General features: G+C 49.4%; 3 protein-coding genes across 7 annotated transcripts in view; 1 reads left to right on the top strand and 2 right to left on the bottom strand.

The window, feature by feature from the left end:
- Positions 1–31,276: 31,276 nt before the first annotated feature.
- Positions 31,277–50,211, bottom strand: IFT27 (intraflagellar transport 27). 5 transcript variants are annotated; one of them, XM_082667040.1, is made up of 8 exons: positions 50,030–50,211; positions 49,801–49,897; positions 42,904–42,983; positions 42,517–42,576; positions 40,808–40,915; positions 38,751–38,868; positions 37,727–37,836; positions 31,277–31,513 (listed from the first exon to the last, which is right to left on the bottom strand). In XM_082667040.1, exons 2-8 carry the CDS (start codon positions 49,832–49,834, stop codon positions 31,415–31,417), a joined length of 609 nt encoding a protein of 202 aa, XP_082523166.1. In that variant the 5' UTR covers positions 49,835–49,897; positions 50,030–50,211; the 3' UTR covers positions 31,277–31,414. The 5 variants fall into 5 exon arrangements, with proteins under 5 accessions (XP_082523166.1, XP_082523167.1, XP_082523169.1 ...); XM_082667041.1 differs by having other exon boundaries at positions 40,856–40,915; positions 49,801–50,211; XM_082667043.1 differs by having other exon boundaries at positions 40,852–40,915; positions 49,801–50,211.
- A 36,321-nt stretch (positions 50,212–86,532) lies between these two features.
- On the bottom strand, positions 86,533–89,837 carry PVALB (parvalbumin; the record flags this gene model as incomplete). Its single annotated transcript, XM_082666187.1, has 3 exons — positions 86,533–86,650; positions 87,944–88,076; positions 89,777–89,837. 3 exons carry the CDS (start codon positions 89,835–89,837, stop codon positions 86,533–86,535), a joined length of 312 nt encoding a protein of 103 aa, XP_082522313.1.
- Positions 89,838–142,561: 52,724 nt separating this feature from the next.
- Positions 142,562–142,764, top strand: part of NCF4 (neutrophil cytosolic factor 4) — an 18,541-nt gene continuing 18,338 nt past the window's right edge. Inside the window, exon 1 of the mRNA XM_082666846.1 lies at positions 142,562–142,729. Coding sequence (XP_082522972.1) covers positions 142,698–142,729 — 32 coding nt within the window. The 5' untranslated portion in view covers positions 142,562–142,697. The remainder of the gene's footprint in view (positions 142,730–142,764) is intronic.

A 142,764-nucleotide genomic window follows, 5' to 3' on the forward strand; every position in this document is an offset into this window, starting at 1 on the left:
TTTATTTCTTAGTCCTACCCCCGCTTCCACTATAACAGTGCTGCAACAAACATCCTTGTACATACATCCTTTCCAATGGCATTTTTATTTCTATGGATTGGGTCCCCAGGAGTGAGATTGCTCAGTTGAAGGGTATATGTATTTTTAAATTTCAGTCAGTGTTGCCAGTTGGCTTTCCAAAAATGCTGCAACGAGTCACATTTTCTCCAACGATTCATGAGTCTACTATTTCCCCACATCTACTCCAGCAATAGGTGTTAGTATTATTTCTAGTTTTTGCCAGTTTGATGGGGATAAAATTAAATCTCATAGTTACTTTAATTTCAAGTTCCTCTACAACTAGTGAGCTTGTGCACTTTCCTTTTATCCTTGGGCCATTTGGATTTGCACCATGTCCTGCCTAGTCTTATCCTTTGCTTGACTCCAATCCTCTTCATTCAATTGTTATTCATTTGTAAGAGCTCTTTGCATATGATAGATATTAACCTTTTCTTTGACATCCGTGTTGCAAATAATTTCATAATCAAAGTTTTTGTTTTTATGTTGACTTTGTGAATGATGTCTGTTGCCATGAAAGTAATTTTGTGGAGTAAAATGTCTTTCTTTTTAAATATGATTTTCTTGTTTTTTTAATGCTCGAGACTGCTCTTGTCATCTTTGCATTTTCTTTCAAGGTATGTTTTATTATTATTATTTGGCTGTTAACTCTTTAATCCATCTGGGGTTTATTTATGTATATAACGTAAAATCAGGTTTCAACTTTCTTATAAAAGCTAGCTGTTGTGTAAGTTTCATTCATTAAACCATTACTCCTTTTTCAACTGCACTGAAATGCCATCTCTGCCACATATTGGATTCTCACGGCTACGTTGATCTAGTTCTGATCTCGCTGTTCTGTTCCACTGATCTGTGTATTGCTTCCTTGCCAGCAGCGTTTGGATTTGATTGTAGAGGCCTTAATATGTTCTGATCTCTAGTAAGCCAAGCTCTTCCCCAATATTCTTCTCTTCCATATGATCTGGTTATTGCTGTGCCTTCATTATTCTACACAAACTTAGAAATTATTTTATTCAGTGGTGTCTTAGTCACCACTGGATCTCAGCAACTTACGTGGAGTCAAACATTCAATTGGAGAAAGGAGGTATTTGTTGAATGTCGTTGCTCTTCTTTTCCTTTCCTAATGTGTCCTATCTCTCTTCCGCCAGGACTAGAAGAGGTATCGAATAGTAGTATTCAGACCAAGAGTAGTTAACGTGAAAATGTGTACGGAGTGGACAAGTATAACTAAATAGAGAAAGCTTCAGAGATATTGAGACACCAGAAGGTTGTCATATTTGAGACCCTTGAAGCAAAGAGGTAAGTCATTCCTGTATTCAACACCGATTTCTTGAACACCTATTGTATACTAGACCTTATTTTAGGTTTGGGGATATAGTGGTGGCCAAAGCCAAGACAAACTTGATTTTTAAGGTGTGACAGTGGTATTATGTTCATTATTTTTCAGTGTGATCATGATATTGTGGTTATGCTTAAAGAGTCCCGGTCTTTTAGAGATAATACTGAAACATTTACAGTTAAAATTATATAAAGTCTAGAGTTTGTTTCTAAGTAAGCTAGGGGTGGGAGAAAAGGATGGAAATATAGATGAAACAAGATTGGCTGTGAATTAATAATTATAGAAGCTCAGTGATGGTTTAATAAGGATTTATTATACTATTCTCTCTACTTTTATTTATATTTGAAATATTCCATAATAAAAAGTTTTAAAAATGCATTCAGAACTTATTGTTTTAGGCATTGTCCTAATTGCCTTACGTCTATTAATTCATCACATCCTCAAAATAGCCCTGTCTTAGATCAGCTTGAGCTGCTATAGCAAAATACCATGAACTGGGTGGCTTAAACAACAGACGTTTATTTCTCACAAATTCAGGAGGCTGCGAAGTTCAAGATCAAGGTGCCGGCAGATTTGGTTCCTGGTGAGAACCCTGTCTTGGAGACGGCCACCTTTTCACTGTGGTCTCACAATGCAGAGAGAGAGAGACAGGGTGTGAAGTGGGCTCTGATCTGGGGCAATAAAGATACACACACACACACACACACACACACACACACACACATCATTATTTCATACATCAGGAAGGGCTATAGAAGATATAAAATAGGATTGTAGGGGAGAGAAAGACCGTTAGTGGGTGAAGGTGGGACTGAGGATACAGGGGGTGGGGACCTCCTTCAGTGAGGGTGAAGATGGGGAGGCTGCGTGGAGATCTGGGCCAGGTGTTCAAGCGGAGGGACTGGCAAATGCAAAGACTCTGAGATCAAAATAGGTTGGTGGGGCTGGAGCCCACCCAATGAGGACAAGTGCCGTATAAGCAAAGTGGCGGACCAGGTCTTACTGCAGACGGTAGTAAAACAACGTTTACAGGTTCAAACAAAAGAACTAAGATATCTCAGTAAGATCAAAATGATTTATTGGATTTATTAGCTCAGTGATCATTTAAATACATTTTCCCACATTTTGCCGTGCTAAGTTCATCTATAACAGGGGAATAATTTAATTCCAAAGGCAAATTAACCGCTCTTTGCCTTGTCCCAAAGTCACCCATTTTTGATATTTTTTTGCATAACTTGATTCAATTTATTCTGCTCTTGCCACATTTTCTCCAGCTCCTACACACTTTTTTGGATGGTTATAACATTATTATCTTATTATTAGTCGCTAACTGGGGAAAATTCACTTTTCCAATTGATCTATGCTGCTTATAAAATGCCAAATCAACTGGGAGCAGAGGAAGCAAGTGGTTAGTGACTTCTGACAGCCAGTGTAGACAGAAAACTCTGTGTTTTCTGGGGACCAGAGTGGACCAGGCATCGATGACCTCTGATAAGTTGAATTTACCCATGGTCCAAAGGTCCAAGTGTCAGAGGAACATCCACAATGCAGATTCTCAAAGGCGCAGGTGGTTCATCAAACTGCTTGCATCAGACTCGTGTTGTGTGTGCTTAATATTTTGCATGGCCCTTCCTAGTTTGTATTTGTAGGTATCTGGCAATGTCAGGTTCAATGGATTCTGTAGATAAAATGCACCCAAGCACAGTGTTTCCCTTGAACAAAGGCTGGCGATACAAGCACATTGGTAGTGTAGCCTTCACCTACCACGAGAAAGGCGGAGAGGGAAATGGACAAGCGCTGTCTGCTGGGAGCTCTGAGGGAATTTTTCCTGGTGTTGGAAGAAAGCACGTTGGAGGAACTTCAGGAGGGATGAGGGAGGCGGAAGGGAATGGAAAGGTGGATTTTATGAACTATCCCTGCAGGTGATGTGTCCCTTTATAGTGTTTGAGAAACATAATCAAGGAGTTTAAGTCCTCTTGAGCTTTTGGTTGTTGGATTGATTCTTTGACTCTAACACCTCTTTGTGGCCTGGACCACATGGGTCACGGCTTTAACAAGGCTGCAGGGCTCAAAGGAGAGTATGCTAGGGGAAGCTGCTCTGAAAAGATGGTAGATTGGCCAAAGATTTGGTGAAAGGTCGTGACAAACTATAAATTTGTCTTTTGGTTTTGGGTGTTAGGCAAAAAAGCCAGAAGGAATAAACAGCTCTAGATGGAGAGTCGAGAGACCTACATATTTGTCTTTGCTTCACTAGATGGTTCCTTCCTTCATTTAATAGATAATTGAGCGAGTGGTGCTGTCTGCCAGGTCTGAGCTAGGTGCTAGACATATAAAGATAAATTGTTCATCTTTGTGGGTAATTTTAAGCTGCGGTGTTTTTGTTTTTTTTTTGGCTGTGCCATTGCAGCATGTGGAGATCTTAGTTCCCCAACCAGGGATCAAACTGGTGTCCCCTGCCGTGGAAGCACAGAGTCTTAACCCCTAGACTGCCAGGGCGGATAGGAGCTTAACAGACAGAGATGAAAGGAAGCGGGTGTTAGGCAGAGACATAGAGGCTGAAAATGGCAAGGAGCCTTCCAAAACCAGAAAGCAGATTGATGACCTCAAATCTAAGATATGTCTGGTTGGGAAAAAAATGTGATCAATTTCCCTATTGTTGCCATTAAGGATGTCTCCATTTTAAATGATTATAAATAACACTGAGGTGAACATCTTAGTGCATAAATGGTTTCTGGGTTTTGTCTTAGGGTAGATTCCTAGAAGTGAAAATCACAGTGAATTTCAGTGGGAGAGAAACCTGGTAGGCTCTGCCCTGCGACTCTGGCCAAATCACTGGGCCTTCTGGGTTTCTGTTTCCCCATCTCTCAGAACATAGAGCCCAGGAGCAAAAATGGCTTTCTAGCTCTCTCATTCAGACTTCTAATGGCATCCCCATGCATGCCATGGTGAAAACGGTCTGGAGGGGAGGAGGGAGGGGGTGGCAGAAAACCTCTCATCGGGCCCTGGACCTTAGCAGCAGGTGGCCACTGACTTCATCTGTACTCATTCGTCCATCCACAAACACTAAAAAAAAAATTTTTTTTTTGGCCATGCTGCGAGGCATGTGGGAACTCCTGACCAGGGATCGAACCTACGTCCCCTGCAGTGGAAGCACGGAGTCCTAACCAGTGGACCACCAGGGAAGCCCTGCAACAAACATTTACATAAGCACTTACCACGTGCCGGGCATGCGCTCTGGGGCCATGTACTCACTCTGCTCGGTCTGTTCCCATATTTCGCTTCCTCATAGTGAATTCTATGGAACCGGATGTTAACCAGGGTGTCAAAATGAACATGACAGCAGGAGGGTTCTGTGGCAGATCAAGTTCAAGAACCTGCATTAAAGGGCACTGGACAGGCTCCAAGGGCTGCAGGACTCTTTCCCCTGAAGCCCTCCAAGAGAAGGATGTGGAATGTGGGTGTCAGTGTCATGTGACCACAGGACTCTTTTTGTTGAAACATCTGGGGCTTCCGTAACGTCTCCCGAATACACATTTTCCTCTCCATCCTGCTGCCACCATCTGTCGTGGGCATCTCCCTGCCTTGCTGGCTGCCATAGCCCCGTTCCTGGTCTGAAGCCCACCTCCAGGGGAAGCAGAGTCAGGATTCCGAAACTCATGTCCTTCGCTTGAGCCATACACTGTCCCCCCGTGCAGGAAACGTAGAGAAGCCACATTCTCTGGGCTGTTCCCCCCACACCAGCCAGAGCTTAAGTGGGCTTCCTTGGAGTAAGCAGGCCGATCTGGGTCTGGGATCAGCATGCCCTAAGTGGTGTGACCTTGGCAAAGTTGCATCACTCACCAGGTCTCAGTTTGCCCATCTGTCAAATGGAGGGGACTGTGCCTTTTCCTTCAGAGTGGTGTTGTTGCAGGGATAGAATGAGAGAAAGCATAGATAGCACTTAGCAGGGCAAATGGTAATCATAATCATCATTATCACCTCATTTAATAACAACTCTTACAACTGGGGATACAAGGGACCCCAAAGACACTCCCTGGTGTCTTTGATCTCAAACTTGGAATAGTTATGTCATCCCTCTCTCTCGCCCTCACAGGCCAGGTCCACACTTGGGGGCATTTTCTTGACATCATGAAAGGTACAATGCGGTAGCTCCCTGGGGTTTGCAGAGCACTAATGGCTGGCACAGGTGTAGCATTTCACAGCGTACAAAGTCCTTTATTCTACACGGTACATATCTCTCCCTCACACCCCTCTAGTTCTTTACATGTATACATCATGAAGTGTCTGCTGGGGTTTAGGGATGCTGACCCTCGACACAGATGAGTTCACGGAGGCTGAGCCAGTCACACGTGGGCCCTGCCTCTGGGATGGCCCCTGGGGGAGTGGTCTGATTCTGACTCCACTCCAGTCCCCTGGGCTCTGCCTCCTTGCTCTCCCTCTGTGTCCTGCAGAAGATGGTGTCTTCCTGAATGAGGTTCGGGAATGCTGCTACCGTTCAATGAGCTAATGGTGAAATCGGAAACTCAAGGCTGGTAGCAGAGGGGAAAAAAAAAAAGACGAGCTTTGATTCATGGTCAGGAGGATCTGTGAATGGGGAAGGCTCATCCTGCAGTAATCAGAGGAAATGCGAGCGGCACATCCTTCCAGCAGAGTCCCTTCCAGAGAGATGAAGGTCATGCTAATGGAGACCTCAGCCAGCCTGTTAGCATCCGGAGCTGGACCAGGGAGGTGAGGAGTGCTCCTGGACTCAGGGCAGACAGATCTGAGCTCAGATCCCAGTGATGCTGTTAGAGCAATACTGCTGACTTTCTTCATGAAGTGGGAGTATTTGTTGTCACAGGGGTCTCCAGAGCAGGGTGTCTAAACAGCTGGTAGGAGCCAGGCACAAAATAGGGGACCGCAAAATAAAAACATCTGCAAGTTTCTCTTTCTTCCTTCCTTTCTTTCTTTCTTTCTTTTTCTTTCTTTCTTTCTTTCCTTCCTTCCTTCCTTCCTTCCTTCCTTCCTTCCTTCCTTCCTTCCTTCCTTCTTTCCCTTTCTTTCTTTCTTTCTTTCTTTCTTTCTTTCTTTCTTTCTTTCTTTCTTTCTTTCTTTCTTTCTTTCTTTCTTTCTTTCTTTCTTTCTTTCTTTCTTTCTTTCTTTCTTTCTCTCGTTCTCCCGTTCTCCCATTCTCTCTTTCTTTTCTTTCTTTCTCTCTCTCTCTCTTTCTTTCTTTCATTGCACTGAGTCTTAGTTGCGGCTCCAGGGCTCTGTAGTTGTGGCTCACGGGCTCCATAGTTGCAGCTTGTGAACTCTTAGTTGCAGCATGCATGTGGGTTCTAGTTCCCTGACCAGGGATCGAACCTGTGCCCCCTGCATTGAAACTTGTTTATAAAATTTCTTTAGACCTTCAGACGGGTGAACTTTGCCGTAAACATACTTTGTTATATGAAAGCAACTAGGCTGCAGTGAGAAAGCCTCCCAGTCACCGATTTTCTGGTTTACACATCAGTTTCCCAAATTAAGGGAGGCTTCTTCTGTGTACTGGGAGGATGGCAAGAAAGTTTCCCAGCCTGAATGGGGCAATGATAGTACTTAATAAAGCCGCTTTGTGTGAGGAGACTCAGTTTGTCAGGTCAACTGAAAAAGTTGCATTTTTTTTCAAATAACTGCTCCCACTCTGCTCTACTGAGCTTCATCCTTCTTGCTGGTTTCCATCAGGACACCTCAGGCCGCTTCCATAACTTTCCAATCTCTTTTTTATTAAAAAGAACAATTTCCTTTTGGTCAGTAAGACTCAATCCTGTTCGTTTTAAATTGTCAATCTCATATGAAACTCGGTGCTCCCCCCGGGGTTGCATGTGTGTGCACGTGTGTGTGTGCATGACTGTGCATGTGTGTGTTCACATGCGTGTGCGCATGTGCACGTGTGCATCGTCTGGAGTCAGGTCCAGGAGAAAGTTGCCTTGTCCTGTGATTGCAACTGGTGAGTGGGCTGTGCCCACCTGGGTGGCTCAGACCTACCGCTCCCTCTGCAGACAGCCCTGTGTCAGAGATGGTGAGTTTCTACACACCCCCAACCATAGTTTTGCCTGTATTTCTGTCCTATACACAGTAGCTGTGCGGCTGGTACCCAAGGGCAGGCTCTCTAGAGAGCAGGTGCTGGTCGGATGTATCTCAGACTCAGACTCTCCCTCTTTTTCTCGGTTCTCCCTGGCAAGTAGGAGTCCGTCTCAGAGCTCTGACTCCCAGGGCCCTTGATCTTGGGAATGGGCTAGCACATTGACTTAAATCCTTGCCACCTACCCTGATGTCCATTCCAGCCACTGGATGCCCACGAGTCTTTGCCACACCAAGCAGTGTGCACCCTCTGCTCTGCCCTGCCATCTCCTCTGTCCCTTTCTCCATACACTCGGGGGTTGTCAAACCTGGAGGCATGGGATGCGTTGCAGTTTCAATGGCTCAGAACAGTCAGAGGAGGAGACTTACTTACCTGGGGAGAGGGGCAGATGAGGCCGTTTCAGGCACTCCTGGTCTTGTTGAGAGGCAGCTGTACCTGCACTCTTCACTCCATCCCCAGACTTCTCCCCTGCAGTTCTCGCTGGGAAATGCTGCCTTATCAGCTTGATGTCTCCTGCCCCTGGGGCTACGGGAAGTCTGAGGACTCCAAGAATCAGACTGTCTTTGAGATGGTCCTGCAGAATTTAGTCACAATGTCCGTTTGGAGCCCCTTGGAGGGAGGCCACGTGGGCTGGGGAGCCCTAGACTCGTGGCATCTGTTACATGCAGTCCTGTTTACTGAGCACCCAGACCGCGCCAGGTACTGTCAGGTACTTGATAAACATTATCTGTTGATGCTTCTCACGTCCCTCACAGTGGGTTTATTATCCCCATTTTACAGGTGAGGAGACCAAGGCTCAGACATGAAATGGCTTGCCCAAACTGGCATGGGCAGCGTGTGGCAGAAGCAATATTTGCACCCAGGTCCGCCTGTCTTCAACGCCCAGAAGTGGTAGGTGTGGGTTATTTGGGGCCACACAGAATCGATTCCCCATTCTCTGGTCACAGCACCCTGGTTTCTTTGGGGGCACTTAGCTCTTCCCCATTGGGTACAGTCTTGGGGGCACTGTCAATTCAGCTGCCCCGACCCCCCCTTAGATACACGACCCAAACTCAACTCTATGGGGCCCTCTGTCCAGGCCTTGAGTCTAGAACAGAGGGATAGAGAGACAAACATCCCCCAACCCCCCCCCCCCAAAAAAAAGCAACAGACAAATGATAAAGAGGAGCTGGCGCCCGTTCACCCCGGTCTGATGGGCTGTTAGTAGCTCAGGCCTCGGATCATGGAACCTTTGCAGTTCCTGCCCTTTTCCAGACCCCAGTTCACCTAACAGTTCAGCGAACTAGCCGACGTCTTTCCACTAAATCCCCTCCACTCGCATTTTTAAAAAACTTTTTATTTTATTTTATTTTTTTTAACATCTTTATTGGATTATAATTGCTTTACAATGGTGCGTTAGTTTCTGCTTTATAACAAAGTGAATCAGTTATACATATACATATGTTCCCATATCTCTTCCCTCTTACGTCTCCCTCCCTCCCACCCTCCCTATGCCACCCCTCTAGGTGGTCACAAAGCACCGAGCTGATCTCCCTGTGCTATGCGGCTGCTTCCCACTAGCTATCTATTTTACGTTTGGTAGTGTATATATGTCCATGCCACTCTCTCACTTTGTCACAGCTTACCCTTCCCCCTCCCCATATCCTCAAGTCCATGCTCTAGTAGGTCTGTGTCTTTATTCCTGTCTTACCCCTAGGTTCTTCATGACATTTTGTTTTTCTTAGATTCCATATATATGTGTTAGCATACAGTATTTGTCTTTCTCTTTCTGACTTACTAAAAACTTTTTATTTTATATTGGAGTGTAGTTGATGAACAATGTTGTGTTAGTTTCAGACGTACAGCAAAGTGATTCAGTTATACATACACATGTATCTATTCTTTTTCAGATTCTTTTCCCATTTAGGTTGTTACAGAATACTGAGCAGAGTTCCTTGTGCTGTACAGTAGGTCCTTGTTGGTTACCCATTTTAAATACAGCAGGACTCCTCATTTTATCTGCTGCAGTCAGCCACAGTTGGCTTCCATAATCCTGTCTGGTACCCTAAGCGTGGTGGTGTTGGGGGGTTTTGCTCTTTGCCTGATGGGACCCCTCTATTTTCTGTGTCTCAGTGCGTTCTGACTTACAAAGCACTCAGGACACGGGGCCTGGTGCAGGCTGGCACTCAGCGAATGACCATTGCCATTATTATTACTGTTCTCCTCTTGGGCTCTGGTTCACATCCTGGATCCAAGCAGGGTGTGTGGCCACACCTGGCCCTCCCAGGCCTCGGGGCTGTTGGGGAGCCTCCCGAGGCCTGAACTGACAGATCTTGGTTCAGTTCCTACCAGGCAGATGCTCGTGTCACATCAGATGGCCACTCACCGCAGCTGGCACTAATGGACCATGTTATGGCGTGCCAGTGGGCTCAGGTGCTTGGCGGGTGGGCGTGTTGGTGGGAAGCCATCCCTGCTGCTGTGTTCCAGGGGCCTTAGGGTGGGGGCCGACCGTCTTGTCTCCCAGTTCTGCGGGCTCTCACAAATAGGCAGGCGGGGCCTCAGTCGAGAAGGGCCAGACTCACCATTCTCCTCGTCACCAACGTCATCATCAGCGTGGTTATTAAGAGCGACACTCGTGATTCTTCTGTGCACCTACTACGTGCCTTTAGGAGTGTAAGGACAGCCCTAGTCATAAAAGTAACAGCAACATATGTTGTCCCAGAACTCCTAAGAGGAGACGTACACCCATACTTTGGATGAGTAAGTTGAGGCTGAGGGATGTTTCTGGGGAGACGTGGAAGGTGCTTTGTTTCCACCCAGGGTCGCTCCTTCAACAGTGACTGTACCTGGCTTCTTCTGATTTCCTTCAAGGCAAACACAGAAGTATTTGATCCTTCCAGAGATGACAGTTTGATCTACAGGAGAAATATACACACTCCTCCTATTAATACAGTTTTGATTCTGCTCCTTGTAAAAAGTTATCCTGACTCTGAGATACTAATGGGGACCTCACCTCCTCCCTGGACTACGTCTGGATCCTTTGGGGACAAACGGCGTTACCCTCACCAATGCCCTCTATCCATGGGTGATGCTACCTCCAGTTGGAGCCCCCTCCTGTACTCTGGACTCTTCCCTCCCACAGGCTTCTCCTCGCCACTGGGATATCTGGCAGACACCTCAAACTCCACACATCCTAACCCCGGGTCTCCTCCATCCCCAGCCCTGCCTCTCCTGCAGCTCCCTCCACCTGATTCCTGGTGTCTCCAGCCTTCTTGTGCTCCATCCATAAGCCCTGGAGTCGTCGCTGGCTCCAATCTCTCTTAGATCCCGTATCGAGTCCATTAGGAAATCCTATATTCAGAATCGATCACTTCTCTCTGCTTTCACCCTGGTTGAACCACCATCCTCTCCTGCTTGGATCATCCTTTTAGCTTCCTAACTGATCTTTCCATCCTGGCTCTACCTCCATCTGTCCCCAACACAGTAGCTGGAATGATCCTTTGAAGACTTAAGTCAGACTGTGTCATCTCTCTGCCTGAGCCTGGGTGGTGACTCCCCATTTCACTCTGGATAAAATCAAAGGTTTGAAGTGGCCTCCAGGGCCACTGACCTGGCCTCCTATCTCATAGTCCCCCCACTGTCCTCTCTGCTCAGCCAGACGGGTCCCTTTGCTGTCCCCCAGCATACTAGGCACATTCCTGCCTTAAGGCCTTTGCACTGGCTGGTTTTACTGGCCCCAGATACACACATAGCTCACCCCTCACCTCTTTTGCATCTCTGCTGGACAACCCCTTCCTCCCTGGCCACACTAAGATCGCATCACCCACATCTCAACCCTCAAATCTCAATCCCACTCACCCTGTCCTACTTTTTCTTGGTTTCATTGCAAGTCTCACCTTCTGACATCTTACACAATTTACTTAAGGTGAGTTAAGATTGCCATTTATTGTCTGACTCCTGAGACCAGCATGTCAGCTCCTCAGGGGTGAAGTTCTTTGCCTGTTTTACTCACCCACAAGCTTCTGGAACACAGCTTGGCTCAGAGTAGACCCTCTATGATGAATCCCTATAGTTTTCCTCTGATCCTCAACTTTCTCCCTAAAACCGGGGACTGGAGAGCATAAGTTCATTCCACTGGACAAGATATTGTTAAAATCTCCAGGAAACAAAGTGATTCTGCAGGGAAGGTTGATGACCTGGCCCCTGCCCCCGCTTCCAGGCTCATCTCATCTTCTCTGGTTTTCACTTTTAGGCTCCTCCAAGGTCAAAGTCCTTGTAGGCTCCTGCTCTACCATACCTCAGGGCCTTTGCACATGCAGTGCCTCTTTCTGCCCCGTGAACTCCTGGGTGTCATTCGAAGTCCTGGTTAGGTGTTACCTCTTCCCTGAGGTCCTTTATTACCCTCCCACCCCCCTAAGTCCTGAGAGACTCCTTCCTCCCTCCAAATGACTTCTGTACCTCGAGTGCATTTCTCAGTGCGGGAGTCGCGGTGTCTCCTGAGGTCGTGTCCGTTGCACCATCAGACCGTGTGCTCCTTGAGGGTGGAGGCTGGGCTCTGGTCCTGTGTCTCTGGCCCAGGGCCTGGCATGTGGCGGTGGCGTGGTCAGTGTTTGTTTACTGCGAACGATGGAGCAAATCTGGCACAAGCCAGGAGAGGACAAAACAGTTCTGAAGACCCTTTCAAGGTCACCAGCTGGCAGGGGACGAACAATGTCTTATTATTTGATCATTTATTTATACTCTACTTTCAAGTAGGATTTGAGGCAGCCTGAGATGAAAGGCACAGATATGGCAAAAACAAAGCCTGCACCTCAAATGACACATCCCTTTCCTACAACTGCCTCTTCCTCGCTGGTGTGTAAACGTGCCCCAGTCTTAACGAGAGCACCCCCAAGCCCCCGCCACTCTATCTCCCTGTGCGGCTACCACTTTCAAGCCAGGCTTTCAACGCTTGTTTCCGTCCAGACTCACTTCCTCATCCTTCCTCTAAGCTGCCCTCAGCCAGGACAGCAGCTACCCCTATGTCACCAACTCCGCTGGACGGCTTTCAGACCTCCATCACTGGCGCTCTGGGTAGCACTGGGCCTTTCGATGTCTCTTCTATTCTAGAACCCCTTGCTTCTCTTGGCTTACGTGCTACCACCCTCTCGAGGTTTCCTTCTACCTCTCGCTTTCTCCATCCCAGCCTCCCTTGCAGACGGCTCATTCTCTGCACATCCCGTAAACATCTGCGCTCCCCAGTACCCTCTCCCTGACCCCCTCTCTGCTCACCTCCCCACTTTCCCTGAGCAGCTGTCTATTCCTTTGACGGCAGTTGCTAGTGGGATTCGCTGGGGGTAATTCTAGAAAGAGATAAACTCCCAAACCTCAGTGGCTTAGCGCAGAGAGCGTGTTTTACTTGCTTTACTTGCATAGAGTCCATTCAGCAGCGAGGGGGGGTGGGCTCTGCTGCCTTTGGTCATCCAGGGACACAGGCTCTTTTCACTTGGCTGTCACTGACCCTGGCTCTGTGTTCAGGCGGGGAGGGGAGGATGTGCCTCTGGGCAGGGGCGGGGGTGGGGAGAGAGGGAGGGTGTCATGGGCGAGGAGTGTGAGGTAGAGCGCAGGGCGCGTCAGGAGGCTCTGAGCCCCTGACCCAGCCTGTCCCCGTAGACTCTGTGGCGAGGCTCTGCAGAAGCGTGGACTCTTCGCGTCCTGACGAGGAAGTCCGCTGCGGGCAAGGACAGGCTTCCCGTTCTCATATGCTGCTCACATTTCTTGGGCCTGGGAAAGACCTGGCAGTTGGCTGAACCCAGGAGTTGGGCGTGTGGTTAGGAGGAGATGTGATCTGGAACCAGCCATGGGTGGCTTGCTGCTGGGGACTGCGCAGGGACATCCTGGCCGGAGGGCAGCTGTAGGACTGGCTCCTCCTCTATAAATTCATGGCCAGAGCATGGGGACTCACCCAGAGGACTGACTCAGCCTTCCCGCCGGTGCTCAGAGCCTGTGCTGGGCGTGCGGCATGGCTGACTGTCAAATCCATCACCCAGGGTCAGTGGCATGACAGTGGGCATATGTCACCGGCTCTTGAAGCCAGGCAGGCTGGACCCTCCGTCCTCTTCAAAGGAAAGGAGATCTGACAATCTGACATTGATTGAGCACCTACTGTGTGCCAGACCTTCTCCTAAGTGCTTTATATCCATTATCATTGAATTCTCAAAAGAGCCCTGGAAGGAAGGGCAGGTCATCATCCCTATCTCACAGGTTAAACCAAGATTTAGGAAGACTTAGGAAGCTTAACATATGAAAAGAACAAGGGGGGTGCCCAAAGATTGCACATTGCAAAGGCCCAACAGCTGATTTTTGAACTCTCACTTGACACACGTTTAACTCTTCGATAGAAAGGGAAGGGGTGTGGATGGCATGGGAATACCTGGGCCTACAATCCAGAGTCCAGCACTCACTAGATGAGTCATGTTGTACGAACCATTTTAACCTCTTGAAGACTCAGTTTTCTCATCCATCAAATGGGCACAATAATGCTGCTCTCCCAAGGGCAAGTGAAAGAGATTTACAAACTGTAAAAGTCTGAGTATTTTCTTTATTTAAGCTACTGTCATCTCCTGCTTAGATGTTTCTTAGGGGTCTTCTCTTTTTTGCTTTCACTCCTTCCTCTGCAGCGTCTTCTCTGCACAGCAGCCAGAGGAATTTTTTTTTGTTTTGAAACAGAAATCAGTTCATGTCAAGTCCTTGCTTAAAACCTTTAGCTAGGCTCACATACCTCCCCAGTACCCTGTGTGACGTGGCCCTTCCTGTGCCCCCAGGGCCCACCCCTTGTCACTGCCCCTGCCTTTAGCTCTCTCTCTCTTCAGCTCCCTGGCCATGTTTCGATTCTTTCACCATACTATGCTCTTTCCTGCCACAGGGCCTTTGCCCATGCTCACCCCTCAACCTGGAACATACTTTTCTTATGCTCGTCACCTGGGCAACACCAGCTCCTCCTTCTGACTGCAACAGAAACTCTCTCAGGGATGATTCTTTCTGCCTTCTCTCTAAATTAGGTCCCCTGACTTTTCTCTCTCGTGGCACTCTGTATGTTTCCTTCACCCTGTATAATCTGTCAGTGTTTTTACTTGTATATGTGGTTTGCTTTTTCTGGAAGTCTCTCCACAGACTGCGTGAGGACAGGCATCTTGTCTGCTCTGCCCACCATCATATCCCTGTCCCCCTGCTCGGTGCCGGGCACACAATGGGCACTCGACAGTATCAGTTAAACAAATGAAGATGTTTCCTGCCGTTTCCCGAAGATGCCCGAAACTGCCCGTTCCAGTCCTGTGCTGGAAAGAGCTGAGGAGACGGAATCACGCAGTTGTCAACCAGGAGTAGCTCTAGAGCTCTCTTCAGATCTCTAATCTCATTTAGCTCAGCCCTCAGGACATTTAAACCTTGATTTCATCATCTATAAAATGAGAGTCACTTGGGCTGCCTCTTTGGCTGGGAGGTTAGATGTGGCAAAGTGTGGAAGTACCCGATACAGTGAAGTCATAAATAAAATGTTGCTTCTTCCCCATTTTACAAACGTCCCTGATGGCTCTGGGGGTGATAGTTCTATTTTGCAGACGAGAATGCTGAGGACTAAAAGAGTTAAGCAGTTAGCCCAAGAACACAGCAGCAGAGCTGGGCACAAGGGCTCTCTGTGTTTCCTGTGAGATCAGGCTGGCTCCCTCGCCTGCCAGCCATCGGAGGAGGCCCTCCTTGCATCTTCCTGGAGACGGCGCTGCGGCCACCTCTGCAGAGCCGGCCCCAGATGACGAGGTTCTCCTCTCCCCGGGACCACTGGGACACTGCTCAGCAAGTGACCTATATTAATCTCAAGTGCTATTCGCTGTCTTGGTCCCCTCCCACCCAGCATGCGACCCCACCCTGCAGAAACACCTCGATCTATCCAAGGACGTTGTAAAAATAAAATGATCACAACCTGGCCCTCCGGGAACCTCGGCTTTACAGCATGTCCTGCTCCGAGGCAGATGGCATTCACAACCCAGTTTGAGGAAGAGAAGAAAGAGGAGAAAATGCAGGGAGGAGCTGGGACAGGGAGAGAGTGAGACAGATGCTCACACATTTGAAAGGGCGAGGGCGGATGAGATGAGAGGGATGGGCGAGAAAGGGGCCAAAACAGGGGGGAGAAGACAAATTAGCAAAAGAGATTCAAGGGTGACAACAGGGTTAGAGGGACTAAAATGTTGAAAAGAACAAAAGGAAAGTCCTAGAAAGAACAGTAAGTGGATGGAATAGAGGAGAGACAGAGTCCTGGAAGAAAGTTGTTGGAAGAGGAAGAATAGGATGAAGGGGACAAAGAAATGAAAAGTGGATGAAATAGACCACAAGATAGGATCGGCTGTTTGTTGGAAATAGAGAACATGAAACAGAACAAGAGTATACAAAACCTCAAGGCTAGAGAGTTGGGGAGGAAGGGCTGGTCAACAAGACAGGAAGCAAGTTCGAGCAGGTCCGGGGCAGTTGGGGTCTTTAGGCAGAGTGAGTAGACCAGCCTCTAAGATCTGGGCCATGCTGTGGACCAGCCTCTGAGAGCTGGGCAGGTCTGGCTCCTCCACGGGGTCTTTCCCAGACTCCATGCCTGCCCCACCCTGCCCGAAGTCATCAGTCCAGGGGGTCCTACTGCTGGTTGCCCAAGTGCAATCTGCCCTCTGAGCCCCAGGTCACATTGGATCTTGTGCAGCCAAAGGGCTCTGTCTGGGAATTTATAGTCTCTCCTGGGTCCATGCTGGAGTTTGTCTCCAAATGTGCATAAAAAATGCAGCTCACTCAGAGTTATGGTCCTTCTCTCTCCCTTTCCTTCATTTATTATTATTAAAAAAATTTATTTGTTTATTTATTTGACTACGCCAGGTCTTAGTTGCAGCACGCGGGATCTTCGTTGCTGCACGCGGGATCTTTAGTTGCGGCATGCAGGATCTTTTAGTTGCGCTGGACCACCAGGGAAGTTTCTCCTTCATTTATTTAGTTGATGAGTATTAACTGAGCACCTAGTTTGTGCCAGGCCTCTTCCGTGAATGAGGCCCACAAAATCCCTGCCCTGTGGCACTTCTAGTTCCTTCTTTCTCCCTCTCCTTCCTTCCTCCCATCTTTGCCTCTTCCCTTCTGTTTTGCCCTGATTCTTTTTTTTTTTTAAATAAATTTATTTATTTATTTTTGGCTGCATTGGGTCTCCACTGCTGCGTGTGGGCTCTCTCCAGTTGCGGTGAGCGGGGGCTACTCTTCGTTGCGGTGTGCGGGCTTCTCATTGCAGTGGCTTCTCTTGTTGCGGAGTGTGGGCTCTAGGCGTGTGGGCTTCAGTAGTTGTAGCACAGGGCTCAGTAGTTGTGGCTCGCGGGCTCTAGAGCGCAGGCTCAGCAGTTGTGGCACACAGGCTCAGTTGCTCTGTGGCATGTGGGATCTTCCCGGACGAGGGCTCGAACCCGTGTCCCCTGCATTGGCAGGCGGATTCTTAACCACTGTGCCACCAGGGAAGCCCTGCCCTGATTCTTATATTCACCCCAGTTGCATCAGTTATTTTTGCTGCATTAAAAACCACCCCAAATCTAGTGGGGGGATGTGTGTCAAACAAAAACAATCATTAATTATTATTATTATCTGTCATGGTTCTGGGGGTGACTGGGCTTGGCTTTGTAGTTCCCGCCTGGGGTCTCATGGGGTCACAGTCAAATGGTGGCTGGGTTGCGGCTGGAGTCCTCCCATAGGCCTCCTCTCTCGTATGGCTGGGGGCTGGGACCTCACCTGGAGCTGGCAGCCAGCATGCCTGTACTTGGCCTCTCCACGTGGCTTGGGCCTCCTCACAGCATGGTGACTGGGTTCTAAGAAGTTGTTTTGCCTTTAATAACCTAGCTTCAGAAGTCACATAGTGTCACTCATGTTGTACTCTATTGGCAATAGTGTTATAGTCTAAGGCAGTCACACAAGTCCATCTAGGTTTAGAGGGCGGGGACACAGACCCTCACCTCTCGGTAGGGGAATTGGCTGATCACCTGTAGGAAGATCATGTGGGAGGATCTTTGGAAAATACAATGTGCCGTCATGTACCCTCTGGCCAGAATGATTCATAACAACTCACGTCCCTCGGTGTTATGTTGAGCTGTGTCACCCCACCTGGAAAATTCATATGTTGAAATCCTAACACCCAGTACATCAGACTGTAACTATTTGGAGATGGGGTCTCTAAAGATATGATTATGTTGAAATGAGGTCATTAGGGTGGGCCTTAATCCAATGGGACTTGACCGGTGTCCTTATAAGAACAGGAAATTTGGACACAGACCCATACAGAAGGAAGACAATGTGAAGACGTACAGTGACAAGACTGTTATCCATAAGTCAAGGAGAGAGGCCAGGAACAGATCCTTCCCTCGTGGCCCTCGGAAGATCTTGATCTTGGACTTCTAGCCTCCAGAACTGTGAGGAAGTAAATTTCTGTTGTTTAAGCCCCTCAGTCTGTGACTTTGTTATGGCAGCCCTATAGCAAACTGATACGTACCTCCACAGGCAAAAGATATTTATTCTCCTCTCCCAAGACCTTGTCATCTAAATCAGGTGCAGATAGGGACATGTCTCCTTAGGCGGAATTCCTTGGGTACAAATCCTTGAGCACCACTCCTCTCAATAGGAAGATCTGTGAGCTAAAGAAACAAGTTCTCTGCCCTCTGCCCCACAGCCAGCAAACAAAGGTGACACAGGTGATAGGACAACCATCATAGACACTCCCACTAAAAGAAGGGTTGCAGGAGGCACACAGCAGTCACTGGACCATAGCAATTCTGAAATCCATCTGGGAACATGTTGCCAATGATTCTTGTGGTTCTTGACGCTGCCCTCTAGGTTCTTGCTTCTTTTCTCTGAGACATTCTTGTTATTTCCTTAAGAAATGACCAGGGTCTGCAGCTGAGTAATTTTCTTAGCCTGCCTCCTACCCATAGAGATTTGAGGGTCTAAAGAGCTCTCTTTTCATTTGGTGCTCTCTCTGTCCCACTCATTCATAGCCCAAACAATTCCTTTCAAAGTTTTGTGGGTTTCCTATGAAACAATTTGTAATTCATTCCATTTAACAAAAGGCACACCCACCAATTTCTTTTTTACTTTGGGCTCCTGGCAAGGCTGCCCTTGAGATTCTTCAAATTTTGATTATTTAACAGAAAGGGTCTACAGCATATGCTGTTAAGATCCTCAGAAGGACTTTGTGGCTTTGAGAGGGTCTATGAGGCACTCGAAATTTTTCTCAGGTCTTAAAAAAAGACTTCATAGTCACACCTTGGATTCATGTTTACACCGTTTTCCTGATAGTGGCTTTGATCTTTGCCTGGGTGTCATTTCTTCTCTTGAGAATCATTTGTCATGTGGATAGATTGGGAATGAGAAAAGTTTTGAAACCCAGAAAGTCCTGGCTCCTCTATATTGAACAGTCTGTTCTTTGGCTTCTCTTATTGACAGAGGCAGGATTTGCACCCAGGACTCTCTGTTCTAAAAGCCTGCACTCTTGTTGAGAAACTCTGTTGCCGCTTTGAACACTGGGGCACCCAGGGACTTCATTAAGTCCTAAAGGAAGGGTGGGGTCAAAGCAGGTGGGAGAAGGAAGGGCATGTGAGGCAGGGGTACCACATGAACAAAGGCACAGAAATGGGGGAAACACACAGTGTGGAGGGAACAGCAAGTCTCCAAGAGTGTGGTTGCTTTCTATCCCTCTCCCCTTAGCTTTATCTCCAAACATCCAGTTCCTCCTTCTTAGTCCTTTGGGACCACTTTTCTTTCTTTCTTTTTTTTTTTTTTTAAAGAGAAGTTCTTCTTATTTTATTTTATTTTATTTTGGCTGTGCTGCGTGGCTTGTGGGATCTTAGTTCCCTGACCAGCGATTTAACCCGGGCCTCAGCAGTGAAAGTGCGGAGTTCTAACAACTGGACCGCCAGGGAATTCCCTTGGGACCACTTTTTTATGTCCCTTTTGCAGCACAAGCCCTATGATATCCTCCACACTCCACTCTTCAATGAGTTGGCTCACAGGGTTCCCGTCTTCCCTAAGAATTCCCTTCCACATCTTGCCAGCCTGGAGAGTGCCTTACTCCCATGTCAAAGACAAAGATGAGTGCCACCTCCTCTGTGAAGCCTTCCATGTTCGCTAGTATTTGCTGTGTGTTACAAATATACCCCACACCACAGTGGTTAACACACAAGAGTTTATTTTTCACTCAGAGCACAGTTGAGTCAAAGTTGGCTGGGGTGAGGTATGTGAGCTCTGTTCCACGCAGCTATGGGGGGGGGGGGTTCAGTTCCTCTGTCCAGTGGCTCTACCATCCTCTAAGACAGGCTGGCAGACGAGGACCTGTTTTTGTAAATAAAGTTTTATTGGGACACAGCCACGTCCACTAGCTACATAGCTGCCATAGAGACTGGATGGCCCACAAAACTTAAAATGTTTGCCCTCTGGCCTTCACAGAAACATTTGCTGACCCTTGCTCTAGGGCTCTGTAGGCCTATAAAGGGAGTGTGGAAGATCTGGGGGGAGGTTTCTATGGGCCAGGCCTGGAAGTGCTGCACCTCACTTCCTCCCACATTCCACTGGTGACAGCTAGTCACATGACCCCACCGAGCTGCAAGGAAACTGGGAAATGTAGTCTTTCTGGTGCTCAGGAGGAAGATGAAGCAGGGTTGGCTTGGCACACAGCCTTGTCCCTCCACACCTTTCCTACACCGCTTTGCTCCCTGCACGAATGCCCCCTACCCCCATGGGATGGGAAGATCCCGGAGGGCCGGGACAGTGCCTGTTTTCTTTAGCACTGCCTGCCCTGTGCTCAGCACAGAATAGGTGTTCTAGAGACAGTTACTGAAGAAGGAATGAATCTGTCTTTCGTGCACGCTCCCAGAGCTCTTCGTAAATACCTCTGCTCTGGCACTGACATCATTGTGTTTTACTCATTCTGTGCCTGTTTCCCCACTCAGATTCCTCTCTCTACTCCGCCAGTTTGTTTTGGGGCATCTCCTGTGCAGGAACCCTGTGCTAGGGTGGTCTCTGTGAACAAAACAGACCCAGCCTGTGTCCTCAGGGAGCTTGCAGTCCAATGGAAGAGACCAGCAATGAGCAGAGAATCAGAGAATCGCAAACAGTCGTGCAAATAAATTTAAAGTGACAACAATAATTAAATCCCCTGAAAGAAAGGGGCGGAGTAGGTGCTCTGAGCACATCTAAGGGAGAACCCGATCTAATCCAGTGGTCAGGGAGGGCTTCCCTGAGGAGGTGACATTTGGGCTGAGACCTGAAGCAAGGCAGATGTTAACCAAGTGGAGAGAGGATGAGCAGAGAAGAGTGTGCTAGGCACGGGGAACAGCCTGGACAAAGGCCCTGAGGTCTGAGAGAGTTTTATGCCAGTCGTGACAACAACAATAATGACATTAATATTATTATAGCTCAGACTGAGTACCTACTATGTGCCAGACACTGTATTAAGCACTTTATAAGTATTATGTCAGTTAATCTGCACAATGCTATGAGAGAGATATTCCCAGTTGCAGAAGCCACGAATGCCCTGCCTGTATTCCTTCTGCCCACCCCAGGGGTCATCTAAGGACAGTTCTCACATTTGCTTGTAGCTTCTGTTGGCTGGAGGTACCAGAGAGTCTACACTCCCCAGGACTGCCCTCGCCAATAACTGATGGGAATGGGAGGATAAATATCCCGGCTTCCTCCCCATTAGTGGGCGATTCTGAGGCAGCTTGACACTGCCTCTCAGAAGCCCTAGGTGATTGGATGCCCCATGCCGCAGGGGTACCGCCATCAGTGTGCACCTCTTCAGATTTTCTCCCACCCTGTCTCACTCCCCCTCCCCACACTGTGCTTCTGAGGTCACCTCGAAAATAACTATTTGCTCCTGAACACTTGTCTCCAGGGCTGTTTTTGGAGTAACCAAAACTAAGACACTATTAAGTACCCCATTTAATAGGTGAAGAAACTGAGGCACGGAAGAGTTGCAAACATAGAATTGAAAAAAGGTCTTTGAAACTAAAACACCAACAGTGGTGTGTGTGTGTGTGTGTGTGTGTGTCTGAGATGGGACAAGATGGGACGAGGTGAGATGGGTGTGCAGGCCAGGACAAGGATCTGGGTCATTAACTTAGGGACATAGGAGGCCTTTGAAGGGCTTTATGCAGATGGGGTGACGTGTTCTGATGGATGCCAGGACAGTGTCACCATGGTGACCAAGGCAAACCAGGATTAGAGGGGCTGGAGCAGATGAAAGGGGAGGGGTGGGGGCTCTGGCAGTCATTCGGGCGGCGCTCATCGGTCTCTGGAGCTCTGGGGTTACCCTGGAGGCCAGGGAGTATCTGGGCATCAGAGGGCCTCTGTTCTCTGCACCCAGCCTGCAGTGTTCGTCTCTCACAGGGGGACACACACCTGGTGCCTCAGCTCCACCCCTCCCCAGGCCCCTGTCCCACACTCTTAGGTCACAGAGTCCCTCCTTGCCCCCCACCCCTGGCGCCTCTGTCAGGGAGGGTCTGGGCTGGAGCCTGGCGCCCCTACAGGCTGGCCAGTGCTGGCAGCTGCAGAGGAAAGGCCAACCGGGCCTCCTGACTGGGCAGGCCCCGGAGGCCAGCACATGGCCAGCCTGGTGCCGGCTCTTTCTGCCCCAGTGCCCTGTGTGGCCTGCGCCTGGCTGAGCAGATGGTCTTGGAAATGAGCGTTGTCTGAACGGGGTCAGGAGGGTCTGCCGGTCCCATCTTGTCTGTCTCTGCCTCCGCTGGGCTCCGCTGCCCTTGCTGCTGTCCTGGAGAAGCCGACAAGCTCGGCTGCCCAGGGCTACCGCGCAGCACGGTGAGGTGTGATGAGACATGGCCCAGACGCCCAGCAGTCCCGGGTGTTCGAGATGTGGGTCCCAGGGGCTCTGGGGCAGCTGACGCAGGACTGGAGTGGGGGAGGGTGGCAGGAGAGTGCGGGGGGAGGGGCGGGGTGCGGGCCACCCTACAGATGCCTCAGGGAGTGCGTGACCCTCAGTGCGTGGCTTGTGGTGGCAGCAGGACCTCCCTTGGGGCGGTCGGGGAACTTAGGTTTGCCGAGGCCTTACTGTGCGCCCGGTCCTCAGTGAGTGTGACCTTGGTCCCTTACCCGCCCCTCTCCAACACTTCATACCCTCTACCTCTGCCCTTCCTGGGGGGCCTTTCCCCAGCTCCCAGAGCTCCCAGTGTTTATTATGTGGGTTTTCCTCGCAAGTTCTCCAGGACAGCTGCTTCCCTGCCGGCCTGTCCTTAAACATCCCTAGCCGCGGTGTCCTTCCTGGGTACCTGCTCGCCTACTGGGGCTGCTTCTTGGTGACACAAAGAGCACAGGTTCTCTGTGGGTTCCACTTTCTGGCTGAACTTGAGTCACTGGCTTTATCTCTCTGAACCTCAGTTTCCTCACCTGTAAAATGAGCCAAACCACGCCCACCTGGAAAGGTGGTTGTGAGGATTAAGAGAGGTAAAGGATGTGAGATGCTGGGCACAGAGGAGGGGCTGGCTGGGGGCTCCTCTGCCTTCCCCCTGGCTGGCTGTGGGGCTGGGACAAGTCACTTCACCTCCCGGGGGCCTTGATTTCCTTGGCCCTCAAATGCGCATGCGCTGCCCTCTCACAGGGAGGGTGGGAGGGAAGGGAGGGCAACGTGGTGTGTGAGCTGCCTGGGCTGTGCGCTGGAGCAGCTGGAGCCGGTCTTATCTTCCCATCTATGCAATGGGAGCTTTGGGTCGATGAAGGTGCCTCCGCACCCCGCCCAATTAGAGTCTGGGGGTCTCGGAGCCTCCCCTGCTCCACGTGGTTCTGTCTCTCACTTCTGAGGCTCAGCAGAGTCCTCCCTCAGGCCTGATTTTGCAGCCTGTGCACGGGCCTGGTGGTGAGTCAGTCCTGTGTGGAGCCCCAGGGCTGCCCATGCCATAAAGGAAAGAGTGGGTACAGCCACCTTAGCTCAAGGCCCATATCTGAGCATCTGTTCCATATCTGGTGTCTTCGATTCTCTTGGGGGTGAGAGTCCCCCCATGTGGAAACCCTGGGAGAGTGAGGGCTGAGAAGTAAGCTCTGTGAGATGTGCTAGGGGATTGGGGCTGCTGCTCCTCTCTGCCTCAGGACCTTTGAACATGCTGCTCCCTCTGGCTGACACACAATTTCCCTGTTTCACGCCCAGCTCGTACCCCTTCTTATTTCAGTGGAGAGGCTTTCGCTGGACAACCTTCTCCCCAACCTAAAGTAGGCCTCCTTTGTGGTCTTGTTCAGAGGGCTCTGGTCTTTTCCTTTAAGCGGCTTTTACAACTTGGTTATACACGTGTTTATAAACGTGCTATTGCCTCTCTCCCCCGCTAGACTGTATGGGGCAAGGAGAGGGGCCTAACATCTCCTGTTCAGCCTTGAAGACCCTGCACCGAGAGCAAGGCCTGGCACATGGTTGGCATTCAGAAGGCCAGGGCTGACTGAGATGCATCAGCTCTGTGCCCAGAGCAGTTGTTAAGCCCTTCTCGCCTGCCTGCTGGGCATGGAGAACCAACGAAGTTAGAACAGCGAATACTCTTAGGGATCATCAGTCCAACCTTGTCATCACATACACCCCAGGGGCAAAGTCCAGTGCAGGGAAGAGGTGGACTTGAACCCAGGTCTCCTGGCGCCCCCCCAACCCTGGTCCAGTCTCTCTCCAGTCTTCTCCGGGCCATGGCCGGCCATTTCCCAGGGTTCACGCATAGGGGACCCAGGCCTCCCAGTCCCAGAGCTCCTTTGGATGAAGGGTCGGGGGACAGCAGGCTCAACTTCTTCATCCTGGGATTACCCAGGGTGGGGACCACACAGCAATAATGATCGTAAAGCCTGAACAGGTACTGTTCCAACACGGGCTGAGCGTTTTGTAAGTACCGCCCTATTGTTAATCTTTAGCAACCATCCAAGGGAGGTGATGTTCCAGGGCCTGGAGCAGTGAAGTGACTTGCCCAGGGTCACTCTGTGACAAAGTGCCTGAGTGGACACCTGAACCCAGAGCTGTTTGACTCCAGAGCCCAGAACGCCGTGTGCAGGCGCACGGCTGCACGCTCTGCTTCTTGGAGTTGTCACCACCTCTGCTTGTTAGAAGAGGGAGCTGTTAGAACAGCTGAAGGAAGCCTGATGGGAGAGACCCAAGCTTCCCCAAGATGTATCCTGAGATTCACAGTGAATTGCCGATATGTTGTTCGGGAAGCTGTTTCTTGATCTTTGCTTGAAAACATCCTCCGCTATCAGCAAGAATCCACCGTGACCTGGATCCTGCGTGCTCTTAATTTAAATACCGTCTTACAAAGGATACAGCACCCGAGGAAGTTCTGGACCATGAACTCACTGCAGTCCTTATGTTAGGATGCTCAGTGCTTACAGTTGGAATGGCTTTGTCACTGAAGCTTGGCTAATGGTGACCCTTGGACGAGTCCTTCTTTGAGCGCTTGTACGCGACATGGGAAGAGCATGGTGCAAACGGGAGGGGGAGAGTCAAAGGCAAGCAAAGCATCATGACCTCCACCTACCGAGCAAAACTCCAACGTACACCCAGGCTGCCAAAACCAGAACCAGCCTGGTCTCCGTATTTGCATGTAGAGCCAGGCCTCAAATGTATCTTAATTTTAGTTCCTCTTCTCAAATCTGAAATAGATTGTAGGTTTTAAGCTACAGCAAAAACGAAGGAGAAACAAGGTAAGTGCCTACTACTTCCTTGCCCTCCTCCCCATGCCCTTAGCAAGGGCGAGAACAGAAAGTACCCCCTGCCCAGCACAGCCTTTGGGGATGGAGACCCTTGGCCCAAGCTGAATTCTATAACCTTCAGAACAGGGTCCCTGGATTGTGTGCACAATGGATGGAGCTCTTTCTTGGGATTTTCGGAAAACAGACAAGCTCCAAGCACAGCTGGGCTGCAGCTTCGCTTTTTTTTCTTTCCACCTTCAGCCGTGGCAGCCTGTTCCTGATTTCTCTGGAAAGGCAGCTCCTAATTAGAATGGATCGAAGAGTCTTTGCTCGAGCTTTGTTCTCCGTCTCGATTGAATCGTTGCTTTAGGACTTAATCTGGTGCAGTCACCAGTGGGCTGGGACACTTGCCTCTCCGAGCTGCTCTCAGGCGCTTGGGAGGGCTGGTCCCTGGGGGCCACCGAGAGCTCCGAGGAGCTCTCTGCATCCTCTCCCTCCAGGCCTCTCTTCCTTTCCCCTTTTCCTCCCACCTGCTTTCTCTCCTCTTAATTTCCTTTCATTAACAACCCAAAGCCGTCCAGGGTGCCAGTCCCTGCTGGTGGGAGTGTAAATTGGTACAATTTCTCTGGAGGGCAATTTGTCAAATGCTATTAAAAGCCTTAAAAAAAAAAATGCATAGGCTTTGACCTGGAAAGTCCCCTTCTAGGAATTTGTCCTGTAGAAATAATTGGACAGGGGTCCGCGAATATGTGCAGAAAGATGTTGCCCTCCGTGCTTTTCATGAGTGGCAACTTGCAAAGCTGGTATCCATCCACAGGGGGTCATTAAAAAGGATCATGTGATAAACCAACTGTAAAAGAACCTTTTGAAGCTAACCGGAGAAATTTGAATCCTGACTGGGCATTCGGTGCGCTTAAGGAATTACTGTTAATTTCGTCAGGTGTAATAATAACCTTGAGACAGGTTTAGAGGCACACTGCAAGAGGGTTAGTATTAGGTTTAAACGGTTGTAACGATAATAATAATGGAAGGGGGAAGAAGATGAAGCAAGGGAGGCAAAAGCTTACAAGTTCTGAATCTGGCTGATGGGCAAAGGAGCATCTGTTACACTGTTCTCTTTATTTTTGTGTATGTTTAAAATTTTCATGATTTAAAAAGAAATAAAATGATCACATAAAACTGTATTTTTTCGTCTGAAATGATGTCCGCAAGATATTTTTAAGCGAAAGGAGAAACATTTCAAGCAGCATATATGGCAATATCACATTTCTGGTTAAAAAAAATATGTATGTATTTTTATATGCAGAGGAAAAAGGACGGAAGTACACACACCAGAATGTTAATGGTGGCTATTTCTGGATGGAAGGAGTTGAGTAATTTCCATTTTCTTCTTTATATTTTGTAATAGTTTCTGACTTTATTTTGGCAATAACCATACATTACTTTTATGCTCATAAAAAAGCCAGTAAAGAAATTTTGGAAATCACCTGGATTTTTTAATACACCATGCTTTGTAGAAGGAGGTTTTACACATCTCAATCTACACACGATAATATGTAAGGTTGATGCTGTCATCCCCATTTGATAACAGGGAAGCTGGTGCTGGCCATCAGAGAGGGTGAGTGCCTTGCCTGGAGACACACAGCAGCAATTCTAATTCCATTCTTCTGACGTGAAACCATTGCTTTTTCCACTAAACCCCAGATGCTTCTAGAGGGCCAATAAGGAGTATCCGATGTGGTTCTTGCCTGCTAGGAACCGACACTGTCTTTGCTCTCCTGGTCGCTTGCCACCATGCTCCATTCTGGAGTCACCCCCTCTGTCCCTAGGACAGTTACGTAAAGGCTTCCGCAAAAATGCACTTTCTCCCCCGTCACATCACAGGTAAAACTCAGACACTGGCTGTTCGATACTTTCTCCTGATGAATCTTCCCAGTCCTCTTGCTTTTTTAGGAGGGAAAGAGCTCTTCGTGGCTGTCCTCTTCATATTGATCAGCTCTGTTTACTGGCAGAGCAAGAGTGAGCGGGCATCGTATACATAAATATCATAAAATCCACCGAGGGCTGGCAAGCCCAAGGTCTTCATCCCGGCTCCATCACTAACAATTTGCAACCCAAAGAAGTCCCTCTCTCTGTGTTTTCTCTGTCTCTAAAGTAAATAAAGGATAACGTGTTTAAAAAAAAGAAATCAGTTGGTGTTCTGAGGAAAAGGGTGGGGTGGGGGAGAAGACAATTCTAAATTGGGCTGAAAATGCAAAGTTTTTGTTGATGCTGGAGAGGGGTGAAGCCTTGTCTCCACATCTTCCCCGTCAGCTCTCAGCCAGAATACTGGGACGTCTCTGAACTCGTCTCCTTAATCTCCAAGCACCTCCTCTCCCACTGCCTCCACCGATTTCCCCCCAGGCTGATCTTTCTAAAGCGGAAATCCAGGTGAGTCGCCTCTGTTAAAACCCTTAAAGCTTCTTTCTCATTTCTTTCTGGAAAAAGTCCAACTTCTCTGGTCTATGTACCCAAACCTCCATGCTCTTGTTTTGCCTTCTCTCCAACCTCTCACCAGCTGGGTACCCCTCACTCCTCACCCCGTGCTCAACGCACAGTTCCTCAAGGGGGACCCTGCTTCATGCCTCAGGGCCTTTGCACGTGTGGTTCCCTTTGTCTGGAATGCTTTTCCCTGGTTGACACTGGGTGTTTCCCTGCGAGGTCCCTGGAAACCCTTCTTACCTGTGAGACTTGAGCTCCTTGACGGCACAGCCTCAGCCATCCTCATATGCAGCAGGGCCCCTGCACCGAGATGGACCCAGGGATGGGATTGGCAGGTGCAAAACCAAAAGCTTCTCTCAAAATCAAAAACTCCTCCAAGAGATCTGGGTTAGCATGATTCTTAGCTCCCATCCTGGGCTCCGCTGAATCTGCTCTGACTGCCATCCCAGGTCGGGACAGGAAACTTTTAATTTGCAGTATACCATTTTAAAACGCACATTTTAGCACCAGAATGCATGTGTTTTAGCTACAGCAGGTAGCTTCCTGCTCTCTGAGTCTCCTCGCAGAAGACCATCTAACCAAGGCAACTTTCCCAGTCATGGAAAACTAAGGGCTGGTGCTCATGGCAAAAACGGTGTCAGGGTGAACCACTGGGCCCAGGACACCCCCCTGGGGCTGCCTCACATGCCATCCACACCTGAATGGGGAACTCTTCTGGGGTGGGACCCCAACAAAGAACTCAGCCTGTAAAGTGCCTGAGGGCCCATGTTGGAACTGGGGTCTATATTTCTAAGCGACCGCTCCAAAACACGATGGGCCCCGCTGTGTTCCCACACTCCCACTCACCCAGGCTTCTCTGCCCTCTTGGTGGGTGAACCCAAGTGATGTCAGCAGGCAGCAAAAGGTACCGCAGAAGGGTCGGCTTCACAGAGCCAGGGAGTGAACAGAAAGAGGCCAGGCCCCTGCCTCAGATCATTCCTCGCAGAAGGAAGGAAACCGTGGAGGACAGGGAATGTCCCAAAGACAGCAGGAGAAGCGCTCAGCTCCTGCGCTCGTCCACAGCAGTGGGGGACCCTGGCGCCTATGCTTTTGGGGTTCCACTGGGGTTTATTTTTTTTGCGGTACGCGGGCCTCTCACTGTTGTGGCCTCTCCCGTTGCGGAGCACAGGCTCCGGACGCGCAGGCTCAGCAGCCATGGCTCACGGGCCCAGCCGCTCCGCGGCATGTGGGATCTTCCCGGACCGGGGCACGAACCCGTGTCCCCTGCATCGGCAGGCGGACTCTCAACCACTGTGCCACCAGGGAAACCCTCCACTGGGGTTTAGAAGTGTTGGCTCATCTTTCTCTTCTGTGGCTTGTAGGTGATTCTAGGGCAGGGACTGAGTCCCAACCATCTCCAGATCCCCCAGAAGTCCATGCACGCAGCTCAGACCCAGTGCCAGCCGCCAGGTAGAGAAAGTGGAAGGCGGGCTTTCCACTTCTGAGGGGCCTATGAAATCAACCACACCGAGAGGGGCCAGACATTCTGCCCTCTCAGATCTTGCTGAAATGTCCCCTTCTCAGGGGTATCCTTTCTAACCTCCCTATTTCATACTGCTACCCCCTCCCTGGCACACCCTCTGCACGCCCTGCTCTGTTACCATCCATCAGACCCCTGGATTTCCCTAAGCGAACCTCTTTCCCACCCCATTAGAATGTAAGCACCCTGAGGGTAGGGATTTTTGTTTTACTCTCCAAGTCTCCATTTCCCAGAACAGGGACCGACACTTTGCCCTCAGCGTCTCACCCTCTGTGTGGGTCCCCACGTTAGCCCCCTGGGGGCCATGAACAGCGGAGGTGGGAGCACCTGCTCCCCCTGCTGGTGGCGCAGGCTTCGGCACCGCCCCCCCCCGGAGGGAGCCAGGCACAAGGCTAGGGGATGCGTGTCAAGCTCCCCCAAGGACGCCCTCAACACCCTGTCCCTGCAGTTGGCACCAGGCTCCTGCAGCTCTGCGAGCATGCAGCTGGGGAGCAAGGTGCCAGCCTCCTCTTCTCGGCTGTCTCGTCTTAGGAGGATTCTCCTGGGGTCTCCAGTGCCTGGTTCTGGGGGTGGGGCCGGAGAGGGAGTGGTACCCATCCACCAACACTGTCCACCCTCACTCCCCCCTCCTCTTGACCACTCGATCTTCTTATATAAACAGCAAAGAGCAAGGAGTGGAGAGGCGAGGCAGCTCCAGGATGCCCCGGGGAAGGTGTCTGGCCCCAGCCTTTTGTGATCTCTTTAGGAAGTGGGTTTCTTAGCATCTCTTTGGCCACAGCCTTGGGTCCCGGTAACCAATTCTGGGGCAACTGGAAATGTCCCCTCCGTGTCTCCTTGGTTGTTTACTGTAGATCTTCCCTTCCGGAACATGGGCCCAGAGACCCACAGCTTGACGTGACCAGTGCCTAGGAAAATGCCCGGCAAATTGCAGGCCCTTATCTTCCAAAAGAAATGACTCACTGGGAAGATGGCTGTGGCTACAGTGAGTTTGTGTTGAGAAGTAACAGGAGGGGGGATGGCAGGGGCCTGAGGTGGTCGATACGTGGCCGATGCCCTTCACGTGTTATCTCACTTCTCACAGTGACCTCGAGGGGCAACCGAGCCACCACCTCCACTTCCTCCCAGCCAAGCTCAGGCGGATGCAGGGAGGCGGCGGCTGTGTGCCGGGCTCTGGCGTCCATGATCCTGACTCTGGTTCCTCAGTTGTAAAAGTGGGACGGCGAGACTCCACGTTGTAAGGGTTAAATTAGCTAATACGTGTAACGTGCTCAGCTCATGTAGAGACATGGCAGGTCATAAACAGGAACCAGAGTTAATTTCCATTATGACTGCTATCACTGGGACAGACCCAGAATCTGCCTACCGCCAAAGCCAGCACCCTGCACAGCACCCCCACTCCCACCAAGAGGGCGACTGAAAGAGGGTGATGACCCTCTGGGGCCCTGGAGCTGAAAGGAGCTGAGACCCCCGGGTGAGGGTGACAGTCAATGCCAGACCTCGGCCTGCAGCCCTGATGTAAGGGGCGACGAGGAACTTCTATGGGTCTTCAATCAGGGGAGTGAAATGATGAAAGTGGTGTTTTAGGAAGATTAATCTGGCAGCAGAGACAGGATGGAAAACAGTCAAGCTCAGTGCAAAGAATTATGACCGCTTCCCGGCTTGCTGAGAGGAGGGTCATTAAAGGAAAGTGGCCTTGTTCTTGGCTCCCTGGGTGCCAAGCTCAGGGTTCCCGGCAGCTGGGAGGGGCTGGGTCTTTATCAAGAAGAGGCACCCAGGGCAGCCGGCAGGGGGCACTGTTTTTGCCAGGGACAGTAGCCATCACCAGGGAGCTCTGGCTGAGGAGCAAGGTGGACAGCGGGACAGGCAGCAAAGTCGAATCTGCTAGAATAAGGAGAGGGCCATCAGCCCCCTGGCCACATGGCAGATTCCAAGCTGAGCACCTCAACTACGGCATGGGGTGGGCTCTTGCGGGGAGGTCCTTCGGGGAGGGCAGGACACCCACTGTCACAGGCACCAGCTCCCACCACGGGAGGCTGCTCTGGAAGCAGCAGCCAAAGTGTAAAGTGGCACCAGGGCTGCCCCGACCAAGAGCGGAACGAGCTGCTGCTTCTCCATTTTTCTCATTTTATTTAAAGCTGTCACGATAGATTGGAAGGGCTCAGGCCACTCTATCTTCTCCCATCTCCCGAGGAGACGGAGCCCGCGGCCAGGTTCCAGCGCGGGGAATGGTCCAGCCAGCCCCTCACACCAGCGCCTGGAAAACCTCCAGCTTCTCCCGGTACAGGTGGTGAAACTGCTTGGCCAGGTAGTGGAAGGGGGCTTTGTAGTTTTCCATCTCCTTCTGGAGAGACAAATTGAAGAAGTCAGTTGGTTGGTTTTAGGACTGTCACAGAGAGCTGGCATCGCCCGCTCTTCCCTCCTGCCAGGTGCTCCGCCCTCTGCCCCAACTTCTCCTTCCCACCACCCCCACCACTCAGGGCAGCTACTACCATTCGTCCCGTTTTACAAGAAGGAAACTGAGACGTGGAGAGGTTGAGGTCACGTGCCGAAAGCCACACACTTGCCCGTGATGGAGCTGGGTCTGAACCTAGACCTGTTCCTGCAGAGCCTGTACTTTTAGCCACTCTCACTCTGTGTGTGACAGGATGTTAAAATGAGACTCTTTCTTGCTTAGTTTTGACTGAGGCCCCAAAGGTCAAAGCAAAACAACCGATGGCAAGGACCTCCACACTCTGGAGGGAGGAGCAGACAGGGTGGAGGTCGGGGAGCGCTGTGGCATTTCCCCCAGGATGCGGGTGCTTCTCCCTCATCCTGAGGTCAGTGGGAGGGTCCCAAGAGGAAGCCTGCAGCCCGGGGACTCAGGCCAGTGCTGGACCCGGGCCTGGGAAGCATCAGGGTGAGGCTGGGGTTGGCTGTCTGGATGGCCAAGCAGGAGAGTGCAGACTGGGGATGGCCTGCAATGCCTCCTCTGTCAAACTGGGGCTGCAGCAACGCTTCCCTGGACCAGCGGCGGGCCCAGCGGAAGCCCAGCCTGGAGCTGTCTTAAAGGGACTCCGCGGGGACAGCCTCCAGGAGGGTGATGGCTCCCAACAAGAATGGACGGCCTGGAATTGAGGTCACAGGAAAGGTGAGGAGGTGTCCTAGCCTGAGGAGGTGTCACCTGTGAGGTGGAAGCCGCAGGTGAGAAAGCGCCCCTGATGGGCGCAGGGAGGGCATCTCTGACACCTGGCAAGTCCAGAGGGGCCACAGCAGGTCCCAGCAGAAGCGAGCTGGTGGGGAAGCACAGGTCCAGAAACACAGATGCAGCAGCCTGGCCCTGCTTCCCACAGCAGGCTCAGGAGGCGAAGCTGACTTTACGAATTCTGACAGTCACTCAGCACTGGGCATTTTAATAAGTGAAATCATGAATAATTTTGTGACTAAAGGTGACCAAAGGATGTTTTTATTATCTGAGAGAGATCAGAAAAGTTCTGGAACTTGCCCTAGGTTTTCTTCATCTGGTAGGAAGAACCAGCCCTATAGGGTGAGCCTGACAGGCTCTGGGAGAAAGAAAATGGTACCCTCTCCACTTAGCTATCGTTTCTCACTCTCTATGTGCGCATCCACGGGTATTTTCAATTTTTTTTAAAGAAATAAGTTGGCAGAAGAAAGCACCCACTACTTTCAAGACAGTAGCTCAAACTATGAATGCACAAGAGCCTGTGTGTATGGATTTTCAAACAATCCGTAGCTGGCAGCAAAAGTGCAGCCTTGATAAGAGGTAATGAAGTATCCCCAACAAAACGGAAGGATTTCCAAACCAAAGGATGGAACGAAGTCGTCAAGCTCAGTGCCTTTGTTTTCTAGACAGCAGTCTGGGGCCCAGGGGTGCAGCGGCCCAGCTGTTTTACGCAGAGCCCAGTCTAGAATTCAGATGCCCCACATTTGAGAAGAGCAGCCTTTTCACTCTGCCAGCTGGGGTGACAGAAGCGCGCAAAAGGAAACCAGTTCCTGCAGAAAGTTACCGGACTTCCTGTCCCCAGGGTGGAGGAGAGAAGTCACCAAGAGCAGAACCAGAGGCGGCAGTGCTGAGAGGGTGCTGAGAAATGAGAGGACAGCTGGTGGCCCAGACGAGTGTCTATACTCAACTCATGACTGCCAAGGACCGGAAGGCTGTCACTCTTCAGCAGGACGTAAGAAGAATAACTCAGTTATATTTGCAAGACATTTTTGACTGTACAGAGCATAACGTCCTAGGCTACGCCAAAGTCAAATAGCAAAACGTTACGTCAGTTGCAAGTATAGTTAAGCATTGAATGGGAAGAGAATGAGGACTGCAAGGCACATGCACAAGGATTTCTAACTGAGTCTGAAAGCTCTTGAAAGCCAGATCTTCGGAGAACGCAACATAAGAAGTAGGGAATTCAATGGAGGCAAGTCTCTTTATACACATGGAGTGTTCCTGAAATAGCAGATGTAAACAGAACCGTTTTCCAAATGCATTAGGAGGGCTTGCTAATGATAGGAATGCTTTTGTTAAATGATGAATCATAATCTTGCTGACATCGTTTGACAGCTGTAGAGTAGGTCTGCTCTGCGTGAAGAATCTTCAGAGTGGGCTCAGACTAGTGCTTAATCTGGCCTAGAATTCTGCCCCTGAGACTCCCAAAGTAGGCTCTGTGGGAGGCCAGAGCCCCTTCTAGAAGGTTATCAAGCTGGACAGGCTGGCCTGTGTTCTAGTTCTGGTTCCACTGCTCATTAGCTGGGCAACCAGGGAAAGCAACACAGTCTGAGTCTGTTTGTCATCAGTGAGATACGGATAGCAGCAGGACTGCTGGAAGCCTAAATAGATAATGTGTGCAAGACACTTAGCACACAGTAGGTGCTCAACAAACCTCAGTTCCCTTCCCCTCACCTTCCTGCAAGGGAAGCCATCCCTATGGATCTTCCCTGAACTCGCTTTTATTTAATACTGTCCAACTTCTTGCAGTAATAAACAATGCGTTTTAACTGCTGTTTGAAGAAATGCTCTTAAATTTTTTTGGTGTGAAAATGCCAAATATTGAGGGGTGTTAGAAAGTCAAAGAGAAACCACAAAGACCTCGAATAGCCAAAGTAATCCTGAAAGAGAACAAAGTTGGAGGCATCACATTTTTTGATTTCAAACCCTATTACAAAGCTATAATAATCAAAACAATACGGTCCTGGCATAAAAACAGACACGAAGACCGATGGAACAGAATTGAGAGCCCAGAAATAATTGCCCCACATATACGGTCATCTAATATTTGACAGTGGAGTCAGGAATACTCAATGGAGAAAAGATAACCTCTTCAATAAATGGTGCTGGGAAAACTGGATATTCACATGCAAAAGGATGGCACTGGATTCCTATTTTACACCTCCCAGAAATTAACTCAAAATGGATTAAACAGTTGAACCTAAGACCTGAAACCAAAAAAACGCCTAGAAGAAAACATTGGGAAAAAGATCCTTGTCAGTAGTTTTGGCAATAATTTTATGAATATGACAACAAAAGCACAAGCAACAAAAGCATAAATCAATAAGTGGGACTACACCAACCAGAAAGCTTCTGCACAGCAAGGGAAACCATCAACAAAATGAAAAGGCAACCTGCAGAATGAGAGAAAATATTTGCAAACCACACATCTGATAAGGGGTTGATATCCAAAACATACAAGGAATTTGTGCAACTCAACAGCAAAAACACAAATACTCTGATTAAAAAATGGGCAAAGGACGAATAACAGATATTTTTACAAAGAAGATACTTGAACGGCCAACAAGTACCTGAAAAGGTACTCATAATTATTAACCGTCAGGGAAATGCAAATCAACCACAATGAGATGTCACCTCACACCTGTGAGGATGGCGATCATCAAAAAGACAAGAGGTAAGTGTTGGTAAGGATGTGGAGAAAAGGGAACCCTTGTGCACTGTTGGTGGGTATGAAAATTGGTGCAGCCACTATGGAAAACAGTATGGAGGTTCCTCAAAAATTAAAAATAGAGCTGCCACATGATCCGGCAATCCCACTTCTGAGTGTGTAACCAAAGGAAATGAAGTCACTTCCTTGGAGAGAGAGCTGCATCCCCATCTTCACTGCCAAGAGAATAGTCATGACAGTAGTCAAGACATGGAAACAACCTGAGTGTTCACTGATGAATGAATGGATAGAGACAATGTGGTACACACACACACACACATGAATACTATTCAGCCATAAAAAAGATGGAAATCCTGCCACTTGTGACGACGTGGATGAACCCTGAGGATATTATGTTAAGTGAAATAAGCCAGCCGAGAAAGATAAATATTGTTATGTTCTCACTTATGTGTGGAATCTAACAAAAAACAAACTCAGAAACAGAGAGTAGACTGGTGGTTGCCAGGGGCGGTGGGGACGGGGGTGGGAGAAACGGGTGAAAGTGGTCAAAGGGTACAAAACCTCCAGTTTAAAAATGAGTATGTTCTGGGGACGGAATTATAAAGAAAAAAGAAAGTCAAATGGCCATGTAGGTACCTCCTTTAGGTCTGCAGGACAATTATGGCTGCATTTAGAAAGAGAGGAGGAGATGGGCTTGGTGTCAGGACTTGGCTGCGTTTCAAATGGCATTTGGTTATATCTCCTTTTTAATTACAGCTTTCTTAACCGAGCTGCCAGGTGGTGCTTAGTCGCCCCCATCAACTCAGGGGGCGACTAGTTAACCTGCACAGTTAATACCAAGTGCTTAACTGCAGCCTCGTCAGACATCATTTATACCCTCCCGTTTCAATCGTGTAGTGGCAAACACCTAACCAGAGTTTAAACATGCAGCCCAGTGGCCTTTGGTGATTGAAGTGTTGGGAGTGGGTGTTAATTTCTGAGTTCCGTCAAGAGTTCCAGGGAACGTGGATATTGGGGTAAGGAGGCAACTTCATAAATGTGAATGGAGGAGGACGGAATAGGAAGATAATGTTTGCTGTGGGTGGTACAGCTCACTGCTTTGCTCAAAGGTGTCCTGCATAAGAGATGGGCAACCCTCTATATAGTAAAAGCCTGCTAATTGGAACTTCACTAATTTAGCATTTGTGATCAACTGGACCAGAGGCAAAACTGACATTTATCTCTGCACAATCTAGGAATACGAGGATTTAGTGAGTAATAATAGCATAAATGAGATTACTAGAGGGAATATTTATATTTAAAAAAGCTAACATTGACTGAGCATTTACTATGCCTCAGACCTCGTGCTAAGTGCTTTTATATTCACCATCTGACTTAATTCCCATATCTATTATTCAATGAGGGATATATTTTACTATCCCCACTTTATAGGTGAGGAAACTGAGGCACCAACAGGTTAAGTAACACAATGAGCGGCCCACAGCTAGTCCCGCTATTCACCATCGGAGGTCAGAGCACCTGCCTGCACTCGCTACTTTCCCTAAGGAAACATGCCGCTTTGAGGGGGTTTAAGAAATTCACGTCCATACGGCAACTGAATAGCAGCATTTGTCAAATTTCACAGATGCGACAACAAGGGTGCCTGTAGCTTAAGGAGAGTTTGAGTAGAAAACGACCTCAGGGCTGTTTGTTAAGTAGCCCACTGACTCTCTGGGAGGACCAAGGAATCAGTCGGGGCCGGAGGCCACAAGGCCAGGAATGAAGTCCACGTTACCGCCATGGACGTTTCAGGCTGCGCCGATGGCAAGTCTCCCCAGCGACCCCAGGAAGGAGCACTGCAGCTGGCACCTTGGTCCCTGCTGGCTCTGAAGTGGGCGTTTCTGGGCGGCTCCCGCAGGGGGAGGTGTATTCTCTTGACCCCCTTCCATAGTAGCACACGAGTGTTTCTGATTGGTGTAGCCTGGGTCACGTGCCTGCACCCTGGCTGCAGGGAGGCTGGGACCTCAGAACTCCCCACATAGGAGGGAGCTTCCCACAATACTCTGAACATGCCCAAATCATGCTTATCGGGTACTGAAGGGGCCGGGAACAAATCCCTCTGACCGTCCCCCTTCCCAAGGGCTCTTGTTGAATATACCAGAGACACTCTATGGCCTGGTGTCACCCTGGGGCTGCGGCACGGTGGGGGCACGGAGCACGGGAACCAGAAGTCAGGGATCCTCGTCCTGGCTCAGCCCTTCGGGAGTCAACGTGACTCACGGGCCAGTCACTTCACCCCGACACAAAGTGGGGAACGGGGGCCAGCTCCTGGATCATGGGGCTGATTTTGAGAGTCTATGAAATAGTGTGCCAACAACACTGTAACCCAAGATGTCTCATGCCAACATCAAGTGTCTCTGTAACTGAACACAGTACACTTGTGTTTCTTCCTAATTGAGATGCAGCTTTTCCCAGGGCCGGCTGGCTGGCTGAGCTGCTTGTTCGTAACCCACGAGTGACTCCTGCTATACTGAGAAGAGATCTTGGGCTAAGGGTGTAAACATCAGCTCCGAATCAGGCTCTGCATATGGTGGACTAACAACTCGATGCATGGGAGGTCATGTGAGAAACCGCTTCCAGCCAAGGTCTGCTCCAGACTTGGCTACGGTGCAGGCGGAAATACTTACCACGGATGTTTCAAAACATTCCAGGCCTTGGCCCAGTGCCCATGCCCGGGTCTGGGCCGACTCCACCACTCGCCTGCTGGCCAGGTCTGTCTTGTTCCCCACCAGTACACCTGCTCGAGAGAAACAATCGGAGCATCGCATTTAACCGTGGCCGTCTGGGAGGACAGCTGGAGAGATAAAAGAGCAAGCAGCCTAGTTCTGAGGTGTGTAAAACCTCATCTGAGAGAGGCTCCCTGATCCGAGGTGATGAGCACGACCGGAGACCCCGCACCGGCCCCCGAGGGCCGCAGCGGAGCGGGAGGCCGGCCCTTTGCACCTGCAGCTTTCGCTCAGCCCCTCCGCTAGACCTCCTGGGTACCTGTCCGCCTCCTCTCCCTAAGGCTGCAAACCGTGAAGGCGAGGACCAAACTGATGTGAGCATTTGCGATCACTTCTCGCACATGGAGCAAACTTTCAAAACGGTCATTAACGCTAATCTGAGGGCTGGGCTCAGAGTCAGGCATTCAGAGGTAATTTGGTTCTGTTGCCAGCTGCATCCGCTGCAGCTAATTTTTGAGCCTGTCTCTGGAGATCGCTTTCCCTGGTCTCTAATGAGGAGAATTTGTTGATCTCACATAGGGATGAAAAATAAACTGATTGAGAGCATTCAGAAGTGAAAACGGGCCTTGCATGTTTACTGGTGCCCCACATACAGGAAAAAATGAGGACTGCTTCCCTGGGGTTAGCTTTCCGGAAATAACAACTCATATTCCTATCACAGCACCTTCCCCCTCATTATCTTGAGTCACCCCGTAACCCTGCCGGGGGGGCGTCAGCAGGCCCATTTTACAGACTCACAGAGGTGGGGCAACTCACTGAGGTTTCCGTGGTTGCCGAGGCAGAGTCAGGGTACGGTCTAGACCATCATACTCAAAGACCAGGGCACCCTTTTCCTGCACCCACAGCCATTTCTGCAGTGACCTTGTGCTCTTGAACTTGAAGGTCAGAGGTGCTGCTGGCAACCCCGGATGCCTGCAGCTCGTACCTGGGAGGGTGGCGCCTGGCATCTGTGACCGAGCCTTCTCCAGCCACTTGCTGCAGTTGGTGAAGGACTGCTCGTTGGTCACGTCGTAGACGAGACACAAGACGTTGGGACTCTCCCACTGTGCAAGGGGGACAGGATGGCGACACGTCACTGACAGTGAAAGTGACTTCTAGACTGGGAGGAAATGTGGCCTTCTAAGGGAAGGGACACGTGGGCAGAGGGAAGTGAAAAATTCTAAAGGGGATGTGAATCAGAAAACAGAGCCACATCCACAGAAGAAAACGATTCACCCACAGGAATGAACGGGAGGGCTGGGCGAAGTGGCGGGGAAGGCCTAGGTCTGGGATGGCGACGGTGAGGGTGAGAGCTCGCATCCGTGCCAGGCGTTTTCTGGGCATCATCGCGAAACCCCCCAGCTTTGCAGGGCTGGTCTGAAGATCCCTACTGTGTAGCTGAAGAAACTGAGTTCAGCGAGGGTAGCTGACTTGCCCAAGTCACGCGGGCTTTAAACACCAGGGTGGGGCTGAGGCTTTTCTCTACCCAGAAACGCTTTGCCTGCCCCGGTTCCATCAACTCATTCTTCTACTCATTATCATGGAGGGCCCACTATTACGCAAGGTGATATGTTTTCTGCTTTGCAGGCCTGAAAGAGCATCCTTTTTTCATTAGCCACTCCCTGGAAGCTGGTTTGCGTACATTTTCCTAATAAGGGCCGGCTTTTCAAAAGGCAAAGGGCACTTTCTGCTTCTCCTGCAGTGTATCAGCCCTAATCCAAACCAGACCAGCAACTGCACAGGGTTCGCTGTCCCAATGAAGAACCAGTGCTATGCTCTCAGGGGCTGGCGCCTTCAGGGGCTGCTCAGACCCCTGGGCCATCCTGCTGCCTGGCACAGGGCCGCGGGGCAGCCCTGATAGGCTGTGAGGCTAGTCCTGGTGCGTGTGACTCTTGGCGATGCCCCGGTCTCTGGGGACCCCCATCCTGCACAATTAGAGGCTGGTTCATCTCTGGGGTGTTGTCACCTCCCAGGGTGTGAGGGAGAATCCTTTTCCCTCCAGCTGTCCTTGGAAGGCCAGCCCAGAACTGGCTCTGGAGGCCTCACCCTCCTGCCCCTGAGGCAACACTGCCTCCCCTCCTGGAGGTGCCCGGGATGGGAGGAGCTTGGATTAAACTGATGATCCCTTCACACCTTCACTCCACAGACCACAGAGCTCTAGCTAGAGTCACACTGACCACCCCTGTGCACAAGCAGGAGAGACCTCCTTCCTCCAGGCCCCAGTGAGGGGACCCAGCCTGGGCAGCGTGTGACCCTGACTTGTCCAGACACATCATCTCCTCCGCGGGGCAGCGCCGGACAGTGTACAAGGGAGCCGCGTGGGAAAACACCAAGAACTGACGTGTGAGGCCAGCCCTGTGTGAAATTACCATCATTAGATCTATTTCTCTTAGGCGAAAAAAAAGGGTGGCAGCAAACAGTTTCTATTAAAATGTAGCTGTTCTTGGAAAGGCAGGGGAGGGCTCTGGAGACCTCAAACCTTCTAAGTAGCTCACTGGCCCACATTAGCGGAACCGTTACCTTGGAAGGTACAGCAAGCTGGGTCCTAAGAGGAAGGCTGTGCGGGCTGGAGGAGCCTGGGGGCAGCAGGGGCAGGTCCCAGAGCAATCCTAGGTGGGACCAGGGGGTGGGGCTGGGAAGGTAAGCCTCACTGTGGGGCCTCTAGGGCACCCCCTAGCAGGGAAGGAAATCTTTGCTTCAGACCCAGGAGGCAGAGGAGGGCTGAAAGAACACCCCCAGGAGGGGGTTGCTCCAGAGAAGGGAGGCCCCGGAGTGGGGGGCTGCGAGGACCGAGGTGCACAGCTCTGGTGCATTGGGAGTCAGCCATTCCAGGGCCGGGGGGGGAAGCAATCACGAATCACATGCAAGAGCTGCTCCTACCTGCCAAGGGGCCCCCGACCCCAAGGCTGGGAGGAACGCCCCTTACAGGATGTTGCCATGGTAGCTTCTCCTGGTGGCTGCAGTGAAGTGAAATTCCTGTGAGGGCATTGTTAAGGGGCAAACCTTTGGCGGGAGGTGGTGGTGATAGGAAAAGGACTGAATCCTACTCGCCAGTTTATCCAGCATTTCAGAAAACAGCTCCTTGCCGGCCGAGTCAAGAATGAAGAGCTCCTGGAATCAGAAAGACAGGTCCCAGGAAAGCCTGCACGTGGGGAAACCCGTCTGCAAATCCCCGCTAGGACTCCCGGCGCACCTTCGGGGTGACACACGCATGCGCACGTGCACACACATTTGTCTTGTGTCCGAGGCACGAGGAAGACGGTGGGAGGAGGAGCAACGGTCTCCCACCCCAACTGGCTCTTTCTGGGCGGCATCTCACCCCTCCTAACCCCGAGTGCAAAAATACCAGGAACAAGCCGACTTCCCACCTGGCAGAACAGAATGCTAGACAGGCTGACAAGTGCTCTGTTTTCCAAAAGGGCATTCTGCACTTTGTTAACGAAATTGATTTTCAAATCTTAAAACGATCCTTTTTAAAGGAGGTCACCGAGGAGGCCTGGGGAAGGCATTTAAAGCAGGACAGTCTGTCATGGTTCTGGGTGGCTGCGGTGTGAGTCTAGCAGAGGGCGCAGGATGACCCTTCCTGCCCGTGTCCGAACCTTCACCGGCCCAGGTGAGAGCCCCTCCCCAATGCTGCCATTCCAGGAAGTCTCCCCTAAGTTCCCCGTTAATTTCCTGCTGGCTCGGGCCTCTGGCTCATGCCGTCTGAAGGTCAGCGACCTCCTCTGCTTTGCACATTGGCTGTCGGTGCATTCATCTTACCCCTTCTCACTGTATCCAGGGTACTTAAAATTGCTTTTTGCTCATGGACCTCTTTAAGAATCTAGCAATTCTCAAGGCTTCTCTCCAGAAAAGCACATGCAAACCTAGCATCTTGCAATTCAATTTCAAGGGTCGACGCTTCCCACAGAGGGACCCAGGTTAGGAACCTCAATACTCGGTAAGTTCTGAGGGTAAGATCCAGAGCCCAGTCTTCCTCACGTCTTCTTCCTCATCCCTTCCACACGATGCTTCCCGTGTTCCCCCCAGCCTGTTCCTGAATGCTCAGACAAGTCTAGGCCAAGTCCTGGCACTTTTAGGTAGCTAGTCAGACATGGGTGGGTCTTGCCCCATCGTGGATGGGGTCATCTTTCCCTCCCCAACCTGGACACTAGTGATCAGAACCCACCCAGAGATCCTCCCTCTTCTAGTCAAGGACCACCAGCCTTATCAGGACCAAGCAAGATAAACCTACCAGCACAGGTCGGTGCAGGTGCACCAAGACCTAAAAGGTGCCTCAAGGTAACGTGGGGTTCATTATGCCGTATTTGTAATTCATTAGCATTGTGGTTTGGGTGCTCGTGCGCAAGCGCCTGTGCACTAGGAGAAAAGTTACGGGACCTAAAGCTGTCAATCAACTTGTCAGTCAAATGATGCAGGACACAGGGAGGGACCACCACTCTCAAAAGCCCAACGCTACCCCACTGCGGGCTGCTTCTGGTTTCCAGACAGCCCACTCTCATTCGTTCTTGGGAGTGCACTCTTGCTCTGCTTAAGAAAACTCTTAGTACTTAAAACCATTCTATGTCTCTCGACTGAAATCTCTCCCTTGAGAAGGCAAGAACAGAGGAAATCACTGCCCTGGTGACAGCACTGCCTCGCTCCGTGACCACGGAGCCCTCGGGCGCAGCTGGGGCAGCACTGAGCCCCCTTGGGGCAAGGGCACCACTCACCACACTGTCCCCTGTGTCAGGGACTGGCACCGTCTTCACCACCAGATCCACCCCTGTTGTCTGTGGAGGAAAAGGGAGAACACGTATGTCAGGGGTCCCAAGGGGATGCATGTCTCCGGCTCCAGTGTCTGTGCTCTGGACTCACTTCTGGTGTGGAAGTCAGAGACGCCCTAGTCTCATCCAACCCCCTGCCCACGAGCGAACTGTACACGGTGACCAGCCAACCACCGGCCAGTCTGCTCCACACACTGCCCCGTGCCCCGTGGCTTATGGCCGTACGGTCAGGCCTCTTAGGGCTTCTTAAGGACATTTGGAAAGTCGCTGCCCCAGGGTTATCTGATCACTTGTCTTTAAGCCCCCGCCAGGCCTATGATGCCCACATCTCACCAGGGTGTAGTTCTTCTGGAAATGGGCTCCGTCGCTGCGGAAGATCTGGGCCAGGGCGGTCTTGCCCACGGTTGGGTCTCCTGTGAGATCAGAGCAGAAGAAAAACACCGCTTTCATCCTAAGCTGACTGGAGGCTCTCCCATTCCAGAACACTGGTCTAGAAACCGAAAACCTCAATGAGTTCTCAGGGAAAAGGTGATTGATTCTCAAGGGAACTTGCTCCGGGGTCGCTGGCAGGGCAGCGGGTCTGTGAGACCAATCTTCCAAACCCATGATGGCCAGTCTCTTTTCTTCCGGGCTAATCCTTTCATCTACAGAAGCCCACCCAGAAGGTAACAGAGCTGAAGGAGGGCTTCTGAGCATTGGAAATAGAACTGACACTCTTCCACTGAAACACACCCGACGGGGAAAACCTGTCCCTTTCAAACTTGAAATTACTTTGAAGTCTTGAAGGTAAGGAAGTGTGTGACCAGGTACAGACTTACAGGTTCAGTTCTCTAATGGAACCACTTTGAGTTTACAGCGTCCATCCTGAGAATCCTGCATACTTTTCTGGGGTGGGGGGGAGAGGGGGAGAGTTGGGTGGGTTTCTACATTTAGGAGAAACAAAACGTCGGGGGCTACATTTGCCATCCTGAAGCCCATTTCCAAGTGACATTTTCCACCTTCACCTCCTGGTAACCCATCTGCGACCACTGCAGGCCCATCTTCCCAGGGCCTCTCCTCTAAGTCTATCGGCAACAGCCACTGGTTCCTCTAAGCCCGTCTCATACCTACCGGCTCCATCTTCTCGGCTTTCCTTTGTTGTTGGAGAGCCCCATAAACTGGTACCTGGAAACTAAAGATCTATGTCACAGTTTCAAGTCTGAGACCTGGACCTTTCACAAGGTGGTCAGGGGCAATATATTCTGGAGTTCTCTCCGGGCCCCCAAGGGTGCTGGAGGCTCTCCGTGCCCATCCTTAATTCTCCTGCACTCTCCCCACGTCCCCACCGGTGGCTCTGCGTGGCTTCCTTTGATACCACACTGTGTTCATCTGCAAGACCTTTTCCACCTTGAGAGTCTCACACTGATTCTCCCTCCATCACCCAGCGCCCTGGCAGAACACCTGTCTGCTGCTTTCTCACCCCCTTGATCCTCAGCAAAATCACCACGCTCGCATCCTTCTGCCTTGCGTCCCTCGATGCAATCGTCTCACCTTCACCCCGTTTTACAGGCGGCTTCAACTCGCCTCTTTACTTGACTCCTCGATAGCCTGCCGCCCTGTTCACTTTTCAGTTTTGACTTTTCTCACCTATAATTTTCTCTTGGGAGACAATTATTTGCCTACTTGTGGCATTTCATTTCACGTTAACTCCTCCAGGTCTGAGTGAGCTAGTCAGGTCTTGCTTTTCTCTTTGCCTCTGTCATGGACCCATTCATACAATCTCATTCGCTCCTTCCCAGCCCCCAGGTCCCAGCCTTCACCCCCTGCCCCCCCGGGGACTATCATTAACCTCATTTGACAGACGAAGATATTGAGGCTTAGAGAAGTTGGGTAACCTGCCTAGGATTCCAACATGGCCCTCTCTCCGCCAGATCCCACTCCTCTCCTAGAGCTCAGGGACCCTTCTGACCCATTTCTAACACTGCCCCTGCAGGTCTTCATCCCCGCAGCCTTCCGGGACACCGGGGGGGACCGTGGGCTGGACTTTCACCGGGTACCCATCCATCTCAGGGCAAACAGAGCACATCTTGTGCAATGACTGCATCCACCCTCCCGACTTCAATTTTGCCTCTGAATCCGGTTGGAAACTGGCTCTTCCCGCTTGTGAAATTCCCTACAGATTTGTTCCGGTTAATTTCATAACTCTTGCTTCCGACTGTCAGTCAGAGTCACCCACACTTCTGGAAAACCCCCTGTGTCGGCTGAGGAGGGAGCCGAGCGAGCCCAGGAAGGCGAGACCACTGATAAAACACATGTGCAGGGCAACAAGATGACAAGTGCAAATTCAAAGAGCACAAGCTGAGAATCGAGGCGTCTGAGGGTGCAGGGAGGAGAGAAGCTGATGAGGGCTTTCGTCAGCGGGGAGGACTTCCCTGGAGGAGGCTGAGCCCAGGGGTGACGGCGGGGGGGGTGCTCTGCTTGCTGGAGAGGGTACCATCTGCAAGGGCACGATGCGAGGTCACCTGCGACCTCATAGTCGCCAAGCCCAGGGGTTTTTCCTCAGCTCTCACGCTCCCCGATGCCTCTGAAGCAGCATCCCGCCCCTGGCAGCCCTCTGGCCCCGGGGACCCTGCACCGGCCTGGTCCTCCGGCTGCTCTGCCTGCCTCCCAGATGTGGACACTCCTGTGGGCCTGTCCTTGGTCCTCTGTTCCCATCTACTCGGTCCCACTTACTCTCGTTACCTCGACCGTCACTTCTCGTGCCAGGATCCCTCTCCCAAGCTTTGTGTTTCCCACACCCTATGGGTGTTTCCACTGGAACGTCAGGCTTCCCACCGGATCTCAGTGCCCACAGCCAGGCTGGGTCCCGAGCAGTCTCGCCCATTTATCTTACTTGTTCTCTTCACCACTCTCGATGTCCCCAGACTTCACCCACGGTCACCTCTGAAGGCTCCTTTTCCTTCCTCCCAAGTCCAGTCAGCCTCTTCTTTCCTTACATCATTCTCTGTGTCTCCAGCCCGCATCTCCTTTGTTGTCATGACCAACACTGCCCTAGTTACCTCAAACTTCAACCTGGGCTCCTGTCTCAGCCCCGAACCCACCCATCCATGCTCTGCCTTGTGACGCTGGAGCTGGGACTCTGCACACGTTTCTCTTTTGCCAGGATTTCCCGTCAGGCTCTGCCGATGTGAGTTCAAGAGTAAGGCTGGAAGGCTGGGGGCCGGCGGGGGGGACTTGCTCCTTCCCCTCGGCTTTGCTGTTTCTCTTAGTGTTATCCTACTGATGGCCTTGACCCTGCAGCAAAGGTTAGTCGCTGCCTCCAACTGGGTTTTGTGTTTTTGCACTTCTGGACCAGCCTCAGAGACACCAGCGTCAGCGGGCAGCGTCCCCTTCTCAGAGATCTGCGGCTCAGCTCCCAGCACCCTCCTGCGCTTTGAGGTTCTGACAACCTGCCCTCTTCCCTCTCGTCCCGCAGCCCTGGGATGAGGCTCCTTCCTGCAGTTACTCTCCGTGCTGCCTTACTGTCCCCTTTTGGTCTTTCCAGTCCTCCAGCACCTGTTTAATGAACACCCCACACTAAATCCTCACTGTCGAGATACCTGTGTAGTTTCAGCTTTTTGCCTGGACCCTGCCTCGTGTAGCACTTGGTACCAGGAGTGGCCTCAAGACACAGACCCTCAGGATGGTCTGGAATTGGTTTGGCGGTTTCTCACCCTAAACACGGGGCTGAGCTCCTGGCCAGTGGGCAATGGGTCCTAGTGATGGGTGGCACGTGCTGGCATCACACACTGGGTACCACCCCAGCCAGGCAGTGCCCCCTCCTCAGAGGTCTGGATCCCAGCCCAGGGTTGGGGGAGGTTCTTCTTCAAGCTTCTGACAACCTGACCGCCACCCACCAATTCTGTGTCATCACAACGTTGTCTTCTGGCTTTTTCAGCTCTCTGACACACGCTGAACCAATTCCATATATTAAACTCTCTCTGTTGAAGTGCCTAATGTATTTTCTGTTTTCTTGACTAGGTCTGGACTTAAAACACCTCCCAACTGGCCCTCTCTCCTTTTTGTTTTTCTCCCTGCTCTAACCCACCCTGAGCTTGGCATCAACAGACAGATCTTCATAAAACAGTGCTTTCCTCCGGTGACGCTCTCACACAGAGCCTGTCAAAGGATTCTTTCCGCCGTACGCCCCTCCCCACCTTCCGACTCTGTCTCTGACTATCCCTTACACAAAATCTGGGCTCTACAGTCCTGTTCTCTTGATCCCTGAAAATTCCTCGAAGATAACCTCCTTTCAGGTCACCCTAATCCAAATCCTAATCCTGCCCAGGCTCTGCCAGGCAAAGCTCCAACACGGCCTTCCTGCCCAGCCTCTGAAGGTCGTTTCTCGCTCCTTTGTCTTTACCTGCATGGCGAGTGCAGCTCACTGCTGGTGGCATGAGACTTGACATCAGAGCAGCCCTCCAGGGAGTCAGGTTTATCATCTCCATGTATGTCAAGAGGCAGTAAGCACAGCATGGCACTCAGGGCACAGACTACAGCTCCATCGCTTACGAGCTGTATGACCTTGGGTCAGTAATCTCTCTGGGCCTCAGCTGCCACATCTACAAGATGGGGATAACAGCTTCTATCTCATAGAATTGTTATGAGGATTTAATGAGTTAACATGTACAGTGCCTGATATATATTAAGTAATATTTACGTGATTTGGAAGCACATAAAATATAGATAAATGTTAAGTGTTGTTTTCTCTCCATCTGAATCAGAACAACTAGCAGCTGTGCCTTGAGGTATTTCTCTGGGATCAAAGGGCATTCGATTCCTGTTTCTTGCGTTATAAGCTATTATGCACAGTTCAGCACTTCCTTGAGTGCGGGGGCTGGCTGGGTTCACCCTTGTGCTCCCAGTGCACCTTGCGTGGCAACTCACATATACTAGGTGCTCAGTAACTATGTGGACTGAATAAGCACTTGAATTATCAGGTCCCTCGGTGACTAGTTATGTGAGAGAAAAAAGGCAGATTGACTCCATTTTAAACAGTCGGGGGACTTCCCTGGTGGCGCAGCGGTTAAGAGTTGCGCTCCCAATGCAGGGGGCCCGGGTTCAATCCCTGGTCAGGGAACTAGATACCACGTGCATGCCGCAACCAAGAATTCACATGCCACAACTAAGGAGCCGGTGATCCACAACTAAGGAGCACACGTGCCGCAACTAAGGAGCCCACAAGCCGCAACTAAGGAGCACACCTGCTGCCACTAAGACCTGGCACAACCAAATAAATAAATTAAATAAATATTTTTTAAAATGTGGTGTTTGTTTTAAAAAATAAGATAAAATAAAGAGTTGGCCGGTGAGGGGGTCTGTGTGGTGAGGGTGGGGTGAAGAACGAGGTTTTGATGGGTGGTGGAGGTAGGGCTGTGTGCAGTGATTCATTCTGCTGAGGTCTTTTGGCCCCTGAAAACTTCCAAGAGGAGATAGATACCCTTGGGGCCTCAAAAGGAGGCTTCAGATGGAGGGCTAGGTTGGAGTTCAGGAATGACTTCCTAGGCAGTGGATGAAATCAGGTAAAACTAGTACCTGAGGGTGTGGGTATAAAGAAGGGCAAGGAGTCTCGAGTTGAGGCCTGAGGATGGTAGAGTGTGGGGCTAAGAACAAAGCCCTGGAAATCATATCACCTGAATCTAGATCCCAGCTCAGCCAAATCCAGCTGTGTGACCCAGGGCAAGTGTCCTAACCTCTCTGGGTCTCAGCTGCCCCATCTGTAGAGGAGAATGACAATAATCCTGACCACACAGGGTTGTTGAGATGAGCCGTGGTGAGGGTCTAGCACAGTGCTGACACATAGATGGTGCTCAGTAAGTCAGCCTCGTGATGGGAGTTGATTTAAAAAAGAAATAGGAGAAAGAATAGTCAGAGAGAGAGGCCCATTTAGAAAAAAAAAAAATCTAACTTCAGAGAAAAACGATCCCACCTTATCCATGAGGAAACTGAGGCTCAGAGAAGTGCTTTGTCCAAGAGGACACAGCCAATCTGAGGAACAGCAGAATTAATTTTGTTACACAATACTGCCCCCACTGGAAACTAGAGACTGCTCTTGAGAACCACTAATTTCTTTTGCTCAGTATGATACGATTGACTATGGTCAGTCAACTTTCTGTGTGACCCTTTTATTTCCAAATTGGAAATGTCATTAAAAATACCATCCTTTTTGGTCTGGAAGAGAGGAATCAGAAAAAGGGATCTCTTTTTCCTCTGCATAATTTCTCACTGCTTCTTTCCTGAACTGGTCAGATAAACCCAGAAAGGTCACAAGTTTCCACAGTAACACAAGTTAAGAATTTTGGAGGTAGGAAGTTAGGAATTTTAGGCCGATCTCGGGGTTGAAATCCTGCCTATGACCTTCCTTCGCTAGGGGGTGACCTTGAGCAAGAGACTTCACCTCAGTGCCTCGGTAAAGTCAGAACAATCCGGCACTTACCCCAGGGTGCTACCTACTGTGACAGGATTAAATGAAATGCACGAGCCTGACAAGCAGTAAGGACTCAGGAAAGTACATCTGTGCTCTGTGGTCCCAGGTCCATAATGCAGGCAAATGTTTTTCTAAATGAGCAGTGTGCATGCCACACAGGCATTCATTCGACAAATATTTATTGAGCACTTACTATGTTCTGCATATATGTTCTGGGTGCTTGGGATGTATCAGTCAGCAAAACAAACATTCCCACTTTTGGGGGATTCAACACTTATGTCTTCCTGACCATGAGGCAGCACTGTAACTTTGGATCTTAAAGTCAACACACATAGGTTTTTGTAAACTCTGGTCCACTGTACATTACTGTCTCCTATCCCTGTCTGCATAAGACTGGGGTCAGGAAAAAAAATCCCATAAGTAAAGACCACCAAAGTCACTGATGCCTAACTTTGGGGTACAGCACCTGGTTTAGTTGAAGCGCTTACGGTGTGCTTAGCCTCATTTTCTTAACAAGTCTACTCGCCCTGAGTACAGCTCTAATTGGTGACGGTGGTCTCGGAGTATGATAGGGAGTGAAGGAAGCCACCTGGAGCTACCAGTGTGCTCTGGAAGATAATTCTTCCACGCCTAATGAAATTTACTCTATCAGTAATTGCATTACCTCGCCTTTGCGAGACAGAAAGGGAAAGAAGGTAGACGATTTACGTGAACAAAAGCTCTCGACAATTTATGAAGTCTCTGGACTCCGGAGACTGTATTCACCCGCAAGTTTTCAGACTCACCTGCCAGGATGCATTTGGCTGCCAGCTTCACCATGGTAACCAACCACCTCCACGGACCAGACAGAAGAGCAGCTGCTGGAGGCGTTGGTGGCCCTGCCTGGGAAGGGGAGTGGGGAGGGCTAGCGCTCAAGGGGCCTGTGACCGCGGTGGGGACAAGGACAATGGGGCCTGGACCCTCCGGACAGCCCGCGGGGAGGATATCGGGCGCTAGGGTCGCAGCGGGGCTCACAGGAGCGCCAGATGGGGCCAGGTTCAAGGCCTCAGAAGGCAGCCTGGAAGGTGCCAGCGAGGCGATGCGGCTCTCGTACTCGGCCCAGCCCCTGGCAGTGCGGTCCGGGAATAGTGACCCAGCAACCCTCCAGCCGCAAGCACGGAGACAGATGCGCTCTCCAGGAAACCATAACCCGCCTGCCCCGCCTCCTCATCGTCGTCCTCCTCCTCGTTGACCGTCGATTGGCTGCCATCAAAAGCTCCCACCCCGAAGGCTCACGGAGACCAGTGGGAGGAGGGGGCGTGGCTAACAACATTTCCTCGCAGGATAATTCGTAGTAGTATCTGCTCTTCAAGCTTATCTCGCTTGACTAATAGTTGTAGGAGATGTCAATCATCTTCGCCTCCCGCCCCCGCACAGCCTGAAAGTTCAGGGAAAAGCAGTTCCAACGTCGTGTATCCAGAGGCGGTGTTAAAAGAAGCTTTCTGATTGGCCAGAGACTGGCTTGGACCATCTTCGGGAGGAATGGGGACTCGTCGTATCCTCCTGCCCTTCTAGAGGTGGGTTCGCCCACGAAGTGGGCCGGTCGGGAGCGCGGGAGGCTGGAGCGTCGCTTGCCCCGTGGACAAGGTGCTGTTGCCCAGGCGGAGCTTTGAGCTGGTTTGACTTTGCCGAGGTTCTTGTCGCTCCCCCAAGTCCCAGATTCCGGGGAGGGCGGCCGTACGGTGCATCAATCTCGCAGGGGAATCTGATTTTTAAAGCCCAGGGATATTATGCGCTTTAAAATGTAAAATATGAAAGTGTTAAAAGTGATGTCTGTGGAACAAAGACAAGTGAGGGATGTAGAGGAGTCGTTGGACTCAGGAACTGGAGGCTGTACTTTCCTCTGAGTCCAGCCCCTCTTGTAAAATGGACAGTGTGTCACATACCACATACGGAATGAAAGCGAGCCTCCAGGACACTTCCCATCCCACAGGGAGGCTCCGGATATATCTGTGGACGTTCCGGGGAGGCCCCTCTTGCTGGCGGTCAGGAATCCCAGTTTGCAGTCACTGCTGTCTTCCTGACCTGGACAAGTCACCTCACTCCTGAGCCTGGTTCCTCATTTTTAAAAGGGGCTAGTGGAACCCACCTTCTGAGGTTGTCCTGAGGCTTAGAAGAGAGAACATCTGTAGGTGCCTGGGACATAGCTCAACGGTGACGAATGGATGAATGAGAAGAGATTTATCTGGATAGATTGGGTTTACCGTCACTGTCATATGTTGGCCAGGTGCATGCACCCCTCTTCTCACTCTCGCTGGTTCCCCTGGGATGGCTGGTGCTGGAAGGGAAGAGCAGCCCCTCAGGGAAGACGCCTGCCCCCAGGATTCGCCCTCACATGCCTTTCGTTTGGCTATCAGCCTTGTGCAGTGCAGTGAACACACACACGCTCTATAAATCGCTGGGAATGCTTCAGCCTTGAATAGGGAGTGAAACAGTGCGAGTTGTCTGGAATTTTCTTTCCTTGGCAGTCATTCTTGGTGGTGTGGTTAAGACCTGTCGCCTGCATTTCCCTTACCTACTTGTCTTCTTTGGAGACATCGGGCAAGTCTGTCTCAGACACCCCAGGCCTCGGTGAGTCACGAAGTCTCTGCCTGGTCTTCCTGCCTTCGCCTCCATTCTGTCCTGTCAATCCCTTAAAGGACCTCTTGAGTGAGTCACCCTCCTGAGGCAGCTCATGGGGCTCAGATGCTGAGATCTGGGAGCCTCAGTTTCCTCATCTGCGAGGGGCGGGGGTGGTAATAATCGCACCTCCCTCCTAGGGCTGTCCTCCTCGGCACCACATCTGCTCGGGCCCTTTCCTTGCTGCTCCTGTGTGCGACTTTGGTCAGCACCACTGTAAGCATTTTGGATCTTCCCAGAGAGGTGGTAAACCCCATACGATGAATTCTACTACCTCACTCCACCATCCCAAGGGCCTTCTATACACCACTGATGACGAAACGAAAGCAGCATGACTGTCACTGGGTTTTAGGTGATCAGAGAGTTTGGGAGCCCTGAGGGCCCTTGAGAAATTCTAGTCTCACCCCTCCCTGAGCAGCTATAACACAGCTGGCGTTTGCTGAGCACACACCGAGTGCTGGCCTCATTCTGATTGCTTTAAAGAATTCATTAATTTAATATTCATCTGCTTATTTGATAGTCACAGTAACCCCCGTGAGGCTTGCATCATCCCTGTTTGATAAACAGGGAGACTGAGGCCCAAATGAGGTGAAATCCAATGCCCAAGGTCACAAGGCTAGTGAAGGGCAGAACCGGGAATTGAACGCAGGTAGACTATCAACCTCCTGCCCCTGACAGGAACCTCTCCTGCTTCTAATTCCCTCGCACTTCTTCCCATCCTAGAGAGTAAATATTTATTGAGTTCACTGCACGAATAACTCCTGCTGATTGAGCATTAGATATGCCAGGCACGTGCTAAACCCTTCACATCCTCTCTCTTGTTGGATGCAATGACTCTAGGAAGTAGAAACTGTCATTCCTTTCATTTCACAGGTAGGGAAACTGAGGCCCACAGAGAGCCCAGGCTCGTGCAACAAGCCAGCTAGAAGCAGAACCCAGCACAGGTCTCCTGATCTTGGAACCGGTGTGTTTTTTTCCATTGCTTGATGTAGTCTTTCCTGTTTCGTTAATAAGCTTTCCTTGAGTGCCTGCCCTAGGCCAGGTCCTGAGCTAGTCGCTGGAGCCACGAAGTGAAGGTGACAGAGCCCCAGGCAGCTCCGGCAGACCATGGACACGTGGGAGTACCGGCCCAGAGCCGCAGGACCCTGCGTTTTCTAGAGGAACCAGGAATCTGGATTTTTTTTGTGTGAATTCCCCTCTCAAATTTTGGCAACGAACTTCAATTTAAAACACCGCAGCTGCGTAGAATACGTCTGTTGTCCTGTTCACTCTGGGGGCTGCCCGTTTGTGACATTTAGTCAAGAAACACAAATGTGTGAACAAATCCTCTGACAAGGATCGATACAAGACCCCAAGGAGCACCCGTAACCCTGGTTAGGTGGAGGGAGTTGGGAAAGATATTCTGGAAGGAGAGCCTTGAAAAGTGGGTAGGAATTTATGAGGCAGAGACAGGGGAAGGGACTTCCTGGGCACATGGAACAGCACATGCAAAGGCATGGAGTTGTCAGGGTGAGTTGAGCATTTGGAGAATGGCAGGTGACTCTCTTGTCTTAGGTGTGAATGGGAGACTGTAAGAGATGGGTCTGACCCAGGCCTTTGCTCGAAGCCAAATATACAGCGGAATGGCAAAAGAAAGTGAGGCAAGGCCTAAAACCTTCTTTGAGGGATTCATTCAACAAGGATTTTCTTGAGTACCACTTCCTAAGTACCAGGGACTGAACCATCATAGTGGCTGTTCTCAGGGAGTATCCAACCCAGTGGGGAGGCAGGTAATCAAGCAGTGATGATCTATGACTGCTTGTGGTCAGGGTTGAGTAGGAAATGACTAGTTGCATTAAGAAAAAACATTCTATTCTGTGGTGCCTGGACCACACAGTGAGTTGTTAGAAATGCACATTCCCAGGTCCCACCCAGACCAACTGAGCTCTGGGGGTGGAACTCATGATCTGTGTTTTTATAAGATTTTCTGGTGATTCAGATGCATGCCCATGTTTGGGAACCACTGCTCTTAGGTCATGCCAGGACCCACTTTTTTAACCAAAAAAAATTTATTTATTTTCCTTTTTTTTTTTTTTTTGGTTGGGTCGCGCCTTAGGTGCTGCACATGGGGTCTTTGTTGAGGCACGCAGGATGCTTCCATTCCAGAACGCGGTCTCTTCGTTGCGGCGCTCGGGTTTCTCTCTAGTTGTGTCGTGTGGGTTTTCTCTTCTCTAGTCGTGGCACGCGGGCTCCAGAGCGCATGGGCTCTGTACTTTGCGGCACGCAGGCTCTCTAGTTGAGGCTCACCAGCTCAATAGTTGTGGCACGCGGGCTGCCCCGTGGCATGTGGGATCTTCGTTCCCCGACAAGGAGGGATTGAACCCGTGTACCCTGCATGGAAGGTGATTCTTACCACTGGACCACCAGGGAAGTCCCTGCCAGGACTCACTTTTATCCACTTTCTCTGGTTGCTTTACTATTTCTTAAACTCCCCAAGACCCTTCCTGCCTCAGGGCCTTTGCACTTACTGTTCTCACCATGACTGCACAACTTTCTCACGACCTTCAGCTCTTTGTTCAAATGTCATCTCCTTGGAGAGGCCCTCCGAAGCATCCAGTTGAAAGAATCGCCCCCAATCTGTCAGACTCAACTCTTCGTCTTACTTTACTCTCTTCATAGTATCCACCACTACCTGGTATTACTTTCCGTATTAATTTGTTTATTTATCTAGTATCTGTCTCCCTCCACTAGAAGGTAAGCTTCATGGGAACAGCAACTTGGTCTCTTTTGTCCTCCCAGCATCTGGGACAGTGCCCAGCATGGCGAGATGCTCAGGAAATATTTTTGAATGAATGAATGAATCTCATAGAATTTACTCTTTGGTCATTCATTCATTCATCCAACAAGCACCGATTCTAGAACCAACTCTTGTGCAGGTAATAGGCTTACTGTTGGAAGGAGTGCCGTGGCCATTTGGACGGGGGCAGCCTGATGCCTGGGTCTTCCACACCCCCACCTCCCCCGCACTGCACAGCCAACTCCCAACCCGTAGAACCTCCAGACCTTCCAGACCTTCCAGACCTGAGGGCTCTGTGGAGGAGGAGGGGTTAACAGCGCTGCTTCCCAAAGCCAGGGACTAGGCTGTTTGGGCTGATTGGGAAGCGAGGGCTTTGGGTGAGAAGGAGGCAGAGAGGCAGCTCCTGACAAGTCATTTCCAGGGAATGTTCAATCATCCTGGGGTTGAATGCTTCCTGACAGCCCTGACAAGCAGCGTGCATCTGAGCTGCGGCTCGGTGCCAGGGACACCTGCAGTATTCCACGCACGGCACCCTGGCCGATCGTGCCCACTTCAAGGTGCGAGTCCCTCTGCCATGGTTCCAGAGGTTTCTGCGCTGCCTGGGCTGCTCCTCAGAACCCCATGCTTGTAGAGAGTATTAGCAGGACTGTTGGATGCAAAACAATCCCACTGGGGACATAGAGGCTTTAGGAGAAATTAGTGGGGAAAGGCCTCTTGAGAGTTATCCGGCTTGAATCCTCAGGAAGACTTGCTCTAATGCCCTCTTGTGAGAGGGCAGTGCAAAAGAGAGGGCTAGTAGATTTGTAGGAATTTTATATATTTGGATCAGGGTTTCTTCATCTTGGTACTATTGACATTTTGGATTGGCTAATTCTCGGGTGTAGGGGCTGTCCTGTGCATTATAGGGTGTTTGGCAGCATCTCTGGCCTCTACCCATTAGATGCCAGAATCAGGTCCCTCATTGTGACACCCCAAAATGCCTCCAGATATTGCCAAATGTCCCCTGGGGGGGAAAAATTAACCATGGATGAGGACCACTGATGTATGAACTCAATGGGTAGGGAATATTGATTTTAAAATTGAAATCTGAAAGGATTGGGATTCAGTCTTTCTGCATTGGAATCCTGCTTTGCCTCTCAAGCTGTTTCCTCATTGCTGCACGTCTGGGTGCCACGAGGATCAGCTGAGTTAACATATGACAAGTAAGGGTTCTAGACCGGCACCTGACAAGTCATGAGATTCAGTAAACACCTGCTCTTATTAACAGCCATTGGGATGCTGATGAATCCCCCTGGGGGGCCTATAATGCAGCGGTGGCATCTGTTGGGCAATTCCCTATAACGCACTGTGTCGCAGCTGCCTTCTGGTACACTGCTTTCTCATGGTAATGACCTTTGCTGTTCAGTTTTCCACTGTTCACGTGGGCCTGGTGGTTTATGTCTCCGCTGATGCAGTACCCGGCGGTGGCCATCTCGGCAAAGGGCAGAGGAAATGTGACTGACTCACCTTCTGTGTGCCCAGAATGCAAAGTGGAGCCCTGAGCTGTGGCCTCGGAATTGCACAGAGGCTGCGATATCCCAATTCTGTCAGCAGGGGGCAGCAGCAGCTGGGAAAATGCCCGCTGCTGCAGGAGGGCGCCCAGGGGCTGCCTCGCTGTTTTGATTTACTTCGCTGCTGCAGGTATTCCAAGTTGAGCAAATCATCCCTCCAGGGCCACCCGAGGTTTCCTTTACCAGCCCATGGTAGTTTATCTGCGGGAGCCAAGAGTTGCTTTTGGAGAACATTCCACATTTAGCGTGTCTGTCCATTTCCAGATGGCTCAGTCTGAACCTAGGCCAAACTGTGCTAGGGACAAAGTTAAACTGGTTCCTGTTGTTCTATTTTCCTTTCCCCCTCTGCTCACCGCACCCCATCCTGCCCCTTATCTGAGTGACACAATGCCCTTCCCAGAAAGCACCCCAAGCAGCTGCACCCTATGCTCAGGCGCCATCTTACCTTGTTCCCCATCCTGCCCCAACCACAGAAACTCAGCAGTCCAGAGTCTCATTCTCTCATCATTTCCCTGAGTCCACTCTTGACCTGTTCCATTGCATTTTCTACCCAGCAGCCAGGGTCATATTTAAAATTTTTAAATTTTGAACAGTCTCTTCCCTAACTTTAAAATTTAAAAGATGGAAAAGAGTACACAGAAAACATTTCCTCCCACCCTTGACCATAGGCCTGCAGTCACCATCCCCAGGGGCTACCACTCTTAACAGTTCCTCGTACATCCTTTCAGAGAGATGTTATGTACATTGCAGCAAATACGCATGAACGTTCTTTCTTAGCCTTTCTCTTCTCCTTTGCCCCGCAAATAGAAGTGCCACACACTCTTCTGCACTTTGCTTTTTTCCATCTAACCATATACCTTGGAGAGGTTCCGTGTCAGTACCCACAGGGCCCCTTGTTTTATTTTTTAATCGCGGTGTCCTCTTCAATTGCAGGAAGTGGTTTTCTAAATCTTGTCGTATCGCCACTGCAACCTCATCAAAGGCTTCCTACTGTCCTGGGTGGGTAAAGTCTGCTTCCCCCATAGAGCTGCCAAGCCTGGGGAGCAGGCCACTGCCTATCTCCAGCTTCACCTCACTTTCTGTGCCCTGGGAAGGCTGGCTTTCTCCATCCTCAAACCTGACCTGCTTCTCCTGCCCCAGGACCTTTGCCCCTGCTGTCCCCTCCTAACCTAGCTTACTCCTACTGTGTTTTTCTCAGCTCAAACATCACTTGCTCCATGTGTCCTGTACATTTCATTACAGTGGTGACCATTGTCTGTAGTTATTGGCACTGTAGCATGGTGATTAAGTCATGGGCTCTAAGGCCATACTCCAGAGGTTCAAATCCCAGCTCAGCCGCTCTGTGCCTGGGTGACCTTGGGCAGCTCACCGCACCTTTCTGACAAGCGGAATGAGAGCAGTAGATCCTTCGTCCTGGCTTTTGTGGTGAGGATTCCATGACTAGATGAGCAGGCACAGAGCAAGACTCCGTGGCTGTGAGGATTGCAGCACATCTCTTTTGTGACTGAAAGTGGGGTCCAGCTGCTCACAGCTCAAAAGCCAATAAAGAGGCAAGGTTTGTGTAAAGGAAAGTTTGCTTTATTTCAGATGCCACCAACCAGGGGCTGGGGGGAAGGGGGAGGGCAGACTCCTGTCCAAAGGCCGACGCCCCCCATCCCCCCCACTGACAACCAGGGGGCAAGAACTTTTATAGGTGGAGGGAGGGGGCTACGTGCAGAAACAGCGCAGTCGGCTCTGACACTCATCTTGATTGTTTTAGGTACAGTTAATCTTCAGTTCCAGGGTCAGTTTATTCCCATTTCTTTGAGGCCAGTTCTCGGAATTGTGGCAGCTTGTGTCATGGCTACAGTCTGGTCATCATGCAGTTAACGTCTTCCATCTGGTGGGAGTTTCAGTATCTATAAGACAGCTCACAGGATATGGCTCAGAATATTATCTATAGCCCTTGAGAAGAAACTGAAGGTCCTTGACTTTGCTTAATGATTAAACTAGTATTATTTGGTCTCCTTTGACTGTTTTCCTTTGTTTCTGCATTTTCTCACTTCTCTGATTAAACTTATTTTTTAGCTAAAGTTTTTCCACAGACAAAAGACAGGTGGAGGACATGGGGGGCAACGACCATAGGGTCCTGCTCTGTTTCACTTTCACCTGCTGCATGCAAACCCTGACAGTGAGGGCTGTGTCTCTTTTTCAGGTGTCAGACCCCAGTGCCTGGTGCAGAGCAAGAATTGTAGAAATATGGGCCAAACCTACTGGGCGTATTTACATATTAGAAGGAATCTCTGGAGGAATTGTTGTCTTAACCCACTAGTTTTTGAACCACGCCTCTTGTGATACTAGTTAATAATAACAGCCAACGGTTGTTGACCCTGGTGCCAGGCTCATCCTTAGATTATTTCATCTCTTCTTTACAACAATCCTGACAGGTAGGTAGCATCATTAGCCCTATTTTCCAGGTGAGGAAACTGAGGCACAGAGAGGTTTAGCAACTTGCCAGAGGTCACACAGGAGCAGAGCTAGGAGTCAAACCCAGGAAGCCTTCTAGGAAACAATAAATGTTTATAAAGAACGTTGCCTTCACTCAGAGATGACCGTCTCTGTGACTGAGTGTGGGCTGTGCTCAGGGGTACCCTTCCCATCCATCACTGCCTGTTTCAATTCTAGGCAGGTTTCGAGACCCAACTCCAGTACCCGCTCCTTCCTCCAACCTGGCAGCCCATGTCCTGATCTACCTCTGGACTCCTGGAGAGAGAAGGTGGCCAGTCCCTCCACCTGGGTTCAGGCCCCCTGCTGTCCCCTCTGGTAATTATACCCTCTTTCTCCTGGGCCCTCTATTTCCTCTGCCCACTTCTGCCCTACCCGCCTCCCCCCATGCGGCCTACACAAGCTCAGGCCGTTCCTAGCTCTCCAGAGGAGACCATCCCTCAGTCCTGTGTTGTCCACACCTCCCCTCCAAGGTCACTCATGGCCGAGTGGTCCACTGCAATGCCAAGGCTGCAGGAATGGGGGACGCTGTGCCCTTACTATGTGCCAGGCCCGCGATAAGCACTCAGGCCTCATGGTACCACGTGAGGTGAGGATGAGAAAACCGACGCACAGGGAAGTAGAGCAGCGTGCCTAGGATCACACGCTTGAAACAGCGGGGCCGGCTTCGAACCCAGGCCGGCGTGTGCCAAGAGCCATGGCCGCTGTCTGCGATAGGGCTCCTCTGCCGGTTGGCAGGCCTCTCCTCCCTCCTGGCCCTCTCTCCGCCTTGCTTGGTGACACCTCTTCTCCTGGCCCTCCACCTGCCTCCCCAGTGTCTTTCTCCAAAGCACTGGCGGAGGCTCTGCTCCCTGCAGCGAGACGGTGGCCCCCAGGGCTGTCAGCCTGCCCTCCAGGCGCTCCCTGGCGAGTGTGCTCAGGCCACGGCTTAACTCCTACCACAGCCCACATGACGTGGCTGGACCTGGAGTCACGATTCCTCAACCCTTGCTCTCAAAGGGTTCCTGTGCGGCTCAAAACTGACTCTGCCTGTTGCCTCAGACATGCTTGGCAAACTGTAAAGTGCTGGACAAAGTTAAGGGCTGTCACTCTTACCATGATTGGCTCCCTTCCGAGGTCGATTCCTGATCTCTTGCTCCAAGGGTTCACGGGACACGTCGTCAGCACCCGAATGTGGCATCCGTGGGTTGCCATCTGGCAGCCTTCGAACAGACTGGAAGTACCTGACAGCCGTTCAGAATTCAGCATTGAGGGGCCTTTTCTACATGGAACCACGGGGCTAAACATGGGCTGGTGAGCGTGTTGCCCTACGGGGTGGCCTCCACGTCGACCTGCCAAGCCTCTGGTCGCTGTAAACAGGCGTGATCGCCTGGAGACACAGGCATCCCTCGCTTTAGAAGAGGGAGCTGGCAGGACACGCGCCACCCAGAGCCTCTTGCCTTATGCTGCCCAGGGGCTGTGTGCCTGATGGTGCCGGAGTGACAGGGGGATGGACTTTTAAGTCAACAGATCTGGATTCAGAGTCTGATGTGAACAAAAAGATGGCTCTGGTCTCGCCTCTCAGTGAGATGACCCTCAGTTTTCCCAAACATAGTTCTGACGCCCTGCTTGCTGGGAAAGATTTTTAAGATCTTATGAGGAGAGAAACAGTTTGGGGGTATTTGAAATGAACAATAGATACCAAGTCATGTGGAGTCGCCCTTCAAAGGGCTGGCGCTTCAAAGCTCAAAGCTCTGCCCTGTCGTCTCAAACTTCAACAGTCAGTGCGTCCATTTTCCAGAGGAGGAAACAGAGGCTTCAATAAATGATTTCAAAGACGTGTCTGACGCTGCATGGTTAGTGAGAAGGGAGAGTGGAATTAGAATTCATACCTTCTCTCTCCCAATCCAGCTCCCCTGCTTACTGGCCTTGGGAGAGCTCAGGAACTCGTCTGAGCCTCTGTTTCATCATCTGTAAAATGGGACCAATGACCTACCTCAGAGAGCTGTGAGGATTGAACAGGATAATGTAAACCACTTGACGCAGCCACAGCGCACACACCCAACAAATACCGGCAGTTATCACTACTTTAGGACTTGCTCTTATGAATGAATGAATGAATGAATGACTTTAATGTACTTCTGCCCTCTCCCGGGCCTAGGAAGCTTCCCTTGCAAGAAACCCAAAAAACGAAGGCGATTTCCTTTAGATGGAAATAAAGGCCCACTGAAGCCGTGTATGGTGGCAGAAGAATTGGCCCTCATTTCCTCTACGTCATTCACCTTCTTGAAGGACCTTTCCCAAAGCCAAGAAAGGGCTGGCCTGCTGCGCAGACCATCGGCGATGATCTCTCCAGCGACGCTGACAAGGTGGCCTTTTGTGATGATTATGCAGGAAGCCTTCCAATAACTGACCCTCCGCTCCAGCAAAAAGCTTTGAATTTTGCAAGACTGCGGCGTAGCAGTTTCTCATCTGACCCTGGCTCACCCTGCAAGTCTCACAGCCAACCCAGAATAGTCTCTGAAGCGCTCTGCCCGACTGACTGCCCTCTGCTCATTTCTCAAGAGTTAACAGGTGTGAGATTTAGAGGAGAGGGTGACAAGTGGCCCGGGACCTGGAGAAGCTGGAGTGGTAAGAGAGGGGCCGGCTTCTCGCTGGAGCACATCCAAGTTGGCACTGCGGGGACCGCAGTGAATACAGAAAATGCTAGAATGTTCAAGGGCCTCCGCAGTCAGAGCAGCTTCCGTGCTGGTCCCTTAGCTGCTGCTTCCCTGCTGCGTCCTGCTCTTGGTGGCAGGTAGCCAGCTACTTTTTAATTTGTGTCCCTAAATATGGGACACCCATCATTTATCTATCCCATAGGGCAGAGGACTGTAGTGGATCTGAGCTGGGGCTCTGGGGTCAGATAAACCAGGGATGGTTTTTGTTTTGTTTTGTTGTGTGTTTTGGCTATGTTGGGTCTTCATTGCTGTGGGCGGGCTTTTCTCTAGTTGTGGCGAGCGGGGGCTACTCTTCATTGCGGTGCGCAGGCTTCCCATTGCGGGGGCTTCTCTTGTTGCAGAGCACGGGCTCTAAGCGCGTGGGCTTCAGTAGTTGTGGTTCATGGGCTTCAGTAGTCGTGGCTCGTGGGCTCTGGAGCGCAGGCTCAGTAGTTGTGGCGCACGGGCTTAGTTACTCCGCGGCATGTGGGATCTTCCCAGACCAGGGCTCGAACCCGTGTCCCCTGCATTGGCAGGTGGATTCTCAACCACTGCGCCACCAGGGAAGCCCAACTCCAACACTGTTTTGGTTTGGGGTTTGCCCAGAAGCAGACCCTGACCAAGGACAGATTCCCAGAAGTACCACTCCGGGGGTGGGGACATGAGACAGGGAGGGAAGAGGAACCAGGAGGGCTCAGCACTAAGCCACCTGCCGCTGTGGGCAGCTCAGCCCCCCGGGGACTCAGGGACGCTGTGTGGAGCATGCCTGCAGTCACCCCAGCTCGGCTGAGGGACCTGGCGAGTTCTTATCCACCCCACCGTCCGGCACTGGTCGGAACTGCACAGCTGTTACCCTCCACACATCCGCCTTGCCCTGTGCGGGTGCTGGACGTCCACAGCCAGGAACCAAAACCCCTTGGACAGCGAGTCTCGGGTCTTCAGGGTGAGAGGTGAGGGCACTGCAATAACTGCTGTGACCACTGCCCCCACCCACACTCCTCTAACCTGTCTCTGCCTCAGTCTCCCAATCTGTTAAAAACGGATAACAATACTGACTAGGGAAAGGAGATGCAAAGCGTGCAGCAGAGGAAGTGCTCACTACTGTTGCCATTCTCATTAGAGTTTGCCGCCCGTCCTTCTGGAAGGCCCTTCTCCTCTTTGTTAACCAACGAACTTCTATTTATCCTTCAAGTGCCCAGCTTAGGTGTCCCATTTTCGATGGCACCTCCTTTTCTGTATGTATTAGCATCCTGGGGCTGCCATAACAAATGACCACAAACTTGGTGACTTCAAATGGCAGGGATTTATTCTCTCAGTTCTGGAGGCCAGAAGTCTGACATCAAGGTGTCAGCAGGGCCACGTTCCCTCCAAAGGCTAGGGGAGAATCCTTCCTTGCCTTTTCCAGTTTCTGGTGGCCGCTGGCATCGTTGGCTGCAACCAGGAACGGCAGAGGTCTCCATCCTCTGCCTCTGTCTTCACGTCAGCCTGCCTCTTCCCTGTGTATCTTCTCCTTTTCTGTCTCTTATAATGACACCTGTCATTGGATTTAGGACCCACACTAATCCAGGATGATCTCATCTCGAGACCCTTAACTTTTTTTTTTTTTCTTTAATTTTTGAATTTTATTTTATTTATTTTTTTATACAGCAGGTTCTTATTGGTCATCAATTTTATACACATCAGTGTATACATGTCAATTCCAAATGCCCAATTCATCACACCACCATCCCCACCCCCCCACGGCTTTCCCCCTTGCTGTGCATAAGTTTGTTCTCTACATCTGTGTCTCAACTTCTGCCCTGCAAATTGGTTCATCTGTACCATTTTTCTAGGTTCCACATACATGCGTTAATATACGATATTTGTTTTTCTCTGACTTACTTCACTCTGTATGACAGTCTCTAGATCCATCCACGTCTCAACAAATGACCCAATTTCGTTCCTTTTTATGGCTGAGTAATATTCCATTGTATATATGTACCACATCTTCTTTATCCATTCATCTGTCGATGGGCATTTAGGTTGCTTCCATGACCTGGCTATTGTAAATAGTGCTGCAATGAACACTGGGGTGCGTGTGTCTTTTTTTTTTTTTTCAGTCACAAGTTTAATTTGTGTGTGTATGTATGTATACATTTGGCAAATATATGAATATAGGTACATATGTACAGTGAATAAATTCCTACAGAGAATATAACAGAATCGGTATGTATATGCATACTATATATGTAGGTATTTACAGGTGTATATATATATATATATATATGCTGTATAATTATGAAACTGTATAATTAACTAATCAACAGTATATATCAATGTATTATTAAGTACTGTATACTTAAGCAAACAAGTCATCATTAGTTTCGGGAAAAAGGAAATACAATTATTGCACAACAATTCTCAGTTGTGAATATCTGTAAATGCATATATATATTTGGATAATATATAATTACATATACTCAACCAAGGATTGCCAGAGAGGTGAGAAAAGCCTCTAATATAAAAGAAAATAAAAACAAATAGAAAAAGGCAATTTGAAAGAAACAAACTATGCAGAAAGATCGTAACAAATCTATCCCTAATACTGTCTAAAAGATAAAAGATACAACATGAAAGAGCATAAAGCTATGAAAAATATTCAACAAAAAATGCTCTTGAAAAATATGGTAGCAGAAATGAAGTACTCCACAGACAGGCTGGAAGATAAAGTTCAAGAAATCCTCCAGAAAGCAGAGAAAAAAAAGCGCTACAGAATACCAAAGTGAAAACGAACTGGAGGACGAGCTAGGCAATCAGGCTAATCGGAAATCCAAAAAAAAGAATAGAGCAAATTGAAAAGCAAATCATTAACAGATCATTTTTAATTCAAGAAAATCTCCCAGAAAGCAAACTTGTGAATTTCCAGATTAAGGCTGAGTTCTCAGCACAAAGGGTAAAATAAACACGAATCCAGCGCATCACTGTAGTAAACAGATGAAGAATTAGAATGGCTTCAGACTCTTCCCTGGCAACTAAGACAACTGAGCAATGGCTTCAAAAACTGGGGGGGACACTGATTTGTACTTAAAATTCTTTTTTTTTTTTTTTTTTTTTTTTTTTGTAGGAAGCAGCCTTATTTTATGTATAAGTAAGTTTAAAGTAAGGGACATTGCCTTGAAGTAAACTATGACGTTTTGCCTTAATAATAATCTTGTGCAAAACATCACTTAGTCTCACCAGAACCTGTCTGCTTTGAAGATACTTCACAATTCCAGGATACTTGATACTTTTTACTGCATGCAGATTCATTCATTGCTTGATGGAATGGTAGGCAATCCTTTCGGATGTATATCATGAACAAAAGAAAACCCAAGTCCATCTACTCATTGATACATTTTTTTTTTTTATTTAACTAGTTACTTTTTATTTTGTGAAATCAAATTCCTAAAACTTGCATATAGAAGCTGCTGGCTCTAAGAAAAGTCTCTAATAGCCTTAGATAAGATTCAAAGTACAGCTTCTTTTTTTTTTTTTTTTGTAAAAAATTAGGTATGTTTTTATGATAATGAACAAGGCAGTAAACTATAACTCAAGAATATGGGAGAGCTCAAAGAGAAATTCTTAGAGTATAATTATGAATAAAGCTAAAGAGCAGGAAGAATAAGTATGTATATGATGAAATCAGAATGGATATTAAAAGAACTCTGATAGTCAACTTCCAAACAAGATTACAAATGATTGGGAGATGGAAACATTTTCAACAAATACAAAGGTCTATAAGAGAAGGTTAATAAGGCTAAAGAAAATAATAAAATGTAGGTTGTGAAAATTTTTGCACTCAGTATTTTAAATTTATGTCCAAAGTAAAAGAGCAAGAAATCTCATTACTGGGAGAGGATGGCATATTTTTAATGAATGCCAAAGAGTACCAAATCCTACTTGGCTTTCATCTACTTCAACAAGAAGAATGATCTTCAGATCTTTATTGTAGGTCTTTTCCTTCTTTTGTGTTTCTTGCCTAGAGAAGTTCCTTTAGCAGTTGTTGTAGAGCTGGTTTGGTGGTGCTGAACTCTCTCAGCTTTTGCTTGTCTCTAAAGGTTTTAATTTCTCCATCAAATCTGAATGAGATCCTTGCTGGGTAGAGTAATCTTGGTTGCAGGTTTTTCTCCTTCAACACTTTCAATATGTCCTGCCACTCCCTTCTGGCTTGCAGAGTTTCTGCTGAAAGATCAGCTGTTAACCTTATGGGGATTCCCTTGTGTGTTATTTGTTGTTTTTCCCTTGCTGCTTTTAATATGTTTTCTTTGTATTTAATTTTTGACAGTTTGATTAATATGTGTCTTGGCGCATTTCTCCTTGGATTTATCCTGTATGGGACTCTCTGTGCTTCCTGGACTTGATTAACTATTTCCTTTCCCATATTAGGGAAGTTTTCAACTATAATCTCTTCAAATATTTTCTCAGTCCCTTTCTTTTTCTCTTCTTCTTCTGGAACCCCTATAATTCGAATGTTGGTACGTTTAATGTTGTCCCAGAGGTTCGAGACCCCTAACTTAATTACATCTGCAAAGACCTTTATGCCAAATAAGGGCACATTCAGTGGTTCCAAGTGGACATGCAACCCACTACATTTTACAAATTTTCTTTAATTATGATTGCACTGGTTTGAGTTATATTTGCTGCATGTACTAACCACAGCAACTTAACCAATAAGGGTTTATTTTCTTCCTGTCACAAGCACTCTCAGGCTTGACAGCTTCCAGCTGGTACGATGGCTTCAAGGAGCCATGAGGGACCAGAGTCCTAGCTTTCTGAAGGCACCGTCACCAGCTGCGTCTTTAATCTCCATGGTCGTAAGAACGCAGCTCTGTGTTTGGACACCAAACTGCATCCTAGACAGGGTGAAGGAGGAAGGCAAAGGCCAAAAGGTTAAGGGGATCTGCTTGTCCGGAAGCTTCCCTGCAAGCCTCACCCAGGGATGTCTGTTTATATGTCATAGACCAAAACCGTGGCCCCAGGTCAGGTATTTTTCTCAGGGTACGTTGCTGTCCTGCCCCCAAATGGGATTGTGATAGAAAGAAAGAGGTGAGAATTAGTGAAAAGTAGGCAACTATAATGATGAGTAGGCAAATTATAGTATAATATAATATAATATAATATGATACAGTAAGTCCCCTATATATGAACCTTCAAGTTCTGAACTTTCAAAGATGCTTCGAACTTTCAAAGATGCGCGTTCGCATGTCCAGTCACGTAAGTTAGTTCATGTGTCTGGCATACATTGTCAGGTGCACGCATCTGACAACAAGTGGTTGTGCTTTTGTGTACTTTCCTGTACCGTACTATATAGAGTACAGTAATACAGTATCTTTATTTCAAGCCCAGGAAGTCCAGAAGCAAACGTAAAAGCCAAGGTGATGTAGCTGGTACTACTGTCCTTTTCAAGGTACTGTACTGTAAGACTTTAAGTGTTTTCTTTATTTTTTGTGTTTGTTTTTTATGCATTATTTGTGTGAAAAGTATTATAAACCTATTACAGTGCAGTACTAGATAGCCGATTGTATTAGCTGGGTACCCAGGCTAGCTTTGTCGGACTTACGGACAAATTGCACTTACGAACACACTCTTGGAACGAAACTCATTTGTATATAGGGGACTTACTGTATAATATAATATAATATATAATATAATATAATATAATATAATATAATATAATATAATATAATATAATAAATATAATATAATATAATATGATATAATATGATATGATATGATATGATATGATATGATATATTGCCCGTAAGCAATTAAAATTCACATCACAGATCTCTCCCCATGTTATTATGGAAAATCCACAATTTCTAGTTTAAAGGACATATTATAGCGTGCTTGTGGATGGCCCATAATTTTCTCAACCTCGTCCCTCCTGGTGTTGCAGCAGCCTCCTTTCTGCACCAAGGCCTGGCGCCGAGGGAGAGAGGGGCCAGGATGTGAGCATTCTGGGAGGGGCCAAGGCGAGCCCTGTGGAGTGGCATCAGGCACAGCTGTATTTGGCAGCAGTGCTGTTAGTGGGAGTCGGCACCAGGGCCAGGAGGTGGTGGGCACACCAAAGGGACAGCAGAAATCTGCAGTGGACCTGGCGACATCGGCATGTCACCTTCCCGAGGTGGCGTTCTGAACCCTGGGTCAGGTCAGGAGGGAGAAAATAAGAAGAGCAACCTGGAAACTTCTCTGCTTCTCTAGGACATGGCACCCTCTTTGGATCCACCCTCCTGACATCTGTGCTCAATAGATAGCCAGTGGACGATTGCTTTAACAAGGTAGCAAGCAGCCAGCAGGAGATTAAGAGGATTTTTAATGCCCCATAAGTCGGCTTAGATCACAGCATCTCAGAGTTGGAAGGAACGCTGTGTCTAGGGAACTCTCCTGCTGATGCATGACTTCTTTCAGCCTGTTCCCTCCTCTCCACTTGCATGCCTCTCATGACAGGATGCTCACTGCCACGCCAAGATACTTTCCTCCATCTCCTCATCTACAAAACAGGGATAATGAGGGTCATCTGGCTCGGGTGCCACCACGCATGCGGCAGCCTGCCCTCGGCCCTTGGGAGCCTCAGAGCTGATCCCCATACAGCCCCATGTGCAGATACATCTTCTACTGCTTCCCCGAGAAGGTACAGGAAGAGCAGAAGCAGAGGCAATACAGGTGAGGGCCCGTTGTGATGTGGTTTGGTGTCCAGGCTGGCTGCTCCAATGGAGAAAGGTGCAGAATGGGCAGAGAGTCCCACTCTGCCCTTCATGGAGAGCCCTTCCCAAACGACGTCCTGATTCCTATATAAGCCCTGTAGAGTGGGCTGATGTCCCCGTAGAGTGGCAGCCAGGGCACTGGGGCTCCAGCATCTTTACTGTAGGAGACAGGGCCAGGAGACTGAACATTTTGGGAAGAGTTCTCGCAGTTACTGTGATGACTTAACAAGGTAATGCTTCTGAAGCGCTTAGCTGTGCAGGGCACAAGTAATCATTCAAAAATCATTTGGTGAATGGATGAATAAGTGTTTTCAATTTTCATTTTTTGTTTTCATTTTTATTAGCAGTGTGGTTTGGACAAATTACCTAACCTCTCTGAACCTTAGTGTTTTTCACCTGTTGTCGTCCTTAGAGGGTCACTGTGTAGATTACGAGGTGGTATATTACGTACAAAATGTCTGGCGCATATTAAGTGCTCACAGGAGCAAGAGGCAGATGTGGACGGAGGCTCTGTCCAGCCCCAAAGCTGGAGCCTGGCACAGTCATATTCTCCAAGTCCATGGCTGAAAGAGAAGAGCGTCTCCAAGCCCAACTTTCCCCATCCATCCTTCTCCACCTCTGGTCCTTCCTTGCTCCCCCCACCCCACCCCGCCACCATCTGCATGCTTTCCCTGCTCTTGGCCATCCAGTCCATCATTCAGCTCTCTGCCCAGGTGCAGGCTGCTCCCGCTCTTATCAAAAGGCACTCAGGAGGGCTTCCCTGGTGGCACAGTGGTTGAGCCTGTGCGTCCGGAGCCTGTGCTCCGCAATGGGAGAGGCCACAACAGTGAGAGGCCCGCGTACTGCAAAAAAAAAAAAAAAAAAAGGCACTCAGGAACCCATTTGCCGGCTCCTCTCCCAGCCCCGAGCTCCCTCCTACCTGCTCCCGGCCTGTCCCAGACAGAAGGGAGACAGAGATCACAAGTGAGGCTCCTCTGAGCATAACAATGAAGAAAAGGAGTCGCGTTCAGCTGATGAGCAAACGAGGAAGGGGGCTCAGAGCGTGACGAGGTGTTGGGGCAATGGATGCTGGGTGGTCAGAGGTGGGTGACACTCGGCCTACAGCAGGGGATGCTGGGCAGGCAGGACTTCCCCTGTGCCCCTCCCTCCTTGCTGAGTTAGAAGGTCCCTTTGGATGAGGCACCCTTTGGATGGCAGGGTGGGAAGGCAGGAGACAAGTTCAAGTCCCCGTTCTGCTCTGCACTTCTGCGTGGCCTCGAGTGACTCACTGGCCACGTTGGGCCTCTGTGGCCACATCTGCGTCATGCCACCTTTTTGTGTTCCAGGCCCTGGGATCCAGCAGGGAACCCCACAGACATGCCCTCGGCATCTTACGATCTCTGGGACACATGGCTGTGTATTAGCTGGTCATACTCCCCCTCCTTTTCACCTGTGATGGGGAGAGTTTCTGACGCCAGCTGGGTGCATCGTCCAGGTGGCTTTCCTGAGGATGAAGAGGGCTGAGCCAGGGAAAGAGGGGTGAGGAGGGCAGGGAGGGTAGAATGGTCCAGGCTGAGGGACCAGCTTGGAGGGAGAAGGCAAAGATGGAGGATGGGGTGGGGGAGTGGGAGGTCAGGCCGTCCCTGGGGGCAGGGAAGGCTGGGCTTGGATTTTTTTTGTTTCTTTTTTCTTTTGCAGTACGCGGGCCTCTCACTGTTGTGGCCTCTCCTGTTGCGGAGCACAGGCTCCGGACGTGCAGGCTCAGCGGCCGTGGCTCACGGGCCCAGCCGCTCCGCAGCATGTGGGATCTTCCTGGACTGGGGCAGGAACCCGTGTCCCCTGCATCGGCAGGTGGACTCTCAACCACTGCGCCACCAGGGAAGCCCCTGGGCTTGGCTTTTTATCTTATAAACTGATCTATAGAGTACTTTATTATAAATATATTACAGAATTATAAATAAAATAGGTTTATTTTATTCTATAGAAGGGGCAGTCACTGGGTAGTTTCAAGCAGAATGATGTGACCTGGTCTGTTTCGGAAAAGGCCCTTGGTGGCTCTGGGCGGAGAATGGATCGGGGAGCGGGAGATGAGACCAGCAGACGGGGTAGGAGGCCGCTGCAGGGGTCCAGTGGCCGGGGCGGCTCCCACCAGCGTCTCTCAGAGTCTGGTTGAAGCCAAGTCATACAGTAAACTGCCCCGTTTATGAAAATGCCAAACCTGAGTTACCAACAGTGACTGGCAGAGTCACCTCACGGGAGGAGATGCCAAAATGCTAATTGGAGGCTCTTTACAAGTGTGAGACCCAGGCCGCGTGGCTCCGTGGAGTAGGGCCCCTACCAAGCCCACGGTCAGGCGTGGCCGCCAGGGACGAGGTGGACCTGGCAACGGATGGCCGGGGTGTTACTTGTCATGACACCTCCTCTGACTGCACCACTGCTCCCCCCGCCCCCGCAAGGTACCCCTACCTTGTCCTTCCCAGGCTCTAGGCAAATCCTTTCCCAAACAGAGCCCTGGAGCCAATGTCCCGGGTCCCCTATGAGGTCAAACAAACGCGCTTGGTGATTGTACCACGTGCTGCCCCGGGCCTGCATCGTGATGTGTGGGGCTGTCGTTTGCGTGTAGGGCGGGACGCGCTGAAGGCCACCCCAGACCAGCGGCAGCGGCAGCTGTCACCGTTCCTGACCCGTGTCCTTCTCGCGGGGCCCTGTACTGGTTTCTGTGGGAGACGCCCCGTCTCCCCAGCCCTTCTCCTGTAATCCACATGGGCCACGTGTAGGGCGGCCCCTTTTCATCTGTCCTGTCCTCAGTGTCCAAAATTGGGCCCCGTTAGACTTCATATGGAAACCCAGGTCGGCCCTGGTCCTGACTGCTGTCACGAGCGCGTGTGCACACACGTGCCCTCACACCCACCAGCTCATACACACCGTCTCTTGCTCACACGTACTCACACGCTCAGGCTCCCGCAGGCCCACTTCCAACCACTTGACCTCTGGCTCACCCTCTGCCTTCTCAGCCCCCGAGGCCTAGTGCCAGGCTGATCCCCAGCAGGGCGGCCCTCCGGAGCTTGCACCTGCTTTGGCCCAATTCCCGGTTCTGGCCCCAAGTCCCCTCCCAGGCCTGGGAGTGCTGGCTCTGTCCGGCTGCTACCATGGAAGGTGGCCCATCCCTGCCTCTCAACCTGGATGCTGGTGGGTTGCCTGCCCAGGCCTCATCCTCAGTGAGAACCTTCCCTGACAGCCCCACCCAGGGCAACACCTCAGGGCCCAGGGGAAGGGTCAAGAGACACCGCTGGGCATGGGGTCTGGAAACATGGCACAGGAGGGGAGAACACTGCTCCAGTTCCCACCCCAAGGCTGTTGTGGGGAAGAGCAGAAGCCATCCTGCAGGGCCGCTACCATGCTTGCCCACCCGGCTTCCCTCCCCTCTTCTGATTTCCACGGGGACCCCTCTCCCCTACTCTTCTCCAGACTTGAGCTCTCTGTGTCACTGACCCTGCCTGTGTCCCTAGATGGGCACCTTCCAGAATGGGCCAATCAGGGCTCCCATGCTTCAGGTGGCCGTGACAGGTCCAGGGAGGGATGCAGGCTCTGGAGGTGGCTGCGAGGTTGGGGTCCTGGTCCCACCACTTACTCACAATGTGATCTTGGGTGAATGTGTAACTTCCCGTGCCTGTTTCCTCATCTATACAATGGAGAGAATAATAGTCCCCACTTCATAGGGTTGTTGTATAGATGGAATCATGTACAAGGGCTCGGTGCAGAGTAGGTGCTCAGTAAACCTGAGCTACTGGTATTAATAGGATTAAATTTGGGGCCTTCTGATGGAGTGATTGCGAAAGAGAAGCTCTTTTTTTTTAATTTTAACTGATATTCTGAATATACACCTTGAGTGGCTGGAGGAATCTTGCCATCAGGAGGGAGAGCCTGCCTGATAATGAATCCAGCACAAAGGAAAGCAGTGCTCAGAGATGGGGAAAGAAGGACTTAATCCTGATGAAATCACTTAAGTTCCTTGATCCAGCTGTTCCTGAAGATCTACCCCTGGACTATTCAGGAACATAACCAAGTCTTTGTTTTTTCTTCCTTGTTTTCTTAAGTTACTTTGAGTTGGGTTTCTATCATTTGCAACAAAAAGAGTATTAATGAGTAGCCATCTGTCCATCCGTCCATCCATCCATCCAACCATCCACAAGTCCTAGCTGTGTGGGCTTAGACACGTCACTTTCTGCAAGACTCAGTTTCTGCACCTGTAAGAGTTTCAGCACCTACCTTATGGGTGGTTTCAAGGATGAATGGGCAACCCACGGGCCAAAGGCCAAGGAGGGGCTCAGTAAATTTCCCTTCCATTTCATCTTTTCTGTCTGTACCCTGCCCCATCCCCGTGCAGGTGTGCCTGGAATGCCAAGGCAGGAGGCACACCCCACCAGGCCTGGTTCCTCTCAAGCAGCAGAATCTGATTGGTACAGCCTTTATTGATTCTCCATCATTTTCCAGAAGAATGGTGTCCTTCAAGGGCCACAAGGGACGGGGGTAGTAAAAATAACATAAACAAACTGAACAGAAAGGCAGGAGGGCAGCAAGTGGGGCTGAGATCGGGTGTTTGGGACAGAGAAGGACAAGACCTGGGCAGTCAGAGCCTCTTAGCTTTCAGCCACCAGAGCAGTGAATTCTGCAAAAGAAAATGACAGAGGTGAGTCAGAGGTGGTCCGTGCAGCAGAGACTGGCCAGGACCTGACTGCGGCCCCCTCACCCCACACTGGTGTTTTCTCTTGATTCTCGAATCTGCTGCAGAAGGGAAAGCTGAAGTGATGGAGCAAGGGAGCGTGGGGATGAATGAATGAATGAATGAGATGGGAAATGATGAGCCTACCATATCTTTCGCTTCACGATGCCATGTCACCCACAAATTATTAGTAATAATAACTATAATAATAGTGGTGATGATAGTTTTCTGAAGGTTAATCATGTCAGTTCCTTTTCTAAGTACTTTATATACAATGTCTTATTTGACTCTGACAATAATCCCATATTGTACATTTTATCATTATTCCCCTTCCACAAATGAGGAAACTGAGGCTCAGAGTCCAGCAATGTCTACGACGTCACACAACTAGTAAGAAGCAGAGCCAGGCTTCAGACCCGGGTGTGTCTGACTTCGGACCCTGAGCTCTTTCATAGCCACTTGTCTTAGCCCATGAGGGTCACCAGCGGGATCTAAGAAGATATAGAGTCCCCTTGCCTTGAACTTTCTGACTTAGAAGGTCCGGGGAAAGGGATCTGGTGAGCAGCCAGGAACCACTGTGTGTTCCTCCTCATCTGGGGGACGGAGCCAGACCCTGGAGCCCGTGACCTCAGCTCAGAGGGGTGACCGCATCCAGGTGCTCAGAATGAGCTGGGCTCTGTCTCCTCATTAATCTTTGCAAACACTCAGGGATCTGGGACTGATTGTCCCCATTTTACAGAGGGGAAAACTGAGGCCCAGGGAGGAGAAGTGACTTTTCAGAGTGTCCAGGTTGTAAGTGGCTGAGGGTTCAAGCTCTGGGGTCCAGGCCCCTCTATGTGGGCTCGCCTGCAAGCCACAGTGGCCCTCCCCCATCTCTCCAGCAGTGTCCATCTGCTCTGCTTAGCCTTAATATTAATTAAGGAGGTCAGAGACTGGTGTCAGCACCAGGGGTTGATCAGATGTCCCTCTATTGAATCCAACTCCACAAAAATGAACAAAGGGATGTCCCAACCAGGTGAGGGGAGACACAGGGGAGCCAGAGTTGGTCCCTGCACCCCAGGAGCTTCTGGAAGAAGATGATATCAGGAAATGTTCTGTGCTGCTGGCCTTTTCTCTGAATCTCAAGCACGCCGATGGCATTCGCACCCCAGGATATTTGCACCTGCTGTTCTCACTGCCTGGTACACTTTCCAGGCTGTCTCACAGCCAGCTCCTTCTCACTTACCTAGTCTCAGCTTAAACGTCACCCCTCAAGGGGCCTTCTCTGACCACTCTGGCACAAGCAGTGACCCACCCCTACTGCGACCCTCTTTGCTTTCATCATTATTTATTATATTCCCAGCACTCACCACTCTCGAAACACTTCTGAGTATATTCTTGCTTATTCGCTTGCTGTCTGCCTCCCCCATTGGACCCTAAGGCTGCAGCCCCCACTTTGTTCCCTCCATCCCACCTCCTGGCTCCACAGCTGACACCGAGGGGACCACATGTGTTTGTGAAAAGACGGGAGAGGCACAGAGACTTCCCATTCACAGGAGAAGAGGTGCCTTCTATTTAAGGGATCAGCAAAACCTTCAGAGGAAGGGTAGCTTCTGATACAGGCCTGTAAGCAGATGCAGGATTCCCATAGGAGAAAGCAGATGGAGGGGTCAAGGCTCAGAGGGCGGGATGCAATGGGGTGTATTTAGGAAAGACCCAATAGCCGTGCTGGGCTGGCCTCTTGTGTGATAAGACGAGCTCAGCTAAAGAGGCCTGGGCCCCCGAATCTGGCTCTTCCCTTGACAGGCTGTGTGACCTCAGACAAGGCGCCTAGCCTCTCTGAGCCTCACTAGCATCGTAAAAGGAAGGAAAGTCGGCTTTGCTTCTTCTTCTTTTTTTTTTTTTTGCGGTACGCAGGCCTCTCACTGTTGTGGCCTCTCCCGTTGTGGAGCACAGGCTCCGGACGCGCAGGCTCAGCGGCCATGGCTCACGGGCCCAGCCGCTCCGTGGCATGTGGGATCTTCCCGGACCGGGGCACGAACCTGTGTCCCCTGCATGGGCAGGTGGACTCTCAACCACTGCACCACCAGGGAAGCCCGGCTTTGCTTCTTGATCCAGAGACAGTCAGAAGAGAAGTGCTGGTGCACAGGAGGCCTCAGCCCGCATTGGGAACCCCTCTGCACCCCCTTCCATGTCCTCTCAACTGCGGGGCCCTCGTGTGCTGGTTAGAAGGGGTGTTGCTCACTAGCCAGGTCTTCAGAGACCTTTATTTGGAAGATTTATTTTAGGAGAGTCTTCTCTGTTGTTTTCTCTCCAGGGGACAAGAGAGGACAGAAGGAGCTTGCCACCCTCTCCTGGAGATGCCAGGTCCCCAGTCTGCCAAACACTGGGGGGCGTCAGGTAAGTCACCATCGCCTCTGGAAACGCAGTGTTGTGATGTGGGGACAGCGCAGGTGGGGATCAAGAGCTAGGCTTCGAGGCCCAGCCTGGCCCTGTTTGCTGGGAAAGGTCCCCCTCTGGGCATCTGCTCCCCCATCTGCCCGTGCAGTGAAGGAAGGGGGCGGTAACAATTCCTAGTGAGAGACAAACGAAAAACTGAATGTGCAGAGTCATGTACCACAATGTTCACTGCAGCTATTTACAGTAGCCAGGACATGGAAGCAGCCTAAGTGTCCATCATCGGATGAATGGGTAAAGAAGATGTGGCACATATATACAATGGAATATTACTCAGCCATAAAAGGAAACGAAATTGAGATCTTTGTAGTGAGGTGGATGGACCTAGAGTCTGTCATACAGAGTGAAGTAAGTCAGAAAGAGAAAAACAAATACCGTATGCTAACACGTATACATGGAATCTAAGAAAAAAAAAAAAAAAAAAGGTCATGGGGGCTTCCCTGATGGTGCAGTGGTTGAGAGTCTGCCTGCCGATGCAGGGGACACGGGTTCGTGCCCCGGTCCGGGAAGATCCCACATGCCGCGGAGCGGCTGGGCCCGTGAGCCATGGCCGCTGAGCCTGTGCGTCCGGAGCCTGTGCTCCACGACGGGAGAGGCCACAACAGTGAGAGGCCCGCGTACCGCAAAAAAAAAAAAAAAAAAAAAAAAAAGGTCATGAAGAACCTAGGGGTAAGACGGGAATAAAGACACAGACCTACTAGAGAATGGACTTGAGGATACGGGGAGGGTGAAGGGTAAGCTGTGACAAAGTGAGAGAGTGGCATGGACATATATACACTACCAAACGTGAAATAGCTAGCTAGTGGGAAGCAGCCGCATAGCACAAGGAGATCAGCTCGGTGCTTTGTGACCACCTAGAGGGGTGGGATAGGGAGGGTGGGAGGGAGGGAGATGCAAGAAGGAAGAGATATGGGAACATATGTATATGTATAACTGATTCACTTTGTTCTAAAGCAGAAACTAACACACCATTGTAAAGCAATTATACTCCAATAAAGATGTTAAAAAAAAAAAAAAAAGGCCACAAGAGGTATCTGGGGCTCCCCTGAGGTACGTCCCACCCTCCCCAGGCTTAGTATGAAGCTCATATTGTAAGAACCTCCCAGTGTAATTTCTTCAATGCACGTGGTTATGTAAAACGTTAGCATTAGGAGATACCGGGCGAGGGGAATATGGAACTCGCTGTACTATTGTTAGACCTCGTCAACAGAGCTAGAAGTATTTAAAAATTACAAAGTGAAAAAACAAAAACCACCCAAACCAACACGTGCTATCGTCATGGAAATGACCTGCCACTGACCCCCGCCAGGTGGAGGGCTCCTCACCTTTCTGGGCTTTGACCCGGGAAGTGGACACCACTCTCTCCTGTCCCCAAGTAGTCCCTGAGGCCAGGAAAGGCAGGTGGCCTGGATGTAGGGGCCTGGGTATCGACTCAAGGTGGGAGAGGGGAAGGGTTCTCCTGCCGGCCCTGAAAACCCTCGGAATCACTGGCTGAACCATCACAGTGTCAGGAGTGCAACCCGAACACGAAACATTAAGAATGCCTCTCACGGGCCAGTGTCAAGGCATCCACTTTCTCAGCCACGAGCTCCTCCGATCCTACGGCACCTTGCTAAGCCAGGTGGTTCTTCTGAGATGTCTTTCATCGGTAGTACTTTGATTAGTATTGCCGATTTTTATAGAATTAACAAATTCTTCAAGAATCACTTCCTCCATGGGAGAGACGCTTTTGTCTGCGTTTTACAGATCGGGAAACAGGCCCAAGAATCAAGTAGCGTGACCAAGATCACACAGTGGACGTGATTCAAACTTCCCTCTTTGCCCTGGAGGTTTCCGACCTACCTTGACCTAGGTCTAGAGTGACACAGGAGCCAGCTCAAATGTCACCACCCCCATGAAGGCCATATTAGCCGTTTTTTATTACTTCGTGGTACTTAGCACTCTCTGAGAATGATCTTATTAATGTACGTACTTACTTTTTGTCAGTTTCCCCCTACCAGGACATAAACTCCAGGAGGGCAGGGGGCGCTGTCCATCTTGTTCACCACTGTCCTAGCAATAGAACACACCTGGCCCCCAGCAGGTGCCCATAAAAAAAATGTCAAATGGGTGGACAGATGGGTGAATAGATGGATGGACAGATGGATGAATGGATGGCATGGCTCAGGAGTCTTCCTCAGGGTTCATAAAGTACCGACTTACTGCATATAATTCAGCCCCTGGAGGTGAGCGGGATGGTTCCCATTCTATAGATGGGGAAGTGGAGGCCTGGAGAGGTCAAGTGGCAGGGTCACGCGGAAAAGAAGGGGCAGGGGCAGGAGTCGGCCTGAGGTCCCATGAACACCCCCTACATCAAGGTGGAGAGGCCGTTCCTGATGGGGCTAGCATCCCAGATCGGGTGGAAGCAAGAACTCTCTCCAGCTTTAACCTGCCATTTGATCTGGAAAACTGGCCAGAGCCAGTAAAGCCTGTCCTTGGGCACTGAGTTGCTCTGTCCTGGGATCAAGGAGACATGAGTCCATCCACCAACACCGGCTCATGGAGTGATTGGCAAGAGGGGAAGTTGGTCCTTACCGTTTCCTGACTTCCATCTACCTGCCCCCTCCCCCCAACCCTCCCCCTAGAAGTTTCGGGTTCTCGGCTACTCCTTAGCAAAGAACCTGACCATCACCTTCACACCGGATGGCATTTGGGGCAGTCAGCATGAAGGGGACCAAGGGACACCAACCAAGGGACTCTCCAGCGGTGGAAGGTCAGACATTTGGGAGCCTGACTATGGGAGAGGTTTTGGACCTGTGGGGTTTTCAAAAGCCTCTAAAAACAGACCCCTGGGATCCACCGTGAAGCAGCCAGGTGTCACAGTGGCACATGCCCTGGCTTTTTGAAGAGAACACAGGATTCTAATTTTGTCCACCCAGAACCTGGAGCAGGGCACTTTGGAGACAAATTGAAGGCAGGAGTCACCTCTTTTGTACCTTTTGTACACCTCTTGGGGCAGAGCTCAGGAACCAGCCAATTAACTAATGCCCTCCTATCAAAAAAAGTCTCCTCTAAAACATCTAGGTCTCTCCTGAGAGAAAAACAAACGAGCAAACATACAAAGACCCTGCAGAGTCTAGGTCAAGTGATTTAGCGGCTGGATGTGGGATGGAGAATGGGCATCAGAGGATGGGGCTCTGGTTTTGCTTCTGCTCTTCACTCGTGTCCCTGGACAAGACACCTCACACTTCCACATCTCTGTTTCCTTATCTGTGCAGCCCCGGGTCTAGAAGATGCCTTTCTAGCTCTCCTCCGGAGTTTGGAGCAAGGGAGCTGGGAGTCAACCCTCAACTCCCATTTCTTGCTTCTGTGACCTGGGACTAGATACTTCACCCCACTGTGCCTGTTTCCTCAACTGTAAAGTGGGCCTCCTTGGGTTTTGCAGAGGAACCAGCACTAAATCCCTTGTCGCCGGCCTGACCCATAGCCAGCGTGCAGCGTTTGGTGGCTGTTATCATCAAGATGCTCCTTTAGCTCCAGCCACTTGATTTATTTTTAACATCTTTACTGACGTTTAATTGCTTTACAATGGTTTGTTAGTTTCTGCTTTATAACAAAGTGAATCAGCTACACATATACATACATCCCCATATCTCCTACCTCTTGCGTCTCCCTCCCACCCTCCCTATGCCACCCCTCCAGGCGGTCACAAAGCACCGAGCTGACCTCCCTGTGCTATGCGGCTGCTTCCCACTAGCTATCTATTTTACATTCGGTAGTGTATATATGTCCACGCCACTCTCTCACTTCATCCCAGCTTCCCCTTCCCCCTCCCCGTGTCCTCAAGCCCATTCTCTACATCTGTGTCTTTATTCCTGTCCTGCCCCTAGGTTCTTCGGAATTTTTTTCTTTTTTTTTTTAGATTCCATATATATGTGTTAGCATATGGTATTTGTTTTTCTCTTTCTGACTTACTTCACTCTGTATGACAGACTCTAGGTCCATCCACCTCACTACAAATAACTCAATTTCGTTTCTTTTTATGGCTGAGTCATATTCCATTGTATATATGTGCCACATCTTCTTTACCCATTCATCTGCCGATGGACACTTAGGTGGCTTCCATGTCCTGGCTATTGTAAATAGTGCTGCAATGAACACTGTGGTACATGACTCATTTTGAATTATGGTTTTCTCACGGTATGTGCCCAGGTGTGGGATTGCTGCTCCAGCCACTTTAAAACCAAGTCCATGAAACGCCTGGCTGCTTCCCGGCGCCGGGGGAGGACGCCCCCAATGGCACTGTAACCTTTATTTCTTGGCCTTGTTGTTGCCATCCCCCACCATTTCCCATCCTGCCTGGTACCTGCCGACGACGTTCCAGTAATCCTGGAGTTGGATCTGAATCTTGTTCCATCAGTTTCTGGCTGGGTGGCCTTAGGTCACCACCTGACCTCTCTGAGCTTCAATTTTCTCTTGTGTAAAATGGGTATGATAACGTCGACGTGCACAGCTACTGAGAAGACCAGATGAGAAAATACAGAAAGATGCCTGGCACACAGGAGACGGCTTATAAATGTTAGCTCCTTGGATCTCCTCAGCACCACTGGCACAGGCTGGAACTTTGAAATAATAACACCAATAGCCACAAAAATCCCAAAACGAAGACAGGAAGATGTAAACAGACAGAAGACACGGGACGCCCAAAGAGCAAGTTTCTGACACTGTCTATCCCATCCGAGTTAGGATTCCATCCCTAACATGCCTGTCCACGGACACTCAGTCTCTGCCCCTCAGTTTCTGCGTCTGTAAAATGGGGACGATGAGAGTATCTCCTCATACGGCAACAGTGAGGACCACATGAGGTACAGTGGCGCCTGGCACACAGAGGGAGCGCAGTTCAATCAAGTCTTAAGTTGAGGTGTGGGGGAGAGTGTTCCTGGGTAGACGGGGGCGGGATTCAGAGTCCTTCCTCCTATAAAAATGCAGGCACACCTCTACCTTTGCCAAGGAAGCCTCACGTGAGGCCCCTGGGGTCAGCTCGCTGGTATCTTCATCATCCAATCAGGAGACAAGGGGTGGGGCTGGGGATGGGGTGCAGTTGGCAAAGGGTCAGAGGATGGGCGGACTCACTCCTCTCCTTTCCCTTAAGATACTGAAATTAGCCTAATGAGGTCTGTCCCTGTTCCGGGCGCTGTGGGAATTGGACAAAATTAGAAGCTATTGACAGGTGAGAGCATGGCCGCTGATAGCCCGAGGTGAAAATGAGATGAACTTTGAGTCAGCTCCTGGAAGACTCTCTCCTCCCCTCCTTCGTGATGACCAAGGTGAAGAGGACCGGCCCCCGGTTTATCACCTCACTTCGAAATAGCTCCCAGGCTGCGTTTCTTATAATTTGGTCTTGCAAACAAGGATCACTTTCCCACCCCAGAGGACGGGGAGGCCGGGTCATTTGGGGTCTAGCCGGACGGCCGCAAGGAGCCGGTAAACAGTCCTGGGGGCACACTCTGTGCCAGGCACCACCCTGCGAGCTGTCCCATTTCGTCTTCGCCAGCTCTCTTATCCCCATTTTACTTACAGGGAAACTGAGGCCGAGAGTCACTCAGCCAGGAAGATTGTGACTCGGGCCTGGCTCGTGGCAGGATGTGTCTCTTTCTCAGGGCTTGGAGTTGAACAGCCCTGGGTTCTTGAATCAAGCTGTAACCTCCAGAGGCAGGAGAGGGATAAATGGAGAAGGAAAGTCTTCTTTCTGCCCTCACTGCTGCTCCTTTTCTCAGGAGGGCAGTTATATAAGGAGGGCTGCTTTCCCTCCTTTGGCTAAATCTTATCTAGTGCAGCATAAGGTCGGGAGCTAGGGGGAGTCCACACGGGAATAAGAACGAGCATCCTGCTAAGCACAGAAACCATTTATACCTCGAATGTCCCAGCTCAGCCTGGTGGAGGGAGTGGTAGACTCAGGAGACCTATAGGTTCCATCTGGCCAAGGGCTCGCTGGTGACTTTGGCACGTCACATCTGCTGGGCCTCACTTTCCACGTCTCTCACTGGGGACCACAGCCTCTGTCCCCCAGACCATGTTGGGCTGGGATGAGGATGTAATGAAATAGGGCAAAACACTGCATGACTTGGGGCTCTGCCATCAGGGCTGCGGGCTGGCCCCGATGTGCATATCCTGCCTTGCTTGGAAATCAAACCCCATAGGGGCTGGAGGGCTGGAATTACAGGGAGGCAGGCATGACTCTCCTTTTGTCCCTCTCAGTTTCTTCCCATCTTAGACTCCATTTCATTTCCTTTGAGAGTGGGTATTCCACTACTTCCAAAGGGTTTTGAGGTAGCTTACAAGAGAAAGCACGCAAAACAAGAGGAAAGGAACTGTTTCCAGAACACTCACAGTTCTTGCGACAACCTTTGAAGGTGGTTATTTTTAACCCTGCTTTGGGATGAGGACGTCCAGAGAGAGGAGAAGCCTTGGCCATTCACACTGCTGGTAGCAGCACTCTACAGGTGGTATTTTCTGCCTGACTTCAGGAGTTTCAGCCCGAGGGCTTACTCCCTCCCTCCTGCCTCCCATGTTAAATATGCTACTTAAGGATAAAAGAGAACAGATTTTTGCCAGAAGGAAGCAGAAAAAGCAAATGCCTTCAGGCATGCAGAAACGACTGCAAGGGTCAGGCAATCATTATGCCTAAATTTTCCAGCCACGGAAACAAAAGCAAACCACGGGCTCTTGAGTTGGAACAGGCTTGAAGCACAGGAAACGGGATCTGCCACTGGGATCAGGTTTCAGGGACACTAACTAGGATTGCATGACTGCATGTGTATATGCGGGGTATGCAGTTCCTGCCGACAGCATGGCGGGGCAGAGAATGTCGAGGTTTGAAGCAGCGCCCCAATGCTGAGTAGCTGTGTGATCCTGGGCAAGTCACCCCACTTCCCTGAGCCTCAGTTTCCTTGCCTGTACAGTGAGGGCATGTCTTGTGATGCTCTTGTGAGGACGGAAGGAAATGCCACACGGATGGTGCCCGCTGTTCCCAGCAGCCTGCACGGTCCATGCGGGCAGGTATTGGGTACGGAGAAGCCAGGCTGGGGACACATGCAGGGTGGCAGAGGGTCCTGCCTGGACCTCTGAGTCTCAATTTTGGCTCTGCTACTGAGTGACCCTGGGCACGTTCCTTAACCGCTCAGTGCCTCAGTTTCCTCAACTACAAACCGGAAGAGCGATGGCATCTGTTTTCTAGGATAATTATAAGGCAGTGGTTCTCAGAGTGTCATCCCCAGACCATGAGCACCACGTGGGAACTTTGTAGAAATGCAAACGCTTGGGCCCCACCCCGGACTTAAGGAATCAGAAGCTCTGGGGACGGGGCCCAGCCATCTGTGCCGTGAAAAGCCGTCCGTGATTCTGATGCCAAGTGCTGTTGGAGACCCGCCGTGGGGAAGGGCAGGTACTTGAGAGAGAACCTGCCACTTACTAGTCTCGCCTGTTACCAATCGCTGGGTCTGGGGTCACCTTCCACCTTTGATCACCTTCTCCCTCCTTCTCTGCTTTAAATCCCCCCTTTACCAGCTCTACACCAGGCTTCCAAGGGTGGCCATCGAGAATCAATCGACCACATCTATAAAAGCCTTTGAGCTTCCTGGAAGTAGTTGCCCAGAAGTGGGAAAGCAAAGGGGTATTATTAAAACTTTGTCTTTCTACCCACTCCCATCAACCTGTGATCCTAAAAGACCTGGTAAATATCACTCACCTTCAGAAGGGCAAACAGCTAGAGACGGAGGCAGTATCCCTGGTTCTAGAATCCCCTAGCACCTGCAAGCCCCAGCCCAAGTGGGTCTCCACCCTTAGCCTGTGGACCTCTCCCTATACACCATACTTCCTCATCATTGCATCCCCAGAACTGGACACATTCATTCATCAAACTTTTCTTGTGCCCCTACTATGTGCCAGGCCCTATTCTAGGTGCTGGGGTCAGAGCTGAACAAAACAAAGTTCCTGCCCTTGTGGACATGACATCCAACCCAGTGGGAGAGAGAGAAGCAAGCAATAAGTCAGTAAATAAAATCGTCTCCGGTAGATGCTCTTTGACTTTGAATGAATGGATGAATGAATGAAGCAGGCGGCACAGGGCATGTGCTTTGGATCTGGACAGACCTGAACTCAGATCTTGACCTTGTTTCTTCCTAGGCAAACTCTTAGCCTCTCTGAGACTCAGTGTCCTTATCTATAAAATGGGGATAGTAATAGTATCCTCAAAGAAGTTGGGAAGACTAAATGAGTAAAATGCTAAGCACAGTGCCTGGCACACAGAGGACTCCATGAAGTTAGATGTCATTGCTGTCGTTATTCAAGGTCACATAGCTGAGCCTAGATGCCAACCTGGTCCCCTGTCTAGAGGTGTATGCACTGGGGCACCTGGAGAGTCCCAGGGCTGGAAGGGACCCTAGTGATCAGCCAGTGACCTGACCCCTGATTTTAAAGGGGCACCTGAAGGTCAGAGAAGTTCTGTGACTCGTCCCAAGTCCTACCGGGAGTTGAAGGCATCCTCCAGCTGGTGGACAGGGCTCAGCCTCTTTGGCCTTTAGAGGGAGTGGGCAGCAAAGCAGAGGGTCTAAAATAGAAAATTCTGGGCCCACGAAGGGCTCTTCTTCCCATCCCGCTGTTTATTAGGCACCATCACACCCATCCTTCCTGTCGCCCTCCGGATAAAGGACTGTGTTTCGGGGCGGAAGCGGGGAGGGGGCGTGTCTGCATCTTCCCACCTCAGAAGCACGAGGTGTGGGCCCCCCTGCCTCGGGTGATCTGTTCTCATTGCCCATGTCATCTCTTGCCCCCCTGTTTTGTTCTGCTCTGATTTCCAGACTTTCACCAGGTTGGCCTGAGCCTGGACTGTGCTGGCAGACAGACCTGGGTTCGAATCCATGTCACCTTGGGCACTGGAGCTGCTCTTTCCGCATCTGCATCTGTGTCCTCTGTCATCCTAAGGTCAGATGAGGTGACATGTGTGCAGAGTCCAGCATCGGGCCGGGCGCACGTTACTCACCCTGGTAATAATTCTCTCTCCCCTCCCACCCTCAGCAAACCAACCTTCTTGCCCCTTTCTAAACATGCCCTAAACTTCCCAGCCTTAGTGCCTTTGTTGATTGATACCAAGGCCTCGCCTGGACCTCGCTCCACTTGCCCTCCTGGCCTGTGGCAGCCCTGCCCGTGGTCTCCAGATCCGCACAAGTGCCCACTGTCTCCCGCTCTGAAGAGCTCGTCTGCACCTCCTGGCCTCTGCCTGGTATTACTGTGTGTTTGTGTATAAATCATAGAGCTGTAAACATCGTGCAGGTAGAATAGAAATAGTGTTGCAGCCGCTATTTACTGAGCATTTACTGTGCGCTGGGCACTGCACTCAACACTGCCATACATCGTGTCACGAAATCCTCACAAAATCCCAGTGAGCTCTGTGTTGCGTTGTGATGCCCCGTTTATAGATGAGGGCTTTACAGTCGGGGCTCAGGGGCCCCCGGCCAAGAAGTGGTGCCTCTGAGGGTTGGGTCTCATTCCACTTTGCGTCCCCCACTGCCCAGCACAGGGTTGCTACTCAGTAGCAACAGTAAAGATCTGTTGGGTCTGATGGAAGAGTTGAGTTAGTGCTTTAAGATCTGAGTTGGGCAGTTAGGGAGGCAGGGAAGCAGGCCAGGATCTGACCTGGTTTTCCTTCACCGTGTAGGTCGCTTCTGAGCTGTAGCATAGTGGCTGCAAATAAAAAAGGAAGGGAGGTCCAAAGGCCTGAGCTGGGGTCACGGGGGAACCGAGCTCGGGGTGGAACTGTCCGATAAGTGACTTAGTGAGGATGGGGGTGTGGGAGAGACACGCCTCTCACTGGAATCACCTAGACCAGCCACCCTTTTCCCTCCAGCGCCCTCTGCTCCACCTCCTTTAAAACCACCTCCCTCTTTCCCAGCCACAAGAAGGGCAGCTGGCATCAGAAGGTCAGGCGGCTCATTGCATCTAACCTTTCTAGAGTTTCTCCGTTCTCATTTCTGGCATAAAAATTTAATAAACGATGCCCACGTTCAGATTCCTTGTACATTTCCCAAGGCAGTTCTGTGTCTGCAGCCGCTTAATTTTCACAACGAGCCCAAGCAGGTCTTACGATAAAACTGTGCACCCCGTTTGTCAGACACTGGAACCTAGGTATGGAGAGGTGATGGTCAAGGTCACAGCTGGTGAAGAGCAGGGAGCAAGCAGAGCATAGGGGCTGGACTTCACACTCAAGCTACAGGTGTTTATTAAATGCCTGCTTTGGGTTGGGTATGGGCTAGACACTGGGGATACAAGCATGAATACAGCCTAGCCCCTGTTAAAAAAGTAGTTAACAAACATGTATACAACAATTCTTCCGTGCCACTGTTCTACACACGTCACACATTAACAAATGTAATCCTCTGACAATCCTATAAGAGCAATCGTTATCCTCAGTTCAGAGACGAGAAAACGGAGGCCCAGAGTAGTTACTTGAATCGCCCCAAGTCACACAGCTAGCAAGTGGCCGGGCTGGGATTTGAACCCAGACAGCACGGGCCCAGAGGCCGAGCACCTACACATAGTTTTCTCTTAAATCGGCAGAAAGGATCATCACGAGGTCCAGCACTGATATGGCATAGAATATTGGACAGAGATATTCAGAATTGGTTCTAAATCCCCGCTCCCCCACGTATGTCCTAGCTCTTTGAACAGGCCAAGCACCTTCAACCTCACTTTGCCCATCTGCAAAATGGATATGATTCCCAAGGATGTTGTGATGCTAAGAAAGATAATGATGCTGGGATGTGAATGCTGGTTAGATCTGAATGGAGAAGGATGTGGGATGGTGGACCGCCAGCCCTTCGTCTGTTCTGAAAGCAAAGCTTGAAAAGCAAGGTCAGGCCAGATGTTCCTTTTCCTAATTCCCAGCTCATCCCTGGCCGGCTGTTTTTTCCTGGCTCTCGTGCAATTCTGAAATGGTATATTTGGGTGAAGCCGAAACAGGTTTTGAGGCTAAGTTACAGGACACCCAGGACAAGATGCTGAGGAGGATAGGAGATAACGAATTTCCATCCCTGGAATCTGAGAATGTGAGAGTCAGTAGGTCCTGGGGGATCAGTTGGCCTCATTTCCTTGGGTTACAGATGGGAGACTGAGACCCAGAGCAGGAGAGAGACTGCCCAAAGTCATATAGCTAGTTTGGGCAAAGCTGGGACCAAAACTCAGGCAAAAGTACAGACAAAGTTCAGGAAAAATCCCAAATTCTCCTGGATTCCTTACACAGCAAGGAGAAAAAAAAAAGAATCTATTCCTTTTGGATTATTCAAATCTAGAAAACAATATACCAGTTTTTTCTTTGCCTGGCTTACATGAGAGAGCTCTCAGACCTAACGGATTGGCTTTTTTCTTCTAATCTTGGGGAGTGGGGGACGCTCTCCCCTTCCCATGGTGGAGGGACATAGCTCTGAGCTTTTAGCATCCAAACATCCTGAGATCCACCGCGTGCCCAGGCCATGGCTACTCACCATCGACCCCAATCTTGTCATCCCCATCCTTGTCTCCAGCAGCCAGCAGTATTTTGACTTCCTTAGCAGATAGGTCTCTGGCATCTGGGGAGAAGGCTTTCAGAATGGATCTGGAGGAGGAAAGGGAGAAAGTGGGGAGGGAGTCAGGCCAGGGTCGCCTTGCAGGAGCACCGTGTGGGTGGTGGGCTGGCGTCTGCACAGGGGAAGCAGGCGGCCGGGACGGGGGGCGAGCAGCGAGCAGCCAGCACGCGTGCGGTTGTGCTGGGCCGGGTAGCCCCGCCACGGCTAGGCTTCGCGGGTAGGCGCGCAGGGAAGGACAGGCTGTCCTCTGCGAAGGGTTGCCCTCACTTCAGCCAGGGCACCTACGTTTGTTTAGTTATTCAGGCAGCACAATAAACACAAAAGTGTCTTCTCTGTGCCACGGTCATGCTGGAAATGGGGGGCACAGAGATGATCTTAGGAAGCCACCTGAAAAAACAGGGAGGAGGCCGTGTCCTCTGGGAGAGACCACACAGTGTGATGGATGCAATGATGGGAAAGTGGAGAGCGGTGCTTGAAGGATGCATCCATTCACCTGGGGGTGAGGGGAAGAGTCAGGAAGGCTTCCTGGAGAAGGTGATGCCTGGAGGATAGGTAGAAGTCAGCATCTGTGTGTGCGCGTGCGTGTGTGTGCACATTGGGCATGGGAGGGTGGAGGAGAAGGTTCTAGACAAAGGTTCCCCTTGTGGGATGGTTTCGGGGAGAGACAGGATGGATGGGGAAGTCCCTGCTTGAAAAGCCCCTCTCCACACCCTCTCCCTTCTCTTACTGACAAAATTCGAGGCAGTCTTGGCCAGAGTGTTACATAAAGCACAGCAGGGTTGGCAGACGTGGGCCAGGTGGCCAAGAGGGTGATGGTGGGAGGTTTTTTGGGGGATGTCATCTTGCATTTTCCTAGTCATAACCTCTGTCTTGCTCCTAGGACTCCTGAACCCCCAAAGCTGGTTCTGCATCCCTGACTTGCCCAGAAACTGTTCTAGCTGCTGGTACAGAAGGGTAGGGGTCTGCAGGATGGTAGAAGTTGCATTTTAGAGGAATGAAAGTCAATGAAATTACTCAAGGGAGCGCTCTCTGCCTTGCCTATGGTGCTAGGCAACGAGAAAGCTGCCTCTTGGTCTGTATTCAATTATTACGTAGCATCATTCCATTAGCAATATTAAGTGGCTATAATTTAATCTCATTAGTTGCACTTTCTGCTGAGGATTTTATTTTCTGGAAGCAACAGCGATCAGGCAGGGATGGTTATTTTCTGTGAAGGGTGCAGAGGGACGGGCAGCTGGACAGGAACTCCAAAGCAAGAGCCCCAGCCCCCAGCCCCTCTCCCAGAGCCACAGGCTGGGCAGCCCCTGCAGGCCTCAGTTTACCCCAGTTCCTCCTCCTCGATGAAGCCGCTCTCATCTTTATCCAGGATGTGGAATATCTTCTTCACGTCATCTGGGCTCTTTTTCTTCAGTCCGACCATTTGGAAGAATTTTTTGTGGTCGAAGGAGTCGACAGCTGTTGGGGGGTGGAGAGAGGAGGTGAAAATGAGGACAGACAAGGGGCCTGGGGAAGGGTGGGAGAATGTGGGTGTCACAGCACTTTGATCGCCTCCGCAGGGCCAGTCCTGTGGGATGGCAGAGGCACACCTCCACGGGAGGGCTGAGGGAGCCCAGGCCAGGCGAGGGGGCTTGGCCCAAGGTTGCACAGTGGCAGAGGTGGCCTTGCACCCAGATCACCCTGGCTCTCCAACCGGACCCCACCCTCCACTGTACCCTTCACTAATGGCGGGGGTAGCATTTGAAGGCAGAGGGGCTTCCTGGTTTCCATGAAGCCTTTTGGGTGGCGGCTGAGTCGGGGTAGGCACGGGAATTGGAGGCAGTGGGAACATGCTGTGTGTATGCTGCAGGGGAGAAGGGAGGGTCGACCTTTTTCTTGGTCATAGATTGTGTCGCCAGAAAATCAACACAGAGAGGACAAGTTTCTCTCAAGGTCACACAGTGGGAGAGGGAAGGGGACGACCCAGAAGTCCCGGCTTTGCTGCAGAAATCCATTCTGGTGGGAATGGGGACGGGTGTTGGAAGGCTCCCCAAGAATTCCCAGTTAGGTTTCTTCTCCGAGGGAGCAAGATGGGTCAAGGAGAAGTGAGGGGGCTATCGCAGGGCCCTGGGAGGGTGGCTTCCCAGAGTTTCTTCATGCCCAGGGGAGGGGTTGCCAAGAGAAAGGAAATGGGAGCCCTCTTCCCATTTTCCATGTCCCGAGCTCCTTTTTAAGAACACCTGAGAAAAGAAACTTTAGACCAAGTAACTTATGTGTGTGTGTGGGACGGGGGTGGCGGGATAGGGGCGATCCCGCGAAAACTCACTGTTCCCTCCCTGGGCTGGAGGGGAGGAAAGCTGCTCTGTCCACCTCAGACACTAGATGGGGAGGGGTGGCATCGCAAGGGACAAGATCCGGAGGTGAGCCCCGTGCTAATTCCTCTGCTGCCCTGCCAGGTAACCTTGGGCAAGTTTCTAGCCCTCTCCCTGCCTCAGTTTCCCCATCTGGGTGACAGGAGGGAGAAGGAAGGTAAGCAGCTAAGCGCTCAAGTCCAGGGCAGCTCAGAGACATGAGACTGCCGGCTCCCCTCCCTCCGTGCCTGAGGAGGCTGGAAGTTGCAAGCGCGGAGGATGCTTCTCGCAGGGCTGAGCAGAGCGGAGCGCCAGCTACGGGAAGGTCACCTCGCTCCCTCGCAGATCCGTTGCGGGGGGCTGAGCTCTGAGCCCCGGAGAAGGGGCTTAGACACTCAGGGAGCCAGGAAAGAGGCCTGTCTGGAAAGCGGTCGCGTGGAGAGAAGCATGCGCACCTATAGTCCCCTCCAAGTGCCTTGCAAAGGAAGCCCCGAGCGCCCACAGGACCCAGAGATGCAGCTTTCCACCCCTCTCTTCGCCCTTGGTCCGGGACCCGGGTCCTCGCAGCGTGGCCACCCGGCCTTTGGCGCCCGAGAGTTTCGGTTGTCCGGCAGGGCGCACGGCCTCCCCGCCCGTTCCCTGTGCCAAGTCCGGCCCGGGCAGAGTTTGGGAAATGCCGTGGACCCCGCTCCACGCTCCACCAGCGCCCCGCGGGATGCGTGGGCAGAGAAGCGCTGAGGAAGACTGGCCGTCCGCGGGAAGCACGGGGTGCAGGGGCCAGGGTGCTGGATGCGGGGAGAGGGGTGCGGAGGGGAGCGCGCTGCTCACCGGTAAAGGCACCCACTGCCTTCATGATGTCCTCAGCGTTGAGAAAGTCTGTCATCGACATCCTGCAACTGTTTGAGCTGGCAGAGCAAGTGCGAAAAGATTAAAAAGTGCTTTTCTCATCGTTTCTGCTCATATGACCTGCGCTGCAGTGCCGCGCGCCGGGCGCACGCCCGCCGGCCTGGCGCAGAGCCAGGGGGCGCGGGGCTCTGCGCGCAGCCAGAGCAGCTCAGTCCAGCCGCGCCGCCGAGCTGCGCGGTCCGGGCCGGCGGGCTGGCGAGCCATCGCGCTGCCGCTGCCGTCCCGCCCCGCCGGGGGGCCTTGGGATCTCAGGGGCTGCGACCAGGGCGCCAGGGGAAGGGGCAACCTCTGGAATTTACCGGGCGCCCGAGTCCCCAGCCGGGTCTGGAGGGTTCTCCTGCCGTCAAGGGCACGCAGAAGGCGCCGGCCTGGTGCGGCGCAGGGTCTCGGGTCAGCGCACCTCCGAGGATGTCCCGCCGCTTCCGGGAGGATACCGAGGGTGTAGGAGGTCTACACCCTCCTGGGCCCCTTGGCCCTGCTCCCATTCTCTCTCCACTCCTACCTCAGCCTCCACTCTGTCTCTCCTGGATGCAAATTTATGCTGCAAAATCTGAACGCTGAGGTCTGGAAACCTGACCCACTGGACGGGGTGGCACGGATAGGCCGGTGCTGCTAGGGCCCTCAGCGGGTGCCCCATCCCACATCTGGCCAGGGGAGCACACACGGAAACCAAATTTTTTTTTTCCGTAGTCTGACTTTTCAAAGAACCCTTCTCAGATCCCCACTAACTACTTGCTTTCCTGGTCCCCTGAGCCAAGGAGAGTATAGTGTGGGTCCAGACTCCTGCCCCCATGAACCAACGTGGGTGGGGGGTGGGGGGGAGGGAGAGGCTACTTGGAGTCTCTACACCCTCCCCCGACTTGGAGACCAGAAGGCCTATGCCTGGGGAGAGGGTGGCCCCCTCAGACTACACTTTCTAGACAACCGAAGCAGGTTTTATGTCCTGAACTTCGTCTCTGGGAAATGTGACACTTCCTAATCTTTATGCCGCCAGAGACCAGCTGCATTCTTTCCCACGGTCTCCAAAGGATTCAGGCTGCAACCAGCTGTCTTGAAAGTGTGCAGAGCACTGGACAGGGAGTCAGGAGGCCTGGGTTCTAGATCTGGGGCTGCGCTAAGTCCCCATGTGACCTGGGGTTGTGACCTGCCCCATCTCTGGGCCTCAGTCTCCCTCTGCTGTGTTGATGGTATGGGAGTTCCCTTGTGGCGGGATCTTGAGACTCCAACTTAAGGTGTGGGCAGGTGTGGGTGGGCTGAGATGGGGGTCCTTGATGGGGGCGCTGGGGAGAGCAGCCCAGCTGCCGTGTAGCTCAGGTTCCCTCGCACTCGCTGCTGTCAACACTGTCTCCCTCAGCTCGGCCCTGGACGGCTGCCCTTCCTGGAAACCTTAGGTTGCTGCTGGCTCCAGCTGGCCCCCTCCCTGTGAGTCAGCTCCCTCAGGTGACAGCCCACCAGCTGGCTTCCAAGGCGCCGAGACTGCAGCTCCCAACCTGATCTCTTACAGTGTGAGGCCTTCCACGGACCCCTCAGCTGCCCCTGCTGCCCCTGCCCCAGGCTGGGCTGTTAACTTGGAGATGCTGGGCTTCTGTGCTATCATTTCAACCCCCAGGCTCAGCTCACTCCAGGGACCTAGTTGGAGAATCTGCTTCCCCAGCGGAAGGATCCTTATGCTATGCTAGTGGGGAAACTGAGGCCAGAGAGAGTCAGTGAATGGCTTAAAAACACACAGCAAGGCAGTGGCTCAGAGAGGCCCGGATGTACTAACTTCAAGTTCAGTGCCCCCCTCCATGGAGCTCCTCCTGTGCTCAGGACCCAGCCTAGTCAAGTCCCACATGTCTGAGCCAGAGACCGGCTCCTGCAGAGTCCCCAGACACTGACCCCTGTGGCAGAGACTGGAACAGCAACAGAGGCCCCATCCTTCTCCCTCCTTCCTCCATCTCTCCCTGCTGCAGAAGCTTCCTATCAACTTGACACCCTCTCTGGGCTGAAGTCCACCCAGACAGAACATCAGATGATGCCATCAGGTCAGCCCATCAGCCCTCCTACCCCTTCCTCCTGCCTCCTCTGCCCAGGCAGGGGCCTCCTCACCTGAACCCACAGATGTCTGCCTCCACCCCTCTCGTTCTATAGGTGGGGAACCCGAGACTTAGCCAGGGGGAGGGATTTGCTTCGGGTCACACCAGGAGTTAGGATGGAGACCCCAGGATCCGTACTCTCAGCCCTAGACTCCACAGCTGCCCGCCTCACAGCATCCACCCCCACCCCAGCCTGTGTTACTGGGGGAAGGGGACGTGTGGCTGTCCCTTCCAGCTGGCCTCCTCCCTGCTGATACCTCCATCCCCCGCAACCCCAGTAGCTGCCACTCACCTCGGGTGGCGGTGGAGGGCTGGAACCTGCGCTGAAGGGCTGGTCCAGTGGGAGGTCCCGTCAGGAAGTGAGCCTAGTGGTAGGACGGCTACCTATATAAGCTTCTGTTCTGGCTATTTTGGGACGTGGTTCTCCCCTCTGCCCCCGGCCCCCTCCCCTTCCGGTGTCAGGTACTCCCCAGCCACGGTGCTGGGTGTCTGTATCACATTCGCCCTCCCTGGGCCCCTCGAGCCAGGCCTATTAATAACCCTTGGTCCCTGACTCCCTCCAGCACCCAAAATTGAGGCTCAGGCAGGGCTCTCCTCTTCCACGAAGGCTTCTGTGACCACTCGAGATGGCAGTAACATCTCCAGCCTCCAAAAGCCTACAAGGAAAGGAAGAGAGAAAGCAAGCAGAAGGATGGAACAGGAATTGTCTTCCATGCACGGGGCTGGGCTAGGTTCCTATTCCTACACCATCTTCTAACTACAGCCTTGCAGTGCAGGCCTGGTCCCTCTTTCGTGGGTGAGGAAACAGAGATGTTAGGGGTTCCGTGATTGACTACTCAAAGCTATGGACCCGGAGCTGCGAGTGGACCCAGCATTTTCCTAAGATGACCTAGTGCCTCCCAGAAACACATGGTCTGCATGTTCTCTAACAAATTCCTTCCTCTCTTTGCATCTCACTCTCTCCACCTGTAAAATGAGCTCAAACAGGGGTAAACTTGGCTCTATGGATGGACTGCGGGACTAAGAACCGTCTGAAACTATATTCCCAAAGTCACGTGCAAGAGCTCTTTTGTGAAGAGAATGGCCACAGCTTTCATGACACTGGGTCTCTGGGCTGATCTGTCTTGGATTGGAGATGACCATCCAAGGGGTGTGTTTTGGAGAGCGTGAGGGAATGAATGAATTTAACACATATTTACTGAGTATCTACTATGAACACCGTGAAAACTTCCTCTTCTCGTCCCCAGCCTTAAAAAGAATCTTCAGGGCTTCCCTGGTGGTGCGATGGTTGAGAGTCCACCTGCCGATGCAGGGGACACGGGTTCGTGCCCCGGTCCGGGAGGATCCCACGTGCCGCGGAGCGGCTGGGCCCGTGAGCCATGGCCGCTGAGCCTGCGCGTCCAGAGCCTGTTGCTCCGCAACGGGAGAGGCCACAACAGTGAGAGGCCCGCGTAGCGCAAAAAAAAAAAAAAAAAAAAAGAATCTCCAGGCACTGACGTTGTCAGTAGGGCAGTCTAGTTCCTGACAGTGACATTAGGAGGCCCAGCCTCCACGCAGAGGTGGATTGGGAGGGAAGCTGCCCCGGTCCTCCATTGGCCACTGATTGACTCCAAGGATGGAAGGAGCAGGGAGGGGACTGGACGGGGAAGCCAGCGCTGGACCGGATGTGTAGGACTAGGGATCTGGACTAAGGTGGTGGTAGTGGCATCAGGGAGGGCTGTAGAGATAGGGTAGCATCTCTGAGGAGACTCTCCCAGACTTGGGGGCTGTGATTAACAAGATGGACAAGACCAAGCTGACTCTAAGTTTTCAACCTGGGGTTCATTGGAGAATGGCGGCACTGCTTTTGAAGGTGGTAAGTCTGGGGAGGAAGTGGTGTCAAGCTGGGGGGATGATACATGACAGATGAGAGTCCTAGGATGTTAGGGCTGGGAGAACCTCTGTAATGATCTACTACAACCTTCTCATGTTATAGGTGGAGAAACCAAGACCAAGGTGACAGACCCACATCACACAGAGAGTAGTGAACCAGCCAGAACCTTGTGCTGGGTTTGGGACGCCTGGAGGACATTCTGGTGGACGTGCCCAGGAGCTCTGACCTCTGGAGAGAGGTCGGTCTGGACACAGAGCTTTGGTGGTCATCAGGGAGGTCAAGTCACAGGCACAGCTGAGCTCTGGGGGGCGGGAATGCAGCATCTGATGAGCCCTAGAGGAAGATCCCTGGCTAGGATCTGGGGAAATAATCACACTCATTTGTTGAGTACTATGCGGTACACACTGCCTCATGCTTTTGTCCTTGTAACGCTCCTTACAAGGTAGGCACTGCCTTCAGGATTTTACTAATGAGGGAACAAGGCTCAGAGAGGTTAGGTGACTTGCCTAAGGTCACAGAGCAGAAAGAAAAATTCTATGCCAAAAAAAAGGCAAAAGGGGCATTTATTGACTCATGTGACTGATAAGGCCAGGAAGGCTCAGGTATGGCTTGATCCAGACCTCAGCTGCCACGAGAATGCTGTTTCTCTCTATTTCTCAGCATTGTCTTGTGCTGCACTGGCCACCTTCTCAGACTGGCTGTCCCCTGAGGATTACAGCACTGCCCTCCGCTGCAGTGCTATAAACTTTCAGGTCCAAGTCCTGTGGGGAAAAGGGAGTCCAGTGCCCTAAGATCTTGATCAAAATTCCCAGAGTTGAGTTTCACTGGCTGTGATTAGCTTGGTTTGGTCATATACCACCCCTAAACTGGTCACTATCAATTACAAGGATTGCACAGACCTGGGCTGCAAGGCGCCTTCAAGGCGCCACACCATAGGAACTGTGTGGGGAGGAGGTAAGGGATTCTGGGTGGTCAGAGCCATGAACTATTCACTGAGGTAGTCTCTGGGGTCGGGGGATGCCCAAGCATGCCAGGCACTAAGGAGGTTTATGCCCTAAGTCCTTGGTGAGTTTGATGACAGAATACATCCGAACTTCTCAAGAATGAGTCACTCTGGGGCCCAAAGTGGCCTTTCTGAACTTGAGATCTCCAACCCCACCCTGATCCTTATGAGGCCTGACAGGCAGCTACTCCCACCCCCTTGGGCCTCTACTTAAAGGCAGCAGCAGTGCCCAGTGGAATTTTCTTCTAGCTTCAGGATTTCTTACTCTGAACAGTGATGAGGTGGGCTGGGTAGATAGATGGATGTCACATCCCCACCCTGACCTCGCCTTTTCCATCCCCTTGGTCCCCAAACTGTGTCTGGCCTTCAGCTGAACACTCCATGTATATATTACTGAAATCGATCCCATTATCTTCTTTTTATAGATGAAAAAGCTTAAGTTCAGAGAGGTCAAGTCACTTGCTCAAGGTCACACAGCATGCAGAGACCAGAGCCTGGTGTGTCTGCCTCCACCCCTGTCCAGTGTTCTTCCTAAAGCCCGCTCTGGCCTCCCAGTTGGTGGAGGGAAAGAGGCCAGTGTGTGGGGGTCAGCAGTCTCCTAGCTGCCATCTGCCAGGAGACGAGCATTCAGCTTTTAGCTTCGCTGGTGATATTTCATTAGCTCATACTATTTCCATGTGCTGTGGCTGGGAACAGGATACAGAGTTCCTCACGTCCAGGGCCCTGGCAGGCTGGGTGGAGGCTGCAGGATCTAATGATATTTATGAGGTCAGCCCTGTGAGATGATGTGTATTAACTCGAAGGAATCTTGGCCCCATTCCTGAGAGCCAGATCTTGAGCGTGTGGCCTTGTTTCCCCGCCCACCTTTCACCTGTTTTTAAGTACAATTTCACCACTGAGAAAGAGGCCAAGGGGTAGAGAGTCCCAAAGGTGCTAAAGGCATGCAGATAGACAGCCCTGGGTCCCTGCCACTTACCCACTGTGTGACGTTGAGCCAGTCGCTTCGCCGCTCTGGGCCTCAGTTTCTTCATCTGTAAAATGGAGCTGAAGAGGAAGCTGTGTTGAATACTAAATGAGACCCTCTCTGAGTAAGGGCTTTGGAGGATAGAGAAATGATAATCAGGGTCGTTATCATTGTGAGGAATTTACCCTTGACCCAGTCCTCCCACTGAGAGGACCCTAGAGTGGCTTTGTGAATGGAAACGTGGGGAACCAGGGAGTGCCAACCCTGGCTTTCCCAGGAAGGTCTCTGAGGCTGGACTCAGTGTCCTTGCTGGGGAAGTCAGGAGCTACCGACAAGGGAGAAGGAAAGGTGGAGGATGTGAAAAGTGCAAGGGGCTGAGAGCGGGTTCTGAGAGCCAGGGTGATCCTAGATGGAGCTAGGACTCTGACAAGTAAACCAGGGTTGGGGGTCTGTAAACCCAGGTGATTAGGGCTCTTGGCCACCTGAGTTTGTGTCCCTCCCTTGAAAATTCCATCCCATCTCAGTGGTGCTCAGAGAAAATCAGGAAAGGGTTTGGTCCCTGTGAAGCTGGAGTTATAAAGGGAAGCAGGACACCCCAAGGTCATGACTGTGAAAGTCGGAAAATCTGGTAGAAATTGGGCAGCACCTGGGACTCTCCCTTCTGGGATCGTGCTGGAGGATGTGTGTGGACAAGCAGAGAGAGGTTGGTCTGCAGAGTGTTTAAGGGCTCTCTTGGCTCCCAGACACCTGCTGACATCAGGGGAACGGACAACACCTTGTCTTGAGCCCAGCTCAGATGGATAAAGCCATCCTAGGTTCTAAAGGCAGCAGCTTTTCTCACATTATCATCTCTTCCTCAATCCATTTCTACCTGCATCTGTCCTGGCTCCCATCACCAAAACAACCCACATCCCATAACGAAGAGTTAGAATGATCATTGAAAGAGGTTGTGTGTTTCTGTGTGTATGTGATGTGTGCGTTTGTTTATGTGGTCTGTGTGTGTGTGCGCACACTCATGCGTGCACGCAGGTGCACCCACAGGAGAAGGGTGATAAATTTCCATGTGTTTTTCCAGGACTCCCATCCGGGGTGCTCTTAACTGGCTCTTGGGATGGACGGTGGTGCCTGGTACTTCCCCACAGGTGGCCCCAGGAGCTCTACCAACCCACATGCATCCTCTCCAGCATCAAGCATCCTTGCATAAAAATCAAGTAAATACTAACGTTCTGAACTCTCCCACAGCGATGGGGGAAAACAAAAGACTCATCTTGAACTATTTATCTGTACCTCAGTGTTATGGACTGAATTGTGTCCTCCGAAAATTCATCTGTTGAAGTCCTAACCTCTAGGACCTCACACTGTGACTGTTTTTGGAGATAGGGTCTTTATAGAGGTAACTAACATGAGGACACTAGGGTGGGCCCTAATCCACTGTGACTGCCGTTCTAATAGGAAAAGGAAATTGGGACACGGACACACAGAGGGAAGACCATGTGAAGACGCAGGGAGAAGATGGCCGTCTGCAAGCCAAAGCGAGAGACCTCAAGAGGAACAACCCTGCTGACACCTCGATCTTGAACTTGTAGCCTCCACGACTGTGAGGAGATGAATGTCTGTTGTCTAAGTCCCTCAGCCTGGGATCCTTTGTTGTGGCAGCCCCAGCAAACTATTACGCCAGCAACAGAGAGGGGCTGCTGGAAGGGGTGCAAGAGGGAAGGGGTCTCCGTTTCCACCACCAAGACATGGACCACGTTCTCATGAAAACTCTCCAAGTCTTTTGAAATGGTTACCTTGACTTTCTTAAAAAATGTTTTTATTATAAAAGCGATATATACTCTTTATAGAAACAATGGAAAATAGAGGGGCTAGGGTGGGGGAGTCACCCATATCCATTGCTACCCAAGTACAGCCACTGTTACCATTTCTGGAGGCTTTTTTGCCTTCCCATTCCTGCCAGGTCATCCACCTGCCAATCACCCTTGGTGACTCAGCTTGGATGCCACCACTTACTGGAAGCCCTCCTTGGTTTCTCCCCCCTGACCATATGCCACTCCTAGCCCCTGCATTGACCTCTATCACTACCTTGGTAATGGCCCCATTATTCCACTTGTTCTCTCTGTGTTTCCAGCTGTCGTTGCAGCTGGGAGTTTGAGGCACAAACACCGGCATCCAGCTTCTCCAGGAGGGCCTCCAAGGAGAATAATTCAAACTGATGTTTTTATTTTGGGCTATGTGTGGACAGTCGCTGTTCTCTAAAACATTCTTGGATTGCTACTTATAAAGCCATCTAAATCCACTTATTCACCTGTACTTCAGGGGCACCTGCTGGTGTATAATTAGTCATTCAGGAACTGCAGCCTTCCCTTGGGGTTCAAGCCTCATATTTATGGGGCTGTCACTTATAGGCCAAAAACTGTAGTTCATATTCTGATAAGAGAGGGTGCTTTGGGGAACAGGGAACTGGATGTTTGAAACCAGACTAAGCAAATCTGGAATATTTGGTGCCTCCTACACATCTTGGTGTCCCTTCAGCCAATGGGGGGAGGCCTGATGTTGGCCCCTAGTGGGAAAGCCCCTGGTGACACGACCAACGTGTTTTAAGGACATGGTTGAATCATCGCTTTTTCCTATCTGCTCTATATTGCTTTCATTCTGGTTCTGGGTCAAATTCTATTGAAAAGATATCGTAAATCACAGAAGCTGAATCTATTTGAAAACCCTGTGGTTCCCGTCTTGCTCCAGTACTGTAGACTAATCCACAGATTGTATGAGAGATCGGACTGGAGTTCGGAGAGTGACAGCGACTGACAATCACTGAGAATCTGGAAATAAACATATGGGCAAAGCAAGGCAGAGAAAGACTGCAGGACAGCCCTCCTCCCCTCCCCCCTTCCCCCTGTACATCTCCTCTCTCCCTCTCCCCCTTCCTCTCCTTCCCTTCTCCTTCCTTCTCTCCCCTCTCCCTCCTCTCCCCTGTCTCTCCTCTCTTACTATCTCCCCCGTCTCTCTCCCCATCCCCCCTCTCTCCATATCCCCTCCTCCTTCCCTCCCTCTCTCTCTCTTCCTTGACTGGACATTTCCTTTCCTTCCTTTGTCTCCTTGGCCAGCCTTTCTTTTCCACGACTCTCAATCATGAGTCCTTGGCCTTATTGTGCTATAGGACTGGGTGGCTTTTAGCCATCAATTGATCAATTCAACCATCTCATTTTTAAAGTTCTTTCCTTGTATTGCTTTTTTAAAAATTGTGATAAAAAAATACATAACATCCACCATCTTAACCACTTCAAAGTGTAAAGTTCAGTTGTGTTACGTGTGTTACGTTGTTGTGTCAACCATCTCATTTTACAGATGGGAAGCCTGAGGCTCAGAGGCAATGGAACACGTCAAGGGACACAGCAGAGTGAGGACACACACCCAGGCCTGTGGATCGCCTTCTGGCTCCTGAAGGAGGGTAGGACATGCCGAAGGGAAGAGGAAGGAGAGATGTGGAGGGAGAGGGTCCAGGCAGGGGCTGGAGACGCTGGGTCATATTTAGACCACGATCCGTGCTCTGTTCTCTCCTTCTTAACTGGAAAAGACATAAATTATCAAATGAAACCTTGAGAACACGCTCAGTGAAAGAAGCCAGTTACAAAAGGCCACGTACTGCACCATTCCATTTATATGAGATAAAATCAAGAATAAAATCCATAGGGACAGAAAGTGGGTCGGTGGTGGCCAGGGACTGGGAGAGGTGAGAATAGAGGGTAACTGCTTAATGGATAAAGGATTTTATTATGGTTGATGAAGAGGTTTGGGAACTAGATATAGGTAGCGTTCACACAATACTGTGAAGGCATGAAATGTCACTGAATGATTCACTTTAAAATGGGGAGCTTTCTGTTGTATGACTGTCACCTCAATTAAAAACATGTTTTTCACAAGATTTTTAGTGAATTTGCAGATGACAAACACGACAGCTGGTTTCACAGGTGTAGTCATGGTGGTTCACACTCATCGGAGACACTGCCCTCCGTTTGCTTTGAAGGATTTCCTAGGCCACCATAACAACGGCTTGTAGGAATGGCCAGGCCTGACACCGTGCTCCCTCTCTGGATGTTTCCTCACCCTCTCCCTCCTGCAGGCCCATGACAGCAGCCACTCATCCCTCACGACTTAATTCAGGCGTCACCGCTTTCCAGAAGCCCTCCTTGATTGCTCCCCTCTGCCCCCTGATTACACGCCATGTTCATGCTCCCTGCGTTTACTAGGACAGTTCCTGTGGAGCAATTATCCACTGACTTGCCTGCTCCCACCCTGTCTGGTCCCTGCTGAGGTCAGGGACCTTTTAGCGGCAGAATGCAAAGGAAACCATGTAGATCTTCGTGCCACATCGACCTGGGTTCAAAGCCTGGCTTGGCCGACTTATTAGCTGTGTGACCTTGGGGCAAATTGCTTAACCTTTAGGAACATCAGTTTCCCATCTGGAGAATGAAGTTGATATTTTCCCTATAGGACGGTGCCAAGGTGTCTTGATTATATGATCTCATTCCCTGAGAGACTTTTATCTTTTCCTTTTTCTTGTCCAACTCCTTCTCCTTCTCCATTATTATTGTATTGCTTTTCCCTTAGTTTCAGCTATTTCCGAATATTGTCAGACTATCTCCCTGACCAGACGGACCATAGGATGGGCAGCCTGGTGTCCACGAGGGAGGGCTGCAGTGGTGCAGGAGGGTCGAGCTGGGGCAGCGAGGAGGTGAGTCCCGGGGGTGAGCGTCTGGGGACAGCGATGCCTGCTACCATTGCCCTGGGACAGGAAAGGATAGTATTAGCTTGAGCTGCCAGCTCTTCCTGTGTGATGTGGCCAGAGAGCCACCCTCTCTGAGCCTCCATTTCTGGTTGTGCAAATGGGGACTCATGAGAGGACTTCCCTAGAGTGTCACACCAATGGGAAGACCTAATGCAGAGAGTGGCCATAGGAATGGGTCATGCACTCGATAGCTGCACGTGCGCAGAGGTACCACAAGGTTGCCTTGCTTGTGTAGCATCACTGTGAGATGGAAGAATGATGTCTTGCACCAGAAATAGAAATATACTCAACTCTTTGCTGGGTTCTGAGCAGATTCTTCAGCAGTGAACTTTCAGGAACTCCAAATTCCTACCCAAATTCTTAAAATGATTTTCAGATAAGCAAGAGAGGAGAGAGTCTTTCTTTCTTTTTTTGCTTTTTTAAAAAATTGAAGTATAATTAATTTACGATGTTGTGTTGTATGTTTCTGGTATACACCAAAGTGATTCAGATATACATATATATGTATATATGTATATATATATATATATATTTTCATATTCATTTTCACAGCAAAGGAAACCGTAAACAAAACAAAAAGAAAACCGTCAGAATGGGAGAAAATATTTGCAAATGAAGCAACCAACAAGGGATTGATCTCCAAAATATACAAATATCAATATCAAAATCAAAAAAACAAACAACCCAATCAAAAAATGACATTTTGATCTAAATAGACATTTCTCCAAAGGAGACATACAGATGGCTAAAAAGCACATGAAAAGATGCTCAACATCACTAATTATTAGAGAAATTCAAATCTTTTCCATTGTAGTTTATTACAAGATATTGAATATAGTTCCCCATACAATACAGTGGGACCTTGTTGTTTATCTATTTTATGTATAGGAGTTTGTATCTGTTAATCCCAAACTCCTAATTTATCCCTCCCTCATCCCTTTCCCCTTTGGAAACCATAAGTTTGTTTTCTGTGTCTGTGAGTCTGTTTCTGTTTTGTAAATAAGTTCATTTGTATCATATTTTAGATTCCACATATACGTGAAATCATATGATATTTGTCTTTCTCTGACTTACTTCATTCAGTATGACAGTCTCTAGGTCCATCCACATTGCTGCAAATGGCATTATTTCATTCTTTTTATGGCTGAGTAATAGTCCATTGTGTGTGTATGTGTATATGTATGTATGTGTGTGTGTGTATATATCACATGTTCTTTACCCAGTCATCCGCTGACGGACACTTAGGTTGCTTCCACGTCTTGGCTATTGTACATAGTGCTGCTGTGAACACTGGAGTGCGTGCATCTTTTCCAATTAGAGCTTTAGGAGAGTTCCATTCTTGTTGGCACAGCTGGTACCTGGTGTTGCAGGCTGAGGGGTGAGCAGTTAAGGGCCAGAGGCAGGAAGTGATGCCCCCACTTGAATTCCCTCAGACCACAGGTGTGGGCTAAGGCCCCTCCACTTCTGGAGGGTGAGAGGGAGGGGGGAGGGCCATGACCAGAACTGTCCTCCAGGGCGAGTGAAAGTCAAGGCCCACAGTTAAGTGACCTTGGAGAAGGGGGGAGGGGGGCCCCACTCTCCAGGCTGACGGGGCTACAGCAAGCAGCCCCCTAGAGACTCCAAACTCGAGGGCAAGAGTTCAGTTAAAGTCTTAGATCCACACATGACAAAGAAACGTCAGTAGGACGAATCAGACACGTGGGCTGATCCCTGAATGCCCTCCTCTCACTTCCCTCCCTGCTCAATATGATGGAAGGAAAGGTACTGCAAATTCTAGGCTGCTGAGAACTCAAGGAAATGCTCTAACCGCCTGAGCTTGGTTTCGCCGCCTGTCGAATGGGCGCCATCCACCCCCTTCAGCAGACTCCTGAGATGCTACGTTAAGGCCCCAGTTCGCAGGGCTCAGCAGGGTTGTTCCCTCCGTTCCCTCTCACATGGAATGGAACCACTTGCCTCTCCGGACCTCCATTTCCTCCTCTGGCTAATGGGGGAAGTGTGCTGCCCCTTTTCCCATGGAGGGAAGCCTGTGAGCTGTAAAGGCAGTGATGGGACTCCCCAGTCCCCTCTGAGCCCAGGAAGTGCTGAGGGGGGAGTGCGGAGGGGCAGAAATGTCCCAGGAGCCAACCCTGCCCCAGAGCACGGTCACTCGTCCCACGGCTGCCCTCCAGGTCTGCTCCCCGTTCTCCTGTACTCTTGAGCTCTGAGGAAACAAGAGATTCCAGCCTGGCTCCATCCTCACCTGTCTCCTGTGAAGCTCCCTCAGAGGTCCGCAGACTGACTGCCCATCCTGGGCCGAAAGGAGTCTTCTGTGTCCTTCTCCAGGTCCACGTTCTCTGCATTAAAGACAGACCCCAGAACCTTTCTCTCCATGATGGGAAATCAGTCAGTGGGTCCCTAGCAGGGGGAGCAAAACACCTAGGAATATATTTCTGCCCTCAAAGAGTATACATTTACAGTATAGATAGATATATCAATATAACTATATGCTATTTGAAATGGAAGTAGATACGTGTAACTTTGTAGATACATGTAAATATGTATGTGCCTCCAACTATTTCTTCACCAGCTCTCTATGCCCTACAGTTCAGGCCACTGCAAAGACTTTCTTGGACCATAGTAGTAAATGTCCATATAAATATATACACACATAAGAGGTGATAATATTCCTACGTGGTGTTAACCCTGGGTGTAATTCCAGCCACTTTGCATTTTTCAGCTCCTCTATCCTCTAAAGCTATCAGCATTCCCATTTTACAGATGGAAAAACTAGGGCATCAGAGAGGCTAAGTATCTTGCCCAAAGCCACACAGCAGATAAGTAAAAAGCTGGGATTTGAACCTAGGCAGTCTGGCTCCAGAGCCTGTGCTCTTCATCCTATAAACTGACACTCGCCAGCAGCAGCCTCTATATGCGCCTCTGTCTGCAGAATCAGCCCCTCCAACCACCCTCCACACACTCTGAATCGACCATTCCACTGCCTAAAACCCTCCAGCCCACCCCTCACCCCTGACTTTGGGATAACATTGAAAACCCTTGAGCAGGTCCTGCTGCCCTCCTCTGCCTCATTTTTAGAAGTGACCCTTTTGTAACACTCATTTGAGAATCAATGTCTCTTTTTCAGTATAAACCTCCTTTACAATGTCAAAATAATTCCTGAACCAAGCATGGTAATAGTTCTACTTTTAGTTGAGAAAACATCTACCAAAAAAAGCTGCCATGAATTCAGTAATACTTTAAAATACATTTGACGAATTGTGATATGGATGTATTATTTTTTTCAGTTTATAAACCAGGCTGGATTCAGAGATAAATTCTCAGACCATACAAATCCTTGAACCCAGAGATCCTTATCCCTCAGCTGGGAATCTTTATCCCTCCACTCTTCCAAAATCTTGCAGGTTCCCGAGGCACATTTGAACATGCTGATCCCTTGTCCTGGAGTGACCCTCCTTAAGGACCCAGCTTAAGCACCACCTCCTCTGAGGAGTCCTCCCCTGACTCATCTCATCACCCCACCGTTGCCCAGCTCTGCTCCATTATCTCTGTACCATGGCCGGTTCTTTACCATTGCTCACATCACACTGTCTCATGGTCGTTTGTTTGCAAACACCATTGTATAATTTGACCATTGAGTACAGGAACTTTGGCACCCACAAGACCCAGTTTTCTGTCTTGGCTATACCGTCTTCTAGCTTTGTGAACTTGGGCAAACTCGAGCAAATACCTTCACTATTTTTGACCATCAGATTCTTGACCCGTAAAATGAGGATGCTCGTACGTACCACCTGTCTTCCCAGCATCACGTGACCTTCTGATAACAGAGCCTTTCTTTCTCTCTTCCTTTGTCTCTATTTTAAAGTAAAGTAGCCATCCCATGTGGTTTGATAGGGCTACAGTGGTGGGCAGGTGTTCCAGACCTGGACAAAAAGAGGGCTACGGGCTTCCCTGGTGGTGCAGTGGTTGAGAGTCTGCCTGCCGATGCAGGGGACACGGGTTCGTGCCCCGGTCCAGGAAGATCCCACATGCCGCGGAGCGGCTGGGCCTGTGAGCCATGGCCGCTGAGCCTGCGCATCTGGAGGCTGTGCTCCGCAACGGGAGAGGCCACAATAGTGCAAAGCCCGCGTACCGCAAAAAAAAAAAAAAAAAGATGGCTCCATCTCCTGGTCACAGTGACTGGCTTAAAGATAGGCAAGTGGCTCCAAACAAGCTAATCCACGCCTGTCTGGAACTTTCTATAAGAAAATAGGAAGAGATTGTCTCTTCACTCAGGGATTGCTAAGCAAGTAGAATGTGGTTCTAGAGAGGTGGGCAGCTATCTTACCCACCACATAGAAAGAATCTATCTAAGAAATGGAGAGAAAGATGAAACACTGATTGTATCATATGAGCCCCTTGATCCAGCCATTCCTGAAGATAGATAAACTCCTGGGCTTCCAATTACAAAAGCCAATAAATCCTTCCCCACACCTTTCCTTTGAAACTTAAGTTAGCAAGTGTCAAGTTTGCTTACACCTTACACCAGAGAGAATTCTGACTATGATTGGTGGTTCCTGATGAGCCATGCTTTTTAGTATTCATGCCCTTGTGTTGTTAAGTCCTCTTGACTATGGGCAGGGCTTGCAAGTTGCTTTAATCAATGGAACAGGATGGAAATGATGTTGTGCCAGTACTTGGGCCTAAGCCTGAAGAAGGCCTGACGGCTTCTGTGCTCCTGGGAGGCCTGAGCTGTCCTGTAAGTTCAGGAGAGACCTTCTGGAGATGCCACATGAAGAGGGAGAGGTCCAGATGCCACACAGAGAGTTAGAAGCTCAGCTTCCCGGTGTCCTAGCTGAGTCCAGCCCCCTGTCAACCTACCAGCTGAATGCAGCCATATGAGTGATCACAGGCGAGACCTGATGAATCACCCAATCTAGCCCTGTTCAGGTTATGGTATTTGGAGCGATGATAAAATGATTGTTGTATTAAGCTGCTGTGTTTTGGTGTATCTTGTTGCACAGCAGTAGATAACTGAAGCACTGACTAAGGTACTTCTTCATAGGGTTGCTGTTAGAACTAAGTAATATAGTGCATGTAAATTGCTTAGCACAGTGCCTGGCACATAGAAAATGTTCACTAAGTATCAGCTATTCTTTTTCTTATTGTTGTTGTTATTGTTTACATGTTTGCTGCCCAAATTAGATTGTGAGCTCACTGAGGGCAACAAGTGTATCATATGCATTGCCGTATCCCTGGGATCCAGCCTAGAGCGTGGCGTACGTTTGACTTTCTATCAACATTGCTTTCAATGAATGAATGACTGAATGAACAGCAAGGGAAAGTGTTTGCAGAGGGCAAAACCCAGAGCATTAGGCACAGTTCGTCCTTAGAATGTATTTTTGAACTGAACATACTTCAGATGGAATTCAATCCAAAGGGTATATGGACTGCAGAGGGTCCAGACAATTTTCCAGGACAACTGATCTCCTTGTAGCAACTCAACAATCCAGGCTGAGGGGGATTTCAGAATCCTGTGGCTGTACCATCTGGAGCACGGCCTCTGATTGGTTGGCACATCAGGTGAACACAGGCATGGAGTACAGCACATTGGCTCTTAAGTTCTTTCCCTTAGAAGGACATGCCTTACTTCCTGTTACATTTCATTGGCCAAAGCTAGTCACATGGCCCCATCTAATTTCACCTGTGACAGGGGGCTGTTCTCAAGGAGAGGGAACTGTTTTAAACCAGGAAGCCACCCCAACAGGTGCTTACACTTTATGGGCAAGATGGTCAACAGCTCTACCGCTCGGATTAGCCCTGGTATAGTGAAAAACAGGGAGAATACTCCATGCATCTCATTTTTCAGAAAGAAAATCAAGACTCTAATAAGTAAAATGACTTTCTTAGACCTTAGGGATTGATTAATTTTTATTTAAAAAATTAAAATATATGAGATAAGCCTAGTCTAACAAAATGTTAAGAGTAATTCTCTGCAGTGGGTACCTGGTATTCAGTAGAATTCCTTCAATTTCTTTGTACATTTGAAATTTTTCATAATAGAATGTTGAAAATTTTTTTAATTTAAATTTACTTTTAAAGTAGTAAATACATTGACATGCTTCAAAATTTGGAAGGTATCAAAAGTTAAACAGTATAGTCTTCCTCCTCTGCTGTCCCAAGCACCCAGTTTCTTCCCCAAAGACAACCAATGTTATTAGCTTCTTATGATTCCTTCAAGAGATATTCTGTGTCAGGGCAACCACAATTCCAAACAGATGCAGGCTTCTCCCTTTTTATTATTATTAGGAGGTAACCCACTGTACACACAAGTAGGCATCACGAATTTCCCCTGCACCAGCTAAATGCTTCGTACCCATTATCTCTTTCATTCTCATAGCAACTGTGTGCGAGAGACATAATATCCCCATTTCATGGATGAGAAAACTGAACTATAGGGAAATTAAGTGAATTATTCTAGATCCCCTGAATAATAAGTGGCAGCATTAGGATTTGAATCTAGGTTTTCTGACCCCAAATCCCATGCTATGAGCCTCCACGTTGCAGCACAGGCATGGAGGGTCAGGGAGATGTTCTGGTATTTTGTCCACAGGGATGGCGTTGAAACCACACTCCTTCGGATGGGACTCGAACCCAGCTGCACCTCAGATTGGGACTTGAACCCACAATCCCTGACTTAGGAGGGGACTCGAACCCACTGTCTTTTAATTGAAACCTCTCACCTGGTCTCAGGACTTACTGAAGCTCAGGTTCTTTTGTCTCGATGCAGAAAGAATTCAGTGTGAGGCAAAGTGATAGACAAAGAGTGAGTTTATTAGCACAGGATGCTTATGAGAGATACAAGCGGGCAGGCAAGGGAGCACAGCCCCAAGAACAAAGAGGGCTACATTTTTATAATCAAAGAAAAAGTGGGGAGGGGAGAAGACAAGCTTCTTCCTCAATTTTGGGCAGACGTCAAGGCTTACATCCTTAGTTCCTCCTTTGACCCTATATGGTCTCACTGGGACTGTCATGGTGCTATTTACATCATATGTATAGTGGCAGAAAGGTGATAATATATACTAAAATATGGTAATTCATCTCAGGTTTTGGTGTAATATCCCCTTTCCCGAGTATTTTCACTTTTCACTTATATTCCTGTACTAGCTACACGCAGAAGTGCAATTCTTCAAGGACCGTTAACACTGTGACTTCATGTTACAAGATTCAGACCCATATCTATTGTCTTGTGTTTTAACTATCAGGATTGGTGGCTTGAGTGTGTCTGGTGCTTGAATGTGCCTGGTCTTCCTTCAAGGTAGAGTAGATTGTTGCTAGGTTACTAGCTTCTTTTCTTGAGTGGTCATTAGCTTACAACAGTCTCCCAAACTCCCTTAAAATTCCCTTTCTGTCTTTAATCCCCTGGTGGGATTTTTAAACTATTTAATGATCCTACTCTATCCCTATCAGCATGGGATAGAATTTTTAAAATCAAGCCAGAAATGAGAACAGGTACATCACGGTGCGAACCAGGACCCATTTGAGCGTTAATGGGCCTCCAGGGCATCCTGCTAATTTTCACTGAGCCTTACCCAAGCAGTGTCCTCTGGGATGGAAATAGATTTACAGCTGTCACAGCGACTGAGCAGGTGTAACCAGAAGCAATTTCATCTCTCCTGTCCCACACCAATGCTATGGGGCTTGTTCTACTCTGGTCCTGGAGGAAACTGTCTCACTCTTAGGTAATTAAAAGCTCTCTCGTGCCGGTAGCCACCGTAGATATCAGTTCCATAGCTAGCATGTCCAGTTTTATTTAATGATTTAAACTCCAGATTTTATTCAGAGATAAAGCTTCGCCCCTCGTCTAGCTGCCAGAGGGGGAGCCTGCAGTGGGGCCCACTTTTCTTGGTTCGCTGCATTTCACTCTTAGGACTCATCCCCTGGCTTGCTAAGAATTGATGGTGAGGGGACAGGGAAGTTCTTACCTCTCTGGCACTCTTGGGAAGTGGTGTAGGCTCTTTCTGGGTTTGTCAGATGTTTAAAATTGAGTCTTTCAGGAGGCCACTTATGTGGGTTCTTCGGAGACCCTCGCTGCTAGGCAGTTCTCCCTCTCTTGTGGGTGACACTTCTCAGAAAGGACACTGAATACTCCTCCTGATCCCTGGGTGCCCACCTCTACCCCTCCGGCAGTCTTCTGCCGAGGTCTCTTCACCCCTCCAGGCAGCAGTCAAGGGCAGGATCTAAGATCATCTTATGCTGGCTTGCTCTCTTGTGTGACCACGTCTACAGAAAATAAGCTCCCAGACAGCGTTAGACTTTATGTAGCTGGGAGTATTGTCACTTGTCAATCAAAGTTCTGTACTCTGCTGCCCCCGGACACGTCATCAGACAGCAATCCGTGGGGCCGGGAGTACCCAGAATACTCGGGTCAACCTTTCCCATTGGTCTGCTTGGACCTACTCAAGTACCCCACGATGGATGAATCTGCAAGGACGGCTGCCAGCAATTCCTCTCATCTCTATGTACCTGCCATTGACCTCAGCAAGAGGTGGAGTCTATTCCTCTGCTCTTTTGATGGGTGGAGATGACCTTGTGACTGACTTTGACCAACCAAAAAGGTACGAGTGATTCGTGCAAGTTTGGAGCCTGGACCTCAACGTACCGTGCAGTTTCCACCTTTGCTCTTTTGGGATCCAGTTGCCACGTACAGAAGCTCAGGCTAGATTTCTGAGTGATGAGAAACCACATGAAAAGAGAGAGGCCTGGCCAGCACCCCCACCATTCCAACCACTCCAGCTTTCAGCCAAAGACAGTCACATGAGTGACCCCAGATGACACCATGTGGCAGGAGAACTGCCCGGCAAAGCCCAGTGGACCCACAGAATCATGAGACATAGCGCACTGTTGCTTTAATCCACTAATCATGACAATAGAAAACGGAAACAGGGGACTTCCCTGGCGGTCCATTGGTTAAGGCTCTGTGCTCCTAGCACAGGGGGCACGAGTTCAATCCCTGGTCAGGGAGCTAAGATCCCACACGCCACACAGCGTGGCCAAAAAAAAAAAAAAAAAGAAAAACAGAACGGAAATAGAATTTGGTACCTAGAAGTCGGTGCTGCTGGAACAAGACCTAAAAGACATGGCATTGGCCTTGGGACTTGGTGGCAGGCGGAGAGAAGGGTAGGGAGGAAATTGTTAGTGGAGGCCGCAAGAGCATTGAGAAAGTTTCTCCTAGAGGCTGGAGAAAGGTGGAGCCCTTTGTGTAGCAGCAGAAGTTTTAGCAACACTGTTGCCTGCGATAATGCAGATGATAGAAAACGTACTTCATGAATTTGTGGATCTTCTAAGGAGATTTTCAGGCAGAATGTTGAAACGACAACTAGTTTCTTTTACTGACCTATAATAGGTATTTCAAAAGAAAATTAAGTTAAAGAAGGAACTGTTCAATTTTCAGGTAAAATTTTTTAAAACTTTATTTATTTATTTATTTTTGGCCGCATTGGGTTTTCGTTGCTGCGTGCGGGCTTTTCTCTAGTTGTGGCGAGCGGGGGCTACTCTTCATGGCAGTGCGCAGGCTTCTCGTTGCGGTGGCTTCTCCTGTTGCAGAGCATGGGCTCTAGGTGTGCAGGTTTCAGTAGTTGTGGCACGTGGGCTCAGGAGTTGTGGCTTGCAGGCTCTAGAGCGCAGGCTCAGTAGTTGTGGTGCATGGGCTTAGTTGCTCCACGGCATGTGGAATCTTCCCGGACCAGGCCTTGAAATTGTGTCCCCTGTATTGGCAGGCAGATTCTTTTTTTTTTTTACATCTTTATTGGAATATAATTGCTTTACAATGTTGTGTTACTTTCCGCTGTATAACAAAGTGAATCAGCTATATGAATACATATATCCCCATATCCCCTCCCTCTTGCGTCTCCCTCCCACTCTCCTTATCCCACCCCTCTAGGTGGTCACAAAGCACCGAGCTGATCTCCCTGTGATATGCAGCTGCTTCCCAGTAGCTATCTATTTTGCATTTGGTAGTGTATATGTGTCAATGCTACTCTCTCACTTCGTCCCAGCTTCCCTCCTTCACCCTTCCCGTGTCCTCAAGTCCATTCTCTACGTCTGTGTCTTTATTCCTGTCCTGCCCCTAGGTTCATCAGAACCATTTTTTGTTTTTAGATTCCATATATATGTGTTAGCATACCGTATTTGTTTTTCTCTTTCTGACTTACTTCACTCTGTAGGACAGACTCTAGGTCAATCCACCTCACTACAAATAACTCAATTTCGTTTCTTTTTATGGCTGAGTAATATTCCATTGTATATATGTGCCACATCTTTATCCATTCATCTGTTGATGGACACTTAGGTTGCTTCCATGTCCTGGCTATTGTAAATAGTGCTGCAATGAACATTCTGGTACATGACTCTTTCTGAATTATGGTTTTCTCAGGGTATATGCCCAGGTGTGGGATTGCTGGGTCATATGGTAGTTCTATTTTTAGTTTTTTAAGGAACCTGCATACTGTTCCTCATAGTGGCTGTACCAATTTACATTCCCACCAACAGTGCAAGAGGGTTCCCTTTTCTCCTCACCCTCTCCAGCATTTATTATTTGTAGATTTTTTGATGATGGCCATTCTGACTGGTGTGAGGTGATACCTCACTGTAGTTTTGTTTTGCATTTCTCTAATCGTTAGTGATGTTGAGCATCCTTTCATGTGCTTGTTGGCCGTCTGTATATCTTCTTTGGAGAAATGCCTATTTAGGTCTTCTGCCCACTTTTGCACTGGGTTGCTTGTGTTTTTGATATTGAGCTGATGGCAGGCGGATTCTTAACCACTGCACCACCAGGCAAGTCCCATTCAGGTAGAATTTTGAGGGAACAGAGGACCCAGGACAGCCCTCCAGTCAGCAAAAAACTTCTCAAAGTAAGAACTAGTGTCAGGGCAAAGATAAAACACAGGGGCTGCCAGTTAAATAACGGCGTCAGGTTACAGATCATATCAAGGCTGTAAGACCTCTTTTAAGAGTTTGTAAACATTTAAGGTTTTTCTTTATAGACCCTCTCAGATAGACCAAAGTTTTCAAAAATCTTAAGGGAGTTTTCCCACACACCCTGCCATGCTCAAGGGAAAAAGAAATCTGTTTTGGAAAGAATTATGGGTGGGTCTTTTGGGACACAGAGTAAATCCCAATAACATGCATGAGAAACTTACAAAGTTTTTGAGGAGAGTGATTGGTGAAAGGTTAATCAGCCTGGACTCAAAGAAAGAGAGATCGTTCACATTGAAAAGAGGTCTTTGGGATCCCAACTTTCTATAGTCAGGAAGCAAGTCAAGCAAGCTACTCTGCTGCAGATGATGGGCCATTTCTTATGGAAAAGGGAAGACGTCTCAGAGGGTGGACCCAAGAGCACAGAGGGTAGACCAAGAGCCAGTGGATTAAGGAATTACTCCCTAGTGAAGTAGCTTTTACTGTCCTAGAGCAGGGGAAAATGGTAACATGTGCTCAGCTGGGTTTCCAGATTTTCTATGGACGAGTGACTGCTACGTGCTTCCCTTTCCTCCTCTTTTGGAATGGTCGCATCTATTACGGTGATCTCATCCCTGTCTCACCCTTGTCTCCTGGGTGTAGGGGGCAGAAAATTTGTCTTTTTGTTCACGAGTCTCTGAATCAGGAGGAAACTGAACTTGAGGAGCTGCCTCTGGGGAGCCTCACCTGTGCCTGTATGATGGAGATGATGAGATCCTGGACCTTAAGCTTAATTGCAAAATGAAATGAGACTTCGGGGATCTCGGGAGGGAGAAGGGTAACTTATATGCGTGATATCTGTGGCCAAAGGGCAGACTAGAGTGGATTAAGGATAGTCACGAGTTCTTTGCATCTTCTCTCATCAAGAAGTGCAGTCTACCTTCCCCTCTTTGAATCTGGGCTGCTCTGTGACTTGGCTTTGACCGACACAATGCAGCAGAAAGCCAGCCATCACATAAAGACGTCTGATCACTCTGTCAGACAGAGAAGACCTGGAGGATGAATGACAACAAAGGGTGAGAGAGAAGCCCTGCCATTCCACTCACTCTTCGTGGTGCCAGGGAGCGTTAGAAAAACCATCTTGAATCCTTTGCTTTAGCTGAAGCAACTTAGCCAACACCGCATGGAGCAGAGATGGGCTGTTCCCACCAAGCTTTTCCTCGTTGCAGAATCATGAGCAAACAAACAGTTGTTGTTATTTTAAGACACTACATGTTGGGCTTAACACTAACTCGGCAATAGAAAGCTGATACAGGAGTTATTACCAGAAGTGGGATTTGAACCCACACAAATGTTGAATCCACTGGCGACATGTGCCTCGCTGGATTTCAAATTGCTGTGGCCCGTGGATGGCTGCGCACCTTCTGTTTTCTCTCTTGGTTTTAATGGAAGCATCTGCTGAAGTTATCTTTTCCTTATCTCACCCTGCGAGGGCACGCAAGGCCGTGCCACTCCTCCCATCAAAATGTGGAATCTGATTCTCCAAACCCTTGACTCTGGGATGTCCTTCTGACTTGCTTTGACCAACAGCGTGGGTAGAAGTTACACTGTGTGAGTTTCTGAGCCTAGGCTTCAAGATGCCTTGTAGTTTCCACCTTTGCTTTCTTAGGATCCAACCACCCTGTGGCAGAGCTTGAGCTAAACCACTGAACGATGAGAGTCCACATGGAGAGAGAGAGTCCCAGCCAGGCTCCAGTCCCTCCAGTCCACCCCACCTGATGTCCCAGGCTTGTGGGTGACACCCCCTTGGTCTCCCAGCTGCACCTAAATCCCAGCTGAGTGTAGCCATGTGAGTAATCCTCAAATGACACCACACAGAGCAAGAGAACTGTCCAACCACCCAACCCAAAGAATCATGAGAAATAATATATCATTGAAGATTAAGGTTGAGATGGGTTTTCCCACAGTGATAGGTAATTGAAACATACCCCAGCAATTACCCCCTGGAGTTGGGGCACATCCTCCAACAAATCCCTCTAAAGAAAAACCTTTAACCTTCAACTTCTCTGCCTCTCCAACTTTAACCCTCTTATAGCTTCCAGTGGAGGAGAGGCCAAGGGTCACAAAAGAGTTTTTTGACCCTTTCATTTTTGCAAGACCAGCATAAGGGATCTAGTACAGGGGTTGGCAAAGTATAGCCGAAATCCAGCCAACCACCTCTCCTCTCCCAGTTTTACTGAGTTATAATTTGTTTACTGGTTCATGAGGTATGAGCTACAAAGCCTAAAATATTTAATATCTGGCCCTTTAAGAGTAATTTTCCAATCTAGAATATCCTTTTGGTATGTGGGAACAGCTGGCAGCTCTTGTCTTGGACTCTCAGCTAAAAATTAGATGGAAATACTTACATTTCAACACACTGTTTCAGGTGTTTGACAAATAGAGCATTTGATGGCCAAATAAACTTGAGAAATGCACAGTGGAAAAAACAAAATGTAAATAAGCTTCTTTCATTGCAGCCTTCTCTCCAAGGGGGCAAAAAGAGGCCTGTAGTACGTTGTTATGCTGTTTTCCTAAATATTCTGGAAACGTTTCCACTGGAGGATCTTATGTGATTTGTATTCCACGTGACACACTTTGAGAACTCCAGTTTCCCGATGCAAAAGATGGTGGACGTTCAGAAAAGTGCCAAGGAGCCGGGCTGAATTCTTGATCCTGTGTCTTCGTCTTAACCATTTTGCTCTCTTTCCTCCCTAGGGTTAACTGGCTGCCTGCCCTTCTTGATCAGAGACAGTCTAATTCATACTAGGGTAGGAGAGGCTTAATGTTCTCTAGGGGCGGGGAGGGTGGGGTTGGAGATCTCGCCTTTGAAGGATGACAGGGAAGGACAGAGTTGAATCCAGAGATGCTCACTTTTTCTATTTTTTGTCGCCATCCAAGTTGTGATGTGTCATCCAGCACCTCTCCTGTAACGGTTCTGTATTTTGCTGGAGTTACTTCTGAACAAATTTCTTTACGATCAGAAGGAATATTTTGTGCCAGGAGGAAATTAATCTGCTCAGGCTTGCCGCACGTTCCCCTGACATGATGGGCTCCTCTGTCAAGGGATGTTTTACCTTCCAGCTTCTTCCTTTGATTACATTCAAAAGGCCCCAGCAACGCTGAGCCATCATTTCAGCTCCTAAGAGCTTTTCTCTCTGTTTGCCGTCATCCCAGGAACTCCAGAAGAATTAACTTGCAGTGGAAATTGTCGAGGAATGCTCTCTTCTCTTTGTAAAGCTAATTTCGGTCTGGAGGAAGATTTATGCAGGAGGATTAGACAATATGTTAGAAAAGAAGCCGTGATTGTGTTTATTTTCAGCCGCATTTGCACATATGACATTTGCAGATGCTCCAATAGTAGGACCTAGACACATAAAGCTTTGATGATTTATCCCCAAACGGCAATCTTTTCTTTGATGGGCATAAAATTTCCATAAAATTTATTGGAAGACTGAACAACCAAGAGGCACTTTGAGTGACATACCCTGCTCTATATGTTCAATGGAAGTCAAATTAAGTGAGGCTTTACCAGGGGATGGGGGGGGGATAAATTGGGAGATTAGGACTGACATATATACACAACTATGTATAAAATAGATAAGTAATAAGAGCATGCTGTGTAGCACAGGGAACTCTACTCAATACTCTGTGATGGCCTGTGTGGGAAAAGAATCTTAAAAAGAGTGGCTATATGTATATGTATAACTGATTCACTTTGCTGTACACCTGAATCTAACAGAACATTGTAAATCAACTATACTTCAATAAAAATTTTAAAAAAATTAAGTCAGTCTTTCTTGGCCATAGCTACATATGTGCAGAGTTTGGTGGTCCAGGTGGAATTTAATGGTGGAATTTGGGGCTTAACAATGGAACCATGGGGGTGATTCTTGGGCCTGGGAGCCCTCGCTCTGCAAAAATAGATGAGGGAGTCTATTCATATGCAGCTGACACTATGTGAGTGTGTGTGTGTGTGTGTGTGTGTGTGTGTGTGTGTGTGTGTGTGTATGGTTGACATCAAGTCAGGAACCTGTGGTTGGGCTCCTCCCGGGCTGGTCCTGACACTCCTAACTCAGCCACCCCCCTGGAGGTGACCGTGCATCTCACCAGCCAAGATTGGAGAGGGGGCCCGGGAGGGAGCCGTATCTATCCAGGCCTTGCTGTCCACCAGGTGTGCTGTGGTGCTTTATGTTCCTCCTAGGAGCCTAACAAGCTGGCACAGGGCTGCACGTTTGACTCAGCTCTGGTTGCATTGGTCAATTCAACACCGAGGGCCAGACCCAGCCTGTGGCGTCTGCACAGGACGGTCACCCCCCTGCCACTCCCGCCCCAACCAGCAGCTGGTGCCTGGCGCCGGAATGCAGCATCACAGCTGGGCCCACGTACAAAACTTGCTGGGCCTGAGTCTCCAGGGTTGGAGGGGCCTCTTCCCTCCAGGTGGGAAGGATGCTGCTTTGGGCCAGGTGGACCTCGCTGCCTGGGACCCCGCCCAGAGCAGGAAGGGCCTCGTGCACATCCCCAAGATGGAACAGGAGTGGTGGTGGTACCAGAAACACCGCCATTAGAGCTCAAATGTAGCTACCAGGCAGGCCTCTCTTAGTGGGAATCCATGTCTGGCCTTTCCACCATGTAGGCTGCCACAGAGGGGAAATGTAAACCAAATCCAGTAAAGATGGAAATTAGATCCCTTGACTCCCAGCGCTCACCCCTCCCATGACACCCCCATCACATGTGGAAGGAAATCCCAACTCCTTCCCAGGACCCAGGACCTGCAAGCTCTGGGTGCTTCCCCCCACCCTCCCTCAGACTTCACCTCCCACCCTGCCCTTCCTTCTTCACTGTGTATTCCAGGGACTCTGGTGACCCTGCTGGTCTCGGGACACAATGCCACGTGTGTTCTTACCTTGGGGCCTTTACCCTAGCTCCTCCCTCCTCCTGGAACCTTCTTCCCCCAGATATCTTACCCTCATGGCACTCTCTAGAGCCTCATCAGGGTCTCTGCGCAAACGTTGCTTCATGCGAGAGGCCATCCCCGGCCACCAAGTCTACGGTGGCATCCAACCTTCCCCTCCGCTTCCCTCTGATCACTTGCTTTTGTTTCTTCAAGGCTCTTCGGCTGCTTGCCTGGGGGTTGCCTATTCATTTCTCCATCATTTGTCTCCCCCACTAGAAAGAAAACCTCAGAGGTTTCCCCAGAACTGACGCCTGAAGCACTCAATAAATACGTATTGAATGAATGGGTGGATCCTTGAAAGAGAGGAGGTAACTCAATATTAATGACGTCCTGGTGGCGGGACAATGGCATTTCTTTCTCTTTTTTTATATTTAATGAAAAAAACTTTTTTAACATCTTTATTGGAGTATAATTGCTTTACAGTGCTGTTAGTTTCTGCTGTATAACAAAATGAATTAGCTATACGTATACATATATCCCCATATCCCCTCCCTCTTGTGTCTCCCTCCCACTCTCCCTATCCCACCCCTCTAGGTGGTCACAAAGCACGGAGCTGATCTCCCTGTGTTACGCGGTTGCTTCCCACTAGCTATCTATTTTACACTTGATAGTGTATATATGTCCATGCCACTCTCTCACTTCGTCCCAGCTTACCCTTCCCCCTCCCTGTGTCCTCAAGTCCATTCTCTATGTCTACTACTTTATTTCTGCCCTGCCCCTAGGTTCTTCAGAACCTTTTTTTTTTTTCAGATTCCATATATATGTGTTAGCGTATGGTATTTGTTTTTCTCTTTCTGACTTACTTCACTCTGTATGACAGACTCTAGGTCCATCCACCTCACTACAAATAACTCAATTTCTTTTCTTTTTATGGCTGAATAATATTCCATTGTATATATGTGCCACATCTTCTTTATCCATTCATCTGTTGATGGACACTTAGGTTGCTTGCATGTCCTGGCTATTGTAAACAGAGCTGCAATGAACATTCTGGTACATGACTCTTTTTGAATTATGGTTTTCTCAGGGTATATGCCCAGTAGTGGGATTGCTGGTTCATATGGCAGTTCTATTTTTAGTTTTTTAAGGAACTCCATACTGTTCTCCATAGTGGCTGTATCAATTTACATTCCCACCAACAGTGCAAGAGGGTTCCCTTTTCTCCACACCCTCTCCAGCATTGTTTGTAAATTTTTTGATAATGGTCATTCTGACTGGTGTGAGGTGATACCTCATTGTAGTTTTGATTTGCATTTCTCTAATGATTAGTGATGTTGAGCATCCTTTCATGTGTTTGTTGGCAATCTGTATATCTTCTTTGGAGAAATGTCTATTTAGGTCTTCTGCCCACTTTTGGACTGGGTTGTTTGTTTTTTTAATATTGAGTTGCATGAGCTACTTGTATATTTTGGAGGTTAATCCTTTGTCATTTGCTTCATTTGCAAATATTTTCTCCCATTGTCTTTTCATCTTTTCTATGGTTTTCTTTACTGTGCAAAGGATTTTAAGTTTCATTAGGTCCCATTTGTTTACTTTTTTTTTTTCCATTTCTCTAGGAGGTGGGTCAAAAAGGATCTTGCTGTGATTTATGTCATAGAGTGTTCTGCCTGTGTTTTCCTCTAAGAGTTTTATAGTGTCTGGTCTTACATTTAAGTCTCGAATCCATTTTGAGTTTATTTTTGTGTATGGTGTTAGAGAGTGTTCTAACTTCATTCTTTTATATGTAGCTGTCCAGTTTTCCCAGCACCACTTATTGAAGTGACTGTCTTTTCTCCATTGTATATCCTTGCCTCCTTTGTCATAGATTAGTTGACCATAGGTGCATGGTTTTACCTCTGGGCTTTCTATCTTTTTCCATTGATCTATGTTTCTGTTTTTGTGCCAGTACCATATTGTCTTGATTTCTGTAGCTTTGTAGTATAGTCTGAAGTCAGGGAGTCTGATTCCTCCAGCTCTGTTTTTTTTTTCCCTCAAGACTGCTTTGGCTATTTGGCCTTTTTTGTGTCTCCATACAAATTTTAAGATTTTTTGTTCTAGTTCCATAAAAAATGCCATTGATAATTTGATAGGGATTGCATTGAATCTGTAGATTGCTTTGGATAGTATAGTCATTTTCACAATGTTGAGTCTTCCAATCCAAGAACATGGTGTATCTCTCCATCTGTTGGTATCATCTTTAATTTCTTTCATCAGTGTCTTAGAGTTTTCTGCATACAGGTCTTTTGTCTCCCTAGGTAGGTTTATTCCTGGATATTTTATTGTTTTCATTGCAATGGTAAATGGGAGTGTTTCCTTAATTTCTCTTTCAGATTTTTCATCATTACTGTATAGGAATGCAAGAGATTTCTGTGCATTAATTTTGTATACTGCAACTTTACCAAATTCATTGATTAGCTCTAGTAGTTTTCTTATGGCATCTTTAGGATTCTCTATGTATAGTGTCATGTCATCTGCAAACAGTGACTCTTTTACTTCTTCTTTTCCAATCTGTATTCCTTTTATTTCTTTTTCTTCTCTGATTGCCATGGCCAGGACTTCCAAAACTATATTGAATAATAGCGGTAAGAGTCGACATCCTTGTCTTGTTCCTGATCTTAGAGGAAATGGTTTCAGTTTTTCACCATTGAGAATGTTGTTTGCTGTGGGTTTGTCGTATATGGCCTTTATTATGTTGAGGTAGGTTCCCTCTATGCCCACTTTCTGGAGAGTTTTTTATCATAAATGGGTGTTGAATTTTGTCAAAAGCTTTTTCTGCATCTATTGAGATGATCATATGGTTTTTATTCTTCAGTTTGTTAATATGGTGTATCACATTGATTGATTTGTGTATATTGAAGAATCTTTGCATCCCTGGGATAAATCCCACTTGATCATGGTGTATGATCCTTTTAATGTGTTGTTGGATTCTGTTTGCTAGTATTTTGTTGAGGATTTTTGCATCTATATTCATCAGTGATATTGGTCTATAATTTTCTTTTTGTGTAGTATCTTTGTCTGGTTTTGGTATCAGGGTGATGGTGGCCTCATAGAGTGAGTTTGGGAGTGTTCCTTCTTCTGCAATTTTTTGGAAGAGTTTGAGAAGGGTGGGTGTTAGCTCTTCTCTAAATGTTTGATAGAATCACCTGTGAAGCCATCTGGTCCTGGGCTTTTGTTTGTTGGAAGACTTTTAATCACAGTTTCAATTTCAGTGCTTGTGATTGTTGTGTTTATATTTTCTATTTCTTCCTGGTTCAGTCTCGGAAGGTTGTGCTTTTCTAAGAATTTGTCCATTTCTTCCAGGTTGTCCATTTTATTGGCATATAGTTGCTTGTAGTAATCTCTCATGATCCTTTGTAATTCTGCAGTGTCAGTTGTTACTTCTCCTTTTTCATTTCTAATTCTGTTGATTTGAGTCTTCTCCCTTTTTTTCTTTATGAGTCTGGCTAATGGTTTATCAATTTTGTTTATCTTCTCAAAGAACCAGTTTTTAGTTTTATTGATCTTTGCTATCATTTCTTTCTCATTTATTTCTGATCTGATTTTTATGATTTCTTTCCTTCTGCTAACTTTGGGGGAGTTTTGTTCTTCTTTCTCTAATTGCTTTAGGTGTAACGTTAGGTTGTTTGAGATGTTTCCTGTTTCTTGAGGTAGGATTGTATTGCTATAAACTTCCCTCTTAGAAGTGCTTTTGCTGCATCCCATAGGTTTTGGGTCATCATGTTTTCATTGTCATTTGTTTCTAGGTATTTTTGATTTTCTCTCTGATTTCTTCAGTGATCTCTTGGTTATTAAGTAGTGTATGGTTCAGCCTCCATGTGTTTGTATTTTTTACAGTTTTTTTTCCTGTAATTGATATCTAGTCTTATAGTGTTGTGGTTGGAAGAGATACTTGGTATGATTTCAATTTTCTTAAATTTACCAAGGCTTGATTTGTGACCCAAGATATGATCTATCCTGGAGAATGTTCCATGGACACTTTTTGAGATGAAAGTGTATCCTCTTGTTTTTGGATGGAATGTCCTATAAATATCAACTGAGTCCATCTTGTTTAATGTATCATTTAAAGCTTGCATTTCCTTATTTATTTTCATTTTGGATGATCTGTCCATTAGTGAAGGTGGGGTGTTAAAGTCCCCTACTATGAATGTGTTACTGTCAGCTTCCCCTTTTATGGCTGTTAGCATTTGCCTTATGTATTGAGGTGCTCCTATGTTGGGTGCATAAATATTTACAATTGTTATATCTTCTTCTTGGATTGATCCCTTGATCATTATGTAGTGTCCTTCTTTGTCTTTTGTAATCGTCTTTATTTTGAAGTCTATTTTGTCTGACATGAGAATTGCTACTCCAGTTTTCTTTTGATTTCCATTTGCATGGAATATCTTTTTCCATCCCCTCACTTTCAGTGTGTATGTGTCCCTAGGTCTGAAGTGGGTCTCTTGTAGACAGCATATATATGGGTCTTGATTTTGTATCCCTTCAGCCAGTCTATGTCTTTTGGTTTGAGCATTTAATCCATTTACATTTAAGGTAATTATCGATATATATGTTCTTACTACCATTCTCTTAATTGTTTTGGGTTTGTTATTGTTGGTGTTTTCCTTCTCTTGTGTTTCCTGCCTAGAGAAGTTCCTTTAGCATTTGTTGTAAAGCTGGTTTGGTGGTGCTGAATTCTCTTAGCTTTTGCTTGTCTGTAAACGTTTTAATTTCTCTGTTGAATCTGAATGAGATACTTGCTGGGTAGAGTAATCTTGGTTGTAGGTTTTTCCCATTCATCACTTTAAATATGTGCTGCCACTCCCTTCTGGCTTGCAGAGTTTCTGCTGAAGGATTAGCTGTTAACCTTATGGGGATTCCCTTGTAAGTTATTTGTTGCTTTTCCCTTGCTGCTTTTAATACTTTTTCTTTGTATTTAATTTTTGATAGTTTGATTAATATGTGTCTTGGCGTGTTTCTCCTTGGATTTATCCTGTATGGGACTCTCTGCGCTTCCTGGACTTGATTATTTCCTTTCCCATATTAGGGAAGTTTTCAACTATAATCTCTTCAAATATTTTCTCAGTTCCTTTCTTTTTCTCTTCTTCTTCTGGGACCCTTATAATTCGAATGTTGGTGCATTTAATGTTGTCCCGGAGGTCTCAGAGGTTGTCCTCAAGTATTTTCATTCTTTTTTCTTTATTCTGCTCTGCAGTAGTTATTTCCACTATTTTATCTTCAGGTCACTTATCCGTTCTTCTGCCTCAGTTATTCTGCTATTGATTCCTTGTAGAGAATTTTTAATTTCATTTATTGTGTTGTTCATCACTGTTTGTTTGCTCTTTAGTTCTTCTAGGTCCTTGTTAAATGTTTCTTGTATTTCCTCCATTCTATTTCCAAGATTTTGGATCATCTTTACTATCATTACTCTGAACTCTTTTTCAGGTAGACTGCCTATCTCCTCTTCATTTGTTTGGTCTGGTGGGTTTTTACTTTGCTCCTTCATCTGCTGCGTATTTCTTTGTCTTCTCATTTTGCTTAACTTACTGTGTTTGGGGTCTCCTTTTTGCAGGCTGCGGGTTTGTAGTTCCCATTGTTTTTGGTGTCTGCCCCCAGTGGGTAAGGTTGGTTCCATGGCTTATGTAGGCTTCCTGGTGGAGGGGACTGGTGCCTGTGTTCTGGTGGATTAGGCTGGATCTTGTCTTTCTGGTGGGCAGGACCACATCCGGTGGTATGTTTTGGGGTGTCTGTGACCTTATTCTGATTTTAGGCAGCCTCTCTGCTAATGGGTGGGGTTGTGTTCCTGTCTTGCTAGTTGTTTGGCATGGGGGGTCCAGCACTGGAGCTTGTTAGTGGTTGAGTGGAGCTGGGTCTTAGCGTTGAGACGGAGATCTCTGGGAGAGCTCTTGCCGATTGATATTACATAGCACCAGGATGTCTCTGGTGGTCCAAAGTCCTGAACTTGGCTCTCCCACCTCAGAGGCTCAGGTCTGATACCTGGCTGGAGCACAAAGACCCTGTCAGCCACACAGCTTTTGGGAAGTCTGAGGTCTTCTGCCAGTGTTCAGTAGGTGTTCTACAGGAGTTGTTCCACATGTATATGTACTTTTGATGTATTTGTGGGGAGGAAGGTGATTTCCACATCTTACTCCTTTGCCATCTTAAAGGTTCTCCTCAAGACATTTTACACATGCCCAACTTTTGGGGCCACCAACGTAGGTGAATGTAAAGGTGGAGTCTAAGTATCTGAAATTGGTCAGGACGTGGTCATGGCTGGGCTTGGGATGCTCAAGGTCGGGGGGAGCCCGACCACAGTGGCATTTCTCAATGAAGGGAGATGCCAGGAGGCAGGGCTTGACCCTCAGCCCTCAGGACAGATGGGGCGTGGCTACTCTCATCACTCCTCACTGGGGTGCATCTGACACACTGTGTTCACGACTCCAAAGTTTAATTTAGCTGATGCCTTGGCTGTAAGCAAGAGCTGGTAAATTTAGTTGGCGGATTAAGGAACATATAAGATGCACAGCTCCTTAAAAGGAGTGGATGTCAGGGGAGAAGCAAAGCCGATGCATCCCGAAGTTCGCCGTGAAGGTGGAGGCAGGAGGCCTCCCAGATTAAAGCAGGCCAAGGGGCCACATTTGCTGAATCTTCTCAGGGGGAGCATCCCTGCGTATGGGTGGTGGAGGGTGAGCACAGGGATGGAGCCAGTCACTGAGTCACTGAGCAACCCAGAGCAACCTGCTAACAAGGAGAAGGACAGCTCTAAAACCACCAGGCGGCCCAGAAACCATAAATAAATGGATGGAAAAATGTGACTGGAGGAAAATGTAGAACTTCTGCGAGGCAAAAAAAAAAAAAAAAAAAAAAATTGTATATATATACATATATATACAATCAAAAAGCAAACAACAAAATGGACAGAAAAATATTTGCAACACGCACAATAGAAAAGGAGCTGATGGGTGCTGATTTACAAAGAGCTCATAACCAATGAGAAAATGATGAACAATCTGATAGGAAAAAAGGGTCCTGAGCACAAACAGGAGGGTAAAAGGGAAAGAAATACAGACGGCTAATAAATGTGTTAAATTCTGCGCAGTCTCATCAGCCATAAAGGAAACACAAATCAAAATGAAATGTTTTTTTTTTTATCGGATTGGCAAGAACTTTAAAGTATGATCCTATCCAGCAATGGCAATGAGGAGAGGAAATGTAAATTTCCCTTTTAGGAGGGAAATTTGGTGATTTCTATCCAAATTAAAAACGCACTGGGCTTCCCTGGTGGCGCAGTGGTTGAGAGTCCGCCTGCCGATGCAGGGGACACGGGTTCGTGCCCTGGTCCGGGAGGGTTCCGCGTGCTGCGGAGCGGCTGGGCCCGTGAGCCATGGCCGATGAGCCTGCGCGTCCGGAGCCTGTGCTCCGCAACGGGAGAGGCCACAACAGTGAGAGGTCCGTGTACCGCAAAAAAAAAGAAAAAAAATTGCAAAAAAGGCAGCTTGATCCTCTTGCTCCCCCTCCTTCTTCTCCTTCCCCTTCTCTTCTTCTTCTTTTTTTCCCAAGACTGGGGTCTAAAGAATGGTTACCGCCCCAAATCAAATCTACCTAGTGCCTCACCCAGGGTCCAGCCAAAAAGGAGAAAGCAGTTATTTTAATAGAGAGAATTTACTAGAGGGAATTGTTTAGACAGGTCTTACAACCTAGAGGTTCATAGACAGGACCCTGGAGAACTGAGATCTGAACCACTGAGAAGGGACACTCGCCAGCTGGCTCTGGGATCTGAAGGAAATACAGTAGGGCTAGTTTTGGGTGCTGGGAAAAACCGGAGATGGTAACAAGTGCTGCCGCGGAGATGAAGGGCCATTGCTAGGGTGCAGATGTGAGGCCAGGTGATGCTCCGGAGAACAGCAAGCAGAAGGGAAAACATGAACCCGTGTCCCCTGCATCGGCAGGCGCACTCTCAACCACTGCGCCACCAGGGAAGCCCTCTTTTTTGCGTTTTTGTCCATTTTGCATCAGAAAGAACTCTTCACAATGAAGAGATGAGACAGATCTTCTCATATGACTTACTGAGCTGTCTCCTTCCTCCTGGTTTTGGTTTTCTACTTTTACAACCCTGACAGGAAGTGTGCGAGCATAGCGAGATGAAGGTGGAGCACAGAAAGTGCAATTTCCTCACAGGCATTGGACAGGGTCTTCCCTGGAGTCTGGATCTGTCATCACCTTCACTCTGGCCTCAAGAGCTGGGAAGGGGATACTGTGATCACTTAATGTTCCAGCACAACCAGGGACACAAACTCCTTCCTACATTTATCCTTGGAATTCAGGCAGAATCATCCTGAAACTGTCAAAAGACTTCACTGAACCCCAAGGGAGAGCAGCTGAGAAGTACACACAAAGAGGGCATGAATTTAGGCACGTCTTTTGCTCAGCTCATCACCCGGTGTTTGGAACCTGCTTGCAGCCTGTCACTCAAGAGAATCCAGAGAAAGCCTGCTTTTCTTGGGTCCCTCACTAACTAGCTCTTGGCCTACTTTCCTGGGCTCAGTGCCATTTGCCACCCTGCAACCCTGGGATGTTGATACCAAGCAAGGGCTCTTGTGCCCGAGATGCAAAAAGCCAAACACTGACAGTGGGTGTTTGCAGCAAAGTGTTTATTGCAGGGCGCCAAGCAAAGGAGTAGGAGGCAAGTCTCAGATCCCCTCCAACCTGGTCTTTGAGTTGGGAGTATTTTTAAAGGAGAAGAACAAAGAAGCTGGGATGAATCGTCATCTTCTGACATTTCTTAATCATAGTCTCAGGAGTCAGGATGTCTCCAGTTTACGATTCTCTGGCCAGGTGGTCCATGGCTCAGGGCCTGTTAACCCATCTTTCCCTGGACAAACAACCTGAGTTTGTATGTTAATGATGATGTCTACAACAGCAATTTTAGTACATGGACGATGTTATCAACAACAACAATTTTAGTCATTAATGATCTTAACAACAGCAATTTTAGTCATCTGACTCCGTTGATTAGCGTTCAGTTCGCACAAGATTGAGGTCAGAGGGAGCAAGAAAGGGTTTGGGTAGAGACAGCAATCATAAACTCGGGAAGGGAAGTTGGTTTTAGAGGGGCTCGGTTTCAGGCGATGAGGGTACTGATAATGGTGAGTTAATTCATGTATTGACTCATTTAACCACCCTAGGAGACAGACACTACTCTTAGCCCCATTTTATAGATGACGAAACTGAGTCACAATGAGGCTAAGTAACTTTCTAACGTCACTCAGCTGGAAGGTAGCATGCTAGGATTTGAACCCAGTTCACCTGGATCCAGAGCCCCCTCTTAGGATGTCCCTCTGCTCCAGGCGGTTCACCCTACAGGGACCCCTCACTGCACTAGCAGACTGCCATTGACCCAAAGCTTACCGCTTCACAAGGCAGCCTGGCCTGTCAGAACATGCTTTATGTGGAGCTGGCATTTCCTTCTATCCTACCTGGAATTTCCTTTTAACGACACACAGAATGAATTTACGTCTCTTCAAAGCCAGCATGAGTCTCTTTCTGAGTTTTCTCCTCTTCTCACATTGCCTCCTAGCAGCATGACCTTGAACCAGTTACTGACTCTTTGCCTTGGTTTCCTCATCTGTAACATGGAAATCATAGGAATAGATACCTTATTGGTACTTTACACGTATAGCCCCTAGAGCAGTGCTGGAACACACAGTAAGCACTCCGTACAGGTGGGCTACTTTTATTGTTCTGCAACCTCAACGTTCTCAACGTTTCAAATGGGGATGATATTGAACCTGGCTCCATACACAGTGTGGCTGTATGGAATCAGCCAGGGATCTTGGGATCCTGCCTTCTGTCTGTCCTTCTCCTCAGACCCTCCCCTAGATACAGACTCAGGCTACTGACCAGTCTTCCAGCTTCTCGTCTTGCCCTGCTCCCGCACATCTTTCCCTTGACTTCCTTGATGTTCTAGGTAAGACGCAAATCCCATCCGGTCCCTCCTCTGCTCAGATCCCTCCCCAGGTGTTCCTGGGCTGCTGGATAAAGTTCAGTCTCCTTCGTTTGCTTTTAAAACCCTCCTTGGTCTGTCCGCTGCTGACCTCTCCACCTCGCCTCGCCTCTCTCTCCGCTTCGCCTCGCCTCTCTCTCCGCTTCTGCTCTATTTGCAGCCAAATGAACCAACTCCCAGGTCTCTGAGCCTCACTTGACTTTGAGCTACACCTGCATCCTGCCTGATTCCCCAGGGCCCAGCACAGGGCCTGGCACACAGGCCCTGGGCTAATGCAGAGAGTGAATGCTCTAAGCCAGCGTGGCATCCGTGTCAGTTAATGTCATTATTTTTTCAGGGGTCCTCTTCAAAATCTGTCACCACAATTGTCTGGTCCGAAGCAGTGTCCTGGAGGCCACCTGATAGACCAGGCGTTGACCCTTTAGTTGCCGCATTGTGAGGAGGCTGCAGAATTCCGGGGCGAGTGTTGGGGAGGGGGGCAGTGCACAGGCACCAAGGGGCAGTGCTTTTTAACTGACTGGTGTAGAAGCATATCAATATTTTGACAATGGCTCAGCCGTGCCTGCTTCTCTGGAAAGCTCCCTCCCCATCCCTGGCCCTGTTTCCTCCCCTCTCCCCAGCTTCCTTGCCCAATTGCTCTGTGGCCACCTCCAGCCCATTACTATTTGGAGACTTTTATTTTGAAGACTGTACAGCATTAGGGTGACCCATTTTTTTCCCAGAGTTAGTCCACAGGGCTTGGAAATCCTCCCTCCCCACATGGCACTGCGGACACCCATCTGGCCTGGTTCTTTAGCCTAAAAGTCCCTCGGCCGGGGGCCACACACTCAGGATGGGGGCCAGGGAGCTCCCAGCCGGCTCCCCTCACCCGTCCCCAGCACATGCTACACAAACAGCAGGGGGGCATGCAAAACAATGATTCACCACCTGAGACCTCCACCCAAATAGGTCTGCAAATTGGATTAGCTTTTGAGACACAGTTTAGTCATCACATTTAAGAACGAAGGGTGTTTTCTCTCATATGGTGAGAATCGAGAGCTCTTGGATTGATGGGGGCCAGTGACCTTGTACCAGGTACTCAGCCTCTCCAGGCCTCTGGGTCTCCTCGGGCCAGGGCAGATGACAGTCTCCAAAGGGAAAACCCTCTCCTATGGTTCTGTTGCTTCACGGTCTCCATGGCACCCGATGCTTGTTGGATGCCTAAGCTAGGTCTGTCGGAAACCCATCTTTGAATTTGTGACAAAGTTAGAAATGTCTGTAAGAGAAGCATCAGAAAATTGTGGAAGTCAGCCCTTCGTGGAGGGGGAGCTGCCCTCTGAGAATGTGCAGTTTGTCACTCCGGCGAGTCTCAGTTTCCTTGTGTATAAACGGGGACCGTCGCGGCCGGCAGTGCTGAATGAGCCAGGTAAAACACCTGGTCTGTGTGTGGCCCCTGCATCTGCGTTCTCCATCGAGGAGCGCTCCGGGCCCCAGGCCATGTGGTGTAGGGGAAGCAGCAGGCACTCTAAAATGAGAAGGATGGAACTCAAGTCCCAGCTCAGCTCTGTGACCTGGACAATTCTTTCCCCTCTCCAAACTGCAGTTTCCTCATCTATGAAATGAGAGGAATAATGCAAATGAAAGAAAACAATATGCATTGCCAATTTTTAAATGCCTGTTATGCTTCGTTCCTGGAGGAGTTGGTAGCAGATGATGACTTCTTAGTTCAGGAAAATCCCTTGATTAATTTTTGTGTTGTTACTAGAGAGGCCCCCTGGGCGAAGTCTGGATGAAAGATGTTTATAAACACAAAAAGCAATAAACTACTTTGTAGAAAAAAGGTAGCAGTGTTGGATTCTCCTCCCTCCTGAGCACGAGCTGTCGTTATAGAGAAAAAAATATAAACAGTATAATCCCACAAGGGCAAAGGGAATAGAAAGGGTGCATTGAGAGAGTGCAACACACTTTTAGAAGAGGGATTTGTTTGGAATGATGGTAACATGTTTAGAAGGCAGCAGAAACCAGAGCACACAGAAGGGGACTCCAGTGAGAAGAAAACGAGTGAACCTCCAGGACCCCAACAAGGACCGGGACTTTAGGGGCGCAGGTGGAGGGGATGATGGGGCGAGTTGAGAGCCAGTAGGCAGGGGCTGACCCTTGAGCCTCCTGCAGGGGACTTATTCTCTGGAGATGGTGGAGGGGAGACTCTCAGGACACGAAAGCCACCAGCATGGCGGAAGACAGGGACAAGAGCCAGGGCTGAAAATGGTATTAATTGGAAATTTACATTCTGAGTGGTCAGAACATCCTCCCTATATCCTCTCACCCCCAGTCCACACTTGCCCACTCCTACATTGCAGTCATAGGTCAGCTGCAAGATAAGTACTGGAAAATTTACTAGAGAAACAGACTTATACATGCTATCTTTGTGAGGTTCCCAACAACATAGATGCCTCCCTGCCCCGACACCCAAATAGACACCTGTCAATGCACATGCCATCTCCCACCCTTGCAGAGCTTCTGATCAACTTTATTAGTGCATTTGTCTTAAATACTAATGAATAACCAAAAAACATTAGACACATGAGGAAAACCACCCATGTGAAACAGAGATACCAGACTAAAATGATAAAAGAAAAAGAAACTGGAAGAAACACTGTCCCACTAGATTGGACTCAAGAACAAATCACTGGGGAATTCCCTGGAAGTCCAGCGGTTGGGGCTTCACACTTTCACTGCTGAGGCCCAGGTTTGATCCCTGGTTGAGGAACTAAGATCCCGCAAGCCATGTAGCGTGGTGAAAAAAAAAAAAAAAAGAATGATTCGTTGGATCAGAATGACTCCAGTCAAGCCACAGATGTATGAGCAAAAATAAATTGCTTATTGTTACGTGTCACTGCGATTTTTGTGGTTGTTTGTTACACAGCAAAAGCTGATGGATACAATTCATAAAACAAGAATAGGAAATACTGAACAATCAGAGAACAAGAGAGAGATCTTGAAATTTAACATAAGGTAGCTAAAATAAGTATTTCAGTAGCAGCTTTGGAAGATAAGTCACAGAAATATCTTTTGGGTATAACAGGAAGACATGGAGATGGAAAATATGAGGGGGAAAAAAGACTTAGAAAAACGACTCAGGAGGTCTAACATTTGACTTAGAAGAATTAAAGACAGAGAGAGAGAGAGCAAAGAAAATTATCAAAGAAACAAAATTTCCACACGCTGAAGATTGAGAAGGTTTACTGGGAACTAGTAAAACGAACAAGAAATAATCCACACCACAAACATCATCGTGTAACCTCAGAAGACCGGAGATAAAGAGAAGGTCCCCAAAGCTTCCACATTTAAAAAAAAGTTTTAATCCATTGAAACAAAAATAAGAATGGAGTTGGTATTTCTGTTTTTCCCAAGACCTAAACAGGATGCTAGAAAACAGTGGAAAACTGCCTTTGATATTCTGTTGAAAATGATTTTCAACAAACAAGTCTCTATCCAGCTAAGCCCAAACAAGCATGAGGATGGAATGAAGACCTTTTCAGGTGTGCAAGGACTCAGTGCATTAACCTCCAATGCATCCCTCAAAGTCTTCTTCCTTGTTGTGAAATAAGTGTCTGCATCCTTTGTTCAAACGGTGACACGTCCATGAAAAGAAGTAACAGGTGCAGTCAGAGCCACTGAGTGGGGAGGAGAGTTGGAAAGGAAGGATCTTCCATGGGAGAAGATTCCTGCAGTGGGCCATGCCTCTGGCCCAAGACAGAGAGCCAGCAAGGAGCCTCTCATCCCTCTGGTTGAGCCCACACCTTCCACCCTTCCATAGAAGCCTGTAAATGTGGTTTGGGGGGGAATGAGGGGCAGACCCATGCCCCACATGGGACACTGCAGGGCCCAAGGGGGCTGGGGTAGGGCTGGAAGGGTATGGCTGCAGGGTAGTAGAGTTAAGGCCCCTCTTCCTCCTCTTTCTAGAAAAACTGGACTCTTGGAAAGAATCAGGGCTGGGGGCTGGAGAAGGTCTAGATCCTGCCATTAAGTGAAATGGGGAAAGGATGACCCCTCCTCTCACCACTACACTGGTTGGAGTGGTCAGAGCATCAAATGTCATTATGAAGGTTAAGCCCACGCTGGGATCTGATGAAAGCAGTAACCATGCTTGTTGCCAGCACCCCCAGGGCTCTAGGGTCCCCTACACATAACAATCCTAACCTCGTCATCTGAAGCACCTACTGTGTGCCAGGAGGTACCACATTTCTAATCCTTGCGACACCTTTCCTGTAGACGGTACATAGAGTCTTTCAGGAGAAGTGGGAATTGGTCAAGCAGAGAAGCTGTGTACATGCTCGGGGACCAACCTGCCATGTGGGCTGGAGCTGGGAGAGGCGGGGAATGAGGCCGGGGAGTGGATGGAACCCACAGCCAGAGAGGGTGTGAAGGGTGAGAAGGGGGCTGAGGAAGCAGGTGTTGAGGAGTCTGGGATGGAGTCCCCAGACCAGGAGGAGATGCTGGAGAGGCGGTGCCAGGGAACCAAGGCCGCTTCGTGGGCATCGGAAGAGGCCAAGGCTGGAGAAGGGGCCTATGTAAGGCCTGAGGTGGGTGCACCGAGAGCAGTACTGGCCCCTCTGGCAGGAGGTCCCGGGGACTCAGGGGTGGGAGCAGATTGCCAAAGGGGGAGAGGATGGAAGGGCGGTTACAGAATTTCTAGGACCTCCTGTTGCAAAGCGGTCCGATTCCTGTGTGTACATTTCCGGGGCGGCGGGGCACTCTGGGAAGCTCTTGCACGTTGTGGGCTAGGAGAGAGGAAGCGCTTCTTTTCACACAGAAGGCAGAGCCATGAGGCAGAGGAAACGTATTACCTCGGTCACCAGGGTCCCAGCCTGGCCCAGGGAGAGGGGAGTTCCTGGGACCGGAAGCTCAGTCCCAGCCGGCTGCAAGCCCCTCACCTGCTGTGCCCCTTCTTCACCTCCTCTCTCCCACAAACTCCTGTTGGTCCTGCTCTGGACATTGGAGATTCATAGATGAATATGACACAGTCCTTGACCTGAATGTGCTCGTGGTACATAATCTTCAGCAGGAAGAGGCGGAAAGTCTAGAAGACGATCTGATAGAGACCCCCAACTCCCAGGAGCTAGAGAGAGAGGCTGCCCAGCCTTCAGGAAATGTCTTTGACCAGCTTAGGTGATGCAGAGAATTAAAAGGACCTTAAGAAAGTCAAGTTAGAGGGAAGGGGGAGGGGCAAGATACGGATAGAGTATGAAGAGGTACAAACTACTATGTCTAAAATAAATAAGCTACAAAAGTATATATTGTACAGCACAGGGAATATAGCCAATCATTTATAATAACTATAAATGGAGGATAACCTTTAAAAATCACGGATCACTATGTTGTACGCCTGAAACTTATATAATATTGTACATCAACTCTACCTCCATTTAAAAAATGTGAAAAAATAAATGGAATCATTAAACAACATCCATTACCGACATCGCCAGGCTGTACAGACCACAGTCAGAGGAGCCCTTCTTTTCTGGGGCAGAGTTTTAATTAAAGACAGTGGCATCGTAGTGGCACAAAGAAACAGAAGCAGATCCCCAGGAAGGAGGCGACCTTGGGTGGGGGCAGGGCATCATCCCCATCTGAGCTCTCCTTAGCTCTCAGGAGAGCCTCTGTGAACCGTTATCAGGGAGACGCTTGGTTCTTAAGTCTGCTGCAGGGATCTGCAAAGTACGGACCAAGGGCCGCATCTGTGGCCTATTTTTGTAAATAAAGTTGTGTTGGAAGCCGGCCGCACCCATTCAATTATTTATTGTTTATGGCTGTTTTCACGCTGGGACAGCAGAATCCCGTAGTTAGGACTGACCGAGAACGGCGCCCCGCAAAGCTTAAAATATTTACTACCTGGCCCTTTCACAAAACACGTTTGCCAGCACTGCTCTAATGCGTGAAGTCGGACACAGGCTCAGCTGCTGTAAACGAAGGTCAAAATGTCAGCGGCTTGAACACAATAGAGATTTCTTTCTTTCTCATGAACGGGCTGAATGCGAGTTGTGCAGCATGGGTCCAAGACCCAAGCTCCCTCGCCTTTGCTGTTCAACCATTCGCTACCCTGGGCCTCTCTAGCCAGCAGGAAGGGGAGGAGGGAAGTGGAGGATATGCCTTCTTCCTTTGAGGGTACAGCCCAGAAGTCGTGCCCATAGCTTCCCCTCCCATCCCACTGACCAGCCCTTGGTCATGTGGTCACATGTAGCTACAAGGTAGATTGGGAAATGGTACCTTTACCAGGGGGACACGAGTCCAGCCCAACTTCCTTTGGACTTTATTACCAGAGGAAGAAGGGGAACATGGATTCTAGAACATTCTGTAGTCAAGAACAAAAGCACAGAGTGAGGAGGGAGAGGAATTTGCATTCCCTGTAAGATATTGGAATAAAATTTGTAACATGCCCAAACTGAGAAGGCGTCTGTAACTAACACAAAATACCTCCTTCCCCCACTTCCTTCCTCAAATATTTATTGAACCCTCAATTAGATCAGGCTCTAGCTTGGTGCTTTTTACAGATAAAGGAACTGATGGTCAGAGTGGTTAGGTGAGTTGTCCAAGGGCCTGTCCTCCTGCTTCCCTGGGGACATTCTAGCTGGGAGGGAGACTTGTGGCCTGCGAGGCTGGCTGGGTGTTGGGGAAACAGCAGACAAATTATTTTAGCAGTGAGAATTTAATATAGGGAATTGGTTGAACAGATCTCAGAAGACTGACAAGGCAAAAGGGGACACTGAGGTAACTAGATAGTAACTGCTTCCTACGACCATGGGAACAGGAGAAAGAGAGTAGGGTTGTCACAACCTAGAAGCTTGGAGGAGGGAGATGGTGGAGGGGGTGTTTTTGCCCAGCTGCTGCTGGTGCCTTAGAAACTTGGAGAAGAGACCTTAGGTAGCTGGAACTCAGAACTTCAGATCGCTGAGGAGGGGATGAGGTGAGCCTCATACTGGGAATGTGGAAAAAACTAGAAACTAGAATCGATTGTTACTGGGACCACCTACAGCTTCCAGGGCAGCACTGCTGGGTACAGTGAACAAATATAAAGGAACAAATGCCTGTCTACTCTCCATCCTTCCGGCCTCCCTCTAGTGCCCCCTAGTGGCAGAGATTACTGGGAATCAGTTGGCAAAGCAGAAATGCGGTTTGGAGACCCAACCCCAGCTCAAGAAAGCTGAGCACAGAAGGGTAGGTTTGGAGCTAAGAGGAGATACTAACTAGCCCACAGGCTACGGACGCATTTAGACCCCTGGTCTTTACAAACCTGGTGCCCCCGTCTCTGAGCCACCGTGGATCTGGAACGTTGAACATATATGCCTCCTGTTGGCTGGCTGCAGGGAATGCAAAATGCTGCAACCACTTTCTAAAATGGTTTTCTTAGAAGGTTAAATAGGCACCTACCATACGACCCAGCACCTCGCTCTTAGATATTTACCCAAGAGAGATGAAAACTCATGTCCACACAAGCCTTTGTACGTGAATGATTGCAGCAGCTTTGTTTTAATAACCCCAAACTTGGAAACAGCACTGATGTCCATCAACTTGTGAATAGATACCAAATTGTGGTATATTCATACAATAGACTGCTACTTGGCGATAAAAAGAATAAATTACTGATGTACACACCAACTCTGATGAATTATACCATGTGAAAAAAGCCAGAGACAAAAGACTACATACTCTATAATTAATTCCATTTGTATGAAATTTGAGAAAAGGCAAAATAGAATGATAGAAAACAGGTCAGTGGTTGCCGGGGCCTGGGGTGGGGAAGGCAGGAGATTGATGGCAAAGGGGCACGATCTTTTAGGGGACCTTTTAGGAATAATGGAAATCTCCTATATTGTGATGTGATGGTTACATAATTGTCAAAACCCATTGAATTACACTTTAAGTTGGTGAGTTTTATCGTATGCAAATTATACCTCGATAAAGCCAATTCTTAAAAACAATGCTGTTAGAAGGGGCACATGGTCTGTTCACTTCCAAGTCCACCTCCCGTGAGCCACCGTCCAAGTAGCAGACAAAGGGATCTTTTAAACATTAATCAAGGCTTCCCTGGTGGAGCAGTGGTTGGGAGTTGCCTGCCAATGCAGGGGACACGGGTTCGAGCCCTGATCCTGGGAAGATCCCACATGCCATGGAACAACTAAGCCCGTGAGCCACAACTACCGAGCCTGCGCTCCAGAGCCTGCGAGCCACAACCCCTGAGCCCATTGCCACAACTACCGAAGCCTGCGCGCCTAGAGCCCGTGAGGCCACTGCAATGAGAGGCCCGTGCACCTCAAGGAAGAGTGGCCCCCGCTCACCACAGCCGGAGAGAGCCCTCGCGCGCAATGAAGACCGAATGCAGCCATAAATAAATAAATTTTTTTAAAAAAGTTAATCAGATTACATCACTCTTTTTTTTAAAACACTCTCATGGATTCTCTCTCCCCTTTGAAAGAAATCCAGAGGATGACTGTGACCTACAAGTCCCTCTGCCCTACTTACGGACCCCAACACTACGGGGACTGGAGCGGTAGGACAAATGGAGGCCCGCGTACCATGTGTCTAAATACATAAGGCTGCAGAACGAGCCCACAAACCGCAAATAAAACAATTCTGCCCTTCTACCTTGACGAGCAGAACTTCATGGCAAGCTGGAAGGCCAGGTTCAAATTTAGAAGTCTTGGAGTCTTTTGGAGTTCTGTGCCAGAGGTGATGGCATGGAAGGCAGACCCTAGGCCGCAGCTTGCCCACGCCCTCGCCTTTCCACCCTGGCTCCATCTGAAACTGAGGATACCTGCCAGGTCCCTGGAGACATTTGTGTTTGCAACCCCCTGGGGGCTGAAGACACCATTGGGCATAGAATCAGGGAAACTGGATTCTTAACGTGTATCTCCTGGTTTCTCCCCGTATTGTGCTTTGTTCTCTATGCACGTGTAATGTGTGGGCATGCATGCATGTGTGTGTGTGTATGTCTCCAAGTGTGCGTGTGCACACACGTCTGTGTATGTGCATGTGTGTGCAGGTGCGTGCATGCCCGTGCATATGCATGCGTGTGCATGCACGTGCACGTGTGTATGCATGCATGCATATTTACATGTGTACTTCAACAGGAGTGTGAGCTCCCTGAAGGCAGCACCTGTGCCAGATTCATCTCTCTATCCTTTCTACCTGTGAAGAGTGGTTGCTAAATGCTTGTGGAATGAATGAATGGGCCAGTATAGCACAGTTATTAACAGTGTGGGTTTGGAGTCAGCCAGATTTAAGGTCAAAATCTTCCTATGCAGCTCACCCTCTAGGTCACTTTGGTTCAGTTTCCTAATCCCATAGAGCCTCGGTTTCCTCATTTTCAGAGCGGGGATAAAAATATGACCTATTTTATGGGGGTTGGTGTGAGGATTAAGTAACAACAATCAGAGCCAACATGCACTGAGCTGCTTTCCGAGCCAGACACTGTTGTAAGGGCTTTGCAAGTGCTAACTCATATACTCCTGCAAATTTTTTTTGGGGGGGGGGGGCGGCTGTGTTGGATCTTCGTTGCTGCACGTGGGCTTTCTCTAGTGGCGGCGAGCGGGCGCCACTCTTCACTGGGTGCACGGGCTTCTCACCGCCGTGGCTTCTCTTGCTGCAGAGCGCGTGCTCTAGATGCACAGGTGCACAGGTAGTTGTGGCTCGCGGGCTCTAGAGCGCAGGCTCAGTAGCTGTGGTGCACGGGCCTAGCCGCTTCGCGGCACTCGGGATCCTCCCAGACCGGGGCTCGAACCGGTGTGCCGTGAATTGGCAGGCGGATTCTTAACCACTGCACCACCAGGGAAGCCTCACTCCTGCAATTTTATGGTGGAGGGTTAGTTAAACAGTAAACTCAGAGCATCTCGGCCGTTATCATACTTATCAACGGAGAGGATATTCAGGATCCTTAAGCCTCAGGGAGCATCTTCTCATGAATCTTGCTCAGATTCTGACTGATGAGGCCGTCTGGAGAGGGCTGTGAGATCCAGCAGGCAGCGCTCTGCCAGGCTCTCTCACACAATTTGACCCTCTGATCGGACCGGTAGTTTTCTTGCGGTTTACGACATTCTTCCTCTAGGTAGCGAGGCAGAGTGGGAACTGGGCCTCTGGGTCGCAGCGCCCCCTGGTGGTCTATTTCCGTAAATATTTTGATTACGTGCAGAGTCGTTTCCACAACTCAAGTGCAGTGATAGTGGATGACATATATGGGGAAAACAATAGAATTTGATGTGATGTTTTAAGTCAGAGGGGAGCAAGGTGTGCAGGGAGAGATAGATTAAGAAGGGACCAAGACCTACTAAGGAAATGATCATCAATAATAACATTAACATCAATGATTTACTGCCCACCTTCCATGGACCAGGCATCGTACCGAGTGCTTGGCGTCCAACCACCTTATTTAACACACTTCCAGAGGGTATGTATCACAAGAACAATGACTTTCATCTGGAACTTAGCACGCAGTAGGTGTCTGGGATGTAGAAGGTGCTCACTACATTTTGAACAAATGAATAAGGCAATAATCCTATGAAGCAAATATTATCTCTATTTAGAAAAATGAACAAGGAAACTGATGGTCAGAGAGGTCACAGAGCTCGTGTGTGCCAGAGCCAGGGCACCTGAGTTCCAGACCCAGCTCTGCTGCTGGCGCGTCACAGAGGAGGGCAGGGGCACGTGGCCTCACCCACACACTCTCTGTCTTCAAATACTGCTCTTGAGGGCCTGCCAGGTGGCTCCTTATGGCTCAGAGAGGAGGTCCAGTGAAGCTCCCCTCATAAACTATAAAGAGACACATGTGGGTCAGGGTTGGGGAATTCAGGGCATGAGGGATTCCCCAGGAATCTTGTTCAGTCTAATCTAAGATTTTCCTTCTCTTCCCTAAGAGAGTCACTGATTCAGGCAGCAGGCATTTACTGCGTTCCCATCATGGGCTTCTGGGAGCATCTCCTGGTCCTGCAGAAGCTGCACACCTCCTCCCCAGCCCCTGACCATCACCGCGCTCCCTTTCCTGCAGCTGGAGCTCTTAGCCCCAACAAGTGGCTACTCAGAGGTAGGTTTCCTCATTCTACCTCGCATACCGACAGCCCCCGAATGAGTAAGGTTTGAAAAAGCCTGTGCATTTGGTGACATTTAGATCCAGTCCTCATTCAGGCTCTCGCAATCCCTCAGGCACGTTCTGAGTGTATTGAAACTTTCCTTGGAGACGTGGTTATGAATGGATATTAGTAAACCTTCGTAATGCAGCGATGCCCCTTCTCTGGGTGGCCCCCAGCATTTGGTCCTTGAGCCTATTTATTTCTCATATTCCATCCTCTTTGCCACTGTCTGAATGTCACTTTACTGTCATTGGCTTCCGACTGCCCCTAGCAGTTTTCTTCCTCCTGATTCTGTGCTTCAAACCTCTGAGCTGTTAGGTTTGGGTGTAACCTTCAAAGCAACCTGGCGGGAAGGGAGGGCCAGCGTGCATGCTTCTGTGAATAAAATATGTGAGCTTTACTGCCCAGACCGGGAGCTACCAATTCGGACAGCTGGATGACTTGTGTGTGAGTTTTACTCACGGGCTGTGGCGGGGGGAGGGGGAGGGGGGAGGTTATCACAGGTCAGTTCTCGAGATGCAGAAGGTCACTTCAGGCATTTCTTTGTATCTACCCAGAAAGGCTGGATACAGATGTGCTCTGCTGGAATGTGTGAAGGGTTTGGCTCCCCTCCCTGGCTATTCCTCTGCCTCGTTCTCCTCCTACGGCAGTAGCAGCAGCGGAAGACCAGTGGTAGAGGCGGAGGGACACGGGGAACCGCAGCCGGCCCGCTGCTGACAGTGTCTGGCCTCAAATTACACAGTATCAGAGCTCGGGCGTAAAATTAGCAGCAGTGTTCTGTATACGAGGAGCCACAGGGAAAATACCCATATTCAGCAGATCCACGGGCAGGGACAGAAGAAAGGGAGAGAAGGAGCTGGGGAGGGAAAGAGCTGGCCCACCGCAGGCCCCTGGCCCTTCCCTGGACATCCTTGTCCCTGCCCCCTACCGCCGAGTCAGGGCCACGGGAGGCTTCTGGGGGTGGAGGGGGCCGGGGATGGGGAGGGAAGACCTTGAGAAACCTGGGAAGGTGAATTTGAGGGCTTGTTCTACCCTACACACACACACACACACACACACACACACACACATACACACACACGTACACATTGAAAACTTTGAATAAGATTTAGAAATTCCCACATCTAGGCACTTTTCACACATTTTTTTCTTGTTAATTCTTACTACAACCCCATTCGGTAAACCTATTTTACACATGAGTAAAGAAAGGATGAAAAAGGACATATTAGCTCACCCAGGTTCACATGCTGTAAATGTATTCATGTTTATGGTCATTTTGTGCCCACTTAGATTCCAGCATTTAAATATATCCTCTCTGCAGCCACTATGGAGGACAGTATGGAGGTTCCCTAAACGACTGAAAATAGAGTTACCCTATGATCCAGCAATCCCACTCCTGGGCATATATCCGGAAAAGATGGAAACTCTAACTTGGAAAGATACATGCACCCCAGGGTTCATAGCAGCACTATGTACAATAGCCAAGACATGGCAGCAACCTAAATGTCCATCGACAGATGAACGGATAATGAAGATGTGGGATATATACACAATGGAATATTACTCAGCCATAAAAAGCATGAAATAATGCCATTTGCAGCAATACGGATGGACCTAGAGATTATCATACTAAGTGAAGTAAGTCAGACAGAGAAAGACACACATCATATGATATCACTTATATGTGGGATCTAAAAAAATGGTACAAATGAACTTATTTCCAAATCAGAAATAGACTCACAGACACAGAAAACAAACTTATGGTTACCAAAGGGGAAGGGGAGGGTAAATTAGGAGCTTGGGATTAACATATGTGCACTACTATGTATAAAATAGATAAACAACAAGGACCTACTGTATAGCACAGGGAACTATATTCAATACCTTGTAATAGCCTATAATGGAAAAGAATCTGAAAAAGAATATATATGTATATATATAAAATGGAATCACTTTGCTGTATACCAGAAACTAACACAACATTTTAAATCAACCGCAATAAAAATTTTTTAAATAAATAAATATATATATATATATCCTCTCAGACTCACAATGTCACTACTGTACACATCACATGCTGGATAGACACAGCATAAACACACTCACGCTTGTCTACACAGACTTGTACGTGTTTATAAACACGTTTGTATACAATACGTGTTTTTAACTATACACGTATGATGATGCACACAATCGCATGTCAGTGCTGGATCCTACTTTCTGGCTAAAACTGTTGTCACTTCCTGTCTTTCCTGACCAACTCTAGGCCAGCGTCCTCCTGGACCCCAGCCGCGGCTCAGCGCTTGCCCCTCTTGGAACTCACAGACAATGGCCACATCGGCCACAAGTAACCCTGTCCTGTTACTGATCATTTAGTTGTTTCATCTTCCAGTTGAGCGGAACCCGGAGACACCAGGGACTGGGTCGGAGTCATTGTTTGTATTATTTCTGGCTCTTTGGGTGTGAATTCTTCTGTACGTTCGGTCTATGAGCTAGCTTTCATAGTGGAGAGGCTCTTTCCACCATTTGTAATCTTGGTCTGTGAGCCCACGGGACAGTTTCGTTATTGCTCTGCAGGCTCATGGACTCCAAAGTATTTTGAGGTAATGCTTCAGCTTGGGAATTCTATACCATGTGGGCAGCTTAGATCTTAGATCAGTGCACGTTTCAGGCTTGAGGCTCTGATCTGGTGTATGTCTCTCTCGTTCCACCCGTGGCCTGGGAGAGTATCTCAATTCCTGCAGTGACCCCAGGCTGATAGCTGAGACGTTCTATTCCTTTCATCAGTTCTGACACTCAGTTTCACACTGGGAGCGCAGGTTTGACTTCCTGCCGACAGAGCAGGACCTATAGCCTGGACCTAGTCCCAGATTAGGCATTAAAATCTCAGCCCTATGAACCCATTTCCACCCTTGGTTTTCCCATTGGGTGTGGCGTGCCTGTCACTGGTATAGATTTCCCCTCTCTTAAAATCGGAAAATTACACGTTCTTGCTTTTGAGCTGGACTCTTTATGTTTAAAATACTTAAAAATTTATTATCTAGCAGTTTTTATATGCCTGGAGTAGGATGGGAAATTTCAACTTGTGTTCACCCTGCCATGTTAGTTTATATCTATATTCTAAATGCCTTTCTTGGTAAATAGTTGTTGATTGGGTATCTCTCTCCATTTTTCTCCTTTCTTGTCTTCTCTTCTGTCCTTCTCCAAAGCGGTCTCTGCCTCCCAAGGAGTCCATAAAGGATCTTGGTTTCAGAAGAGCCTTTGGCCCTGAAGAGAGGGAGGGAGATCCTCACTGGGTCAGGACTGTAGTGCTGGGCCCAGAGCATATTTCCTCCTGGGGACTCTGCCTCCACCCTGAACTCTACTGGGGGCAGAAGGTCCCTTGGGGTGGCTGGGTAGAGCGGGACGAGGTTCAGAGGAAGGACTTGAGGCTCCCAGCTGCCCTTCATTCTTGGAGCCAGACAGCCCTTGGGATCCTGAGAATGGCTCGTATTCCCAGTCCCTGTGTCTGGGAAATAACAAAGGAACTGCAGTGGGAAGTCCTGGTTCCAGGCTCCACCCAGCCGGGTTTGTCCCTGCAGAACCCTGTCCCAGTCCTGGGGGGTCTTAATTCAGCATGGGTTTGGGGCAGAGGGAGTCAGAAGGGCCCATTCTGTGATGGTACAAGGCACGGTTTCCCCACCATCTATATCCTCTTCCTGCTGCCTTTCTACTTTGTATCTGTGATGCATGAGTTTATATGAATGGGAATATGAGTGTGTGTGTGTGTGTGTGTGTGTGTGTATGTGTGTGTGTGTGTGACCAGTTGGGGGTTCCTGGGTGTGGCTGTGAACTTCTAGGGAGAGCTCCCTCGGAATCCAATAGCCAGACATGTTAGAGGGGCCACAGGATCACCAACTAGAAGCATTGTGTTCATTTCCTGAATATTGGGTAAGCACTTGCAATGTGCTAGGCACTGCGCTAGCTGGGAAGACAGTGGTCAAACATACAAATGCACAAACAAACATGAAGTTACAATAGTTCCGAATGCTCTAAAGCAAAAGTACAGGGATCGGGGAGAGAATATCAGAGAGAGAGTGACATATGCAGGGTGAGTGTTCAGGGAAGATCTCCCTAAAGAGGTGACTTCCAAGTCGAGCCCTAAAGGAGACAGGGAAGAACATTCCAGCAGGGGAACAGCATGCACAAAGACCCAGAGGAGAAAACATCTTGGAACATTCTAGAAATGGACTAGAGGCCAGTGTGGGAAGGAAACAGCCCGGGAGAGGGGGCTGGGGAAGCCAGTAGGGTGTTCAGAACTTTGGAGGCAGACAGGGCTAGAAGTTTGGACTTTCTCCTAAGTGCAGGGTGAAGCAGTTAAAGTTTAAGCAGGGAATGGTGTGATCAGGTTTGTAACGTGACAGCCCTGTAGGGAGGATTGGCTATGGCAGGCCCGTGTAGGCCCAGGGATCTAGGGATGAGGAAAGTACAGCCCAGAGCTCCAGGAAAAGGGGAAGACGGAAGCATAAACCAACCTTCACACTCTAATATGACACAAGCACCTGTAAGCCCTAACTTCGTTGGGGGAACCAGGGAGGCTTCCTGGAGGAGGTGGCTTCTGACCTGGGCCTTTGGGAAGGTAGGCAAGGTGGAGGCCAGCACTCCAGGCCTAGGGAATAGGTTGGGTAAGTCTCAACAGTGAAGGGGTGCAGGCTGGATTTGATGAGTCAGTGGATGTGAAGTGACTCCTCAAGGTTATAAGTCCCCATGGTGGCTGAGCCAGCACAGGGACCCGATCTCTGATGGAGAGGAGGTCTCTGATGCCCAACTGAAGCCTGGCCCCAAGAACTGACATCGAGGAAGTCCCCAACACCCCCCACATCAGTGCACTCCTGCATACCCAGTGTCAGCGGGTGCGCACTTCCCCACTTGTGGTAGAGCTGGGAGGTGAGGAAGAGGAAGTGTGGGCCACAGGCCAGCCCCAGAGGGCCTGGGGGAGGAGCCTCTTCTAGAGTTGAGAGAAGCAAGGCTGGGGTTTCCCTAAAGGCAGCTCCTGAGGACTCCTGGGACCACAGCCGAGACGCAGGGTGGCTGGAGGGAAGTGAGGGGCAAACTCAGCCTGGACCTGGCTGGGAAAGAACCTCCGCCACCCCCTCCCCTGGACCACTGACAGCCATGGCCACGGCCCAACAGCTGCGTGCTGAGAGGTGAGTGCAGGGGCGCTGCCCTCCCGGGGCCTCCT

Source organism: Grampus griseus (assembly GCF_964374135.1).
Source record: "Grampus griseus genome assembly, chromosome: 11".
Lineage (NCBI taxonomy): Eukaryota > Metazoa > Chordata > Mammalia > Artiodactyla > Delphinidae > Grampus > Grampus griseus.

Coding starts and splice junctions, on each gene's coding strand:
- IFT27 (XM_082667040.1), bottom strand. CDS start 49,834: ATGGTGAAGCTGGCAGCCAAATGCATCCTGGCAG. Junction 37,837..38,750: donor GCCAGGCGCCACCCTCCCAG/GTACGAGCTGCA, acceptor TCTCTCGAGCAG/GTGTACTGGTGGGGAACAAG. Junction 31,514..37,726: donor AATGTTTTGAAACATCCGTG/GTAAGTATTTCC, acceptor TTGTCTCTCCAG/AAGGAGATGGAAAACTACAA.